The sequence below is a fragment of the Amblyomma maculatum genome, chromosome 1 (assembly GCF_055883805.1).
Source record: "Amblyomma maculatum isolate TAMU_Amacu chromosome 1, ASM5588380v1, whole genome shotgun sequence".
In the NCBI taxonomy this organism is placed as follows: Eukaryota; Metazoa; Arthropoda; class Arachnida; order Ixodida; family Ixodidae; genus Amblyomma; species Amblyomma maculatum.
Genome location: NC_139344.1, coordinates 29,994,338 through 30,138,516, shown reverse-complemented (window position 1 = coordinate 30,138,516; position 144,179 = coordinate 29,994,338). Strand labels below are relative to the sequence as shown.

The window sequence follows — 144,179 nt, the reverse complement described above, 5'->3', positions numbered from 1 at the left end:
ATGAGGAGCCGGGATGAAGGAGCAGATGCAGCCAAGGAGGAGAGGCACAGAAAGGCGTTTTATGCAACTTTTTACATGACGGGATATTTACAGGTCAAGAGAGGAAAACGGAGCTCTCTGTGGAGACAAATTTCACCGCTTAAATACAGTCGGTTGTCCCCACTTCTCTAGCTGGGGAAACAAGGTTCAATCGGTGCAGTGCAATCACCAGGGCACAAGAGGTCACTGGAGGTGTTGCCCACTGCCGAGGGTAGTGCTCGAACCTCCTCTCACATATTTCGGTGGCGAGGGCAAACTTCTTCGATGACGATCTTGAGCTGATGGTGGATGTTTTGCACCAAGCCAAAACATCCCGCGAAGTCGCCCGCTCGCGGCGATCATTTCCCCCGCGTAATTCCAAGTAGGTCACCCGCTTGCCTCGACAATTCGGCGAGCGGGGTGAATGCTGCTCGGCGACGCGCCTCTTCCCCATTCAGCACAAGTATAGGTTCCCTGTTGTCGCCGCCGTGGCTCCAAAGGGATTAATACTCGAAAGGCAACTCGTCTCTATCCCGAAGGAGAGGAGGCGGGAAGGGTTGGTCACCGCAGCCGGAAACTAAGGTCACTCCGTCGCCACCGCCTCGCTGTCCTTGACGGCGGTCGCTTGCCGGCGTCCATGTTTTCCGCTGTTGCCGCCCTGGGCGCCAAGGGGGTTAATGCCCGAAAGGCAGCCCGTCTCCATCCCGAAGGGTGGGAACGGTTGGCCGCCGCAGCCGGAAACAAAGCGTCACTCCGCTGCCGTCGCCGCCGCTTCGCTGCTTTTGGCGGCGGTCGCTCGCCGGCGTCCGCTAGGTACGCCTCCATTTTCAGCTGCTTGAGTCTGCGCATACCTCGGCCGTAACACCGGTCATAACAGGTATGTACAGGAGAAAGAACCTTTGCGCCAGTGAAAACGCGCACTAATTTCTCATCTAATTTAAGGCAGAGCGAAAGCTCCATTACTCTTGGCTACGGGTGGTTAGTTTGAGCAATGTACAGGTGACTTTAATGGAGAATTCGCTCTGTCAGAGGAGTTAAACCACAGCATTTTTCGTTTTTGGAACGTCAGTTCTATAGCTATCATTTGCGAGTTTCGCGTTATTCTTGGACCTAGCGCCTCCTGCGTTCCACAGATAGCGCCACGTACTTGTGCACCGCATATTGTATCATCTCGAGCCGCGCAGAAAATGTCATTTCGCGCTGTGCTAGATAGCAATTGTTGTTTTTGTCGGCCTGTTCAAAAGTGGCACGTACCCACTCTGGGGGACGGGCTATGGTGTAAATTTGTACACAAACTCAATTACAGGCACAAGCTTGACGCAAAACGAGAATATAAAGAATTATATCAGCGCAGCGATAAAAAGTATGGTCAGAAATTAATAACAGTCATATAAGTTTGAATGCAAAAAAAATCCTGGAAGATTTTCAAGTAGTGTTTACAAGTTAACCTATCAGTTGCTATAATCTAGTCATGTATAATTCCACAAATAGTGTCCAACATAAAGTCCTTGGCCTCCGCCTCCGGGAGGTACCGCCTCGCATTCGGGAGGTACCGGGTTCGATCCCTGGTGCCGCCGGTTACCCACCGGTTTTTAAATGGGTACAAGCTTTCCCCCGGCCTGGTGCTCGGCTCTTCTGGGGAGAAATGCTTGGGAAAAGGGGTCACGGCCCAAATAGTTGCGCCGATGCGGCAGTGATTCGTTCCGCCATCGGACAACAATAAATCCGCCTTGCGCGGCAACAGCCCATTATGTGGCCCTTTTTTTCTTCTTGAACCAACATTTTGGTTCATGGCCCGTTTTCCCAAGCATTTCACCCCAGAAGAGCCGAGCACCAGGCCGGGGGAAATCTTGTACCCATTGGAAACCGGTGGGTACCCGGCGGCACTGGGGATCGAACCCCGTACCTCCCGAATGCGAGGCGGATGCTCTACCACAAGGCTACCGCTTCGGTTTAATGTCCTTCTCTGAAGTGTGAGCCACCGGCAAGAGAGGAGAAAAGGCTCTATGGAAATTCACTTCCCGTCACGACGCGCATAGGTTTGTCGCTGTCCACGCACATCTACATAGATATAAATTCAACCTTGGAATGCTGCACCGCAACAGCGCATTTGATACCTCGCACTGCCTTGTTTTATATGAACGAACATTCCAATGATATGATAAATGTGATAAATGCTGATAATCCGCCCAGATATATATATATATATATATATTGTGATGGAGAACAAGCAGAGACGCGGCCGTTCTTTCGAACGCCCAGGTTTTTTCTATCTTCATCATCGTCTTCTCCTGTTTCGATCCTGCCCACTTCACTTCGTCGTCGGCTAAGCACATCACACTCGGCCACGACTGCGGGCCTTAAATGCATCACCTCCACACCGCTGCTGTCGTATCTGTTGCACATGACGGTTTTTTTTCCGGGCTGTCCTTTTGCGGAGCCATGAAGATGTTCGCATCGATAATATTTGCACATGTCTGGTCCAATTAGTAGCAAGTTGCTCTCTGGTAGAGATTCTTTGGGTCGTTGCCACTTGGACGTTCCTCCAAGGCCTTGTTGGAGTCAAGTACCTCAAAGTTTCTCCTGTGCCAGCTACTTGGTGCTGGCTTGCTCTCCTTTTGCGGTATTCGATGGTTTTTCCTGATCTGTAACTGCACTCGTGATGCATCCGTAGTGCTGACGGAAATGGAGAAAGCTGCACCGAAATGCTTGTTCCTGCTGCCACCGCTTCCACCGGAAGCACCGTGCCGTGCACAACTTTGCTGCGTACACCGGTAAGTACGGTCTCGCTCTTTTCCAATGAATTGGCGACGTTTCTGCTCAGAATTTACGTCTGGCACATTGACATTGGCAGCAGTAAGGCCTTTTTCTCCTGGAACCACCTTATATTGAACCTCCTGCCCTTTCCGGATGCGGCGAAGTTTGCGCGAGTGTTGGAACGCGGTGCGGTGGACAAAAATGTCCTCGCCAGTGTCAGTGCGGTTGATGAAGCCGTAGCCGCCGATCACATCAAACCACTTCACTGTCCCACTCATCCTCCATCGGGAAAAAGAGGCTTCCTTCTCGTGCTGCATCTTTTCCTGTTGTTGTTGCATGCGATTAGCCTCACCTTCGGGAAGCTTGTCCACAGATGGGCTAGAGGCGGTCCGGCATGAGCGGAGCTGCACTTCGTCGTTTTGGATGGATAGAGCCATGCATGGACGGAGAGCATGCTGAAGTGTTGCTGGTGTCCCGGCAGCAGCAAGGACCCCGCGACGACTGGCGGTGTCATGCAAGGCGGCCGCCCGGTGGACAAACATGGAGAGGCTGTCCGTGTCCAGTGTGGACATAATCAATGCGTGGGTGTCATCGTGAAGCCCGTCGACGATGTACTGTTTGGCTGCGGACGTGGGCCACTCGATGTTGCAGGCCTGAAGAAGACGGACCTTATCATAAATGTAAAGGGCAACGTCTTCACCTGGAGCCTGGCGCCGCGCTCTCATCGTCGTGAGTTTGGCGTCGTGCGCACTGGCCAGAGGCGTAAACGCAGCTAGGAGGGCAGAGGTCCAGGCCGTCCAAGTGGTGTAGCGGCGGCCTTCGTATTGGTGCCAGGCGCGGGCGGCACCACGGAGATGGTCTTCCGCGACGGCGAGCGTGGTGGCTGAGGACCAAGCGGAACGCCGGGCAGCAGCGTCGACAAGTTCAACCCATGCTTCGGCGTCATCAGAGGAGCCACAGAACTCCGGAAGCGGTACCGGTGGAACTGGGCACCCAGCGGACATCGAGACGCGGCCAAGCGCTGCGGCAAAAGTGGCGGTTACCTCCCGGAGGGTGGAGAGCACTTCGGGAAGGAGGGCCGCCAGAGCCGAATCCGCCGAGGAGGCATGGACGCCGTTCTCTGGTGGAATAGGGGTCCCAGGTGCCGAATGAGCCGGCCGTGTGACTGCCCGGCCGCTTCGAAGGAGGAGCGGCGGGTCGTCGAGGACCGGGTCGGGCCCGACGTTCGTCGACTGCGCCATTGTGCTGGAGAACAAGCAGAGACGCGGCCGTTCTTTCGAACGCCCAGCTTTATTCTATCTTCATCATCGTCTTCTCCTGTTTCGCACCTGCCCACTTCACTTCGTCGTCGGCTAAGCACATCACAATATATATATATATATATATATATATATATATATATATATATATATATATATATATATATATATATATATATATATATATATATATATATATATATATGTATATCAACCGTTTGAGAACGGATGGCGTGCTGCAAATACAGTTTAAATGAACTGCATTCATTTCTTAATAATTTTTATTATTTTGTCTCTCTACCTAAATATCATAATGACTACATTAGAAACACACTATATAGGAGTAGAAGAGTGCATATAATCCACACATGACCTTTCTTCACGCTGGCAGAATGTATTCGAGTAATGTAGCAAAATATGCATTTCTAGAACCATCGAATACACTCAAAATGTACCAGAAATAGGCTGCAATTTTCGAAACGAAAAATATATTAAAAGCACCTCAAAATTAAACATACTTATCAATGTTGTAACCGAATTAAAATACACCAAGAATTTTCAGAGTTGACTAACAAACAAAAAAGGTCAATATTCCCCAGGCGCGATAGTGACCTTTGCCTCCCTTTTTATCCCCTTTCTATCGAGCTTTGTAAAGTTTACATGAGTTAACATTCCATGCATTTGAAGGCGAAAGTCATTGAGTCTCGATCCGCTTACGTGCTTGCGAAAGCATCCACCTGTGCATCCGCGGGGAAATTCAGTTACACATAATGGGAGCATTGCAATAGGCATCGCGTAGCAGTAGACGTCGCCTCTCGCGTACGTCAGTATAAAGTAGCCCGTTTTGAGAATTTTGTACTAGATTTGTATGTCAACCATTCTCTGCGCAGCGTTCCGAGTGCTGCTGAGAAAATACATGTTTAAAGTGGACTGTAACGCATCGTCAAGTCAGACGCTGCCTGCGACATGGAATAGAGCTGAAGGAATAAGTGCGCATTTCAGAAATAAGTTTTCGTATCGAGCAATATTTGAAGTATACTTAAGACGAATTAATTTTATATTTACAAAAGTACATGTTTAATTCGCTGCCAACATTTTAAAAACTCATTAGTATTTTTCATGGATTAAATATGCGCTCGAAGTGCACTTTTAGGTCTAGCATTTTCGACGGATTTAAAACAAAATTTCTTGAATATCGAACAAGACTTGAAATGCACTTTGAGAAGAACTAATTATTAGTATAATAATACAAATATAATTAATTCTCTACATACTAAAAAACGCATGTGCATTTACTCATCTATTCGAGATGTCCCGGAAGTGTATTTTCAGATATCGTATTTTTCAGATTTCTTAGAAATGTGTTTCAAATATTCACTAGATATTTAACAAAACTACGTTTAATATGTATTTGAAACCATTGCTGATTAAAAATTGTACTTAAAATACATTGTGCATATCCCGCTGTTTACTCAAACGTATTAGTTTTTGCTGAGGGTTAAGAGTACTATAGAAGAATGGTTTCATAAAAAAATATTGTGCTACGGGCTACACAGTGCTACAGGCACCGACGCTTTGTTTATTGTGAGCTGTTTTGCTTCGCGCACACTAAACATTGTGCGCTTATCGTCGGGCACTGCCAGAAGGTGGGATAACTTTTGAACTAGTATGAGTCATAAATTGAGCAAAATCCCACCTTTAGAAATGAATTCACCCCTATTGCATAAAACGATGATACCGGTGGCGTCAGTGGTACCAAGAATACTTCTAATGTTCACCACCAGGCACCATCCTGTCTGCCGCTGAATTAAAAATAGGTGTCTTTAAATAGTAATAAATCGTTGGCCTTGATCCAAGGAGTTATACTTTAGGCGATTTCTCAAAAGCACTCGTTCCTTTTTCTTTGGCCCTTTAAGAGAATTATGGGGATCTCCTAGCCGTATATTACGGGATCTACCCGTTTGCCCTGTATGCACTACGCCACGTGACGTGAGCGACAAAGCAGGGCCAAATGGAGAATTATTATTGACGGAGTATTCATATATAATTTTCTTATACGGCCTGCTGCTTCTTACCGGCCCTGAGCTTGTGCGCAATTTTTGGTCGACTTTTCAAGCAGGAAATAAATCCACGGGAACGCAATAACGAGCAGCAACTTTCTTAAGGCCATGCGCTCTGTGCACATAGGGTAAAACGGTAACCCTTAACTGCTCGCAATAAACACTCCTCATCGAAGGTCATCAAGATAACGTGGGTAGGGTACCCACCGCGTACTCAAACCTGTCAACCTGCGTAGCAAAGCTGTCACTGAATGGACAGCAAGCGTAACACTTTGTGTTGCTATAAAGGATAACCCTTCATTTTGAGTATTGATTGCATTACACTGCTTGATGTGTCCTCACTCCGACACAAAAGCCATTTTAGAAATCACGAGTAAAACTATATTTAAAATGAAGGAACAGCAAATGGAAACCGAAACTGGCTTCATGGTTACAAACGGGCTTCCAGTTGATGAAACGGTGACGTCGCATACAGTACTGGAGAAACACTCGTACGCGCGTCGGACGGTGGAAATCAAATTGCTGATGGTTTAGTAATTGCTGAAACTTTATTGCTAATGGTTACAAGCGGTAAAGCTCTTTGTTTACAGAAGCCGGTGAAATGGAGCTAAAAGATTCGGAAGACGCCAAGAAGAAGGCACAAGAAGCAAGGAGACGGGAAGCAAGAAGATTCGGAAAAAGACAAGATCTGGAAGACGCCAAGCAGAAGAACACGACTGGAGGGAAGAAGAAGGAGACGGGGCGCATGCGCAGTTGTGGCCTGCACTCGCCGCGGTGACCTTGGCTTTACAAGGCGTAGTGAAGCTTTCGCTTCACAAGACTGGAAATTATGACGCAGTACATAAAATATCCGAGGTCAATTAATACAAGTCTCGAAATTTCGTGATCACGTGGGCAGCGGGAAGCAACGCGGTTATAACGTTTGTGACGTCACAAGCGCAGGGTGGCCCGCCGAAATTGTGTGAACTAAGGCCGTGAACACAGCAGATTTTAAAATCGAGTTGCGCGCGAATAACTTATCACACGGCGCCCGTATTTAGTATAATACTTTAGGACAGAGAGAAAAACGTACAGTGAAATTTTACCAGAATACGCGAATGACGATACACCTTCGGAGGTGCCTTTTATTGACTTTTGAAGGCACTCATTCAAAATAAAGTAACGCTGCTTTGAAGGACTGGAAACTGTAAGTGCAACAAATCTGGTCCAGGCGGACGGTCAGCAACAAAGATAGGGACCGAATTTCTCCATCTATAGGTGTTTCATTTTGAACTTAGCACCTGAACTGCATTCTTTGAAAAAGTTCACAACGTCGGGGATGTTTTCTTTTTTAGATCAGAATTTACAGAAAATGGTAAGTTAGTCACCAACATGCCTGGAAATCTTTCGCACCAGCCTTGATGAATGTGCCTCAATTTCTATCTGAACCTGTGCAAGTAATATATTGCTGAAAACAGAGGCTACCTAAGACTCGATACGAACCCGAGTGCTTTAAACAAAGAAGTTTCTGATTACCGTAGACTGAGAAGTTGGCGGGATAGAAATTCCATCGAGAATGCTAGATACCCCATAATAAAATATATGCACAACCTTTTACTCCTCAACTGCTCATCGTGAGGCATGGAGTCTGCAACGCCCACGTTAAACATGACCCGGAATCTTGCTACTCAGGAGGTCCACCACGACGTCTTGATTGGGCATGGTTAAAGGGTCCGCGAAACGCTCCTGAAGGCACAGGGCGGCGTTCTGGGTGTAGGCAAAAGTGTGGCGTTCTGACCCAGTGGAGCGAAAGAGGATCCCAGACTTCTTTGATGCAAAAAGGGCCTATGGCAGGACATCTTCACATAACTTGCCAACTTATTCTGGTTGTGACTTAGCTGTAAGGCAGCCGCTTCTTTTGCCCTGTTGCCCTTGAGCACAATATCATTCAAAGTCTCACTGACAGCTCCAGGCACCGAAGGTACCAGCAGGTATAACAAAACAACCGCAAATTTTTAAAGATAAGAAAGGAAGTGAGAGGACTGGTACCTCCAAATTCAAATTTTATTCGCAGATAAAGAACACTTGTCAGAAGAGTGGATGGTAGATTACAAGCTTCGTCTTAGTTGGTAACATGCACTCTAGCCTTCTAAGTAGGCCGACAACGCGGGAATGTTTACACTCTAAATGCCCTGAGGTCATCCCGTAATACAAATTCCTTTAAGTGAACGCCAAGTGTTTTACAACCTTAGTTGCATATGTCACACATTAACTGATGTACTTCTTTCTGACAGTGGGAATTGACACGAATATCTACTAACGCAGACTAACGCATTTCCTAATCTTGAGATTTTAAACGAGAATAGTCCCAAGTTACTGTCTGTGGTGCGGAGCCACGCTCAACCATATATCTCTGGGGAATGCAAGGACTAACCAGACACGAAGTTCATAGCGGCACTCTCGGCATTCGAGAAGTTGAAGGCGACTGCATGCGACCGGCCACAACCCGTACCAGCAAGCCCGGATCTTTCACGTAGACCGAGAGTCAGCTGCCACCAGCGAAGCCGTAAACTAGGCGCACTCACCATCTAGCTCCAGCAAATTATTAACTTTATTCGACGTGTTCTGTCTCTCGATCTCCAGGGAACTCTTCTTTTTTGGCTGACAATCGCTCGCGGGGGTTAATCTCTTCTTCCTCGCTTTCTTGCAATTCCGACGGGAGCATACGACCTTCCCTAATCCGTGCCTTCCTGCACGCGGTGAATATTACTTCAGGCCATTCTGTTCCTGCAGTGGCGGCGAGGATTCACCAGTGCAAGCAGTGACTATCCGCTCATCGATTGCGCTCCGTGTTGCCGGGTGTATTGCAAAGGTAGCTAAAGGATGCCTCGTGTATGTATGTATATACATAACGAGGCATCACAACAGACAACATAAATACCCAAGCAAGTAGCAGGGGGGACAGCGGCCGATGTAGTTCAGTTGGAAGAGCACCGGACGCGATATTCGGAGGTCGTGGGTTCGGTTCCCACCTTCGGCACGTTGATTTTTCTTCTACTTTGTGTTTATTTATCTTTCCCCTAAACAGATTACATTACTAATTTCTGTGATTATCCAAGTAAACATTAAGAAAAATAAATACATAAAGTACTATCCCCAACGCTTTCCTTGGCCTCGCCGACTGTTGGCTTCTTTGCTTCATGTATTATAACAAGCACCCTCATTTCCCCTTAATTGATCTGCTTATATATATATATATATATATATATATATATATATATATATATATATATATAGGGAGGGGGTTGAAGCTCGAATGGGTCCGGTAGGGCGTAGACTTAAAGTAGGTGACACACGGTAGAAAAAACAACACTTTATTCCGACGTTTCGGCCGGGGTCCGGCCTTTGTCAAGGAATGTGCTACATTCCTTGACAAAGGCCGGACCCCGGCCGAACCGTCGGAATAAAGTGTTGTTTTTTCTACCGTGTGTCACCAACTTTAAGTCTATATATATATATATATAACAAGCACTAGCACATGGGAATTCCTCAAACACCATCAGAAGAGTCAGTAATACATTTTAGGGAACGTATATCATCAATTATACTGTCGTGTTTGCGCATCGTCGATGTAGACAAGACGTACGCGCTACTGTTAAACTGTTAACTTCGTTTATTCACTAGATAAGAGGGTGCGACCAGCGTCGGCCGAGGCGTAGGCCGAACTGCGGGGCGAAGAACGGAGGGAACGGAGGCCGGAGATGGGGATGGGGCTTGTTTCCCAGAACTAGAGGAGAGTGAGGGAGCCCGCCGTGGAGGGCGTCCCGCTGAGCGCAGGCAGGCGCGAGTCCTCCCGGCGAAGCGCGAAGAGGGGTGCGGGCCTGTTCATTAGCGCGCACTGCTCCAGTCACAACAGAACGGACGAGCACAGGACTTGGAACACAACACTTCCTTCCCCCTTAAAAAGTTGCCTGATAGATTGCAGGGGGTCGGCGAGGACGCTTGGAGACGCGCTGGCTCCGTGCGCACAGGGAATGACCACTTGTAGGCTGGATGTTGCCCGCTGTGCTTTGTAGGTCTGCCCTGGGTGCAGTCTTTTCATCTGAGAGATGCCAGGCTATGTGGGAGGACGGTTCAGATGTCCTCGTTGCTGCCGGACCGCTCTCGGAAGGCGTCGTAAATCTACGCAGCTGGTTGAAGTGTCGGCGTGTCACTGTTCCATGTATGCTGACGAGCCAAGAGCGCAGGCCTATGCGTCTCACAACAGTAGCTTCCTCCCAGAGTGGTTTTCTGAGAAACTGGCGGGCGAGGACGCGCTGCCCCTCAACAAGTGTCCCGCAGCGCGGAAACGGTTTTTCTTCCCGGGTCGTCTCTGTTTCTGGCTCGGGGAGAATAGCTGTGAGCTGTGTCCGCATTTCGCGCTCGAACATCATTTTCACTGGGGTCTGGCCTGTCGTGTTTTGTACTGTTGTGTGCTGCTTGAAAAGAAAACGAGCAAGGCGGCGCTGCAGCGACCCGGTCAGGTCTCTGTCAAGGGCACGTTTTAGCTCGGCCACGTAGCGCTCGACTTGTCCGTTTGTCGCTGGGTGGTAGGGGGCCGATGGGACTGATGAGATCCCGTTGTCGCGATAAAACGTGAGAATCTCTGGAGATACAAACGGTGTTCCGTTGTCCGACACTGCCTTGCGGGGAATTCCGAACGTTGCGAACAGTGATCGGAGGTTGTCAATGACTGCTGCCGAAGTCGTCTGTCGCATTTCCCTTATTTCAAGCCATTTGGTGTAAGCATCTACGAACACAAGGAAAGTGCAGTCTTCAATTGGGCCTACAAAATCAATGTGCAGGGTGTGCCAAGGTGTGTGTGGCTTTTCCCATTCTGGGAGAGGAGCTTTCGGCGGATTGCTCCGGCTGCTTTGGCAAGGCTTGCAGTTTCGGACTGTTGTTTCAATGTCGTGGTCAATGTTAGGCCACTACATATAGCTTCTGGCACATGCTTTCATGGCAACGATGCCCCTGTGTCCGGCATGGATGAGAGATAATGCTTGTGCGCGAAGCTCTCCCGGAATCACAACTCGGGATCCTAATAGGATGCAGTCGCTGTGGGTGCTCAACTCTGTAGCTCGCCTGCGGTAAGCGTCGAAGTTGTCCCCTTTGAGTTTGTGCACGTTGCCTTGTTGAACCGCTGTGTAAACTTGGCGTAGAGGTGCGCACTTCTGCGTAGATGCTGCAACTGTGCCTGCTGTAAGCGGAGGTTCTGGCCGTGCTTCGAACATAAGGACGTCTCCCGGCGGAGGCAGTTCGTCAACTGTTTCGTTCAGTGGCAGGTGGCTTAGCGCGTCGCCATTCTGATGTTTAGTCCCGTTGCGGTAGACCAGATCGTAGTCGTAGGCTGAGAGCTTGATGCACCAACGTGTCATTCGCGGAGACAACGTCGGTGGCATAAGCTTTTGTGGCCCCAGAATGCCCAGTAGCGGTCGGTGATCCGTTATAAATATCACCTTTCGGCCGGCAATGTACTGGTGAAAATGTGTCGCCGCGTAGGCGATGGCCAGCCCCTCTTTGTCCAGTTGCGTGTAGTTGCGCTCCGCTTGTGACAACGTACGTGAGGCGAAGGTAATGGGGGCCTCCCTTCCTTGGTCATCAGTCTGCGAAAGAACCGCGCCGACTCCGTACGGAGATGCGTCACAAGACAAAAGCAGTGGCTTCCTTTCGTCGTAGTGGCTGACGACTGTACACCTTCGATGCAGGTGTTTCGGGGCGTCGAATGCTTGCTGATGGCGTGGCGACCATGTCCATTTCACATCTTTCCGGAGCAGCTGCTATAAGTCGTTGGCCACAACAGCTCTTTGTTCTAAGAAACGGTCGTAGAACGTTAATTGTCCGAGAAACGCCTGTAGCTCCTGCTTGTTTGTTGGTGCCCGTGCTTCGGTGATCGCTCGCACTTTGTCTTCGGTCAGGGGGATGCCTTCTGCATCAATTCGGTGTCCCAGAAATTGCACCTCTGACACCGCAAAACAGCATTTTTCTTTGCTTAAACGCAAATTTGCGTTCGCTAGCCTCCCAAGAACTTGCTCCAGGCGCGCTGCATGTTCTTCCGTGGAAGCGCCACTGATTATGACATCGTCTAGGTAGACACAAACGCCTGGGATTCCTTCAAGTACTGTCTCCATAACTTGTGAAATATGGCCGGGGCTGCAGCTACGCCGAAGGGCAATCTCTTGACCTTGTACATGCCTTTCAGTGTGTTGATTGTCAGTAATTCTGACGTCGGTTCGCTCACCTTCAGTTGTTGATAGGCCTGGGTGAGGTCTAGAGTACTGAAGATTCTTGCGCCGCGTAGTACACTGAACACTTCTCCAGGTGTCGGCAGAGGGTAAGACGACGCTTTAGTCGCAAGATTTACGGTTCTCCGGTAGTCTCCGCAGAGGCGTATGGTTCCGTTCTTCTTGCGAACTACCTGTGGTGTGGCCCATTGCGAATGTTGTGTCGGCTTGATGACACCTTGCTGCTCCAGTTTGTCCAACACCCTTTCAACGGAAGCTCGGAGAGCAAAGGGTACCGGCCTGGCCTTCAAGAACTTCGGTTGCGCGCTGCTTAACAATTCCAGTGTGACTGGCGGCCCTTCATTTCCTGGAATCTCTTCAGAGAATACTCTTTCGTATTTCTCCTGCAATTGCTCAATGACGTTGTGGCTCGGCGTTTGGTGTATGCCGCATATCGTCACCCCTAATGGAGAAAACCAGCTTCTCTCTAGAAGGCTTGATCCTGAGCCCTTCACAACAAGGAGAGGTAGCGTATGGGTCTGGCCGTTGTAACAAGCCCGCACGTTGGCAGAGCCCAATAGTGGCAAGTTTTGTCCTGATCACGTTCGCAGGTGCGTGTCGTCTTGTTGCAAGGGTGGTGCGTCTGATGGCCACGAAGTTCGAAATGTGGCTTCACTGATCAGAGTACAGGCTGCGCCTGAGTCCACCTCGAACTTAATCAGTTTGTGGTGTACTGTAACTTCGGTAAAATTCTTCGGACGCGTGCCGAGAGTCACGGTGTTCAGGTCGTACAACACTGATGATACTGCTGATGTTGCTCCGTGGGCATCAGATGGCGGCCAATTCTCTGAGGCGTCTACGCTGTGGTTAGGCTGAGAAGGCGACTTTATCTTGGCAAGCTTCCGCTTCGTAACGCATGCTTTCTCAATATGCCCTTGCTTGTGGCAAAACTTACACTTGGCTGACTGGAATCGGCATCCCTGGGCGTTGTGTTGGCCGTCACACCACCAGCAGCGTTGTACATTTTTGACCGATTTTGCAACAACAGAAGGTCTGCGTACCTGGTTGCTTGTTTGATGTACCGGCTCTGTGTTCCGGCGCATCTCTCTCTGCTGATGACCGGCGCTCTCCGCTCGCACGGGGATGTCGTAAGCTTTGTTAAACGTGAGGTCCCTCTCAGCCAACAGGCGGTGCTGTAGTGACTCGTCACTCAGTCCGCACACAAATCTGTCACGTAACATGACGTCCAATGGAAGCATGGTGGTGTTAGCAGATGCTGTGTCTTCATGCTGCCCGGTAGCTGTCCTGGCTGTGGTCAGCGTCCCAAAATTGCAATCAGCTGCAAGCTTCTTGAGCGCTGCTACGTAAGAGCTCACAGTTTCGCCTTCCAGCTGATCTCGTCGCTGGAAGCGGTCTCGGCTGTTAACTTTAGATGGCCCCGGGTCGTAGTGCTTTAGAAGTGCTGCAACCATTTCTTCGTAAGGCACTTCCGCTGGTGTGCTTGGCTGAATAAGGACGCAGACAGTGTCGTAAGTCTGCTCCTCGCACAGCGTTAGCAGGTTGGCCCTTCTTCAAGGCTGGTTCTGTGATGCTGTTAGCCTCGAAATAGAACTAGAGGCGTCCAACCTACGATGTCCAAGATTAGCCGTTGAATTCTAATATTAACACTCGCGTAGCCATGGCTTGTCAATAGCGTTGCGTAGCGCGGGTCAAATCCCCTTCCTCGTCGCCACTGTCGTGTTTGCGCGTCGTCGATGTAGAAAAGACGTACGCGCTACTGTTAAACTGTTAACTTCGTTTATTCACTAGATAACAGGGTGCGACCAGCGTCGGCCGAGGCGTAGGCCGAACTGCCGGGCGAAGAACGGAGGGTACGGAGGCCGGAGATGGGGATGGGGCTTGTTTCCCAGAACTAGAGGAGAGTGAGGGATCCCGCCTTGGGGGGCGTCCCGCTGAGCGCAGGCAGGCGGCGAGTCCTCCCGGCGAAGCGCGAAGAGGGGTGCGGGCCTGTTCATTAGCGCGCACTGCTCCAGTCACAACATAACGGACGAGCACAGCACTTGGAACACAACATATATCAAGCACGAATATTGTCTCAAAACACCCAAAAGTGTAAAGTCTGTCTCAGCAAATGAATACGCTGTCTTCTTCGCACAGTGTGTGCAGGTTGCTGGTTTCTTTCGGCAGACGTGCGCGCTCCGTGTGGAAACTGAGATTTAGCACTAGTTAATGCGGTGTCAGAGTCTTTGTTTTCGAAGCCGAGCGACATTGGAAATAAATAAATAATTTCTTATGCCTAGCAATTCCGGACAAAATCTGAGAACTTTGTAATTATTGACGCCTATCATGAATACCTTCTTCAGCAAACGGAAGAACCGGAAATGGACATGGAAAAGTCCTAACGGAGAGACTAAAAATGAAATCGACTTCATAATGTGTTCAACCCCCGCCATTATGCAAGATGTAGAGGTAATCGGGAAAGTGCGATGCAGTGACCACAGGATGGTGAGGTCCCGAATTAGCCTAAATCTGAAGAAGGAACGCAACAGATTAGTAAGAAAGAAACCCATCAACGAATTAGCGGTGAGGGGGAGGGCAGAAGAGTTCAGGATCTCGCTACAGAATAGGTTTTCAGCTCTAACTGAGGATGGCGACATTACCCTAGAGGCAAGGAACAATAATTTCAGAGATATCATTACTGAGTGCGCGGTAGAAGTAGGCGGTAGGATAGTTAGAGAGGATACCGGTAAGCTGCCTAAGGAGACGAAAGATTTGATTAAGAAACGCCAGAGTATGAAAGCTTCCTATCCAACAGACCAGATCGAATTGGCCGAGATATCGAAGCTAATCAATAAGCGCAAGGTGGCCGATATTAGGAAGTATAACATGGAGAAAATTGAGCATGCTGTAAAGAACGGGGGAAGCCTTAAAGCGGTAAAGAAGAAATTGGGCATAGGCAAAAACCAGATGTATGCGATAAGGGACAAGGCGGGCAACGTCATCACTAATATGGAAAAGATAGTCAAAGTAGCCGAGGAGTTCTATACAGATCTCTACAGTAGCCAAAGTAGTCAGGACCGTAATGAGATTGGCGGTAGGGAAAAACAGTCAGACGTTCCACGACCACCAGTGACGAAGGACGAGGTCAAGAAAGCAGTAGAAACTATGAAAAGGGGGAAATCAGCTGGAGAGGATCAGATAACTACAGATTTGCTGAAGGACGGGGGGGATATCGTGTTAGAAAAACTGGCCACCCTGTATCGCAGTGCCTGGTGTCATCGACGGTACCGGAACCATGGAAGAATGCAAACATTATCCTCATTCACAAGAAAGGGGACTCTAAGGACCTTAAAAATTACAGACCAATCAGCTTACTGTCTGTTACGTATAAGGTATTTACTAAGGTAATCGCTAATAGAATCAGGACAACCTTAGACTGCAATCAAGCAAAGGATCAAGCAGGGTTTCGGAAACGGTACTCTACTATCGATCATATCCATACCATCAATCAGGTGATAGAAAAATGCTCGGAATATAACCAGCCCTTATACATAGCATTCATTGATTACGAAAAAGCATTTGACTCAGTTGAAACCTCGGCGGTGATGCAGGCATTGCGAAATCAGGGGGTAGACGAGCCATACGTGAAAGTGCTGGAAGATATATATAGAGGCTGCACAGCAACCATAGTTCTGCTTAAAGAAAGTAACAAAATTCCCATAAAGAGAGGTGTTAGGCAAGGAGACACAATCTCCCCAGTACTATTCACAGCTTGTTTAGAGGAAGTATTCAGAGACTTGGAATGGGAGCAGTTAGGGATAAGGGTAGATGGAGAATACATCAGTAATCTGCGATTTGCTGATGACATTGCCTTGCTAAGCAACTCGGGGGATGAACTGCAAATAATGATTGATGACCTAGACAGGAAAAGTAGAAAGGTAGGCTTGAAAATCAATATGCAGAAGACTAAGGTAATGTTCAACAGCCTCGGGAAGGAACAGCAGTTTACATTAGGTAGCGAAATACTGGAAGTAGTAGGCGAATATGTCTACTTAGGACAGGTAGTAACCGCAGACCCGGACCACGAAAAGGAAATAAAAAGAAGAATACGATTGGGATGGAGCGCATTTGGCAAGCACTCGCAGATTATGACTAGTAGCTTACCGGTATCGCTCAAGAGGAAAGTATACAACAGTTGCATCTTGCCTGTACTCACCTATGGGGCTGAAACGTGGAGGCTAACCAAGAGAGTTCTACTTAAGTTGAGGACAACCCAGAGGGCTATGGAACGAAAAATGGTAGGGGTAACATTAGGAGATAGAAAGCGTGCAGAGTGGGTCAGAGAAATAACTCAAGTTACCGACATTCTAGTAGAAATTAAGAAGAAGAAATGGACATGGGCAGGACATGTAGTGCAAAGAGAGGATAACCGATGGTCGCTGAAGGTAACAAACTGGATTCCAAGGGAAGGAAAGCGTAGCAGGGGGCGGCAGAAAGTTAGGTGGGCGGATGAGATTAAGAAGTTCGCAGGGGTCAAGTGGATGCAGCTAGCACAGAACCGGGTTAAGTGGAGAAATATGGGAGAGGCCTTCGCCCTGCAGTGGGTATAATCAGGCTGCTGATGATGATGATAACTGGATCAATACAACCGAATATCCATCTCTGCGGGCTTGAATCTTTAGCAATTCATTTTCAAAACGAACTTGATTGGATTCCTGTGGCAGCTTTGGTTACTCGTTGTGAAATTTCAGAAGCGAAAGTTGACTGTGCATGCCAAGACCATTAATATCAATTGCTTCATAAAAGTATTTCACAATATTCTTCAGCTGCTGCACAGTTGTTTTCAAAGCCGCCATCAGTTTTCTATCGCCATTTCAACTACCTTTTGCCCAATATCGGAAGCATAGATCATTCCCATCAACACACACTTAATTGTACCTTGCCCATTGTTGCCTCAAAATAAAAAGCTGGTCCAGGAGGCTGGACTCGAATAATATTCAATGGAATAGCCGTGCCATGTTTCGATTGAAGATTTCTCGCGAGGCTACACAAATAATAAATTAAGGCGCTTTAAGAAAACAATTCGAGACGATCGCAATCGTTGTCACAGCCGCAGTTCAGCGGTGGCGTTCCGGTGCCGGGCGTCGCGAGCGCTCGTGAACTGCCAGCATCGAGACATCGAGACAAGCGGGTGCATCTCCGCTCCAGAGATGTCACTAACTTATATGTATCGACGTAGCTCCATAACCGTCGCCAACGAGCGGCAACCAAAAACTGCATACGATCAGCGGCGCGTAAGCCGACAGACGATTATGTGGGCAGGCAGACCAACCTCCAATTTGGGCCAGGGTGTGGCGTCACCCAGATCAGGTCAGTGCCAGCTTGCCTTCTTCCTTCTTGCACAAGCTCCCCCCCCACCCCTACCTCTCCTTGCTCAGGGCTGGTTGTTTTGTTTCATGATTACTGCGCCAATGCATAGCATTTGCCCATAGTTCAGTATTCGCCGAACTTGTCCCACCGAATTACGCATACATTATTCTGAGGCTGTTAATTTACGTTACCATATCGTATTGTGCAGAACGTACGTGTTCAAGAACACATCAGATGTTTATGTGCAGAGTGGTGAAGAGATTTCTAGAGCAGGCAGACATAAAGCGATGGTGTCATGGCAGCCACCCTACCCGCTACTTCGTCGTCTCAGATGACGGAAGAATATTCGCGTTAGCAAGGGGCTCAGTAAAAGGACTGAATCTTTAGACGAATTGAGCACTACGCAATAATCGGTGCCGCTTCACGGGCATTGAACTGGGTAGAGCTGAAACATTAGGCTCAGGCGGCATTGTTTCGGGAGTGCTGCAGTGCAGCGCGGAACCCGCCGGAAGCTGCGTTTTGGCTGCTGTTAGCTAATGGTGCCACGAATGCTTCCAGAGCAGAAGGCTGCACCAACGTTTGCGTGGACTGAGGCGCTGGAAGAGAAGCACGGTATCCCCGCTACACCAAAAAGGTTGCCAGACCGTTCAAAATGTTTCACCGTGGACGCTGTGTTACAGAACTAAACGCCGCGAGTGTGCTCAATTCTTAAATGTCATAACGAGGGACGTGGAGGGAAAACTGCGATGATTATGTTACCTTTGGTATCTCATGTGTGATTCGTTACGAATTCTGTTTGGCCCGCCTTTTCTTCTGCAAGTGGCACAAAAAGACAATAGACCGATCTTACAACGAAAGCGGTCACCATACACCTAGCCTCGTTGCCAGTAGTGGTGCTAGACAATATGACAGCCCATCCCCCATAGCCAGCGGATACCCCTAAGGAAGCGCGCAGCTTTTTAAAAAGCACTGCCTCTATGCTTGTGTCAGCGATTTTTTTAAATGATCTCGAAGCATCTAGCGCTGCTTCAACGATGCCATTGATGCCGGCCCTCTTTGACACCTATGCTCCATACAATTACAGGGCTCCGTGCCCAGACGAAATAATCAGTTTTCCAGAACCGGAAATGAACTCGCGAAGTCCCAGGGCTCGGCTGAGATGTACTGTCTGGCTCGGCCACTTCACTTCACTGACGTAGCGGAATAATTAACTATGAGAGATACTATATATATTTCCTGATAGGAACAGCTTCTCAATACTAGGAAACTAAATAACTGTATGAATGAGCGCAATCCAAGAGGCCTGTAAGTCGACAGCATAAAGCCAGACGACGTGTTTGAATTATTAAAGCTTTTGAGCCCTTCATGTCTTCATGTTTCTTTTGTGAAGTAAAGGGCCCTGTACTTGTACATAATTGTTCTCAGAATTTTCTCAGCATTGCAACATATATCATGCGTGCCACAATGGCAGTTATTAGCGGCTATATCATATACTTCGCACGTGCAAGGTTCGGCGTTCAATCCTCAGTGTCCCCGGGGCCCCAGCGGTAATCCAAGGAATAAAAATTTTTTTATTCCCCTGTGATCTGCTTGGCTGGGTTCAGAATGTCTGGTGTCTTTGAGCCCATCTTCACTAGACGAAAATACCTCGTGCAATGGGGGTCTTAGACGAATGTTGCTGTTGAGCCAGCGATTCCCTTAATCACTACATTATCAGCACCTGAAAGGTATACAGCGCACCAGTCTTGCATCATCGATTTTTTACAGAACTCGTGATTCTCACGGGACCATGACTGGCTTTGAATCGCGGTTAACTTTTCGTTGTAGATGGCATTCGGGCAATGTTCTTAGACGCAAAACATTATTCAGCTTAAAATAGAGTCAGTGTTCGTTTGAGTAGTTAATCATCAAAGTAGGGCTTCTGTGTATGCATTATGCGCCGTCCCTTGAATGCATGGTTAGAGCAGATGTTCTCTCAACTCTTTGCTCCTCTACGATCCTGTATTGCGTACGCCAAGTGATGTCTACAGGATCACGTTTTTTTCTGAAATCGATTTTGACATAACAGCGTTGCTGGTTTCATTTTGCGGACAATCCGACAACGGCATTGTCCTCGTTGTGAGCAAACATATCACGAGCATGCCGGTGGCAGGTGTCATGTCCAGGCAGTTGGTAGGAATTGTGGGCCGTTGCGAGACAATATCGACGATTTGGTAGGAACTGCCAGCTCGGGCTACAGCTTCCTACCTGAGAAGGGAGTCCTTCGTGAGCCTCGGATGCCCAGTCAGGCACTGCTACTTGGCCACACAAGCATGTTCGTACGGGTTGGTTATAAACGGAGCTTGTACCTCATGTGGTCTTTCACATAGTGCTTAGGACACTGTGCCAATGCTTGTCGCTTAATGACATTTCGTTTATTTATTCCTTATCTTCCATACTGAATATTATACACTCCTAAGCTATCTGATAAAAGACCACGTGATACGATGCTCAACCAAGCGTACGAGGCTAGGGGCAGCGTGTCTAAAACGGGATCCAAGCGTCCTTATTCTCATCTCACCCTGCCAATTCCCAGTCTCCATGCCACGTGGTTGCGTGATATCAGTCAACCCGACCACCACTAAGTGTACGGCCTTGTCAGTTGCCGCCTGCCAGAGACAAGCCCATAGTTTCTGCTCGCAACGACGATGCTGCAATTTCTGAGGATATCGTGCTAAAATGCAACAGCAACCCGTTTCGTTTCTGGGCAAGAGCTAACTTCCTCCGCACTATTTACTGACAGCTGCCCCCTTCTAATACCCCTGTCACACGAGCAAATTTAATGTCATTCGTATCGAATGACATTAGCATCTATAGTCATTATTTCCGTGCTACACGAGAAACTTTAGTGTCATTACGTTCGAATGACATTCTTCATCGAATGAGTTTGGGGAACTCATTCGCATTCGATCGCGAACCGAATGTGTACTCTTGACACCAGATACGCAGCAGAAACAAGTAACGCAACAACATATTCTGCACACAGTGAAATTTAAAAATTATTTTTCTAAAGTTTTGTTTCAAAACCTCTTAATTGAGGTGTAAAATTATTAGCACTGCAGGCTCTCGCGGAACGGCATTACTCTCGGTCACCGCAGTGGTCCAGTCATGGCAGCGACTCACTTTTGGGCTGTGTGTTCCTTAGTGGCCGCATCTCCCTGTATGTTTATCTCGGAACTATTTAAAGTTGTGACTGAGCGCCTCACAGTTTGGACGCCAAATGCATGCTCTACGTGTCTCCGTGCGTCTCCGCACTGTGTATCCGCGCTCCGCTGTGTTCAGCCATATTGCTTGTTTACATATATCGGATCTGTGGGTGGCTGGATGCTTGGCTTGAATTTTGATGCCTCAAGGGCTACAGCACCGCCAAAAGTAATATTTTTCGCTTGAATTATCGTACAGAAATACTTTGATCAGCTTTAAAACGTTACACAGTGATTTCAAACACCTTTTATGCGCACCGATGTTCTTTAATTGCAGCAGTTTTTTTTTTTTATAGCTGATCGCAATTGCCACCATTTGCAAATGACATTATAATTTACCGTGTAGCACCGAAAGAAACCGAATGACATTGCTCGTGTGAAAGAGGTATAAGATGCAATGCCGTCAAGACAGGCATTATGCTCTACAGCCGGGCTTCGTGGTGGTCCAGCGCTCTGTATACGATGGAGAGGTCGCTATCCATGCGGGATGCATACCACGTACATTGCATAAAACTGGATCAGTTTCATCTTAATAGATGCTATTGCACCTAGTGAGCGTTCGTTATTCAGCGTGCAGTTAACGCGTGCCCTGCCCGCACGCACCTATGTGTACACGAACGCCGGTTAAAATTGCGAGCTAAGGTGCCTTTGATACACGAACCGTGCCTATTTAACGGTAACACCCGTGCAATATACGGCTGTCTCGTAGTCTACGCCCCCCTCCCCCCCCTTGCCCCACCCTCTTTGTCACTCCTCCCCGATGTAAAGTGTTTCAAAGTTTAGCGAATGGGAGATATCCGAATCCAAGTCGGTGGTCCTAGATGTGTAAAAGCTGCGATGGCTGCAAATGCCAGCATTGGTCTTTTATTACACTCCGCAGTGGTGAATCTTGCATACCCACTACAACCGTCAAGAACAGTAGTTTCAGCTAGAACCTATAAGAACATGTTCAACGTCAAGTTCGATTAGAAGCAGATTCAAAGACAATACACGTCACTTGACACTAGCTTTCTCGCATTTTTATCGTGCGTACGGCACGTTTTTACTCCAACTAACAATTATGTCTTCGCGTTTGTTGCATACGAGCTGTAAAGTAAAGCTGTTCCTTGAGCTAGTTGGCAGATTTTGGACATTTTTGGCGAAGCCTGTCCCTGTCTTCTTTTTTTGCGCTTCAAGCTTCGCCAAAAAGGAACTATAGAGTGTCTATCTTTTGCCGTGCGGATTTGTCAGTGCACCTTAGATATAAGGCTTGGCTAACTTTACAGGCAGCGGCCAGCGGCCTTGGGCTGGGAGGCTTCGAACATCTAACAGCGCGCGGACAGCCACACGGACCAAGGCCGAAGACGGCAATGGGGCCATGGAAAGGAATGCCGGTAATTACAGTTTGAAAAGGGCACTGTTGAGTGATACCGATTAGTGAAGAGGTCTCATTTTGCGGTTTAGGCTTCCTCTAAGCACCACGCACAGCCCAGCCTACTGGGACTCCTTTGTTTTTTTTTTTCTTTTTTTGCAAGGAAGATGCGAGCAGTCGTAAGATCCTTTACGTAAATATTTATTAAAATGGTCTACGCATCCGATGTGAAAAAAAAGTTCAGCCAATTTGTATACCTAATCAAATGCGAAGTATGAGCGCAGCACTGCTTACAGCTTTTATGGGTTTCTATAGATTTTACAGTTTGTTATGCTTTCGTCTTGCTTTGATAAGAAACCTTTTCATGCACATGATTCAACAGTGCCCATCTATAATTAAGATATATTAAATTGCTTGACAGGAAATGAAAGGTGCAGTATCTGTCGTACGTTTTCAGTGGACACCTGAATAACGATGTAAGGAAAAGGAGGAAGGTAGGAAATCGGAAAGAGAGAAAGAGGTGCAGAAATGTGGGGCTTCGAAGAAATTTTGACCACATGGCAATCTTTACCATGCACTGGCATCGCACAATACACGGATGCCTCTCCATTTCGCCTTCATCGAAACGGAACCGCCAGCGGTAGGCTTTGAACCCGGGTACAGCAGTCGGGCGTCTTATCCACATCGCCACCGCAGCAGGACCATTCTTTATTTTCATTTTTTTATAGGGCAAAAGCCTTTCTAGGCTCGTGGAAAGAAATTCCATGCGCGAGGTCTGTGTGCGAGATCTGTCATGAACGCCGGAATGCCACGAGACAGAAGCGATGGTGTACCGTCCAAACTTACAATTGCTGGAGAAAGTGTGACAGATACTGCGTCTTTCCTTTCCTGAAAACCAATTATAAATATATGTAACACGGTAACGAACGCCAATGAGAAGCAAGCGATGAGAGGCAAATGATAGGAGAGGAAGAATAGGCTTTCGCCATTCTGTTCTTAAGAGACATCTAGGAAACCATGTAATTGTTTACATTTTATTGCGTAAGAATAATAATTGGTTTGAAGGAAAAACATTTTTCCGTGAACTGGACCACGACGTATTGGAAGGAAGGTGGAAAGGAAAGAGGTGGCTTGGAAGTAATTTAGACCACCTGCGGATCTTTAACATGCAGATGAACGAGCACGTTTTTGTGATCTGGGCCGCGATGTCCGCTACTGACAGGCCCTTTCACTAGAAGCACCTGTATCAAAACACATGAATTGCGCGTAAAATTGCAAATTGGTTTATGGGAAAGGAAAGGCGCGATATCTGTCAGACTTCGTAGGCACCTTAACCGCGCCGTAAGGGGAAGGACGAAGATGGGTGTGAAAACGGAAAGAGAAAGAGGTGCCTTAGTGCAAGAATGCAGGCGTAATTTTGACAACCTGGGGATCCTTAACGTGAACTGACATCGCACAGCACACGGACGCTTCTTCGTTTCGCCTCCATCGAAGCGCAGCCGCCGGCGGTCGGGTTCGCTACGCCGCGCGACGCGCATCGCCTCCTTGTCTTTCTCCACTTCATGTACAGGTAGAGAGAGAGAGAGAAGGGCTTCGGACTGACATAGGTGAGATCTGCGATTGCGGCTAGTAGTACTACGCACTAAAAATTGCTTCTGTAGTTTATCCTATGCTCACAACGAGTTAAGAGCGCCATAGAAAACCAATGGGGTTACGGTCTGCAAATGAACATAAAAACAAAATCTATAAACCTGCCAAGTAAAATCTGCGGATATATTGATTTTCATGGGGCGCTTATTCCATATGTAGAAACAGAAATACGTTGAAAATTTATCAGAATTTGTAGAAGATATCAAATTATGTTCATGAAACTTGGTTTTCAGCGAGCGTCATTATAATATATTAGCATATGGTCACAATGCACGCCAGCTCCTATTTGACGAATTCCAGGTTAACTTAGTTGTGTTTGGGATGTTGAAATAAAGGAGCTCTACGTAAAGGATTTCCAACCCGCTATGGTGCTGTACTAGCACTGCTGATGCCAGCTACGATCGGTCGAGACCTCCAGGTTTAGCACTAACATCCATTATCAGGTCCTCGTCCACGGCACCTCTTAAAGTGTTGTAACACCTTCGAGCGAGAAGTCGGCTAGAGCCCATTGTGTATAAGCAGGGATATGTCTACAAACGTCAGCAATGGTTCCGTGGCACGCTTCCCATTGGCGTGAGTTGCGTATTCTCTTTACCTGTCCGAGAAAGGTCCTTTCACCTGGAACGTATACGAATGTGGTTGAACGATAAGTTGGATTCCAACGATATTCAAAGACTCTACACGTCACTTGACTCTTGCTTTCCCCTATCTTTCACGTGCGTGTGGCACTTTCATATTCAAAATTTTGATTTATCTCTTCGCTTTTATTGCATATATGCTTGTACCGCGGGGCTTTTTCTTCGATGTGTAGCTATACCACTGAACATTTTGATATTAGGTTTGCTTAATGTTTCCGAGACTTTCGCCGCTGAAGAAGCGGGCGGAGGAAACGAACGCAGCAAGGCAAGCGACGAGTGATTTCGATTAACAAACCATCTGTTCAGGTGTAATATTCTGGTGAAGTTTTGTCTTAGCGGTGCATATTTCATCCTTAACTGCACGGGCAATATTTCAAAACGCGCGCAGATCATTCGATATTTTTGAAATTTTTTTTTAGCTGTTGGATTTTCAGTGCAGTAGTGTGTAGCGTTAGAAAATCCGGTTTCTTTACTACACCCCTCATGTGAGGAATACCAGGATAACATAGTTGACGTCGAGAGGAGTAGTAGCATGCAGTAGGCAGAAATACAGAGTAAGCCACTACGGTGTTGCCAAGGATGTCGCGCGCTGTATAAGTCAGAGTAGCCGTTGTGTGCGTGGGCGTTGTGCTTAACTTTGTCTTTGGTTTGATTCGTGGCATTTAGTGTCCCTAAGCGAGCCATGCCTGTAGGAACGCCGTATTGTAGGGCTCGGGATAGTTTCGACCATCTGAGGTTCTTTAATGTTCGCGGCAATCGTAAAGTGCCTTACTTCTCGGCTCATCAAAACGTGGCTGCGATATAGCCTGCATCGAATCAGGGTCACCCAGCTCAGCAATCGAGCGCCGTAACTACAAAGGCGGAGCTGGTTGTGTTTACAGATCATCTTAATTGTCCCAGGTGTTAAAAAGTCCCTCTGTGTAATCACGCTTTGATGATCCCTGCGATCGTGTCCCCTTCATTAAATGGCTTCCATCAGTTTGCCGTCCAGGTGTCCCCCGGTGCGTGGCTTCCTGGAAATAGTTGATAATGCCCACTCACAGAGAGCGCCCGAAAGCCATTTCAAAGCATTTCACAATGCGCCCGGCATGGGTGGCGTGAGTCACGCCCCTCCTTCCCCCGAAGACGGAAACACAGCGTTAGACAGGTTACGGGCAATACCGAAGCCACTAGACTCAAGAAATGAGTCATTAAGATCTGCGCTGTAAAACTGTATCAATTCTTTCACGAGCAGACTTTGCTTTCTGGGCGATAGTTCGCTCGTGGCTCTCCTTCTCCCTGATCAGATGCGCCTCGAGCCACGGTGGCGCAGTGGTTACGGCGCTCGACTACTGCTCGCTAGGAATCGGCGACCGCTATTCGATGGGGGCGAACAGCAAGGCGCCCATATGCTCTGTGATGTCAGTGCACGTTAAAAAACCTCAAGGCGTCACAATTTCCGGAGTCCTCCACTACGGCGTCTCTCATAGCCTGAGTGGCTTTGGGACGTCAAACCCCACAAACCAAACCGAACCAAATCGCGCTCATCTCGTGCCCCACCGATTATTCCTGTCTGATGCCGCGCGAGTTCTTAGTGGCTTTGGCGCTCAGCCTCTGATCCCATGGAGACTACTGCATTTTGACACACGTGTCCATCAGGCAGAGCGTGAGTTATGAACCTCTTAGTGCGCCAGCACTATAATGCTTCCACGCCGCCGAAAGGCTTTGGTTTCTGCCCAGTTGTCCTCACCAGCATGCCCTTGGCAGGTGGCATGGCACTGGTTTGTCGGCAGGTTGCATGACGTCGCGAGATCCGTAGACACGGCCGAGTAGGAAGTAGCTAAGCAGCTCTCTTTAGACACGCTGCCCACAGGCCATGCAGACACGCTCGTGTGGCCTGGTTAACTTCTTGTCTGTGCCGCTCATATACGCAGCATACATCATACCATACGTAAACCGAAGTAAGCCAGTTTGGCAAAACCATGGAAAGTCAAGAAAAAACCGTGGAAAACAAAAACATAAGTGTTATGCTCACGACAACTCCTAATTAGTACCAAGCATTTTCCTCCCCTCAAACACATGCTTCAGAAAATGATGTCGCTATGATGTAGTTGAAACAAAAGCATTGTTTCAGAGAACCGCTAGTGTTTTAAATAATATGAAGCCCACAACCACAGCCTCCTAAAGTCCATGTGTGACTTGAGCCCGTTAAACCCCACAATTTGCAATTCACAGTACTTGTTAAATAATGCCAAAACATAGTATGAGAGGCAGCAGTTTATCACTGCCGATATGATCAATGCTTCGGGATCATGTTTCACCTCAGACTGGCCAAGAGTAGACGAGACATCTAGGCAGGAATAGCCAGGGAGGCTAAACGAAGAAACCTTTTATATACCGCTATTTCGTTGTTGTTTTTTTACATGATAGAGGATGCCCAACTCTACAGAGGAAAGCAGAGCTTGTGGCGGATACAATTCCACCCCTTAAATACCGTTTGGTTTCTCCAGTTAATTAGCTAGGGATAGTTCAGTCGAATCAGTTGGAACAGCAAGAATATTTGAAGTGCCGCCTATCATCATCATCATCATCATCAGCCTGATTATACCCACTGTAGGGCGAAGGCCTCTCTCATATTTCTCCACTTAACCCGGTTCTGTGCTAGCTGCATCCACTTGACCCCTGCGAACTTCTTAATCTCATCCGCCCACCCAACTTTCTGCCGCCCCCTGCTACGCTTTCCTTCCCTTGGAATCCAGTTTGTTACCCTCAGCGACCATCGCTTATCCTCTCTTCGCACTACATGTCCTGCCCATGTCCATTTCTTCTTCTTAATTTCCACTAGAATGTCGGTAACTTGAGTTATTTCTCTGACCCACTCTGCACGCTTTCTATCTCTTAATGTTACCCCTACCATTTTTCGTTCCATAGCCCTCTGGGTTGTCCTCAACTTAAGTAGAACTCTCTTGGTTAGCCTCCACGTTTCAGCCCCATAGGTGAGTACAGGCAAGATGCAACTGTTGTATACTTTCCTCTTGAGCGATACCGGTAAGCTGCTAGTCATAATCTGCGAGTGCTTGCCAAATGCGCTCCATCCCAATCTTATTCTTCTTGTTATTTCCTTTTCATGGTCCGGATCTGCGGTTACTACCTGTCCTAAGTAGACATATTCGCCTACTACTTCCAGTATTTCGCTACCTAATGTAAACTGCTGTTCCTTCCCGAGGCTGTTGAACATTACCTTAGTCTTCTGCATATTGATTTTCAAGCCTACCTTTCTACTTTTTCTGTCTAGGTCATCAATCATTATTTGCAGTTCATCCCCCAAGTTGCTTAGCAAGGCAATGTCATCAGCAAATCGCAGAACACTGAGGTATTTTCCATCTACCCTTATTCCTAACTGCTCCCATTCAGTGTCTCTGAATACTTCTTCTAAACAAGCTGTGAATAGTACTGGGGAGATTGTGTCTCCTTGCCTAATACCTTTCTTTATGGAAAATTTGTTACTTTCTTAATGCAGAACTATGGTTGCTGTGCAGCCACTATATATATCTTCCAGCACTTTCACGTACGGCTCGTCTACCCCCCGATTTCGCAATGCCTGCATCACCGCCGAGGTTTCAACTGAGTCAAATGCTTTTTCGTAATCAATGAATGCTATGTATAAGGGCTGGTTATATTCCGAGCATTTTTCTATCACCTGATTGATGGTATGGATATGATCGATAGTAGAGTACCGTTTCCAAAACCATGCTTGATCCTTTGCTTGATTGCAGTCTAAGGTTGTCCTGATTCTATTAGCAATTACCTTAGTAAATACCTTATACGTAACAGACAGTAAGCTGATTGGTCTTTAATTTTTAAGGTCCTTAGAGTCCCTTTCTCGTGGATGAGGATAATGTTTGCATTCTTCCATGGTTCCGGTACCGTCGATGACACCAGGCACTGCGATACAGGGTGGCCAGTTTTTCTAACACGATATCCCCCCCGTCCTTCAGCAAATCTGTGGTTATCTGATCCTCTCCAGCTGATTTCTCCCTTTTCGTAGTTTCTAGTGCTTTCTTGACCTCGTCCTTCGTAACTGGTGGAACGTCTGACTGTTTTTCCCTACCGCCAATCTCATTACGGTCCTGACTACTTTGGCTACTGTAGAGATCTGTATAGAACTCCTCGGCTACTTTGACTATCTTGTCCATATTAGTGATGACGTTGCCCGCCTTGTCCCTTATCGCATACATCTGGTTTTTGCCTATGCCCAATTTCTTCTTTACCGCTTTAAGGCTTCCCCCGTTCTTTACAGCATGCTCAATTTTCTTCATGTTATACTTCCTTATATCGGCCACCTTGCGCTTATTGATTAGCTTTGATATCTCGGCCAATTCGATCTGGTCTGTTGGATTGGAAGCTTTCATACTCTGGCGTTTTTTAATCAAATCTTTCGTCTCCTTAGACAGCTTACCGGTATCCTCTCTAACTATCCTACCGCCTACTTCTACCGCGCACTCAGTAATGATATCTCTGAAATTATTGTTCCTTGCCTCTAGGGTAATGTCGCCATCCTCAGTTAGAGCTGAATACCTATTCTGTAGCGAGATCCTGAACTCTTCTGCCCTCCCCCTCACCGCTAATTCGTTGATGGGTTTCTTTCGTACTAATCTGTTGTGTTCCTTCTTCAGATTTAGGCTAATTCGGGACCTCACCATCCTGTGGTCACTGCATCGCACTTTCCCAATTACCTCTACATCCTGCACAATGGCGGGGGTTGAACACATTATGAAGTCGATTTCATTTTTAGTCTCTCCGTTAGGACTTTTCCATGTCCATTTCCGGTTCTTCCGTTTGCTGAAGGAGGTATTCATGATTCGTAAGTTATTGCGCTCTGCAAACTCAGCTAGTAACTCCCCCCTGCTATTCCTAGAACCAATGCCATAGTCACCTACTGCCTTGTCTCCTGCCTGTTTTTTCCTATACCTTGGCATTGAAGTCGCCCATTAGTACAGCATACTGCGTCTTTACTTTTCGCATTGCCGATTCTACATCTTCATAGAAGCTTTCAACTGCCTGGTCATCATAACTACATGTAGGTGCATAGGCCTGTACAACCTTCAGTTTATACCGCTTATTAAGCCTAATTACGATGCCTGCAACCCTCTCATTAATACTATAGAATTCATCTATATTACCCGCTATATACTTGACAAGGAAACCTACTCCTAGTTGTCGCCTCTCTGGTAAACCTCGATAACACAGTACATGCCCATCCTTCAGTACAGTATATGCCTCATTCGGCCTCCTATAACCTCACTAAGCCCCATGACATCCCATTTCTTGCCCTCTAGTTCCTCTGACAGCACCGCTAAACTAGCTTCACTAGCTAGGGTTCTAGCATTAAACGTTGCCAGGGTCAGTTTCCAATGGCGGCCTGTCCAGCGGAGCGAGGCTTTCTTAGCACCCCCTGCTGCGTCACAGGTCTGACCGCCGCCGTGGTCAGTTGTTCCGCAGCCGCTGGTGACTGAGGGCCGGGGTTTTATGGAGCTTATCATAGGAGGTTGTGGCCAATTACTGCACCAGGGTGGCCAACTCCTGTTCTGGTGAGAGAGTGCGTTGCCGGAGGTGTTCACCGGCATCAGGTCGCACCCCAATCCTGCTTATGCAATTCCATCGACACGCGGATTTTTTTTTTTCATCCGGTGGAGAATTGCGCGGCACCGGGATTTGAGCCCCGGTCCTCTTGCATGCGGGGCGGATGTTCTACCGCTACGCCACCCCTGCAGTGCACTATGTTGGGAGGTATATAATTGAACCTCCCAGCACGCTTTCCAGTAGCGAGGGTCAACTTCCGTGGTGGCGCTGGCGATGTCGCGCTGGCGGTGGAGATTAATTACCCAGCTGAAACAGTCAGAGAAGTACGCAAATTTCAATTCCTTGCGGTAGTTCCGAAATATCACACACCTACTTGGAAAAAGTTGCGCTGAACTGATTCCGTCAAAAAAAGAAAAATGAATAAAAAGGGAAGGTTCCGGATTTTCGCCGCTTTGGGCGCCAGACTGGTCAGTGAACATGAATGGATTACACCCTTCCGTTCCCGCGAGGTGGCTGGCAGCTGTTAGAGTTTCGGAATCTCCGCCGCAGCCTCGGTTTCTCCGATGAGCGCGCCACTCGCCGGCACGCACCTGTCGTCAACAGTTGTGGGAGCCTCCTCGACTGGAACTCCCATCGTAGCAGCGCCTCACGGGGTCCCCTTTGAAGTATGGCGTTAGCCGGTCGCCCAGTTTGCTCAGTATATCACCCTTATCACACGAGAAAAGCAACTTCCAGTGCACAATGCGTTAAATTCGTCTGTGGTTTCGTTTTGCGCGGACCCACGCTTGCCGCCGGAGATGCGCGGCAACTGGCCAGAAAGGCGAGCAGTGCTTATATTCCACCGTTGCCCTCTTTTCTCGGAGATCCCCTTAATATTCTTTCTAATGAAATGTGCTGTTCCAGATGTCACTGTTATTGTCAAGGTTTTGGCGATGGCTAGTAAAGCAAAGGAACGAGAACCGGCAGCCGTTCTACATGCTCTGCAAAGCTTTGCTCAGCATCGTGGTGTTTTTAATCCCTTTTCAATGATTTTTCCACGATCGCCGCCGTGGGAGCTGTCAAAGAGCAAAAAGTGAAAGCTGCAGTGGCGGTCTCACTATGTATATCTAACGAATCCGCACCATATATATGAGAAATGCGAAGAGAAAACGGGGGAGCCTAACTGCACTAGCATTAGCGGGCTCATAACGGTAAAAACCCGGCGTCATTGGTGTAAAGACTCGGAAGGCGTGGTGTAATATCATCTAAAGACTAGCGAATGGAACATAGAAAAGATAGGAAGAATGATAAATAACGAGTCAAGTCTTTACTTCGACAGAAAGTACATTGAGAACGACGTCGAACCTTATGATTGTAAGCGGGTGTGTCCCGAAGGACTGTTTGGTCCTCCCGCTAAGCTGGGCGAACTGAAATTCAGGCATCCTGTAGTCTGCCGACTGAAAACATGCAGCACAGCGGTCATGCCCCACTTCCTACTCAAATGTTATGATGTTTTGGACTGTAATTCGCCAGCGTTTAGACTACACTCTCGTACTGCTTCTTTTGCTATACCGGACAGAACCGTCTGATGGCAGAAGACAACCTTCCGGCGCTCATCACTTTATGTTTTAATTATGCCCTTTTATTGCATTATCTGTCTGCCTTTTCTTGTTATAAATTTCATGCAGATAAATCCTGATCTAATAAAGTGCTTTGCTAATTATCTGATTCGGTGAAGCGTAATTAATGCTGTCCTGGTTTCACGTGAAATTTCTGTATAGGGAGGCGACGCTCGCTTCAAAGCATCCGGTGTGCCACGAAAGCGAAAACTGTCCTGTGTAAAGCCTGTGTTCGAACATGGTTTCAAGTGCGTAGGAATGAAGCTATTGCGAAAAGAAATACAACACGAGGAGATTTGAAATACTTCCAATAGATTGCGAAGTGACGGACGATCGAAAGAGGATTGGTATACAATCGAAAGTAGAATAGAACTGCTACAATCGGTATAGTAACAGCACTGCAATAAATCGATTAGGGAAAAAGGATGATGATATGAAAACAAAATAGAATAATAATTGTTAGGAACGCAGAATTAGAATGGGCAATAGAACAGCGTCATATCTGGACGAAATAGGGGACTGAAAGGCAACGCAGTCAGAACTGGAATGGAATCCAAATTGGAATAGTGTGGAAATTGAATAGATTGTTGCTTTGAAGAAAAATGACATTTCATCCGCCTGAATCCACTATAGTTATTTAGCCTATGTGCTCTTGAACATCCTAGCTTGATAACAACGCAATCGTGGCGAATTCTGCACGTTCCCGAAATTTCATCTTGCGTTCTATGATTCAGATTCTATGATTAGTTTGTTGTGCACTACAAGAAAAGTATTGCAACACTTCATTTTCAATCACAACGCCTCATACTTGGAAGACAATAACTTTTTCAGAAGCTCAACAAGGTTTTCGACGCGGGTTGTCGACTACAACACAGTCAATACACACTACCAAAGATTTCTTCTCGGCTCTTGATAAAGGAGGACAAACAGATGCCATTTTTTGTGGACTTTGAAAAAGCCTTTCATCGAGTACTACATTGTATCTTTTTGATAAAGCTTAGGCACATCTTACAGAATAAACTCATACTTATCGCATCGGCAGCAGTACGTCCCGACATCCAATTCAAATTCACCCATTGCTCCAGTACTTTCAGGAGTGCCACAGGGCTCTGTTCTTGGGCCACTTCTTTTCCTTATTTACTTCAATGACCTTAAGTTTGACTCTACTGTGCATGCCCGTCTTTTTTTTGCAGATGATTTCGTAATTCATCATACGATTATTACGGAAGATGAAACAACTACTTAGGTGCTGTTACTAATTGGTACCACGACTGAAGGAGGTCGCTAAATATTACGAAGTGCAAACAGATGACGTATACCACGACTGAAGGATGTCACTAAATGTTACGAAGTGCAAACAGATGACGTATACCACGACTGAATGATCTCAGTAAATGTTACGAAGTGAAAACAGATGACGTATACCACGACCGAAGGATGTCACTAAATGTTACTAAGTGCAAACAGATGACGTATACCACGACTGAATGATGTCACTAAATGTTACGAAGTGAAAACAGATGAAGAATACCACGACTGAAAGATGTCACTAAATGTTACGAAGTGCAAACAGATGACGTATACCCGAAAAAAAAAATGTTCCGTTCAAGTACTCCTATAAAATTAATAATGTTTCACTCGAATCAGTGAAAGAATTTAAGTATCTTGGAGTAACTATCAGCTCGAATATCAGTTGGAGCCCTCGTATTAAAAACATAGTTTCGGTGGCATCCAAAAGACGATGGCTATTGAGACACCGGCAAAAAAATGCGCCTTCTAAAACAAAGCTCGTAGCCTCGCTCGTGCGTTCCCTACTGGAGTGTGCTGACGAGGTCTGGGACTAAAATGGATGTCAAAAGTATTGAGGGAGTTCAGAGGAAGGTTCATTTATCACGCCTACGGAAGACATGTGTCAATATCAACCGCTCCGTTTGACAACATTGGGAACCCGTCGAAAAACGAAAATGTTATTTAATATCAGTAACAATCATACCAAACTAGAATTTCATACTTATATGCAGTACAGCAGAACACGACAAACTCGGTACAAACATGACAGAACAATTGTAATGCTTCAATGCCTAACCAATGCATACAAGCCGTCTTTCTTTCAAAGAACGATAGCCGAATGGAATAAGTTCCCTTGCGATGTAGTGTCCTTATCATCGTCCGATGCGTTTTTCTGTGCAATGAGTTCTTGCCACTAAGATTAGAGCGCTCGGTTTTGGTTTCTGAACGTATGTTTTTGATTCTTCTGTTTTGGATTTGGTTGTAACACGCTTGTTTCTTGTTTGTTTCCTCATGATTCGCTCCAAAGTAACATTACTATGTGCCAATGTGTGCGATTTTTTTTTTTGTTCTTTTTATTTGCTTTGTTGTTGTTCCTTTTTTGGACCATACTTTGTTATCGTACGTGATGTACCCACTCCTGCTTTGGCTACCAAAAGGCCGCCGGCAGTATTTAATAAATAAAAAAACGGTTTCATTTTGTTACACAATGAGGAAAACAAAACACCGGAGGATTTGTGTTGTACCAATTCAGAACGAGCAGGCTCATCGAGCAGCGTAATTGCGGCACTGAAGGGAGAGTCTTGAGTTGTAAACGTCGGTTAGGCTTATGCCGAAATCTGCCCTAAAATAAAACAGAATTATTTTATTACACTTTATTTTCATGAGCATGTTTTGTTTTTATTCCTGTTCAACTCGTTTACTTGCTTTCTAGTCGGTTATATCTGCGCGATATGCACCATTCTTGGTCGGTTATATCTGTGCGATATGCACCGTTCTTGGTCAGTTATATCTGAGCAATATGCACCTATACGATTATTCCATCGAGTTATACGTGCCTTGGAAATAAAGCAGTTAAAAGCAAAATCAGATAACTGCTCTTTAAAAAAAAATCTGAGATGGATGCGTCCCTAACACTTGCGAGAAATGCTTTCGCACATGAGGAAGCAAATGACACGCCTTAACAGGTTGCATTTAGTCACTGTTCCGGAGAAGAGGCTATAAGTTTAAAGCGATACACGGAATAGGGTACAAACAAGGGGCTTGGAGGCCAATGCTTTGAGTTCTATGCTGGCGGGTGTTCGAAGACCTCTTGAAGAAGTCGCGTTTTAACATAATTTTTTCGGAAATTGTCGACTAAACTGACCTGAAAGCAAAGGTGCCACCGTTTTTCAAACAGGAAACGAGGGCCCTGCAGGACAAAGGAGCCGCACTGGGGAGGAACTGCAGTTCCTACATTACGACCCAACTTTGAGCCATCGCGTCACCAGAAACGAGCGAGAAAGGATCGCGGCTAGAAATCAACTTGCAATCCTGCGCCACCTCAGGGCTCACGTAAGAGGATTCATATTTGATGGAAATAGTGGTTGATGCGTCCGGTGCCATAGAAACTGCAGCCCAGAGTGAAGCCTCATTTTTCATTGACACTGGGCGGCAGGAAGTTTGCAACCTAGAGAGGTAATATGAATTATATTTAGAGTTTTCCTTTGGACTTTTTTTTTTTGAGCAGCGGGGAGATTCACTACGAATAGACGAAGCTTTGAAACCACCAATTAATTTATTGCAAGCAAATAACCGCATTTATACTGCAGCCGTGGTCTATTTGGCGAAAGTGGCCAAGCTCAAAAAAACAAAAACAAGTGCAGCCCATTGGCGCAGGTAATCAATACGAAGCAGGGCCGCTATCACCGATTTGTCAGTTTAAGCTACGTCATCAAGTAACATTCAGTGTGATTCAATGTCCGATGAATGTCACCGAGAGTGACATCGGTGAAATGTGGGAGTGCGAGTCTAGGCACCATGTTTGCCAATCGCGAAGGGCGTGCGACGGACGATCGCTTCTCGTCCAGGCTTGTACCAGTAGTCTTCACAGTCGCAAGCGGGACAACGAAGTCGATAGCTTTTTCCGAATTCAGCTCGTCTGAAGCGAGCGCTGTCGACCTCGACTGCTATCTTCAACGACAAGCCGGATATAGAAGCGGCATTCGTTCACTTCAGCTCCGGTGGTGCTTGGATTAGGGTTTCGCAATCGCAGTCTCAAAGCTGCAAAATCTAGAAGCATGCAGCTGGCCTGCGACTGTCGCTTTCCTACCAGTGCAACCATTGGCGATTGTGGAATTTGGTCCAAAATGGTCGCGCAATCTCTGCGAATCGCAAGTGTGAGCGAACCTTTAAAGAATGGAACAAATAAAGCTAAAGAAAATGGCACCCGCTGAGGCGCACAAAAAATGGGTCATCATGAGTGTGCCAAATATCTTAACGCATCGTAGCTAAGCAATTGGAACGGTTGGTCGATGGAGCCCAATAGGAGTGTTACTTTACAACTTGTGTATTTCCTTCTTTTTTTTTTTTCAATAAAAGGCTCAGTGAGAATCTTTGTGACTGCCTTCAACTTATGCGTCAAAGGTAAATTTCGTGCACTTCGAAAAACAATTGTAGTGCAAAGTTCATCTGAATAGTGACGTCACTTACGCTCGCTTCCCTGTGTGCGTTGTCTCCGTTCGCTGTATTATCATCCGCAACCAAAGAAATTAAAGTAAAAATTTGCAATCGGCGGAGGTCTCAAAAAGCGTAAATTAATATATCCGGTTTGGGCAAGTAGAGGTCAACAATCTGAACCATGAGAGGGGATATTTAGAGCAGGGATGAGGTTTTAACTTGACAGGGGCCCTCCGGTGATAAACAGTTGGTACTGAAAGCCACATAACATATTTGGGTCATACCTGTGCTCCCTATGGGAAAGAAGTTTGAAAATAATCGAAAATGGCTGAAGTTGGGGACAGCGCAGTGACCTGTTCGAAGCAAAACTGTAGGTGGATTGTTGGAAAGCCGAATATATACAGGGAAGAGAGCGTGAGTGTGATAAGGGTTGAGATTAACGATATGAAATGGTAGAGCAGGTGGCCAACGGTCACGAAGGCATAGATTCCAAAAGAAGGCAAATAGCGTGGTATACGGCCGCAGCTGGCACGATACCGGGTTATTCAGAGATGAATGGGAAAATGCGTTTGTCCTGTAGTGGGCACAATTCTTTTTTTGATTATTAGTAATGCTGCGAGAAATAGAGAAGCAAGAGAAAACTCACATGCCTGGTGCGAGTCAACCCTGAGCTGCGTAGAAAAATACGAAATTGTAAAAATTATGCATAATGCTTGCATCAAACATGACTCTTCGGTTAGAGTCATTTGCTGGCCTTTACCGACATGCGTATCTTTATAGTTTCGATCAGCTGCCGTTTATTCTCCCGTCACCACAGAACACGGCTGCAGCTTTGGTAGGCGGCCACGAATCATGCATCTCTTTACTGTCAGGTCCTGAGGCCCTTCCGCAGAGCTGCTTGAGGATTTGGCGGCCTTTCACAAGGCAATAGGAGCAACCTTTGACATTATACAGCGTTCACATTGGATTTTAGGACGACTGACGAGTATTCCGGAAAAATGAGCAACCCGGCAGCACTAGAACGCTGCGGATAGTCTGCATTGGCACCTCATTGCGGGAAAGTTTCATTTTCTCTAAAGAGCTGCAAACATCACTTTCTGTGGCCTTTGTACTGAGAGCCGGATGCTTAACGGTCGTCATTTTTCGCGCTACCTCTTTACTGCCTCAACCCAGCAATGGAAATTTGAGCAAAGTTGAGGCCTTTACCTTTACACATGCTGAGGTTATTCCAGTGTTGTTGTTTTTTAGCTCACTTCCATGTGGATTTGGTTTCCAGCGCCGTCCTCTGGAGCCCATTGAAACTCCTCCGCCACTACCACCGGTGCCGCCTCTGTACATGGATGTGGAAAAGTGAGCAACAAGCGCATTTTGTCCGTAGTACATGCCGCATATGTTCAGAGCAGCAGCACTCGCTAAGCCCTATTGTGCAGTGCGTGACCATGGGCTGCGGGTACATAAACGCCTGGCATGCGGAGCTTCTTTAGCGAGCCCTATTCTAAATTCCGAAAAACCTGTGGCGTCGGTAATCACATAGCCCATTAATTCAATATTTACTCATATTCATAGCCTTAGAGCTATTGTCAGTGGTGAATTTGTACTCACGGACAAGACATTATTACCCACGGACAAGACATTATTATGTTTTTTTTTAAGAAGAGGTAGAAAGAAATTTCATAACAGTAGAGGTGCAGAGGCTGGTCGGCGGTAAGGTGACCATGGGAAAGGGGAAAAAGGAGGCAGAATAAGAGTTTGGGTGGGACTATGTCATTGTACAATTATTTGCTTCAGGTGGTTAGATTCAGGCTCGGCGCTGTATGAAAGACCACTGAACAAGGGTTGAGGGCCAGCCTCTGTTTCTTGGTCTGGGCATCAATGGGGTTCCGATGAAGGAAAGAGGAAGAAAAGAATGTTTCTTCCCTATCAAATCACCATCCTACAACCGCTGATCCCGTGGACTGAAAGGTGCATGATGAGTTAGCACCAGTTTTGATGCTGAGACGCCTTTCTTGCAAAGCATCATACAGCGGCAGAGGAACAGTTATTGGAAACTTTCTGCGAGTACAAAGAAACAAAATGATAACAGATCAAGGGAACCACACTTAGCAAGCTAACTATCTTAAGGAAAGGATCGGAAACCAAAGTAAGAAGGAATAAGTAGGAAACATGTTTGGAAAAACACGTTCAGTTTATGCTATTGCGGAGGAGAACAGTGTGTACACCTGCTGTGGGCAAACTATACCTTTAGTGCTATGTAGGATTGTTTTCCCGAATAGTTATGGTGCCGAGGTAATGGATTTAAGGGATTCCAATCTTCTTTTCTAGATATTTATTCCCGTTGGCTCCGAGCGCCAGCTATCCTGAGGGAAACTTCGGAGGCTACTAGATGGTTCGATTGGTCTTTCGCCCCTATACCCGGATCGGACGATCGATTTTCATGTCAGAGTCGCTTCGGACCTAGTGTTCTAAATTTATGGATTAGATATCCCACCCTATATTTTAATGTTAAGAGCTTGAGTGGAGAATAAATAGTTTAATTTCTTCGGCACGTGAACAGAGTTACGAATTTGCTATGTTAGAACTAGCGTCCAGAATATGCCAGTTCAATTGCAATTAGTCAGTGTTGTAGCGCGTGCAACAGCAGCAGCAGCTGCTCATCGCGAGTCTCGTGCGCTGACTTGAAGAAGTGGCTTTCGATTAGAAGAGACTGCAGTTTGGTGCTGTCTCTCGGTGCTCTGGACCTGCTCTCCTGTTTCTCTGGATAACACCCATTAAAACCCAACCTTCTGGTTACGGACCTAAACGGGACAATATTATCTAATTTTCGGGGTATAAGCACAACTTTGAAAGCAGCTGATGTCCACATAAGCTGTTTACGTGTTTTATGTACTGCCACTGGCCAATGTATCAGTTGTTGTTTTTTTCTTTTTTGAAACAAATTAGAATCACTAGCTCCTTGTATAGAGGCGTGATTGCGGCCGTATTCTGGCAATACAATCAATAAATTAAATTTTGTTTATATTCGCTGGATGTTTCAGCCCATCCAGCATTCGGACACCGCAAATAAGTGCAAAACGTTCAAGCTGGGTTGTTCGCACCGCACGCTCATTAAAGTATGCAGGCAAATAAACATTCTGCCAAGATTCAGCACGCGAGTTTCACCCAGGGATATAAGAGGGTGCTTCTTGGACCACGAGCAAGCAGAACAAAGAGTGGATGATGGGATTACTCGGTCGCTTCGAACTGCTCTGCCTAAGAATTACAAGGTGCTGTGTTTTGGTCATATAAATTCCCCGTTCAGCACTTTTTACTTTCTCACCCGCTGACTACTGCATAAAAATATATTATTATATCCCTATAACTGGTGTAGGATTTAAGATCTGACGTCTGCCTTGATTGACAATTTTTTCTTGAAATGTTTAATTTACGTTCATCCTATTCGAGGAATCATGGTCGCACACAATAGAAAATAATCTTAGGAGGATAAAGTTGTGGGCCAATTAGTGCAGTGACATAATGACTAAAACCACAGCAGGCACTGGACGGAGACAGCGGGCTAGAGCAAAGTTGCAAGTAGTGGCCTTTATTGTCATCAGCCTCCATCCCGTGTGGGTAGCGGTTTTTAGTCTATAGTGAACTAGAATACGACCACATTCCAGGTCACTACAGCCACGTGCTGAAGGGCTGCCCAACACAATTTCTCAAGTTAGGCGGCCTTTGTGCAGGACATTTCACGATCATGAGACAGAGGTTATGATGCAGCAGTTTTCACTGGTGTCCCGTCTCCTTTACATAAAAGACTGGTTCTCGTCTCCCATTCTGCGCCCAGAAGTACCCTGGACATGCGCCGCCACCAACTCTTGTATAACACGCGCGCGATTTGCTTTGTCTGATTTTTGGCTGATTCTATTCGATAATTTTGCTCGCATTTCTGTGAGCTGTTTCATTTCGGTTTTTATGAGTGTCGGCATTATTAGCCTGCTCCATATATTTTAAGAGAAAGCGAAGAGAGTCTTTGCAAGCAACATTCCTAACTTCGCGTGCTCAGTCATTGCATATAATATTTGTACTTTATGTTCGGGGTCAGATGCGCGCTGCCGTATTTAGAGCATGTCTTTATGAGGTGTTTCTCCGGCATCTCTGTTTCCGTGTTTTCTAGCACATATACCACGTTTCGATTTAGGCCGTGCAAGATTTGTAACTTGATCGGCTAAGCATTGTGTTCGCCCGCAGGAAAATAAGAATGCTATCCAGGCACTACGAACCACGTGGACACGTTACCCACAAACGCGTCACGCCCCCCCCCCCCCCCCCCTTCCAGATGACAGTCGCAATTCTGGAAGTGTCTGGGATATATGTGTGGGGTTGGCCAAAACCGCGCTGAGCATTTAGAGCATCAGCCGCTTTAAAAGAGCCTCCCCCCTCTCCATCTTAGAATTACTGGCGGTTGCGAGGTCCCTCTTCCCGCGAGACCAACCTAGAACTTTGGAGAAAAAGCACCTTAATCACAAATTAGTTAATTGGAAAATAAAAATATCCCTTGGTGCGCCAGACGGCTGGCATCTCTATACAAGCGGTTTTTCTGCCCTCCAATGTTTCATTTATGAAGTGTTCGCTATAATTAGCTCGGAAACTTCCAACTATATATACATATATATATGCACCCATCATCAGCGCGTTGTTTCTACTTCCGCTTTGCAATTCAATGTTCTTTCTAGATAATCACCATAAGACTAATTCTTGTCAATACCAATCAATATCATTTCAAGATTATGTGTGCTTGGTTAGTTAAATGCAGTTGCTTTATTGAACGGCGGAAGCGTGGGCCACGTTGACTGCGTCACCCACACCGCCCCACTAAACGTGCTGTATGTGGTTGCGCGACGGAGGTGGATACTGAGGTTACGGGCACAGAAATTAGGTGCCCTGGAGCGACCTGGGTGCGGCTTTTGCGGGGCACCATTAAACCTTCGAGCAATTCTCTGCTCCCAGACTGATTATTGTGCGTTTAGGCCTGACTCAGGTCACATGTAGCTTCCTCTGCCTGCAATGGCTCTCTATTTCACATTTGTATGTGACGGCCTTTTGTTCAGCCCCTAGCTGACTGTGCATTGCGCATACGGTAGAGCGCAGGGGAATATTATCATTTCTCTGAGTGAAAGCTCTCCATACTTGGTATCTACACGTTCTCTCGCAGAAGAGTGGACGATAGGTGGGAGCCCCTGACATTGCGTAGTTATATCAAGGAGCAGGCCGATGCCTCGGACGATGAGCACCGTGAGCCAGGTACGTCCGGTAAGTCGTCTCCCACCTTTTGCGCACCACAGCACTGCATGCCTTTCAGTTGTGTTGAACTACAGCACTTTCAAGCATGAATACCTCCAGCTGATGTGCTAATCATGTTACCAAATTATAGAGACACGGTCTGTGAACATACGGTATCACCTTGCCCGTGGACATCCAAGCTGTTGCATGCTATGAGTGGGAAGAGCAGGTGACTGCGGGAAGTTACTTGAAAGCTGTCGAAATATCGCGTCCTGCACCGGTGCTTTAGCAAGTGTTAAGCTTCCTCGTGGCTTAATTGTGCGTGTGACGACCTTCATACTTCGAGGTTGAACAGTGAGTGTATCGAGTGCAAGCTCCACTTCAGTGCGATAAGGCGCTGGCCGCTTACAGTTTGGCTCTTTACGATACCTGCGGCAACTTGAAATTTCGCGCACCTAGACACATAGGCGCGGCAAAAGGCACTTTAGCGCACATGAATTTTTCGAATTTTGCGCAACCCTGCCTGTTTTCGCCACTGAGAGGAACCCTACGTGCGATGCAGCCCTTTTCTCAAATGGGAGAAAAGAAGAAACTGCATCAAAGTGTGTTGCTTGGCGAGTTGGTGACCTATCAATGTAGTAGAAAATGGCGCAGAAGACGGGACAAGACAGTACACAACACGAGCGCCGGACTAACAACGTATTCAAAGCGAGCGTATGAATACACTCGGCAACAGATGCGCGGGAATGAAAAACAAGGGCCACAATGTCGACACGAAAAAAAAAAAAAATATCATGCTAATCATTAGGAGTTAAGATAGGCAAGCACAAGGCGTAATAATGAAACAGTCGGTATGCTTGCGCATGAAGCCCCTTTGCGGTCAATGATAAGAGCTTCAAAGATTTCCGTGGGATGTTTCTCATGGTAACATTTTAGAATCATGCAGTGGGTTCTGCCCCATACAAACTGGAGCCTATGTGCAAGAAAGTTAACTTTTCAGGTCCTCGAATGGTTGCATGGGACAAGAGGCATAATAAGCGCTTTGTTGCCTGCCGCCCCCACGTTGTTTACGAGTTGCCTTTTTCTTGCAGGGCCTCGTATATAGGTCAGAGGGGGCGATGCATCAATGATCGCCTCAAAGAACATGCATCGTCCCTTGCTGACATTGTGCCCCAATTCAACTTGGCGCTGCACTGTAAAACTTGTCCGAATTCGAACCAGGGTGTGATTCTAAAATGTTACCATGAAAAACATACCAGGGAAATCTTTCAAGTTCTTATCATTGACCGCAAAGGGGCTTCATGCGCAAGCATACCGTCTGTTTCCTTATCACGCCATGAGTTTGTCTATCTTAACTCATAATGATTAGCATGGCATTTTTTTCGTGCTGACGTCGTGGCCCTTCATCTTTTTCATTCCAGCGCGTCTGTCCCTCAGCGTATTCATACGCTCGCTTTGAACACATTCAGTTGTTCGTCTGGCGCTCGTGTTGTCTACTGTCTTGTCCCGTCTTTTGCGCTATTTTCTACTACCATGAGAAAAGAAGAAACAAACGCATGATAGGACGCCAGCAGCTTGAACTGATTACGGCTCTTACGCAAACGTACCGATTCTTGGACAGGCATTGTAAAAATAGAATAGCGGGAAAATAAAACACAGCAGAAATACATGGGACGAGCGCTCATAGCTTCCGTTGCTATTCGTTTCATGACCGTCGACTGTTTTCATGCTTTTTGGTGAAGCCATGTGGTCTGTTGCATACCGAACCATGTTTATGTCGTGATTTTAACAGGAATATTCTGGCGCCACATCGGTGGCATCGTGTAACTCGAAAATGAACCGCTGGAAAATTTGGCAACCATGTTATGCTTCACCGAGTCTTAGAAGAACGTTGTGCAGCTGCTTTTGTCCAAGCAGTGCTCGGCATTGTAAATTACCCCCTGTTTTTGTACCAATGTGCTAAGTTACATTAATGGCACTTTTATTCTTTTTTTTTTCCCGGAACTAGGTGCGATGAAGCGCATTACGGACGGGTTACTTGCTTTGGTCGAAGCAATCGGCGAACGCTTCAACAACTTAAAAATTGGTCCCCAGTGCGGCGTGTAAGTTCAGTTCGTCACATCACTCTGTTTTCAAACAAATGTGAAAGTCCTGACGTGGCCGATTGTGGAAATTACAACTCAATAAACATAACTAAGTCTGTAGAGCAGTAGCAAAATTATTGAGAATTATTCATCTATCCTTCCAGTTACGCCAGTCTGCCGCAGTTGCGATGGCCAGAAACAAAAATTTGTGGGGAGGGGTGGCAGGACACTTAAGGGCATGCCGTGTTAAAGGCTCCCGTCCGCGGCTTACCCTGTGTATACTTGTTCGCGTATGTAGTACATCACGTTTGTAGCTCCTTTATTCGTAATCCCTGAATCGGCACCTCTGTTATCTTGCGCATATCTTTTAGCATACATTGGTGATCTCCTTATATCCAAATAGCCCCAACCACGCCGCATGAATGTGCCCCAGGTATAGTCTTAGGCGCCATACCTGATTCCTCTCTTATCGGAATCCGACACCTCCTCCAAAACCGGCCATGTCACGCCGCCGCGTGACGTCGTCGAACAACCCTGCGATGTAACGGTCTACCACAGCGATATCCTCGCTCTCAATGCCAACATTGCGACGCCCGAGTTTATGGAGAGCAGAGTGTTAACAACGCCACCACGTTATTACGGGAATGGGCTTCAGATTGTCTTGTCTACCATTAACTCGTGTTGTTTGCTTTTAGGGCCTATGTACAGTCTTTGTCAAAAGTGTAGAGCCCATGGGGTCTTTTTCTGAGACACTTCGTGTGGCTTGTAATGCATTTACAGTGTTCCGAAACTCTATGTTAAGAATATTTTTGTCCTACCCTCTCCAATGGGAGGGACCTCCACTAATGCTAAATTAGTGCCACTACACGGCTCACAAGCAGACCCCTTGGGCGCTACACTTTTGACAAAGGGTGTATTTCACATTATTCCACGCCCATCTTTTGCTGCTGAAATGCATATATGTCCTAGTACCAATTAATACCACACGTACTCGTCTGTGGTATGAATTTATGCATTTTGTTGCTGTACGGTACATTTACATTCATTTTACAATACCTGGTATGGTATGAACTCAACAAAAAAACATAACGTTTTGATAGTTCACTAATATCTGACCAACTGTTCCCACAGTATACAGTATTTCATCTATACGGTATGTCCTAGCTTGGGCATCGTGCCCTGGGCCTCTGCAAGCTGACAATAACAGCTTGGAGCTCAGGTGAACCATCAGAAATATTGTGAAAGTATAGAAACCGTCATCATCATCATCATCATCATCACAACCATTATTAGCGGAATCGCGCCCTCTGCAGGGTGAAGGCCTCTCCCATATTTCTTCAGTTAGCCCGGATGTGTACTAGCCGCATTCACTTTACCCCTGCAAACTTCCTAACCTTATTTTCTCGCTTTAACTTTTTCCGCCCTCTGCTACGCTTTATCATGGGATCTAATTTGTTACCCTTGGAGACCATCGGTTATCTTTCGTTCGCAGTGCATGTCCTACCCATGGTCATTTCTTCCTCATCATTTCGACTACAATGTCATTATTTCGAATAATTTCTATGACCTACTCTGCAAGCACCCTTTCTCTTAACGTTACGCCTACCATTTTACGTTCTATAACTCTCTGCGTTGTCTCCGACTTATGTAGAACCCTTTTCGTCAGCAGCCATGTTTCAGCCCCATAAGTAAATACCGGTAAGATACAGGTGTTTTATACTTTCTTCTTGAGCGATACTGTTAAACTGCTAGTCATACTCTAGGAGTGTATACCATATGCGTTATATCCCAATCTTATCCTAGTTGTTTTCCTTTTGTGGTCCGAATAAGCGGTTACTACTTATCTAAGTATACATATTCGCCCACCACTATCTGTGCTTCCTACAGTAAACTGTTGTTCATTTCTGAGACTGCTGAATATTACCTTACTCTTCTGCACATTATTTTAAGTCCTACCTTGCTGCTTACCCTGCCTAGGGGATTTATCACACTTCGCGCTTCATCTCCTGAGTTACCCACCAAGGCAATGTTGTGAGCGAATCGCAGATTACTTAAATAATCTCGATCTACCCGTATCCCTAACTGCTCTCGTTCCAAGAATTCGAATGCTTCCTCTACGTCAGGTGTAAATGTACTGGGGAGATCGTGTCTCGCTGCTAAACACATTCCTTTATGAAAACATTATTACTTTATTTTTGGAAAGCTATGCTGTTCTGCCACTATAGATACCATTATGTACTTTCACATAAGGCTTATCAATAGCCTGACTTCGCATTCCCTTCATGACTGCTGAATTTTCGACTGTGAGCGAATTTCGATATCAACGAATTTCCATATCAACAGTGGCTAGTCATATTTCGGGCATATTTTTATCACTTTGTATAGATAACATCGATGGTAATGTACCCTTTCGAAAAACCTGCATATTCTTTGGTTGACCGATGTCTAAAGTTGCCTTGATTTTATTAGTCATTCCGTTAGTAATCACGTTTTAAGAAACGGACAGTTATCTGATTGGTCTGTAGCTTTAAGCCGTTAGCGTCCACTTTTTTATGAATTAAGATAATGCTAGTGTCCCACCGAGATTCCGCTACCATCGCTGTCATAAGGCATTGCTTATATATTGTGGCCACTTTTTCTAGCACAATATTCTCACCGTCCTTCAACAAATCTGTAGTTATCTGATCCTTCCAAGCTGCTTTTCCCATTTTCATAGCTTTTATAGATTTCGTAAGCTCGCCCTTCTTTTATAGCGGCGCGTCTGATTATCATTCGCTACAGCCAATATCATTATTTTCGTATTTCGTATAGGTCAATATAGTTCTGCTGGGCTACTCTGATTATCGTTCCCATATTATCAGACATTGCCGCCTTGTACTTTAAATCCAATATCCGGTTTTTGCCGATGGCTAATTGCTTTTTCCCCGCTTTCAGGTTACCACCGTTCTTTAGAGCATTTTCGATTTTCACCATATATCCTAAGTGAGACATTTTACGGCTATTGATCAGCTTTGACAGCTCTGCCAGTTATATCTTGTCTGTTGGGTTGGATGAGACTCGCAATTGCTGTTTCCCACAGACGACCATTCTCCAACTCCTTTCATGGTCGTTATACCAACGGAAGCCCCGGCATTACCTCGTTTCGAGTTGTGCTTGGGCGATACGAAAATCGGATCCTCCTTGTCCCCTTCTCTTACATATTTCCGCTTAAAGCTTTCGTTCGCCTCTTCCTTCCTCACTCTCCAGATGCGTCCCTCTTGTCCACTTTAATTCTCGCTCTCCTGCTGAGCATTCCTTGAATCATTCATTTCTTCTTTCACATAGCCACCCTTCGCTTCCTTCTCGTAGCACCACCATCAGGCTGCGCATTCTTCGGCCCCCACCTTAACGGGCTCCTTCTACCGTGGTCAGTCTCCGGGCTTTTAACGCGCAGGACATCTTTACACTAGGCGGGTCACATTGTAAACGTGCTTTCACAAATGATGAACCTGTATCGCCATCATTCTGCAGCGATGGCCACAGCACGGCTGACGTTCATGGTGACGCCATGTCTGACGTGGGGAAGCGCAACGGAGGCGAAGCGGGCCCATCGCAAAGGGTTTGTCCTCGGTAAGTACGCATCATGAAATCGCAGCATCGGCGTGGCATGCCCTGGGTGCTTGCTGGGTGAAGAACAGGAGCATCTCCATTGGTCTCCGGTTTCATTTTCTTTTGCAGACAGTGTTGCGGTCACAACTTCGCGCCAAAATTCGTTTTAGGAGTTGTGCAAAATACAAGCAGGTATTTCATTCGTTCCACCCACTTCACTAGCTGGCCGACATGCGGTAATGACATTTTCAAACCATTGTTTTAAACGCTCATATGCGAGTAGCAAAGTTCTCGAGCGCTACGAAAATGGTAGGGCCAACAAAGGAAGTACTTTTGGCCACGCAGCCTCAGCGTAGCCCTATTGATTCATCAAGAAATGATCCGTAATAAGCGAACACTAACTCAAGCGCTCTCATCCACGTCTGGGTAAAGCGCTACCAGATTCTAGGCCTTCTGCGACGCTGCTTGCTTGGAGAAAGCACCAGCTTCTGCACTCGACGCGCCGCACAACTGAACGAGACAGTGATAGGCCATAGAAAAGACCGGTGTAATAAGCCGCACGGATGACTTTGTAGGCCGTGTATGTTTTATGCTTCGCGTGCTCTCTTTTCAGCAGAATGAAAAAGGGAGATTATTGTCGGAAACACCAGTTGAGGGGGGGGGGGGGGGGCATTATGGTGACACTGGACTACTTTCCTATTCGCACCTAACAGCTTCCTCCGATATTTAAATATTTGGGATTATGTCTGCTGATTATATTTGTAAGCACAAATAAAAAAAAGAGGGGGAGGGGGACGGAATACATTACAGGAATCCTAACAACATTTATTCACATATATGTTCAATACAGAAAAATGTTTACGTTTTTGAAACAGCTAGCTTCCCACTTTATCTGGTAGAACCTGTCAATAGCTGTAGGCACCATACCATTGAAAAATGTCTGTACGCACCAAACCTAAACGAGTCCGATGTGTTGCGATATGGTTACTCGATGCGCTATGAGGGACCTGTGCCGCTTGTATTTTATTTTTGGCCGGTTGGGGGGGGGGGGGGGGGAAGCGCCGTCTTTTTTTGTTTTCACTTGCCAGTGAATGGCGGTTAGTCTCTTCGGTACGTTTTTTTTTTTTTTTTTTTTTTTGTGCGCCTTGGATCAACAATCCAACGTTATTTGTAGGAGGTCAGGCTGACTCGGTGTGCCTGTGCGGGAAAGCGCGCGGAAAGTGTGTTGTGTCATGCTGCATATTATGTCACACAGGCAACTAAGGACATCATGCGCGAAGAGCAGGGTTTAAAATCTGTTTGATGAAACCGCTTTAGAAAACTATTTAGAGATTCTACAGCTCGTCTAAAAGCTTTGCTTCTTATTGCAAGCTTGGGTGTGGAAGCTGTTCGTTATAAACGTGTCGAAAGTGATTTTGTCTTAGTTTATGTTCTGCTGATGGTATTGTGGTTTGCAGTGACAACCTCTCCAGAGAATTTACATTCACCTACATCTTGTTTCGCGAAAATGAAGTTTTGTGTTAAATGAGTGTGACCGATAGAAAGGCGACATAAAACGACTTCGATGAAACGCTCATCGTGACTACGCAACTTTCACTGTTCTATCCCTGGTTTCACGCAGCTAGGTTTAATTTGTTGTTCGCTTCCTCCTTCCATGAATCCTGCCATTTCTCTTTCAGGCTTCTTTTACAAATTTTATGGAATCTTTATGCGGTACATTTACTTTTTCTACCTTAGCGTTCCGACGACTACGGCATTTACATCAGGTCTTTCATTACCGCTGATACAATAACGAGTACAATTTCACTTCTAATCCTTGTATTTACGCTGTTTTTACTATTGTGCTATATTTTTCCTAATACGGATTCCGTTCCATTCCTGGAGTGTAAGCCTGTGATTACTCTGACTGCGTCAGTGTAAAATGCACTATTTTCAATGTTGCTCTTTATCATTTGTACTACAGCTAAGGAAATGGCTAAATAATTGGCAGTAAAAATTGATGCACAGTGAGGTAATGTAACTGTTATTTTCGCGTTTCACTTGTCCTACCCCACTCACAAAATGGAAAGCTGTTTTAGAACCATCGGTGTAGAATGCTCTGTGACCTTTGTACTTTTCTTCTTGGGCCTGAAACTATTATGCCTTCGTGCGGTGCCGGCCTTTTACGAAACCGTGTTGGTGCGAGGTCGTATACAGAGGGAAACCAGCACCAAGGGGGTACTAGGTGGGACTACTGGCAATATCAGGCAGCCTATTAATTAAGGTAAATTGAGGTCATTTCTCTTCAAAACGGAGAAAAAGCGTTTTGATAGCTTGAGTTTTGGCAATGAATAGTGTTCCTAATGTACACTTTGTCACTATAAGATAACAGAGGTATTATATGAGAGGGACCATACGTTTATTACGTAAGCACAAATAAGTTTTGACGCGCGCGGTAAGGACCACCAGAAATAAAATAAAATTGTGGTTTAGCTCTGGCTAAACCCAGCTGAATTGAGAAAGCAACGGCGGAAGCTTCTTTTACCTTTTTTGGAATAACAGCGCGAAGGACGAGGACTTCGTCCTTATTCCAAAATGTATAACCAACTAGCCGGCACCTCAACGCTTGTTAACTTCTTTTACCTGCTGCATTATTCCCTTATGACAATCAATCAGTGTAAGCTGCTACATTATTGGGGACACTTGAGCTCATCCTTTTGAGGGTATGACGCGAGAGCGTAAGCTACACCAGCCCACATACAAAGCCGTATGGACGTGCCTGCGTGTCGTATAGGGGTAGAATGCAAACGGCAGGCTGATTCTGATATCACCTTCTCATATGAAAAGCCCGACTTCGCAGCTCCTGCCCGTGGCATAGGGGTAACGTGAATTGTCATGGCAGGCTAATTTATTTATGAGGAGACCGCAGCTCTTCACGGCTTTAGCTGTCGGAGTATTGCTTTCGCAATAAAAAAGAAATCATATAAGCTAACATTGATGCCACAGAGACCGCACTGCAACGCTCGTGACTAGGCTGGAGAAATCAGGCGATGAGTGAATATTTCTCAGCGTGCCGAAAATCCGCCACATGAACACGGTCGCTGTCTTCAAAGTCCGACGAGGCAAAGCGTTGCAAGCAGAGAGGAACCTGTGGCGGTGATGCCTGCCACATGGCATCAGTGCGTGGCCGGGTGGGACGCAATGGTCCTCTGAAGGCGACAACCGGGCTGAAACTAAGAATGGAGGAGCCTGTACAAGCGATCCCGCTATAGTTAGGCAGTTTGTAATGAAGAGATCAAACTGGTGAAGGTCAGTTCGGCGTATGTCGTTTAACGTCCGAAAGTGACTCACTCTATGAGAGACGCCGTAGTTCAGGCTGCGGAAATGTCGACTACCTGGGGTTCTTTAACAGGCAATGAGGTCACACACAGGGGCCATGCATTTCCCCGTCCATCGAAAAGGAGTCCGGAATTCTGATCCCGCTTCTTTAAGCTCAGCACTCGAGAGCCCTAACCACTGTGTCACCGGGGCTTCCATTCAATTCTTCGTCAGGAATTGGACCGCTATCAATCTGCGCCGACCACCACCATGTCTAATTTTCGACCACATTTACCCAATGGATCTAGGAGAACTAGTTGACAGCAGAACAACGAACTCGCCACAAAGCGCAGCATCAACCAAGGCGGTCAGGCATATGAAAATGCATGATGGATTTCTTGATGAAGGACAATGCGCCGTTCTGCAGAGCAGCGCTGACGGATAGCCGCACGAGCGCGGTTGCACTGAAGACGCCGATGGGTTAGCCAGTTGTGTACCAGTCTGCCCACCGCTCGCGTGCTCCGTTTTATCTTTTGTGCACCTGTACATTTTAGTACATGAGTGGTACCGCCTCAGTTCGTAATCAAGTGTTTCACTTCCATGCAGCTATTGCTTTTCACACGCTGAATTCATTACAGTAAAAAAACTGGACACACAACATCAAGTGCGAACACGGAACTGCTGCCAAATAAAAAAAGTTTCTCATATTTATATCAGGAAGTACACGTGCCGCCAGGTTAGAACTAAGGTGCAAAAAAATACAAGGCTTCAACGCTGCTGAACCAAATACTGAGCGAAAGTATTAGCTGCGGGGGACCGAGCGTTCTTCTTCGTCCCTTTTCCTCTTCCTCAGCCCACTTATAAAGCCCCGCTTTAACCAAGCCGTATGAACGTGCCTTAGTGGCCTATAGGGATAACGTGAATGCCAGGGTCCTAGCAGGATGATTCTAACATAACCGTCCCATGTGAAACTCACCCAAGTTGGCAGCTCCTGCCGACCGCTTGAGTTGGTGGCCTAGCCGCCCAGCTCTCACCCTAGTGTCACGTGGGGTGTGACGTCACAGCGTCCCGTGGGTAAAACGTGGCTACCGGCCGCGCTACGCTGAAGGCTCGAAACTAAAAAAAAATCCTTAGCCGCATAATATAAAAAAAGCAGTTGGAAACCAAAGAACAGTAGCAAGGCCAAGCGCACACACCTCCTGGAAAGCCCACCATGGAAACATGTCCCGCGACAAGCTGAAACCTAACTTAATCGGACACCAGACGACTGTGTCATACACCACTCCTTAACCTGAAGGTGACAAGGAAGCATCGCTAACCCATTTCTCGTCTCCGATAGAACTAATCGTGAAAGCTTCTACTGTCTTCCAATGCTTCTTACATGTGCGATGAAGAAGAGTATTCAGAAAACACCCTACAATTTTTGCAACGGTGCCGGTGCGTTGCTAGCTTACTCGGGTGGTGTATTACATGGCACTTGTAGTCGAACCCTCAAAACTTCGTTGATCTAATCCAACCTAATCTTTTCTTCTGACGCCGTCCTCCTCACTCTCCAGATGGGTCCCGCTTGTCCACTTAAATTCTATCTCTGCTGTTAAGCATTGCACCGGTCTCGACATATATGTCTGCTTTCACGTAATCACCCTTCGCTTCCTTCTCGTACCGCTATCCTCAGGTTGCGCATTCTTCGGCCTTCGCCTTATCCTGCCTGTTCACTGGCTCGAGCCGGCCCAAGTGCCCTTTTTTGGCCCCACCCGTGGGCCGGACACTGCTCCCTCGGAAGTATACAGCGCCGGGCTCCGTCTGGGACCGGTATATATTTTTATTGGACGGGCCGGGCTTCCAAATCCGTAAAACACCCAACTTTTGCGAAATAACGAATATGGCCGTGGTGGGCCAGGAGTCTCTAAGGAACAGCAGGAAACATCCTTCAAGTGCGAGAGGTCCCAGTTCCCTCCAGGCGGTGATCCTGCTTTCCCGCACGCGCACTCACCGTGTACTGATCTTTCTCCAAACAAAATGATTTATACCAATACTTGCTGTACCCCAGTAGCCGAGTAGTATGGCCGCTTCTAACCTGCTGAATTTGGAGTTTCCGAATTTTCTCCTTCCTTCACACTAGCGCTGATGGTCAGGTATCTGTTTCGAGATTCGCGCCACGCTGTCGCCTCTCACGCGTCTTTGTGGCTTGCCGCTGGCCTCGACATAGCCGCCTGCTTTAAAGCTGCATATCGCATATATGTGGGGCTTGAGTTGCCTCTTGTTTCTCGACGCAGGTAATGGAGTGGCTGAATGAAATTATCGAGTATACTAGGCCACATCACCCATTGCTCATGTTTGAGCTAGCGCAGTTTTGGAGAAGCGAAGAAGCCGCGTACCCCAATCGGTTACAGCAGGTTGGGTCTGGCCCTGGTCTTAAATTTAAGCACAGGACCGGTCAGGCTCTTTCAGCGTCCGCTCAAGCGGAGACTCCTGTACCGACATTGGGCCAGGCGCAGCCTCGGAATTTCGGCCTACGCACACCTCTAAATCTGCTCCTTCTACGATGTTAAGACTCTGGGTTCTTTGTGTAGCTGTCACCTTTCGAGTGTGCACTTTAAGCTTAAGTTACATTTAGACCCTGTATACGTGCTTGCACACGTGTTGCGCCACAACGTTCTATTTGTCGATGTCATGCTGCAGGTGTGGCCAATCGCAGGCCCAGAAGACCGCAAGTGAGCAACTAAGTGAGGAAGAAGGCGCCAAGGAAGGACCTACCGCCTCCAGCATTCGGGGTCCTTTGACACGGTAAGGCCTACACGTCATGACGGCCCTGAGTGCTCTTCCTTGATGGGCGAAAAGCAGCCTTTTTTCCGTCGGGCATCGATTTCATTCTCTTCTACAAACGTCGTTCAAAGTGTGGTGCCGAAGATATGCATCGAAAATTGTTAGGAGCTGATTGTAAGCAGACATTTCCTTCGTCCTTCATTAACTTGTCGACATTGTCTTTTTCAAACTACGGCTTTAAACGCTCAGGTCCTATTAGGAATGTTGGCGACCGCCGCGAACATGGTCTCACCTCGTAAGTATACTTCCGGCAATGTAGCCTTGGCGTAGCCTTTTTTATTCCTCAGAAAATTAAAGTCCGCGAACGTTAAAAAGCATTATGTTACAGCGCGCGTTCCACTTTAAGTGTGCCGCAATGAAAGCGCTCTCATTTGCGACTGAGTTGTGCGCTGACAGGTTCCCGCCTTTGTGACGAAATTGAGCTTTGCGTTGATGCTTGCTCGCAGCGAACTGCTGCAGTCGATGAGCCGCAAAATTGATTCAGGACGCTTTCTATCATGCCGCGCATGACCCTGCTGTAATCTCGGCGCAGTCGGGCGCGCGTGGCACAATATCACGCGGTATTTTTTAAGCTGAATGAAAAGGACTACGCTATGGCATCATCGTCGAAAGCACCTGGGTCGGACTATTTTGATGGCGTTGGACAAATCGCACCTCAGAGCTTGTACCGATATTTAAAATGTTGGATTATGCTGACTAACAATATCTGTAAGTGCAAGTAAAAAATAAGTGCGTACATTACAAGAATCCTAGTGACCTTTTTTACTTGATTTCAATATCGAATAATACTCACGTTTTTAAAATCGTTGTCCCCATATCGTTTGAAGAACATCATTCGCCATTTAGTGCAGGCTCATGTTAATTTGTAACGGCAACCGATATTTCCGTACTCTTTCAATGTGGGAAATGCAGTTCCCCGTCTTCAAATTCCTCCGTGGATGCGGCCTCCTGCGAGGGCACTCTCCTTCTCTCGTTTCATGTGGAATTTAGTTTCCGATTTTGTTGCATGGTCACAGGGTTCAGAGAGATTCGCAGTGCGCTTGGTTTGATGGTATGCAGACGCCGCTCTTTTGACAAGCAACAGAAAGCGAATGCATAATCCATCCACCATGATCTGATCTCTATAAAAGCTTTCTCTGACAGCGTATGCATTCTCCACAACACACTTCGTTCGAGAGAAGAAATATTGTTACCATCGTGCTTGTGTGCTGTGCAGCAAAGTCATATTCGGTTGTTGTACGTACTGGTTATTCGGTACATTCGGTGCTCAGTTGAAAGTTTCCCTAACGCTCATCACTGGGACACTAAATGCCGGCTGCGTTGTCCTCGCTATGTGCAGCGGCAGTTAAGACCGTTAGCATGCAACAGCTACAGAAATCACAACTCCTTCAACTTAGTTGCAATCAGGTTCAACTGCTTTGCAGGATGTTCTTGACTATAGTGTTTGTATGTCGACCACATTTGTTGGGGTGGGCGCAGTTTTTGCTTAACGCGATGAAACTTGTGACTCTGGAATCTTGCTTAAACCAGTTTCTTGGTGCACCCGGGGTCTTTTTCATTCCCGAAGCGTTCTTTAAAATATTACTGCAAGGCATTTCCATGGTCACATATTCCCACCCAGATATTCTTGTTTTCGTGAACTGTGAAATGATGTTCGCCAAGTGGCAGCGTAACACGCGCAACACACCATTCTGTTTGTTGTCATTCACTCATGCAGCGCCATCCTGGGCCGTACTAAAGGTGAACGGCCCAGGATCGAGGAAGACATGCAGGCTGTCGAGGAGAAAGACGGCGTCTTGATCCGAGAGGTTCGCGACCGGGCCCGTGGCAGGTCTCGCCGCATGCGGAACTAAGTCTCACGCTGAAGCGATGCGCCTGTGAGACCCAGTGAGTCAGCAGCGTGCCACCACCGCAACGGCGCCTTGCTGCGCGCCTCGGCATAGTAAGAAACATGAAACAAAGCGAAGCAGTGCACATTAAAAACAGTTATAAGTTAATCTGGGTGTTATGACTTTGTCCCAACGTATTTCTGTCTAGATAGTTGAGCAAGCATAGGAGTTGAAAGCATATGCAATTCCCCTACCTCGCAGTTTGCTGTTGCCAGTACAGGTACCTTGTCACCAGGTGCATTCAACACCTACAAGGAAAGGAAAAGCAGTGAAACAACAAACTGAAATCTGAATTCACACATGTTTATTTATAGATGGGCCACAGTAGACATGAAAGATGAACAAAAAAGATAATCCTTTTGATATGGATAAGGTTAGCTATATGATTTCTACAGCCATAAAGAAAAGCCATCCTTACTACTCTTTTGTTTGCATATTTTCAGCCCATTGTTCGCACTGTTTCCTGAAGAGCTAAAAACGGAAGGGATCTGTATAAGTAGCAAACAGCTTAATGAATAGGTCAGTGGTTATCAGCAATGGATGGGTTGGGGACCTCTTGTAAACCACTGAAAGTTGACTGTAGAGGGGGGTAGGGATTCTTGTGAGGACTGCTGTTGCTGCAGTTCCAAGAGATCAAACTGGGATAGGGTCCATACTAAAGTGACCTCTAAAAATGTTCACTTGATACGCCAGTGGGCCACAGCTGCAGAGGACATAGACAGAGGCAGCATGTCAGTATGCATGCTGCTGGAAAGGACTGAACTCCTTCCAACACTGTGCTGCTCACTCTCCCACCCCAAATGTTTTGCCTGCAGCCCCATCTAGCACTGCAGAAAGAGCTCGAGTTTAACAGATACCTGCATCAACAAAAGCTCTCTCTCCCTCTCTCATATGCAGACTTTCAATTTCCACACTCCTCTCCTGTGTCTTTGCCTTTGAGAAACTAGTTGGCTTTGAACCTCCATGCTTTTAACCCTGCAAAGCTGTTTTGCCAGGCCAGAGCAAAGATCTATTGCATAAACTTTCTTTTTGGGGGGAGATGTGTGTTTGCAGACCCTCAAAATATTTTCGCAGATCCCCATTTAAAAAACACTGGAATAGACCATCTGGAATGCTTCCACCAGATTCCAACTCATCTCTTATACTGTTGTCAGCCTTCATGCTTACTAATAGTTTTAAAAGCCAAGCAGATGCACAGTGGCAATATGGCAAACTATAGTAGTCGTTGAGCAATGGGTATGCATAACATGCACAACTACAGCCAAGATTTAAAATTGAAAGGCACTTCAGAGACAACTGTACTGGATGTTTCATGTTGACATAGACTACTGTAACTTAGGCTAATTTTAATTCCCCATTAACTGACTTATTACATAATCTTAATTACTGAAAGTTGTAAATATTTGCTGCAGAGCCAGAGTGTTCATATGCAAACTTGTATAGTGCCAGTGGAAAACAATCATTAAATTGTTTCCTATATTATATTTCTCATGCTGTACTTTCTTGCATTCTAAAATTCACAGAATATGAGAAAAGCCATGTGACCAGATGCTTATGCCAAGCTGCTGTGCTGCTCTCAAGCATGCAGTGACTGACTGGGATTCCTGCTTTTTATGCACAATTTCACAATGAATGTTCCTAACTGAGCATTCCAAAGGAGAATGAAAAGCCTCTTTACTTTGTTTTGCAGTCAGCAATGGCCAGTCATTGCAGCATGCATTTGCCTTCACATGACACAGGCTAGAGATCCAAATATATACAACACTGTTGCGTCGCCATGCCTACAGATGTACTCCTGCCAACCTTGCCCACTCATTACATATTCTCGACAGCTGCATAATAGCAAAGCTCAAGCGCCCAATCAAGTGACCTTTTCTTTCATATTTTATAGGCTTTAAAATGCAAAAAAAAGAAGTTTGTGAAGCATACCATGCAAGAAACAATTTATTAGATGTTTTCTGATGTTATAAAACCTTGCATATCTCACTTGGGGGCTGCAGGGAATAATGTAGGAGTTAAGTAAATATAATCAGGTAAGGGCAAATAACCTTTGAAATCTTAGCTCAAGTTGCTTGGAAAACTTGTATAGCAGAAGCACTGAAGGAAGTCATACACTGAAAGTCCCACACTGAAGACCTATTAGTGATAGAACGTTCTGCTCAGCAAAACTGTTTTAATGTTCCAAAGTTTGGCACTGTCTATGGAAAGTGATAGCAGATTGACAAAGAATGATGATATGGACTTCTTATCAGCATCAATTTTACAGCAAAGCTGGCACAGCCCAGTGATCTCACAAGCTTTCTTTGTCATGTTTGTAGCTACTATACAGCAATTATGGCACAAAGTTCATATCTGGATGTCAGAAGCAACACTAAAAGAGTGAAGTGCAGGCACACAGGATGCAACAAAAGGAGCATTTGTCTAATTTCATTGATACTCTGAAGAGGAGTCATTTTGACAGCTGAATAAAAATTGGTTGAAAGCATTGTGTACACATAGTTGAAATCAAAATGGTACATGATGGTTTCACTTGCAACTGCAGTCTGCTTAGTTCAGGAAGCCAGAGCCCAGACCATCTATGCATGGCCATCACTTCAGCTGAGCAGGCAATGTCCTTAAAGTAATTTATGAGCCACATTTACAGCACCACAGCATACCATTCAACTGCTTTGTCTAGGGCAATGTGCTTGTTACTTGCTTTTATTTTTATGCAGTATTGCTTCAATGAGAACACAGACTGAAACCTGCTGTAAAATGTCACTTCCTTTGCTTTGTAGACAAGCTTGATCACGTCTATGCCCTGCAAAGTTAAGTCAGTGTGTGTGCCAGAAGCTCAAGGTCATGAGTAGTAGACATGGGCATGTTTGTTTTCCCTTTGCCAGTGAGCTGCAGTTTACCAATAGCATGTATAAACTTTTTCTTCATCAATGAGTTCATCTGACCTAACTTTATGCTTTTTTATTATCGGTGCAGCGCATTCACGAGGACGAGAGGAGACACAGACACCTGGGCGTAAATGCACTGCACCGATGTCTAACCAGCATGCCCAAGCATCTACCTTGTCTTCATTTTTTTGCTTGCACCCAGGTTCCTACTTTCTCAGATTCACTCAACAATTGCTGCTCTAGCCCTTCATTTCATGTAATATCTTGCAGGAAACACTAAATGTTTAAAAATACACTGTGCCAGGAACAAAAGTAAAAATATAAAGGAAACTAAAAATTAAAAAACTGTGTTTTAATTGCAGCATTGACTGTGACAAGGTGTGATTGGACAAATTTCGCCACAGTCATTGATTTAAAAGGAGGCAACCTATAATGCCATTGGAAATTCTAAACTGGAAAGTAGTCGCCTCTCTAAAAATGCCACAACCACATGACAACTGGTAATGTGGCTAACTTGCCACTTGCGAGTTTTTGCATAAAAAGCTGCCTACACTTCGGGCTTCGGCCCCGTTAGCATTTTTTGTGGTTTTGTGCCCTGGCCTTTAACTTTTCTTCCAGATTTTTCATGAAAAAAGAAACATGTGGCTACTGAAATTATCATATCTGCTTTGTAGGTGCGTTTGCATGTTGATGCCCTTCTGTCAAATGTAAAGCGCAAATCAAAGCATCCAAAATCATGTTGAAAGTTCAGCGCAGTTGTGTAAGTGTATCTCGTCCTTTTGTCCTTGTCTGCCAGCACTGCAAATACCATAATGCTCGACAACTACTAACTAGCCCAGCAACATATCCAGGATTAGTTTTAATAGTGCTGATTGCACAAATTCAGTGATTTTTGCATTGTTTCAGTTTCACGTTTTAAAATTGGAAGGTGGATCAGCAGGCCATGCAAATTTCACTGTGATGCATCTTCAGCCATCACAACTTGCAACATTCTCAGAGCCGGATTAACAGAAAAGTCCCTCCTATCACTTCCATATTATACTTCTGTAAATACCCCATTTCATTTTACCTACACCAAACTAAAAAAAAAAAACAAGGTGTGATTACTGTGATTGGCACGAAAGTGATGCATTATTTTTAGAAAGAGACCTCCCGAGTGAAGGGGAATTTCTGTTTTTGCAGCTCGACAAGGTCTGACAAAAGCAAAAGCTAAACAAAGTAAGCTCAGGTGGGGGCCCCATCTCTTCATTCTGATTTTCTCTCTTCATACCTATCGCTCAACATTCAATACTATGTGGTTCGGGCTTCCTTCTCGCATCCTCGGAGATAAGGTTCTGTGCTTCAGCATCCTCAGCCCCCACCTTTATCCAGTGCTACATTCTATCCTATTCTGTACACACAACTGTCACAAATTTCTGTACAAAAAGATATGAAATACAACTAAAGAGTGCATTTTTAGTACACAATTACAGTTGTAGTTTCGAAGCGTGCCGTAAGAGTACATAATTTGCAATGCAGCACATATTCTTCAACAGTACCAAGTACTATTTAGATATTCATACTCTCTCTTGCAATACGGCCCCGTCTAGTGACATCAACATCTACATTTACACCATAAGACAACAGAGACAGCGCCACTGCTTGGCATCATCTGTGTTCGCTCCAAATGTGCAAAGTGATCTTGGGTGCCGCCGGCACCTCTTGCGCTGGATGAACAAACCAGAGGCTCGGGCTTTAGGCTGTGTGACACAAGTTTATATGCTGCAGGAACACAAGTAAATTGATGCCTACAATAAGAAATCATATTGCCTAGAACAGCTGCAAGGTGAATACAAGTACAGTAATAAGGTAGAAAGTTGGGCGAGTTGGTATATAGACATGGTTGAAAAAATCCACTGTACTAAAAGAGATGATGTCTAAATGCTTAAAAAACAGGACAAGCACAGACTCACAACTACGGTTATTTGAACAAACAGACGAGATATATATACAGAGAAACAAACAGATGCACCTGCGCAGAATTGCCAGATAGTAAAAAAAAATATTATGTTTCAAGTTTTATCTAAGTATAAAAATTATCTAATAAAATAATAATAAAAATTATTATTAATAAAGTTTTATCTAGGTATAAAGCAAGGGAGACAAAGGCTGGGTGATGCATCTATCACCTTTTTTCCTGATACAGTAGGCCTCCTTAAGTTCTCATGTTAGCTTATCTCGCTGATGGAAAAGAATGCTAGTTTGTGAGAACTGCGGATAGCAGCCTTGTCTATCTTTATTACCATTCTATTTTTTTCTTCGTTGCATTTCCTGCAATGCACAGCCACGTGCGAGTAAGTGTCAGACGATATGGCCTCCAAATGCTCATTCAGACATACATTTATACATCGGCCCATCTGGCCAACATACACCTTACTGCAAGATAAATGGAGCTCATACACAACCGCACATGCAGGGGACGTGCCATGATCTGTGCCTAATACTAAACTGAAATGGGCCAATACTCTGGGACAAATCAATTTTTTGCTGTACACAGGCAAATCTGTAAGCTGTAATCTGTACCACTGTGATCTCATAACAATGGGTGACATTCTTTATGTTATGCGAGAGTTGTGCTTATAAGGTATGATCTACGTTTAGAGTGTATAGTAGTGGTGTTTTTTAGCACAGTGGATTTTTTCAACCAAGTACAGTAATAACTGACTGCGATAATGCCAATAGAAAACTTATTCCCACAGCTAATATGTCACTGATTCACCAAAGTTGCTGGCTACACTCAAGGTCCCTCACTGCACATACTCGGTGAACATAGATGGTGCCCAGCGGCGACTGTCTCTGGTGTCTTCCGGTGTAACTATACAGTTTTGTCGATTTCTGACATTTTTGTTAGAAAACATTGCTTGCTACAGACAAAATGACAACAAAGTTTGAAACAAGATTCCAAGCACAAATAGTATTTTGGCCTGTCCGAAATTGAACACGACATTAAAATTAATGGTTAGGAAATGACAGGCTATTACAGCATGTTACGGAGACGTACACCCAGCTATATATCATGCAGATTACTGTCAGCACATATCAAACGGAATGCTTATAATTCTGTGCTTACATCGCTGCATTTAAAACTTAAAAACAAATCATTTCGCTTAATTTTCAAAAGAAAAGTGTTTATAACTTGCCAAATTTCTTGTGCGGCAAATCCTGGAGGTGGCTATCTTGATCTTCAACCATTTCAGCTTCTCCTCCAGCTTTGTGACCTTTCTTCGCAGGGACTTGCTATTTTCTTGCTCCTTCCTTAGCAACCATCTCTCAATAAGCTCATCACCCGAGCTTTCAGGCCATGGGAGTCTTGTCCGAGAAGGAGCAGTTTTTTTTTTTTTTTACTGCGTTTCACCTTCAGAATACAGAAAGTATAGATTAGCAAGTACCATCTTCAAGCATCCATGCAGTTTCTGAGCAAATAAAAGCATTCAGGCAAAATTCACCAAATTACTTTATCAAATAATCACCACAAACATTTTTGCACCCAACACAAAAACCTACATGTGTTACCTCAGAACCTATAGTAATCCAAGATCTTGATCTGGCTGGCAGAAGTGCTGGCTCATGGCATCAGTGCCTCTGCCAGCATGACGCCTGGGCAAATGCACCCCCCCCTCCCCTACTGGGATGAGCAAGTTTGGCTCCATAAGGTAAAAAAAAGACAACGTCCTGCCATCGCCCATGCACTGATGTGACATTCCAATAGGATCTATTTTTCTATAGGAGAATTGCATTGCATTTGCAAACTACTTGCAAAAAAGGCCCTGAGAGACACTGCTCAAGGCGACCTTTTTTCGCATTCCTGCAGTAGCTAACAAAAGTGCAACAAGACTGCAAAGACATGAAGCTATGCCTAAGTATCAAAATCACCTAACAGCGCAATGGATTTCTAGCATGTGCACTGGGTGCATGCTGATCTGCGCCTTTACAATAATGGGCCACCACTGTAATGAAGAGCTCAAGTTGCTTTATTTCAGATATGAAACTGTGGAGAAAGGAAAGACATGCATCCACAGTACATGTGGCATGGTGATCAGAGACATTTTGCTATTGCAATCAGTGCTGCAAATGTGCATGACCGAAAATCCAGCTTTGGTGAAAAAGTTAAGGTGTAGTGATTCCGTTAGTTCAAATTATATAGCCCATCACTTACAAGCAGAACAAGTGTGAAATTTCAAGCTAACTGCTTGAAGAGCCTCGGTATATGTTACCTTTTGAGAATGGTGCATTGACTGCTAGCAAGCGTGCTCACGCAACGGATCTATAGGCTTTGAATTTTTCTCAAGTAAAAAAAACTGCACCACGTCAGAGTCTATGCAGTGATTCGTAAGTGTCAATATAGTAATAGTCCAACTTTTTAGAAACATGTGCTCTTTTCTGGTGCACACAGATTACACACATACCCACTGAATCACACTGTTGTAAGCCAGAAGCATTGAAGTACTACAGCAGCTTCGATTGTGCAGGATGAAGCAGCTAGGGACCAATAAGTTGATTAGACGCTTGTGCCATGCCTCCTGACGTGTTACACTCTGCCTGCATGCTGAAATGCCAGCCACTGTGGCCCAAGTGCAAGCTCTCTATATATCCCAACAATTGCCTTTTTTCCCCATTAAGTTTACATTACTCTTCCCCTACATTTTTGACCATTGATTCAATATGCTCAATATATGCTTTTCTGGAATCCTGTACACTTACTGGTCAGTTTTCTAGTTCTCTTCCTCCACTGCAAGTCTGCACTCTTCCTATACAAATATTTAGTTAATACCTTCGTTGCCCGTCGGTTTTGCCCATTCTCCATACCCATCCTTCTTATCAGCATTTATTCTATGCTTCTCAAGCTTTCAATGATCTCCGCTTTATGTCACCCTGTACTGCCGCATCAGTGGTTTATTTCTAGCAGCACTGGTCCGACTTTAGGAACAACTCTCCACTTCCGAAAGTGATCCCTGGTGCCAATACTCCTTTTCTGATACCTCTCAGCACCTCTTACCCATTGTATTTTCATGTTGCTCTATACATCATTACTCCGACATGTCTCTTCCCTTTCAGCTAAATACTGTTCCTGCTTTCCCACATACATATTGTCCTCGTTCGTCCATCCTGTAAGATATCTGTATTTTCTAAAAGCCTCTCTTTCCTTAAATATTGATGACATGCTGTAGAAGACGACCACACTGAATGTGACCATGGTTGGATAAATTTTAATGGCAACAAATAAATGCGCAACAGATGCAGGTCCCTTTTTGTCATTTGTCTGCTAATTGTGCTAGCCTATGTGGCATGCAGAGAGAGAAATATATGGGAGCTAAACTTATTGCTAACTAAAGGACACGTTACACAGCACTTTGCAATGGAATATGGAATGTATGTACACATTCTATTACGTTTTCAGTGGTCAGCGTCAGATAATGTGAGTATAAATAATGAGCAGATAAACTAGCTGGCCGCACTTCTAGTCGGCAAGCTCCGCCGCCCGTGCAACGTAAACATTTGCTTGCGAGAAGACTCACGTGGCTCGTGTCACTGTCCGGAACAGCAAAAATGTCTAAATATGTTTCCACGGCCATCAGCACGTCAAACTGTATGCGACTTCCACATTGCAAAATATGCGCCGATTATAATATGCCGCGCACGCACAGTGCAGCGTAGTGCTGCAAGCCAAATAATTGCATGCAAGCAGTTGCATAGTACACTGAGCATGTTCTTTTATCAGGCACTATTCAAGACCTCAAGAAAAGTCTGCTCATGCCAGTGCGCGAATGCGCACACGCAGGAATGCTCCAATAAAAGGGCGGGGAATGCGGCAATTACTGCGAGTATGCGTACTCGCTGTCCGTTATTCCCTTATTCAAGAAGGGTTAGGGGGGGGGGGGGGGATGAGGAAATTACTCTGAGCATGCTTATAAAGTTTCCGTTATTGGTAAGTACTTTGGTGCGTATGCGTGGTTATGTTTGACCGTACACACAGCGTTGACGGCGGGCCGACACCGATCAAAATCTATTCAACGCCTCCATCACCTTTTGCCGAACAATAATATAAGAGCCGCAAACTTACACAGAAGCTACATCAGCAGGCAGTAATAGTACGATCGAGACAAAAAGTATTGCAATATACTTGTAACACATGCAGACTTACATCCAAGAAGCAGAACGTCGCCGCGGGGGTAGGATTCTTGTACTTCACCGTTGAACGTCTCCTTCCAGCAGATTCTCTTGCATTTAGCAGAGTCAGTGCATGTGACCGGGTTAAAATCTTTGATTAAGAAGACATCCGCTATAGCCTTATGCCCATCTTGTATGCTGTCCTCCCTTCTCTCACAACACAAGCAGCTGAGGCACCGGCGAAGCACACTGCGTGGGCATAAATAGACGCGCGCCAGCAGCAGTAACACTACACCAAGAAAAGTCGTTTCGGCGGGAGCAAGCCGCGGAGGAGGAGAAAAGAAGCAGCAGACCGGAGAGAGAATTTAAGAATGCGGCGGAAAGGCGAGAGTGAAGAAAAGAAAGCGGAGAGCGAAGTTTTTTCCTAACGGAGAGCGATAACTCGTTTCGGCGTGAGCTATGTGGAGAGAGCACGGGGGACTGCGGAGCAGCGGAGGAGGAGGAAAAACGAGAAAGCGCAGCAAGTTTATAGATGTGGAGAGAATGACAGAACGCGGCGAAAAAGGGAGGGAGGAAAACAAAAAGCGGAGAGCTTGGACAAGTTTTTCCTAACCCGGGAGACGCGAGGAAACGAAACATGGTGATGGTAGAAACTTTAACTGCCATATATACAAACGGTGGGGGAGAAGCCCACTGGGTGCTCTCGAGGAGACAGTCATTAAGATGCAAATAAATCCCTTGGATCGCAAATTCGCAATCCTTTTCATGGCATTGGAAATGATACGGCGCTGGCCTACTTCCAAGCTCAAATAAAATGAATCCAGTTATTTCATTCACGAATTATTAAGAGTATCCATGCTGCAGTGGAGGTTGGTACAACAATACGACAAAAAGAATGCATCATATCGTAGCATAGGTTAGCAAAACAAAAAACAAAAATGTACAGTTGAACAAGTACAAGACGGAGAGTCTGCCAATAGGACATTTCGTTATGTTTTGTGCATATGTATCTGCAAATACCAATGATACGAGTTTTCCCAAATAATTGCATTGCCGTCAAATTGGAAAAAAAAAAAAAAAAAACTGAAGAAAGGCTATGTCTGATCAGCTTCCTCCTTTCGTCAAGCCTAGGAGGTGACGAGTTGAGATAAACCGAATGTGAGGCAAGGACTTTTATTCCATGATATCGAAGGAAAGTTAAAGTCATCGAATAAAATGAAGGTGTACAGATATGATGTGGTTTATAGCATGAAGCATAATGTGGAATTCCGCTGCAAACGAAGCTGCCGCGTGTGGGAGCCGGTAAAAGCAGCCGGAAAATAGCGGTTAGGCTAAAAGCTCTAGAGTGAACGTGATTCAGTTCAAAAGTTTGGGGCAATATTTATGGGGCGGCAGAGCAAACTTTCATGAGTAACGATAATTATGGTGCCGCCGCCCCGTATGCTGAAAAAAAAAAAAGAAAGGAGTAACAAGCAAACATTGTGTAGCCGGTTATATGTTCCCAAAGACCATCTAGAGAAAGACCTCAAGCCATTGTTTACAAAATACAGTGGATACCACTTATAACGTATTTTGTAAACAATGGCTTGAGGTCTTTCTCTAGATGGTCTTTGGGAACATATAACAGTGGATACCACTTATAACGGCCCCCGCCGGGGTGGTGCAGTGGTAAGACGCCCGACTACTGTGCCGGAGTTCCCGGGTTCGAACCCGACCACGGCGGCTGCGTTTCGATGGAGGCGAAACGAAGAGGCGTCGTGTGCTGTGCGATGTCAGCGCACGTTAAAGATCCCCAGGTGGTCGAAATTACTCCGTAGCCCTCCACTACGGCTCCTCTTTCTCTCTTTCCACTTTAATTCCCACCTTCCTCCCTTCCCTTACGGTGCGGTTCGGGTGTCCACAGAGCAAGTGTGACAGTTACTGCGCCTTTCCCTTCCTGCGAACCAATTTAACTTTAACTTCACCACTTATAACGTAACCGCTAATTGTGAAGGAGGTACCATGTCGTGGGGGGGGGGGGAGGGGGCCACAACAGTGCACTAAACACTAAATGAGGACTCCTCTATCACCCTCACCGCACAGCTTGTGTTCCGACTAAAAGGTCTTGTTCCGAGACTCCTCATATTATTTGTTTGAATTCAAAGAGACAAGGATGCTTTAGCCCACTGCGTTTGTGACTGCTAAGGTTAGCACCACCGCCTTTGCGAAACTGAGCATGCGTTAGCGCATACACAGTTCCGCACGCGGCGGTCTCGGTAATTTACGTGGTCGCGCGCTGCGTGCGGTATGCTGAAACTAATCTGTGTTCAGAGGACTTAGTGCGGTGCGTTTTGTTCATTTATTATTGAGATGCGTGTGTATCTTCAGGTCAAAAAGTGCGGTACCGCTTTCAGTGCAGCGTTTGAGGTCCCGCGACCTACGTTATAAGCGGTCTACACTGCATGTATACTAGTCCTCGACTGCAAACTGGCAAACAAGTGCCTAAAAAATATGCGGCAACGTAAAAATGGTATAAAAGGAATTTCTTAAGAAGTAGCAACACCATAACCGAACATTCCGAAGACTCCGGCAAGAAAAAAAAAAGAAAAAGAAAAAAACTTCCAAGAACCATCCGTCCTGGAGACCGAGACCAAGTATCGGAAAAAAGCGACTTCTTCAGTTAGATGACCCCGAACCACGTGAACCGTACGAGCTAGCCACAACGCAGAAAAAAAAAAAAAATGACCCCAGCGAGCACAGCTGCTACCGCACACCTGAACCTGACAGCACCTTGACTCAATATAGGCCTTTAAATCTCCCCCCCCCCCCTCCCCTTCCTACCCCTTTAAACCCCACTCGCTCTCTTCTCCTTTATTCGTCCCTCCTTGCTTCTTCTCAACAAACCCTGCGTCACCCGCGCCGGAGTCGAGCAGTAGGAATTTAAGAAGTGATGGTTGGAGAAGTCTCAAGTTCAGAGACCAGATGCGAGCGAGGGGAGAGTGGTGGGGAGGGCTTTAACAATTAAGCAGCTGCAGCAAAGGAAATGACCTCGAACGCGAGAAAAAAAAAAATACAGGCAACACGAAGGAAGCAGCATCGTATGCATGTAGGGGTTGAAGGCGATGGAAGAGGGACAAGCTGGCGGCACCTGCACAACACGAAAAATGTGTGTGTGTGTGTGTGGGGGGGGGGGGGTGATTTTTGCTTTTTGGCCGGGCCCGGGCCCGGGCTGGGCTCGGGCTTGAAGTTGCGGGTCTGGGCCGGGTCCAGGATTGAAGGAGAAGCGCACGGATCCAGGCAGGGCAGAGGCTAGGCTGTGTACGGCTTATTCTTTTGGAAACATATGAACAAGAGCACTAGAATCGTCCAAGTGGTTTATGAATAAACCCTATACTAGTGCATTTGTTAACGTAGAATGAGAGAAAGCTCATTTGTAGACTTAATTTAATCAGCGGCACTTAGTGGTTTGTTAAAGTAACTTCAGACAAACACGCCCGGCGGCGTACAACGGCACAGCGAAAAAGTTGAAAAAGCGAAAAACCTGCAGTGCGCTTTACTATACAGTGCAGGTCTTATGAAGCGCTGCAACAAACATGGCTCCTTTGCATGAGCACGCGCCTGCTAAAGTACACAATACCGCTCAGCAACCAATGGGCGCACTCTGTCGGATCAAGCAGACTCTCTTTAATCTTCTCGATATTGTGTTTAAGACTGGACATTTGAAAACTCATAAGAGTCGCCGGAGAAGGACCTTTAATCGACTGCTCAGCAGGCAGCAACTGGTGCGTAAGTACAAAGATAGCCTTTGCTTTGCTTCGCTTTCCTCCACCCCTTACCCCTCCTCAAAAAAGAAAAACATCTCTACGCTGCGATAAACGCCATTGGATAAGAGCGCACTGCTTTATGGCTCTGCGGTTTTCAAACACATATATATGCACAAAACAAGCGTTTTGCTTTTCGTCATTGTTGTGATGAAGGGCGACCACCTACTCACACAGGTTGCTGTGGCATAGCTGCCTTGGACAGTACGTATCTGTATTTAATTAAGCAAATAACTTGCCCCAATATCTAATTTCTAATAAGGATATATATTTAAAATGCCTTTAATCCATAGATCTTAAACGTACACATCGAACACAATATCATTCAATAAAAGGGCATGCAAAAAATTTCTTGACCAAGCATTTGCTTCTGTCGGTACTTTAAATGCCCTTCTCTGCTGAGAATATTTGTCAGAATGTTATCCCATCTTGATTTGTTATTATATGTACCATATTTAAGCAATATTATTTATTTATAACCTTATCTATTCGAGACATAGATGGGAGTGGGTTGGTTACATCAAAAGTGCGTACATAGTAGTAAACTAAGCAATTACAAATGAAGTGCAGTCATGACCGAAGGAAACAAAATCGTGCACGGCATATATCTACAATCGCTAATTCAGCAATTTAGATAACAGAGATAGTTACTCATGGCTCTTAACACATACATTTTTATTGGTAAGTTTATTGCAACTAGCTCCCTTCCAACATAGTGTCTCGTGCACATGAAAGACGCATACAGAAAGTAGGTGTACAGTTCCTCGTCCACTATCCGCTACATCCCAACCTATAGCACCCAACTAGCCCAATTAAGAGCCTTGGTAGTACAGTCTTTTAAGGAGCCCGCGCAGGCTGACTTTGCAGTGCCTATGCCGGGCCGATCCTCGGAAGCACATGTTAGCATGGGCCCGGGCTTGGAGCCATGGGCTCGGGCTGGGGTCGGGCTTCAAAAGATGGGCTGGGGCCGCGCCCAGCCGGAAATTCAGGCCCGTGCAGTGCTTATCGTTCCGTGCTGCGGCGGTTGCGGTAATTTTCGCAGTAGCGCGGCGTACGATATGCTGAAACAATAATCAAGTGCTGAGCAGACTTAGTGGGTTGCTTTTCGCTCACTCATTAATGAGATGTTCTCGAAAGGGAAGTTACCCATCTGGCGTGAGCCATAAGGCCAAAAAATAAGTGCGATACGTGTTTATAATGCGAATGTTCGCGGCTTCACGACCTAGGTGTTGTAAGCAGTATACATTCTATACTGCGCTTTGACTGCAATATGGGAATACAAGTACATAAAGAGAAAAAATCCGGCAACATAAAAATGGTATGTAAGGAATTTCCTATGAGAACGCGCGACACCTACCATATAGCCAAACATTCCATGCTCTGAAAAAAAAAAAAAAAAAAAAAAGAAAACTTCCAAAAGCCCTCCGCCCCGGAGACCGAGATCGGAAAAAAACGCCTTCTTCAGTTAGATGACCCCAAACCACTTGAACCGTACGAGCTAGCCACAAAGCAGAGGAAAAATAAAAATGACCCCAGCTAGCACCGTTGCTACCGCACACCTGTACCTGCCTGTACCTGCCGACACCTTGACTAAAATAGGCTTTTAAACCTCTCCCCCCCCCCCCACTTCCTACCCTTTTAAACCCACTTCCCCTTTCCTGTATTCGTCCCTCCTTGCCTCTTCTCAACAAGCCCTTCGTCACCGGTGCAGAAGCAAGCAGAAGTCGAGCCGTCTCCCAAACATCGCGTTTCTGGGAATTAAAAAAATAAATAAACCACTACCACCACCAGAAGTTTCAAGTTTAGAAAGCATCGGATGCGAGCGAGGGGAGAGCGGTGGGGAGGGCTTTAACAATTAAGCAGCTGCACCATGGGTACCGACCTCGAACGAAAAAAATAAATAGGCAAAACGAAGGAAGCAGCGTGGTATGCAGGGGATGAAGGCGATGAGAGAGGGACAATAGCTGGCGGTGCATGACAACACGAAAAAATTTGGGAGTGGGGAGGGGTGAGGCTGATCTTTCTTTTTTCTGCTTTTAATGATTACGTGTCATTGTGGAAGCTGAATATTTATCTTGATCTAAGAAAGGAATTGGATTATTGAAATTTTGTTCTGTATATGTTTGTGATAATGGCACATAAAGTGCAATGACATACTTTATTACATCAAATAAGCAGCTTCCTTGAAGCCATTTAATTGTTCCATGCACATAAGCAGAATGTAACTACTTTTAGCCATTGTCAAGAATCCAAAAGCAACTCTATTCAAGAATGCATTTTAGTATTGTACGATTAAGCAATCACGCCTGTAACTATATACTTTATTATTAATTGCTTCACTTTTTCTTTATGTAGCAGCGCCCTGGTGGGGAGTGATAAATTGTACCATCACTGTGTAGGATACATGTTCGAAGAATAAGAACGCATCACAAAAAAACGTATGGTTACAATAAGAAGAAGTAAAGAAAAGATTCCAAAAAAATGCGAAGGAATTCAGAAAGAAAAACTTAAAAGAAAATAAAACGAAAATAAGGACAAATTGCATCTAACTTCTTGTCACATTGCCCGAACGGAGCCGTATCAACTCCTTGCTTTTGAGCGAACTTTTTAAATTTACAAAATGTTTTTGTTGTGTGTTGAATTTTGTGGCACATAAGCTAAAGCCATCAAAAGCGGTGAAATTTTATTTGCTTACCTTGAAATGTATCCGGTTGGCGTAAACTCCTCGCGAGGAACACATCTCATCAATGCTTTCCTGTAAGCTTCCATTCTTGGGAAAACCAAACACTAATTTAATAAGTTTGAGTGATTTCGACACCTTGGCATAGTTAAAGTTACTGTGTTGTTTACATATGGATGCCCAGGTGATGTACATTTTCAACATAATGCGAAAAATGAGCCATTGACAATCCAAGTTTGGTTGATATATGGGCACCCATATGAACTCTGCACCCATATGCCCAGTGCCCATATGATCCATATGTCCTGCAATGCATATGGATATGGGCACAATATGGGGCACATATGGCCTCATATCACTTGCCCATATAAACTGCGCCTAGTCCTATATGCCCCATATGGTGTGAATTTGACCCCATATGAATCGATATGTGGCCTATATGAATTCATATGTGGCCTATAAGAATTCATATGTGGCCTATATGAAAATCATATGGGTCTTTTTCAGTAGGGACGCCAAACCGGCAAAACATGCTCCTTAGGCATCGGATTGTACTAGCGGTATTCGCGTGCTTCAAGGGTACTGCTTCAATCCACTTCGTGTGGGCATCAACCACTATCAGTATCATCTTGCCACCTAACGGCCCTGCAAAATCGATGCGAATACGAGACCACCGGTCCACGGTCTTCGGTCAACTCACTAGTGGGGCTGCCGTAGGCATTGGCAGGTTTTGCGCGCAGTTGCGGCACTGCGCAGACAAGTTTTGACTGTCCCTGTCCAGGCCTGGCCACCAGAACAATGAACGCGCGACTGATTTCATTGCAGAGGAGCCCTGATGAGTTTCATGTAGCAGCTGCAACATCCGTTCCTGCGCTTTCCGCGGTATCACCACTCTGTTGCCCCAGCAGATAAGACGGTGAGCCCACGATAGCTCCAGCTTACGATCAAAAAACGGCAACAAGTCCCTCGCCATTCCTTTAGCTGTTTTAGGCCATCCATGCAAAATGTAGTGTGTGACACTGGCTAACCTCGGGTCTTTGGCCGTCAGCTCTTGCAATTCGCGCGTCGTCACTATACCTTCTTCCAGGGATTCCAATGAAAGGACATACTCCGGCGGTTCACCCTCGGTCCCCGGTTCCGTAGTCGGCGCTGGTAGCCTGCTGAGGGCATCTGCTGTCAGCAGCTGTTTCCCTGGCACGTACTGTAACTTGTACTGGTAGCCGCCCAAGAATAATGCCCACCGCTGAATTCGCGCGGCAGGCCTGAGCAGTGGTTGATTGTCGGTCATCAGGGTAAACTGCCGACCTAGAAGATAGTCACGAAAACGAGAAACGCCAAAGATGAGGGCTATAGTGCTTCTCGCTCCAGCTGCGAGTAGTTTTGCTCTGCTTTTGTTAGTGTTCTGGAATGGAACCCAATTGACATGTGTTCATTTCCTATCGAATGAAACAGCACTGCGCCCACACCATACGGAGATGCGTAACACTCTAATTTCAACTCCTTGTTAGGATCAAAATGCACGAGAATTTGTGCGTTCTTCAGGCTTTGTTTATCTCGCTCGAATGTAGCAGTAACCACTCTAAACGGGTTCTTTTTCCCATGAGTCGATATAACGGGCTGAGCACAGTCGACATATTCGGCAGAAACCGTGCGTAGTACGTGAGCATACCAAGGAACGAACGCAGTTCGCTCACGTTACTTGGGCGCGGGGCTTGCATAATGGCGTCTACGTTCTTTTCGATAGGGTGTAGGCTTTGCTGATCTATATACGATGCCCAAAGTCTGCCGGAACTTGTATTTATCGGCCCTAAGCTTGACACCATGCTCCCGGAATCGTTCCAACACATTCTTGAGCCGCGTTCCGTTGTCTCCTTTGCCTTCGGACACTAACACATCATCAAGGTAGGCTCCCAGACGGCCATAGACGTCCGACGGTCGACCGACGGACGTCCGTTTTCGGACCTTCGGACATCCGACGGAAGTCCGGTTATGTTCGATATACGTACAGCGGACGTCCGTCGGACTGTCGTTCGTGGATCCGGATCGCGTCCAACGGACGTCCGACGGGCAGCCGGAGGCGGACATTCGGACGTTTCCCGGAACATGCTTGCAGGGCCCGCTATTGGTGTAAAAACTTGCTAATAACATTCGTGTAAAGCTCAGCAAGCATGTGCCATGGAAATTTCAGTCACATACTAGTGCTCAGTGCCTTTGTCGTGAGAGTAAAGCAGACAATAGAATATGCAACAGGTTCAAGTTTCCTGTTGTCTGCTTTACTTTCACACACAAAGCACTGAACAGTAGTGTGCAATTAAAACTTCCATCAAAGAGGCACATATGCTAGCTGAGCTTTACACAAATGCACCATTCCTGAAAACATGCTAAGTGCATAGGCATACCAGCATGCGAGGTTGTAAAGCATTTTTTTTTTTGCTTTATTGCAAAAACTGCATGCATAAATAGTCTACACTAAAAAAATATCGATGTTAAGGAATGGCATGGTAAAACGCAGGCCAACTGGAGTATTAAGAATCTACTTCAATAATTTTTTCTTTAATTATCCTTGGCCGTGACAGCTCTTCCCTTGGGGAGGTGGTGGAGGAAAAGGTATTTATTGAAACCTAATATTTCGGAATTAGCGAGGATCGAGTTCTTTGTGGGCGGCCTCCGCAGGCCGGGATTCCAGGAGCAGTTACTATCCTGTGCATTTTCTCGATCAGCTGTTGCTGGTCTTTCAGGCCTAAGATGGAAAGAGCAGGCTGGGCTCCTCCTGCAATAGAAGGGAAAATGAAATTCAAGTTATCTGTGCTGAACTTTGATTACACATCTCCAAGGGCAACTGCCAGTTTCTCTCAATTGCTTTTTCCAGATGGCACTGTACGCATGCATCTACATTCAGAACTGTCACATACTATATAGAAAGGTCATATAACAGCAGCAAAACCCATGCAGAATAACAAAAGATACAAACGTAGTTTGACCAGGACCTGGCATTCAGTATTTTAATGTTTTTATGTCGTCTTTTTGAACATGCCACTCTGACCAAACATGGCATGTTATGCTTGCTGCTATGCGCCCTCTGCAATGCCCAAGACATGGAGTGCACATGCAGAGAAACTAAGCATAAAGGATGCTGTATATGAACATAAAGCACAGCCAGAGCATTGCAGTATTACACAGGTACGCATTGGCGGCAGAAACCTGCATTTTGGGCGGTTTAACAGGCAGATTTCTAAAGTCATTGTTCCTGCTCTGAAAGAAGTGATCAATAATCACATCATTTAAAATTGTTACCTTTTTGTTCTGTAAACTGCACATTTCGCTGGTTTCCATGTACCCTCTACCGAAGACATTCCCTGGGCGTGTCGGGGGTATATCGACATCAACATCTAGGCTACAAGCGTCTAGAAAGCGTCTCCTTAGAGCAGCTGCGACGAAGCAACTTATCTGATAACATGCAAGCTGCTGCAGCAGAATAAAGATACACATTTGACATGTGGCTAAAGCCCAATGTAGAAGCATAGCCCGCCGCAGTGATTGCGCAGTGTTCATGCTTCTACAAGAGTAAAAGTAAAGTTATTTGTTTACCCACAGCGCTATATGTGACATTACAATAGCAAGGCTTATAGTTACACAAAACACAAAAAGCTGACAACCACAAGCTCTTGATGTATTACCGGCAGCATGTAGCATGGATGTTAGTTACTGAAATATGGTTGCATAATTCTGGCAACCAGCTGTGCATGTACGTCATGGATTTCTCAACTACGCACAACAAATTACAAAAAAAGTAATGGTATTTATAAATGCAGCCAGCTGCTCACAAGAAACACTGTAGTTTTTTTATGGGGAAGGTAGTGGGCGCCAAAGAAACTGCCCCTGTAAAGGCGCCTAATTTGCCCCTATGTAATATCGGGGACAAGTGTGTGGACTACACAAACTGCAATCAAAGCACATAACTTTCACATCGACCAGGAAACTCGGACCATATTGTCGATGTGAAAGTTGAACGTTAGTTCTTTTATGTGTGCAAGAGAAATAAGGTCACAATTCGTTTACATCGCGATTCTAGTCCAAAATCTCGACATACTGTCCAGAGACTTTCGCCCCCGCAGTATAAGCCACCACTTGGGTAAGAGATTAGTAAAAGAAGTGTATAAAAGACATTAGTGCTGTTGGACAGCCATAGCTATAAAAATGGTATTGACATTGGAGTACTGCCTTAAGGCGGGGCCTAGGGCATTACAAAAGCAAGAGTTAGTGTCTGCTGGTCCTCATTTGAACGAACAAAAAGAGGGGGGGGGGGAAGAAATCTACCTCAACTACATGTTTTGACTGACACCAAGCCGCAGTTAGTATTAAAGATATCACACAGTTTTGTGGAAAATTTGGGAGCGCTTTGCTGCTTTCTTACAGGATTGGACAAAAGAGCTCACCATCTTCAGAAAGGCACGTTATATAGAAATGAAAATAGTGAATTTACTGCATCTGGCCACAACAACTTGCACACGGAGAGGAAGATGAACTGAAAATTTTCTACATGAATGTACGTATTTACAACAGGTGAAACAATGACCATGATCTATGCCGAAGAGGAAAGAGATCAAAATCTAGCTCAGAACGAGTTCTCCAGGTCGCGGGGCCGTTTCATTAACTTCGGGACTCCGCCCACATTTCTCATCCCCAATGACAACGAACTCACACATGACTGGCTAACAAACATTTTGGCATGTCTTTCCACTTTCATAAGTTCTTCACCCTCTCCCTAATACAAGCAATGCAAAAGGGACAACAAATTCGTTTCACAACAAACAGAATTCAGAGAATGGACCTCGAAATGATTGGCTCACTAGGTCACATGCCAAACTCTCTCCCCTAGGAAAAAAAAAGGAAAAAAAAATTAGAACCCATCAAAACAGTGTCCCACGTGAGCAACCATTGCCCAAAGCTTGCATCCTTGGCGGCTCCTTTTACAGGGCAATTATTGCAATTATTGGCGTCCGAGTCAGCACCATTGCGGACCACATCAGAAGAGCCAACTCACATCCTCCCGCTCCGCATCATACCGTCACCGTTACACACTTGCCCTTTTTCAACGCCGCCATCTCCCACCATTGTTGACATCCAGGGTTGGAATCCTCAACGAGACCCCACTCAGAGCGCCTGCACTGAATAATTGTCATTTTTATGGGCTCCCCAACAAGGAAGAGGGCCTTACACCCTTCAACCTGACAGTGTTTTTTCTTTGAACGATAAGCAGTTCTTCCAAAAGAGGTGCTCGTTTCAAAGCTGTGCTGCCTCCAGGTGATGGGTCCAGTCAGCGTACTAAGGACCCCTTGGCACTCTTAGTACTAAGGACCCCTTAGTTGTATACTGTTCGCAAAGCTCCTTAAATAAAAATGAGCCCACTACATGACACAGCAACGAGAACAAACTGCCTGTCCCCGCGTCTTCGAGTGCGACAGCAAAGTCCTCGGAAGAGGGGACTTCTTTCCCTCTCTGCCTACGTTTCCGTTAAGCACAGTAGCTGCTGTAGCTGCCTCTCTGTGTGCGTCTCTCCGCCTCCTGTCCGAGGGCAAGTGGGAGACGGCCGCAGCTGGGCATTGAACAGGTGACCCAAAAAGAGCAGACTAATAATGGTGCCTAGCATACCCACCGATCCCTTACAGAAATCATTAAAGAAATGAAAGCAACACATCAGATAACGCTACAATGTTTCTAAGTGCAAAGTCGACAACTCCAAGTCATATAAATATATGTACATCTCCGCACATTAACTAGACAGAAACAGTGCAGAGTAAACTAATAATTCAGTGTCTAGCAACACTATTAAAAGGGGATAAAGGCCACAGGGGGCTGCGATTATTAGTACAGTTTTGCCTTTAAACTACAATAACATACTTGTTGCAAGCTTAAAATCAAAGATTCACACCTGTCCCACCCACAGCAATGGAACACACATCTGACTCAAGTCTGCAGAGAAAGAGCAAGCTAGACTATTGCAGACGCACCCTTGGTTATTTTTCTGGCATTTCTGAGGGTGAAGAATCTGACTTGTCAGTAGCATGTATATGAATAAGAATCCTATGCAGTAAATGCATCAGATTTTCTGGAGTGGCTTTTCTTTGCTGACCACATATGAGGTGAGCTATAATTTATCCAACTTGGCCTAGGTTTATTCTATGAATAACAAAGCTATAGCAGGTACACAGTCGTTCACTCAGGCTGAACATGCGAGTGCGTGGCATGCACTTTTTGAGATGCCACTGCATCCATCACAGCTGCACACCGTAGCGAAGAGGCAGACAGCGTGAAGTACCAGCCTCTAGTCCCTCTACCACCACTGGGGTCCCAAACTAGGGACCCCTTGTTTTTGTCAGGACAGGCCCCCTCAGGGTCAGCTAGTGAGTAACCTCGTGTATTTTTTATCTGATGGCAATGTTTTCCACCACCACCCACAATACGCAGCTGCGCATCATAGCAGATGTGAAGCAACAGCTCCTGGTCCTTCTATGCATAAGCCACTTTGCCTTGATGCATGCCTGCGCATCATAGTAAAGAGGCAGACGACATGACGCAGCAGCTCATGGTACATTTACACATGAGCCCCCCCCATTGTACTTCGATACGCACCATAGCAAATATACAGACTACGCCACACAGCAGTTCCTGGTCCCTCTATGCATAAGCCATTTTGCCTCAATACGCACCTGCGTACCTGAGCGAAGAGGCAGACGTGAAGCTGCAGCTCCTGGGCCCTCCAGGCACAAGCCACTTAGCATCAATGCACAGCTGTGCACTGAAGTAAAGAGGCGAAGGACGTTAAGCAGCAGCTCCTGGTCCCTCTACACATCAGCCATTTTGCCTCGATGCGCATCTGCACACCGTAACAAACAGCCAGATGTGACAAAGAAGCTCCTGGTTTCTCTACACATAAACCACTTTGCCTCAATGTACGTCTGCACACCGGAGCAAAGAGGCAGATGACGTTGAAGCTGGAGCGGCTGGTCCCTCTATGCACCAGCCACTTAGCCTTGATGCATGGCTGTGACGGATGCATTGCTATTTTGCAAACTGCATGCCACACATTCCCATTCAAGCTAAGAGTGGACGACTGTGTAAACGTAAAATACTGGTTATTTACTTCAATGGACAATGACAAAAAGTAACATGGTGGACAATGTAAAAAGAATTTGCTGCATAAAGTTTGTTGAAACCAGTTCTACATCCTACATGTAAACAAGCTAAAACCTTAATGTCGAAGGGATGTCCTGTGTGTTTAAAATCATAACGCTCAAACAACTTCAACACTGACAATCATGATTCAATATTAATAATATAGATAATGATACAATACTCACTTTTAGCCATACCAAATAAATGAGAATGCAAAGGGATGTTGCTGTTTTTCCCCCGTGGATGACAGTTTTCCATGCTCAAAGTGCTGCTTCCTGTTGGCCTACGAAATCGGCTACAGCAAATGGCATCTGAAAAATTTTTGGAAGCCTCATGCTAGTCTTCAATGAGAAAAGCATTGCCATACAGAAGCAGAACACAAATACTTTTACAACACGCTAAAAGCACCAACTGCAGTGCTGTTTTTAGGATGACTAGGTAGAGGTTTTGCTGTAGCAAGCCAAATGTTAGCCTTCAATAAGGAAAGCATTCCCATACAGAAACAGAACACAAAAACTTTTACAACACATTAAAAGCATCAATTGCACAAATGCTTGTAAGATGACCAGGTACAGGTTTCTGCTATAGCCCACATCATGTGACCAGCGGTTATCAGAAGCCTTGTATGTGAGCATGATGCCCTAGATTCAATTTATGGCTATCACTGTATTAACAAGCATGGGTTTAAAGCTACTTTAATATGATAATCTAAGAACATGGTAAGAGCTTTCAGTGCGAGACATAAGCTCAGTATCATGCACTATAAGGTGCTGCATGGCTCTAGTGTAGCTTTGGCATTATCTCGCTGTCAATAATGCAGTGAAGTTCTGAGGAGCCTTTGAATATCTGTAAGGACAAAGCAACAACAATTTTGTTTTCATCGCACTTTTGCTCAACTCGTTTTTTTTTTTTTTGAGCCCGCGGCTTGCATGGCCTCCCAGTATGCCTGTTTTGCATAAAAGAAGGCGTTGCAGGCACCAGAGCTTACAGCCCAACTGTATCGCGGCGGCGGTATGTCAAATTCGTGCCAGAACAGCGCAGAACAACGGGTCAAGACAAGTGCTGGCTTTTCTTTTTTTCTCTCATCTCCTTGTCCGGTTGTTCTGCGCGGTTCGGTCCCACATGCATAACCAACATGCGCAAGGTGCTGTCCTGGTTTGTCAAAGCTGAAGGAGAGTACTAAACCTTTAGTTATTTAGTAGCTACAGCCGTTCCTTCTAGAAACTGTAGTTGCCGTAAAGCTCGAGAGAGAAAGATCAGCGGCTGTCCATTAAAAAAACTCGCGACGTTTTCACAAGTGTAGGCATGTCGCACGATAGGCTCGAGGAGTGCGAAAGTTTTCTCGTATAGTTTTTACAACTCAGCACGTTGCGCATGGTTAACAAATTAACTCTTTTAAAGCTCGGGCAGGCACTCCTTTATCAGAGACAGAGAAGTTGCGCGGCTTACTGGCGCAGCGTCCAGTAATGCCGAGAAAGATGGCCCTCAGACTTGAGGCTGCCCTTTAGTTAGTCGGCGCGGAGCCATCCTGTCAGTCTCGCCTAAAACACTCGACCGTTCGGCTGCTGTACAGAGCTGTTTCCTTACCCAAAAGCTCACCACTATCGGTGCATCGAAAAGTTCCACTAAAGAAACAAAAGTTCGGTGAAATACTTACTTTGGAATCGGCGGGTGAACAAAGTGTGCCAGCCGCACCAAGCCACAGCAAAAACAATGCTAGCAGTGCATTACAGCCGTAGGTATTTGTAACTGCGCAGAAAATGCAGAAAACGGAAACGTGAAGCCATCTTCCATGACTAAACTTCAACTTGTCAGGTGGATTGGATTGGCTCATTTCAGATTTTTAAGAGGATAGGTTCGGTTTCGTTCTTTTTGAGCTTGCTGCTTGCTGCGTCTATTCAGCCACTGATTAAAATTTCACCGAAGCATCATGATAGAAAAATATTTAATGGTCATTTAACTTTTAATCAAAAATTTTTGATGGAAGAATTCAGTGATGAAACACGCGGAAAATAAAAAAAAAACTGTTTAATGGAAACGCTTTCTATCGCATCGATTCGCTCTGGCATCATATAATGCAGACTTGACGGCATTACTGATTTATACGCAGTTCAGACGAGCACGACGACTACAAACTATATCATAGCTGTGTAAAAGCAAATCCAGTGGCGGACGTACGGCGGCTGTCCGCTGGGCGAACAGATTCGACCATCCGCTTTCGTACGTACGCCGGAATTCCGGCGGACGTCCGAAATCGGCCGCCGAGTTGCGGCCGAGTTCGGTTGTCCGTCGGACGTCAGTGGCCGTCTGAGCTTGGACGCCTGGGAGCCCGCTGATTACAGCGTCCATCTTTCTTTGAAATATAGCTGGGGCAGAAGCTATTCCAAATGGAAGTCTGTTGTAACGAAAAAGTTCGCAATGCGTGTTGATGTCACAAAGTCCGCGTGACGCTTCGTCAAGGGGCACTTGATTGTACGCGTCCTTCAAATCCAAGGTGCTGAAGTATTAACCTCCATTTAAGTTCGCGAATATGTCCTCGACCACTGGAAGTGGGTAATGCTCTATATCACAAGCCGGGTTAAGCGTTACTTTAAAGTCTCTGCATATTCTTACGGTGCCATCTTTTTTCAGGACAACTACGATGGGCGTAGCCCATTCTGAATGTTGCACGGGTAATAAGACACCAAGGGACAATAACCGATCAATTTCACGAGAGACCTTATCACGGAGGGCGTAAGGAAGTGATCTGGCCTTACAGAACTTCGGCGTCGCAGTCTCCTTGAGCTTTAGGCTGGCTGGCGGTCCCTTGATGAGCCCCTGGTCTGTCGAAAAGACATCTTCATACTCAACGAGCAGTCTGTTCACCATGTGGTCGCTTGGCGCGTTTCTTGTTGTCGAATCCGGCGCAGTGAGTTCTGTCATCGGAGCGCCCGTCCTGCCAAGTGCCGCAATCAGATCGCGACCGCACAGCTCGGTCCTGAACAGTCAAGCACAGTAAGTGGACAGGTTACCGACACATTTTTGTATCGCACCGAAAGTTCTAGTTCGCCAAGCACCGGCAGTTGTCCCGCGTAACATGAGAACTTCACATGTGGCGCTTTCAAGCGTGGCCACTGCTTTCGGTGTCGGTCGTAAACGTTCCGTAATATGACGCACATCGGGGATCCTGTGTCCACTTCCATTTCCAGATCTATTCTCCCCCCCCCCCCCCCCCCGAAATGTGCAGCGAAATGGTGGTTCCAACCCGTTTTTTCTTTCCGAAATTAACGTCCAGACGTGTGCCTCATCCGTGCTCTCGTTGCCAGACGCTGTTTCAACTGTCAGTGCCTTGACACTCGCAGTTCGCCTAGCAGCATTTCCATCTGTTCTGGCCTTGTAGCATTTCTTTGCCAAATGACCGCGTTGCCTGCAGCGGAAACATCGTGCGTTAGCCCAGCGGCAGGCGTTATCACCGTGTGTCGCGCTTCCACATCGTCCGCACTGTTGCGCTGCGCCGCTGGAATGATTATCTCGCGATGAAAAGCGATGACTGGCTTGCATTCTTAGCACCGTTGGTTGTTCTGCATTAATATTGTTTGCATCGTTCTCGGCTGTTTATGCTGCTATTGCCAGCGTTTCAGCCTCCTCCAGCGTCAAGTCTTTCTTCGCCAGTAACTACTTGCGCAGGTTAATTGAGCGTACACCGCAAACAATTCTATCCCTCAGCATTCGGTATAGCGCATTCCCAAAATTGCAGCCGTCCGCTATGCGCCGTATTTCGACCAGAAATGCCTGCATTGCCTCACCCTGTTGTTGACAACGGGTGAAAAATTTATAGCTCTCCGCTATCTCGTGACGCTTCGGGTCGTAGTAGCTGTTTAAAGCTGCGACTGTTTCGTCATAAGTAAGGGAATTCGGCGTCCGAGGTGCAATTCGTCCCGCTAACACTTGAACAGTCTGCGTGCTGAGTGCTGCCACAAGCAAGGCTCGCTGCCGTCTTTGGTCGGTAATAGCATTGGGCATTGGCTTCAAAGTATGCTTCAGCCCTTGTAAGGTACACACTTATCTGATGTGTCGTCGAAAGTCGGGAGCTGCAGACTGGTCATAGCTCTCGTCGGTGCTTAACGTTGCGGCAGGCTGTCGGCTTCAACTTTTACCGCATGGGTAATTTTCGAACTCGTCGCCACTGTAGTAAAGCCAGCGCGAACACGCGCTGCAACACGAACGCTGGTCGGCAGTGAACAACAACGTTTACTGCCCAGAGCCGAGATCATAAACCTCTCGTGCTGAGAGGGTTACAGAAGAGGGAGAGAAGCGTGAGCGACACGAACGCATTCACGCGGCTACCTTCAGCACAGGAACGCAGGCACGCGCGGCTGTCTTTGGCACAGGAACGCAGGCACGCGGCTGCCTTCGGCACCAACCCAAGAAATACAACATATACTAAGCTAGGTGTTCTTTTGCCTTCCGTACGCCTGAACCTGTCAGAGTGCCTTGTTGTGCGCGATGAGAAGGCGTTGAACCTCTTGGATGAGCGCAGAGACCCCGGAGGCCGGCGCTGAATGACCGAGGTAATGTGAAGTAAAGAAGTGAAAACGACCTTGGGGCATGAGAACGCTCTCACGCGTGGAAAAAATTAGTGATTTGGGGGGGGGGGGGGGGGGGGGGGAGTAAGGAACTGAAAGATACACTAAATGTATCACTCTCAGAGTGGAGCGCGAATAGCGAAGGGATGACGGAGGGAGCGAAAGACGAGAGAGGGAAAGAGACGCCGTAGTGGAGGTTTCCGGATTAATTTTAATTGCGTTAAGTTTTTGAATGTGCAGTGGAGACCAAGCACTCTGTCGAAAAATGCGACGATTATTTATCATCTCGGGCTCACAGCTGCCGCTCTTATGCGTCCTCACGCAGTACTGAAAGTGTTTTCAAGCGTCTTTCCAGCGCTAGAGTTTTGCGGATGTGCTCACGAGAGCGAGCGAATGTGTCGCGCCATTCAGGTGTTTTAATTCAGCAGCTCAGATATGTAAACCAAATAAAAATATGCCGTATACCCCGTCTTGTTCTGGGTACGTATTTCAATGAGACATTTAATTCGATTCGGGTTTCTGGCTTTCATGACGCAGCAGCTCGGCTCGAGCGAATGGACGAGGGAGTAGGAATTGAAACAAAGAGCCGAAGGGGGCCACTGCTTCAGAACAGTAAGAAAATGACTGTCCAGCGTTCAAAACAACGTGGAACCACGGGCTCCACCTCCGAGAATTCATGAGGCTAGGTTTGCGCTCACTATAACTAGCGTCAATCCATTATCTCAGAACTGAAACTGAAACCTATCTAACCGAACTTCGTTCCGTCTCCCACTGTGACTGCCGAGAATTGAGTACGTGAACAAAATGTCTTTTTCGCGGATTAACCATATGAGCGGCAACTCCACCTGCCGTTGCTTCAGCATACGCGTGAATTAACATTCACACTGTATATTCCATTCTGTCCGCCGGTACTGACTTAGTGAGTTCATTTCCCACCCACCAACAATTCGTCATGCTTGTACAGTCCACTTTGAAGTTGTGGTATTACTTTTAATGGAATGAAGTAACTGAGGGATTAGATATGTCTACGCAGTTCATCAGAGATCATGCCGTCTCATTGTACCGGCACGAAAACTGGCCTTACTATCTCTGGTGTCGTATTCGCTTCCGGGCGCTGTCCACTCCAAGGTGACGTTGAACAGTTCGACGTTGCGTGCGCTTAGGTCGCTGACCGTTCTCGGAGGGAAGCGCATCCTTCCATGGGCAGCGGAGGACCAGAAGAAACCGGCGAACTCCGTCCGTTGAAAGCTGGCGGCGCTGCTGCCGTTAGAGCGGGCGGGCAACGCTTGGTCGCCCGTGGCAGTCACGAGAACGCTGTACCAGCCACCTTGCCGCGACGCAGCCTGGAAGTAACCGCTGTACACGCCATCACCCTTGCTCATGTCAGGTTCTGTTCATTTCAAACCAGCCAAAGGTTGTGCGCGCGCTTTTCAGAACAAGTATTCGTTGTCTTCTTTCCTTCAATGAATATTCAGTTGTTAGTCCAGCCTTGTCCTGTTCTGTTCTTCCCCGTGTCTCGTCCTTTGGCTGGTTTAAAATGAACCGTTACCAACTCGCCCAGTAATCAGGTTCTGCATAATGCGGCGAAAGTGTGTTTCCCCTGTTAGATCAGAAGTTCTACGTCAAGCAACACTATTTATCATTGCTTCCTGTTTACCGCACGCGTCGAATCGAGAACCGAGGCACAATTCAAAAGAAGGAAGAAGAAGGAGAAAAAAGGGAAGAGGGAAGAAGTGTGTGGAACGGGTTACCGAATTTGTCGAACAAAAACATATTCTTAGTCCCTGTCAAATCGGATTTGGAGCAAAATTTTCAATATGGAATGCACACAGCGACCTTGAGAGTCGAATTCTTCTTGCGCGGCGCAAAAAAAAAAAAATGCACGCTGCATTGGTGGCTCTAGATATAGAGAAGGCTTATGGTAGTGTAGAGCCCCGATTTTTATTGCACAGATTAGAATCGCTATGTTTTCCACAATACTTAATTGATTGGATATTTACATTCCTACAAAACAGACAATTTTACTGTTCATTGAATGGAGTGCATTCTGGCAAATATCAACAAACCAGAGGTGTCCCTCAAATGGCAGTTCTCTCGCCCGAGCTCTTCAACATTTTAATGAGTTCAATTCCCACTCATCAGGAGGTTCGCACGTATGTCTATGAGGATGACATCGCATTCTTTACGGCTGCACCTGACATTCAATCCCTCAACAGGCGCCTGCAATCGTACCTAAGCTCCCTTCAAAATTGGTTAGGTGACTTAAGATTTAAATTAAATGTTAAAAAGTGCGCGTTCCTTGTTTTCCAAATTCAGTGTCCGGTAACTCTTGCTCTAACATTTAAGCAGGAAATGATTCCTCAAGTTAAGTCTTTGAAATATCTAGGGGTGATTTACGATGACCATCTGGCATGGAGGGATCACATTGAACATGTTGCAGCGAAGGGCGCACGTGCTGTGGGTATGTTGCGCAGGTTAAGCAATCCAAGGTCTGGGATGCGGCGAGACGCGCTTTTAATGATTTATGTTATGTATGTCCGCCCAATTATAGAATTTGGATCTGTGTTATTTTCTGGTTCACCTGCTTACAAAATTCGTCCGCTTGTTCTTTTAGAGCGGGAAGCGCTTAGATTATGCCTTGGGCTCCCCAAATTCGTGGCTAATAATGTATTATACCTTGAAGCCCGAATACCACCGTTGTTAACTAGATTGAAATTCTTGACTGTCCAGACGTATCTGAAAATATATGAATCACAATTGCACCGCTCCATATCAATTTTTTGTTGCGAGCCAGACTCCTTTTTTGGAGTCGGATGGCCTCGGTTTCATACCCCGCAGGTAATTCTAGGGCAAAATCTGTTACAACCTTTGCACGTAGTCCTTTCAAACATCCTTCCAACAAAAGTAAGTGCATCGTCGGTTCAAATTGTCTATGATGACATTTTCCCAAATAATGCAAAACACTAATTAGCACCTCACATTTTAAAGGGATTATTAGAAGATCATTTACAAAGTCTTCCCGTTAGCATAACGATAGCAACGGATGCTTCTCAATTTAATGAAAAAGCCGGCGTTGGAATATACTGTCCGCTTTTAGACTGGGCTTTTTCAGTCCGTCTTCCGGATTTTACTCTAATTTTCCAGGCGGAGTTGCTGGCGGTGGTGCTTGCTCTGCGCAAACTAGACCCAACATACTCAACAGTGGCTGTAATTACAGACTCTTATTCTTTGTGCTTGTCGCTTTCTTTGAATATGGACTCGCCAATTTTAAACACCTTTCTTTCATTGCTCCCCTCACATTTGAGCCTCATACATATAGTGTGGGTACCAGGACACAGCAATGTGACAGCCAATGAGGTTGCAAACAGGCTAGTCAAAGATTCTCTGAACGGCCCTGTATTGCCCATCCTCCCGGCAACAGCGTACATAACAGCAGCACGATTTCGGCGGCGTTCCTTATTAAGCACGCAGTCTGGATCTATTTTATCCTCGGATGACTACCTGCACCTCAAGTATTCCTGGAATAGGAAATCATGTCAATCAAGGCAGACTGAGGTCTCTCTAACCAGGCTACGCTGTCGTATTCCGCCCCTAAATTTCTATATGCACAGGTCTGGTTTGGCGCTTTCTCCTGTCTGCGCATTCTGCGGGGAACCGGAAACAATAGACCATTTCTTGATATTTTGCCGCCGTTTTACCATGATGAGAAAGCGGTACTTAGAGAAGCCGTTACAACAGCTGGGTCTTAATTTGAGCAGCCAAATTTTATTATCGTTCGGTGCCACCATGCTTGGGTACAGCCACAGGTATGTTTTCAACGCCATTCAAAACTTCTTAATAGAAACAAAACGTCTACCTGGCTAATATGCTTTGAAGTTTTAATCTGTACATATAAATCTTACTATTCTCATACTGCGTGCGTTAGTATTTACACTTATATATTTTGGTTTATCATATTTACATTTCCTTTTCTATTCCCTAGCATTTATTATTATTTTTTTTTCCGATGTAGTTATACATCTAAAAATCTAATATCTCTGCACCCCAATTCTTGGCCGATCCCCCCTGTGGGTATGTGCCATCACATTAGAGGAGAACAACAACAACAACAACAAGTGTGTTCCTGCTAAGGTGGCTTCGCATCGCTCCTCTGAAAAAACTCGCCACCTACGTAAATACGTGTCCTCTCTTCAGAGAAGTGGATCCTCGCCTTCCGAGGAAGGTTCGAACGTAATCTCGCCGTCAGGTTCTGAGGCCTCCAGCGTATGGCATCCATGCATAATTGCAGTTAAGCTGGGCACTGAGGCTATAGGCCTAGTGCCTCCGCTGCCATGCTGGCAGAGGTAGCTTCACCGGCGTCGCTCGCGGCAACGCCTGCCCCGCATTCGACATCCCAACCTGAACCTCGGCCTCAAGTTTAGCTTGGTGCTCCCGGTTCATCAGCAACAACACCGATCCCGCCTTCCCAAAATGCCCAACAGCCCGTAAGTGACCTGTCCCCTGGGCGGAGCACGACAATGACCACCCAGTAAATACGACGAGATGGGCATCCAATAGTGCGACAGGATGAGACGTGCTCTTCAATGGACTTATCAGCACCACCATCCGTGTCAACAAGCCCCCGTACCTCTCCCAAACGTCCTTCGGAAGACCATCAACCAAATTCGTCTTCGGCAAGTGATGCCTGTCGAGGAAAGCGCTCGTGTTTAGCGACCGAGAACCAGGTTGCGCCAAAACCCGGATCGACATCTTATAAAGTGACTATTAAATCTCTAGCTAACAAAAGCCTGACGGATATACCGAACAGGGTTCTCCAGGCTAACTTGAACGCTTGTCTCGGAACCAGAAGTTTTCGGGGCTTCAAGGCCAGGAAGAAGTCAAACACTATAGCTGTGTGGCTCCCGACAATCGGTGCGATGGAACGTATGCAAACGCCTAGTTGTATTTCAATCACAAGTGTGATCTCAGTGCCTGTCCAGGTGTATCTAGTTGAAGGCTCCGATTTGTAGCGTTGCATCGTTTACAACGTTGACATAAACGAGGATCAAGCTACGCTTCAACGTGAGCTGTACTGCCCCATGCACCGCGTCATCCAGGCACAACGTATGGGAAAAGGGCGTTCTTGGATGGTCACCTTGCAAGGCCCTCCGACACTTCCAACCTGTGTGTACTACTACGGCTGCATTTTAAGACCGCAGCAATATATACCGAGTGTGGCTTACTGTTACAACTGTTTCCGGGCTGGGTACATGCGCAAATCTTGCCCTTTCGCTAATGCCGATGAAGGTGCGTCTGAAGGAAAAGTTACGTACCGATGCGGCCTCTGCAAATCGGATGATCACGAGATTACATCTCCAAGTTGTCCGACAAAGCAAAAGGCAACACAGAAGGATCGTCTTCGGAACACTAAGCATTAGCCAATGCAAGACATGGCACCATTACAGACATCCAATCGCTTCGCTGCTCTCCAGTGGGATGACAAAGAGTGGCCAGAGCTTCCTGAGCCCGCTTCGAATGCACTCCAACTAAGACGAAGCCTAGCGATACGGTGCTCAAGGAACGCCGTCGACAACAGCCAATACAGAAACGCACTGAACTACCGGAAGACGATATGGCTGTAGTAGACGAGCAAATCACTCGTCTCTTAGCAGAGGTCTCCAAGCTCCGAAAACACCATGAAACGCTTGCTCGATGTCGACTAGCTTTGGAGTTAACAGCCAATTCTATCAATGGCGCAGCACTGTCGTCTTCTTCCCGCGCAACTGTGCCATTTGCTGCCTCTACCAAGTGTGCCACAATGCCCACGGATAACTCTGCAGCATCGTTGCTCCGCTATGTGGTCAACCAGTTGTCCAACCTGACATCCGTGATACTGCAACGCTTGGAGTAGTACCCGAAAATGGCGAATACCGGTCGTCCTGGTGTGCTACAGTGGAACTGTAGAGGCATTTTCACGAAGGTGGGCGAGCTTAAGACCCGACTACGAATTAACAAGCTCCGGGATTGGCTATGTTACTACAGGAAACAAACGCCTTACCAACAATTCCGGGCTCCAGAGGCTACGTGTCTCCTTCGATGACCGACCGTCGTGTGCAGACTCCTGCTCCACCGGGGAAGGCGGCGGTATATGTTGATACGCGGTTTCCTCATGTACGCCTTTCTCTGGAAACCTGGTGCACTTCATATCAAGAGGTTGTAGCAGTTGCTGTGAAATTTCCGAAAGGAACCGTTGTGATTGTTTCATAATACGTTAGACCAGCCGGAGGCTCCCCTTCTCGTATTAATCTTGGCTGTTTATTAAGTGTCCGTCGGCAATACCCCGGGTGTCCGATTTTAGTCGGAGGCGACTTCAACGCCCCTTATCCGGATTGGGGGTATCCCACTGCAAGCCGTAGTCGTAGACGTGTGCGGGATGCCTTCACGGATGCCCTGTTTGTACTGCTCAGTCACCCTGGGACAGCAACGCGACATGTGCGTCAGATACGTAATGCTGCCAATGCTCCGGACTTGACGTAGCGCTCAGCCAAGCGGACTGGGAGGCAGAGCTGGCCCACACGGGTCTCTCTGAGCAGCGCAGCCTGCTCACCAGGGCCCAGGAGGCAGCCCAAGCCAATGGTATCCTGGACTGTAGAAACCACCCACGCTATTCCGTTAAACAATTATAGTTTAATCTGTCTCTGGTGGTCGGGCGCGGGAACTCCGTCGTGGCACATGGAGCTGCAGACTGCTGGGGAAGTAATCACCGCTCTATCATCATCGGTCTCCATCCCTCACGTCTCCACCCTTTACACCGCAAATGTTTTGTGTGTGATCAACTGGGACAACTTTCGCTCACGTCTCGACAGTCTGTCTTCAGATTCGTCGTCAGTAGTTGTTGAGCGCATACAAAGTGCACTAAATTGCGCTACGACTACTACCTGGATTGATGCTGGCCGACCGGCACCAGATCTCGGCCTGCTTAACTTGTGGGCTGCCCGCCGTCAAGCCGAACTGGTTGCAAGGCGAGACCCTACATCGACGCAGGCACGTACACGACTGCATTATCTTACTGCTAAGGCTCGGAGATATGAACGCGATCTGTCGCGACACAGTGGCATGCATGGTGCGAACAATTTTCCGCTAAATCCTCGAATGCCACACTCTGGCGAACGTTTCGTGCAATGGAACATGGTCGCCATTCTACTGACGCAGCAGCAACAGCATGCTTTGCAGCTAATTTGTCGCCGGATGATTTCGCAAAAGAAGCAGCGCGAAACGTTTTCCCAAAGTATGATACATTGACACCTTCAGCTGCTAATTTGAATTTGTGAAGTATCCCTGCAGATGCTATACAATACCATCTACTGCTGACGCAGATGAAATTGCGAGTCCCTTTTCTATGTCTGAGCTACTGGCTGCAATTGATGAGGCGAAACGAAAAACAGCGCCCGGCCCGCACAAAATTCAGTAAGAGGTTTACAAGAACCTGAGTGCCGCTGCACTCTCTCAACTACTAGACACTATAAACAATGTATGGCTGCATGGTGTCGTACCTGAGAGCTGGAAATCCGCTGTGGTGATCCCTATTCCCAAGCCAGGAAAGCCCCCAACAGACCTCTCTAACTTGCGACCAATCTCATTAACATCAACGCTGTGCAAGCTTGCAGCGAAAATACTGGCTACACGACTTTCTTGGTGGCTGGAACAGCACGGTTTTCATCATCTCGCTCAAATTTCCATACTATAGGTACAGAGGACGGGTTGGCGGTCTTCACATCAACATTACTGTCATCTACCCGCATCCGCAATGTGCGTACCATATTCGCAATGGACGTTGAAAAAGCATACGACATCAGTCAGGATGCAATCCTGAACGCCATTAACTTGCTCAACCTCCCTTTGAGAGTACGCAGGTTTGTCGCATCATTTTTGGACGGGATAACATTTGCAATACGCCTCAGTGGTGACGCAGTTGGTCATTCGTTTCGCTACGTGGCGTGCCCCAGGGATCAGTATTGTCACCGACATTCTTCAATATTGCTCTCATCCCACTGGCATGGCGCTTACATGACATCCCTGAAATCAAGTTTTTCCGATACGCTGATGACATCACGGTATGGAGCACTCACCAAGATCTGCTCACTGAGGAGGCTGCTCTTCAATCAGCTTTAGATATTATCTCTGATTACGCTTCTTCCATTGGCCTTCAGCTTTCCGTGTGTAAAACTACATACACGTGTGCGGCTAATCGCTGCTTACTGCAAATCCAATGTGTCTCTGTCTATCAGGCACCCCACTAAAGGAAAGTCCGAGTGTAAAAATTCTGGGCTTAACGATTCACCAATCAGGGTCAGCGACTGCTTGGCTTTCTCAGGCAAAAAAGCAAGCTATTGAGAGTATGGGTTTGATTAGAAGAATTTCTCCTAAAATGGGTGGCGCTGGCTCGTCTCTTGCACGCCAGTTGGTGAGGGCGATGCTGCAGCTACGTATTGTTTATCAAGCCCAGTTCCAGCATCTTACAAGAGCACAACGGGATCTCATTGAAGCCGTGAACCGAGAAGCAATGAGAACCATTACATGCCTTCCACGAATCACTCAGGTCGTAGCATTACAGGAGAATGCGCAGCTCAACACTATCGATGAGCTGGTGCAGCAGCGCCGTGATGCGCGCAGACTTAAAGTCTCCTTATCACATTCCATGCAAGCACTGAGGGCGTATGCAACTTCACATATTATTCAGCAGGCACCTGTGCCTGTTCTCCCTCCCTGGAAGTTTGGAAGTTTGTAGAGTTAGGCGACAATAAGCCAACAGATAACCGCAGACCAACATCTGGCAACTCGGCATCGTCCCTTCGCCAGAGATTTCAAGAGCAATATGCTCACCTGCCTCAAGGATTTATTGTAATGTACGTGAATGCAAGCATACAATGCTGTGAAGCAAAAATAGCAATCTACTGTCCGTTGAGACCTAGCCTGAATCAGACATCTACGTTTAAACTTTCGGAACAACCCACATCTTTCTGCGCTGAGCTCGTGGCAGTTCAGGAGGCGCTCTGCTCCGTGGCCACCATTACTATGCTCCCTACGGCCCAAGTTGTCATTCGCACTGACGCACTTTAAGCGGTACGTTTACTCCGACGTGTCAGCCAATGCCCAAAAATATGTCAAGACATTAACCAGCTTGCGGCGCGCATCCCGCAGTCAATACGTATTGAGTGGGTCCCACGGGACCTTCTGCCTTCATAAAATCAAGCTGATTTAGCGACGCGCCTCGTGATCCAAGATTCATCATTACCACGGCTCCTTGATGTGGATGACGCTATCCTCCTTTCATCAAGAAAGGAACACCTCCGGCGTCGTACACGTGCTCTTATCTCTCCGTGTGCGGTATCCCTCCTCCGCGGTCTTACCCGTGCAGAGGAGGTTGCGCTTAGGAGGATCCGGGTAGGGGTTGCCCTCACACCAGCTGTCACTCGGACATGGTCTCATTTCGATACTTGTATCCCCGCCCAGGGTGTCCGATATGTAAAGACGGAAATGTTAAAGTTGACATTCACCATTTGCTGTGGGTCTGCCCAGCTTTGAAACCAGCACGTATCCGGCACTTGACGATAGCTGGCCTTTCAGCCAACAATCCTGTCTTGTATCTCGCTTGGACCCACGGACCACATCATCGCTCACTCTTGGACTTTATAAAATCAGCCAACTTTTTTCCATTTATTTAATCATTAGCTCATTATTAACTCATACCTTACTGATGCCCTGAGGCAATAAATATCGTTACAAAAAAAAAACTCAAAAGTGTGAAGGCTAAAACTGGTTATTTGCAGTCGAATGTTTTTTGAAGGCACCCCCTTAATTCGTGCCATTTTTTTCTTTCTGATCGGACGACTAGCAAAAATGATTAGCAGTTCTAATCTAACTTAGCTCTTGATTTCAGTTCCTGGCGAAATCCCTGGGCCCATATTCCGAGTTTGCGTCGTTATCGAAGTGTTGCTATATCACGTGACCTCGAGTCATCTGATTGGCCGAAACGCCGGAACCGGGTGTTGCCACTACGGAACCAGAAAAGGTTGCAACATCATGTTCCGGCATTTCCACCAATCATATGACCCAAGGTGGAGAGATCGACAATTTCGATAACGACGCAAACTAGGAATGCGGACCCTGTTCTCAGAAAAATATGTCCGGCGTGCCACGTCATGCAATGTGCAGTGAAACAAAGTTCTCCAGTCCAGGATTCTGGGATTCATTTTATTGATAGGCAACTGTGAGGTATTATACGATATTACTACGTGCATGTTGATGACAGTGGTCTGAGCTACCGACAAGTGGGAAAACTTCTTTTAAAGTTTTTTTTTCAGTGATTGGAGCGAATAGCTTAAACTGCCATACAAAACAATGGACTTCATTACTGAAAATAACTGTGAGGCAACTGTGGAATATTGTAGGTGTAGTGTGGAGCCCAGTACTGCCGCACAACCCCGTGCCGGCGCAAGTAACGGCACCACTGACGTACGCCCAAGTTGCAGCCAGGCCGCTAATGCCATCAGGACCTCTTTCCTACCAGGCCGCTCCTACAATATTCCACAGTTGCCTCACAGTTATTTTCAGTAATGAAGTCCATTGTTTTGTATGGCAGTTTAAGCTATTCTCTCCAATCACTGAAAAAAAACTTTAAAAGAAGTTTTCCCACTATATTACCGCACACAAAGAAGAACTCTGCCACCGCCGCACCCAACACTCACCAAGGCCGAAGCTGTGGCATGGCGACAATTGCAGACTCACACGTATACAAATTTGTACCACAAACATTTGTTCTTCCCCACCCGCTACCCAGATAAATGCCCCATCTGCCAACAACACCGACCTACACTATACCATTCTGTTTGGGCCTGCCCAAAGCCACCCGGCGGCATTCCACCTGTACCTCACCCCACCCTCTCATCTTGGGAAGATGCCTTGTCCCGCACGGAGCTGGCCGAACAACGCCGGCTAATCGAGCGGGCCGAGAGGATTGCCGTGGCCCATGGGCTTATGGACTGACGTGTATTTATTTCTTTCTGAGACCGCTTCATCAGCACCAAACCGCAAGCCCAGCGACAGCTGTTCTGGCGGGCCTGCAGGATTGAGGCAGCACATGGAGCCCTGGACTGAGGGCTCCACTCAGGAAGAAAAGGAAGTTTACATAATAAATGTTTTTCCTCCTCCTCCTCCAACCTTCTTTCGCCTTTGGCTGGGTCTGCATTCCATGTCCTAATCCAAGGATACGCCAACGCCCTACGAACCCTTGGCGTACCGTGGACAACCGGCCAATCTGCTACTCTTGCGGGCTGCCGGGTCATGTCGCACGCCTTTGCCGCCAACGCCTTCCACCTTCTCGCCCTGACCTCTGGAACTACTCCTACGATACCGACCAGCCCTCGCCGAGAACTCCGCCAGGTTCCGACTTTGTATTCCACGACAATCAAACATATACCACTCGCCGATCATCTTACCCTTGTCGCCGTTTGCCATCTCCGCTTCTACAACGTTCTACCGGCGCTGTTGAGGGAAAATGGCAGTCGCAGTTCCAGGGGTAAGAACTGCGCTTGGTTCAAACCCTTCAAATCCGCTACGTTCTCCCGCTAACGTAATAAAAGTGTTTGTTGACGCAGAATTGCTTGCCTAAGGTGCTCAGTCTCTGATCGGCTCAAGTTTTCCATGGCTGACTGCTCCGGTACCGGCGCGATGCCACACCTGTCGCGTGGCGTTGCTTGGACGCGTTCAAGGCTCCCCCGGAATGCTGACTGCGCCCAGACTGCAGCACTCCATTTGGCCCAGCGGCTGTTACACTCGGAGGAGCTACCCTTTTCTATTGAAAGTGCGCCGCGTTCATCACTCCCCTCCTTCTAGCCACCCTACCATATTGGAGGGCTACGGAGTAATTTCGATTACCTAGGGATCTATAACGTGCACAGACATCGCACAGCACACGGACGCCTCTCCGTTTTGCCTCCATCGAAACGCAGCCGTCGGTGGTCGGGTTCGAATCCGGGTACTCTGCCTAGAACGCCGATGAACTTTGATGCGTTCAACGAAACTCTGGTTGAGTTCGATGCAACACTTGGTCACCTGCAGCCAAAGCTTTCGTTCCACATTCGGTTCGGCAGCGTTGAAACCCTCTGTGCGGCACGGCAATCGCAGCGGCGGCGGCAGCTCTGAGTAACCCGCGTAGCGGAAACGTCGGCGGTGGCCCCAGAGCCACAGCTGTGCGCCGTGTGACGTCACTCCTTTTAAAGAATACACAGCTGGCGCAGCGGCGACGGCACCTCGTAGTCACCCGCGCAGAGAAAGGAGTCGGCGGCGGCTCCGCGTTGCTCTCCATTATCATCCTCAAAACTTTTTATTTCCACCGAAAAGAAACACCTTTTTTGACCCCCGGGCACGCAGGCCTAAGGGAGCCCTACTCAGAAGCTTCGCAAACTAAGGTCTGGTGAAGATAAATTGTCGCTTCACCGCCTCAGCCGCCAGGCGGATGGCTTGTTGCTGTTGAGAGGAGTTCTCGCTCCGCAGCAAAGTCTCCCAGGCTTCTCTATCTTTTTCCTTTTGCTTGGCGCCTGGCCTGCCAGCATATTCCCAAATTATGTGGTCGGGAGTGCCCCTCTCCCCGTACGTTATGCAATATTGGTATTTTTTCTCTTCAGAGATTGTCATGCATACCCAGAAAGGGCTTCTATGATTTCCCCCTCGTAATCTTCTCCACGCAGTTGCCTCCTTGTTTCCGAGGAAACGGTCGGGCAGATGTGCGCCATGTGACGTCACTCGCTCCTCGCGCATGCGCAGTTGGGGCTCTCCGGGGCTTCGCGAAATCGCTCAGACCTAGCGTAGTGTTTCTTCCGCAACGAAAATACTTGTCCATATCGAGTGCGTTATATGCTGGATAAGGGCATCGTCAGTCGGTCTTCGGCGCTTGAGATTCTTTGACGCGCGGATACTCAAACGAAATGACGATTGTTGTTATAGGCGCCGTGTCAAAATTTGCTGCCGTCAATACAACTTAATATAAACGCTCAGAAATCGTATATTCCCATTCCTTTCTGTTTTGAATGCCATAGCTACTAAAACATGCAATCGCAGACTGCTGCGTAGCAGAATACAGTTTGAACAGGTCATTTTGTGCCTTCTGTATGCATGATAGAGTTGTTTCTTCTTATCCCGGCCACGGCGGCCGCTTTCCGATGGAGGCGAAAAGCAAGGCCTCTGTGTGCTGTGCGATGTCAGAGCACGTTAAAGAACTCCAGGTGGTCGAAATTTCCGGATTCCTCAACTGTGGCGTCTCTCATAGCCTGATTCGGTTTCGGACGTTAAACCCGACAAACCAAACTAAACAATTTAACGGTGTCAGGCGGTCATGCTTTAAAGCAACAGTACTGGGCAACAGTGATATAGGCTGGAAAAAGGTTCACTTCGCACCACTAGTATTCATTAAAAAACAAAAACATTCCCCGACATAATACGTCAAATGCACATTGAGGAATGAAAGGGAATCCTCTCCATTATTTAGTACTGAAAACAGTGACTGACACTACACGCATAGAAAACTCTCAAACCAGCCAACCAGCCATTTTCTGCATTACATAAGCATTTTCAGTTTCTTTTGCTTTTGTTTTGACATTTCAGTCGTCAAAAGTTTCGTCTGTTGCCCACAGCATATTCTGATGTTCGACATCAACGTGATGTCCTCTGGAACAAACATGTAATTTTTCCTCATCTATCCGTTCTTGTGCCAAACTAATAAGCAATTCTCTTAAATTTCTAAAGTAGGAAATCGCGTGACGTTTTCTTAGGTAGAAAATGTTTCAAGCAAACGTTGTATGTACAGCACACCATCTATAACCAGAAGCGACTGAAAAGTTCAAGCCACCCCTAGAGAGATTCTTAATGATTATGTTGTTATCCAGCTCCAATTCTCTTTTTGACCCTAGATTTTCTGCGTAAGCTCCGCAAGGCATCTTGTTTAGGGCCGCATGCGTAGAAAACCTGATGGCTGGCAAGCTCAACTCCTTGCTTTTTATATCTTCCTCCGTTATTTTGATCTTACAGTCTTATATGAGGCATCTGACATCTAATGTCTCCCTGCTAGATTTTCACATGCCTTTCATGACAGGGAAAATAAGCGAATCCTGAAGCCTTAGCTTCGTTTCTTTCTCATAGATTTGCAGAATGGAGACATGGTTGTTTGTCCCGCAAACCTGATGATATATTCGAAACCTTTCTTCAAGACTGGCAGTTTGTGATTTGCAAACTACAATTGCAGTTTGCAAGCCCGGGATTGGATCCCGCGTTCTTGGGAACAGTAGTCGAGCGCCATAACCACTGTGGCATCCCGGCGGAGCTGACACTGTTAAATAGTGGCTTTAACCGCCCACCTGTAAAATACACAGGGGCATTATGCTGTTAAGAGGAATAGATTGTTATGAAATGCTGGGCATGTATTGAATTTCTTACCCTTTAAATGGCGAGTCAGTTTTTTAATGATCCCTCTATACATCATTTTCGACAGCAACAAAATGTCATAATTGTCTAGTGAGTTATGTCCCGCTACGCTGAACTCATCCATCCAACATGTCCCCATTAGTATAGTGCTCTCTGCTATCCAGCATGGATATTTTTTTTTGGTGTAGACTGTTTGCGCACTTTTTACAACAAAGCCTGGAGATAATTGAAAATGATGTTTTTAAGCCATGCATACTGGTATGCTTATGCACTTTGTGTGTTGTCAGAAACGGCCGTGCGTTTGTGTAACGATCAGATACCATATATATGCATTTTGGCTGGAAGTTTTTGATTGCACACTGCTGTTCACTGCTTTGTTGTGTTAATGAAAGGAAGGCAGACAACAGGCAACTTAATCACCTGTTGCATAGCTGTTGTCTGCTTTACTCCGACGACAAAGGCATTGAACATTAGAAAGTGACTGAAATTACCGTAGCACATGCTTGCTGAGCTTTACATGAATGTTACTGGCAAGTTTTAACACCAACAGCGGGCCCTACGAGCAAGTTCCGGGAAACGTCCCAATGTCCGCCTCCGGGTGTCCGTTGGAGGCGACCCGGTTCCACAAACGATATTGCGACAGATATCCGCAGTACGTATGTCGAACATGGATTTCCGTCGGACGTCCACATCTCGAAAAAAGGCCGTCCGTCGTACATGAATGGCTGTCTGGGTCAGGCAACAATAGCTCGCCCATATATATATAATCAGAGCTTTTGGATAATACCCGTTGCGAAACTCCGCTTCAAAAAGTGATCGAATTTTGTATGCATTTTTCGGGTGCTTATCTATTGTGGCGCCATCTGGAAGCGGTCAATAAAAGATTTTTTTTGTGCAATTACCGTCATTGCCTTTTAGAAATCGCATTTTTCTTTCTTCTTTCCATCTTAATTAACTGCATGGCTGTTATCTCTAAGAAGTTTAGCTGCTGCAATCTTCAACTAATTTTATTTTCCATAATTGCTGTGCATTTATTAACAATCTGAATGTTTGCAATTTAGACGCAGTTTTCGTAATGGCCACGGGCGGCACCAACATTCGTATAACTCGAATTTTGACAAATCAAAACCGCCGTTTTTTGATACATGAGCCCTATGGGAAGTTTCGCAACTGGTAGTATTGAATAGCTTTGTGTATAATATTGTTACGACGGGGGTTTGACGTCGGAGTGCTGTCTAGGAGACAGAGAACTCAGCTGGTCAATGGCTGCGAGTCCGGCACGGGCACGAGAGTCTCCACGTCTTTCTGAACGCCTTCTTCCCTGTCTTCTTCTATGTGTTTCCTCGTCTTCAGGATTACTACATTAGTCGTTAGTTAGGAGTTAGTCGTTCCCACGAGATTGGCACGGCTTCATCCAGGCGACATGAGCGACTTCCGTTGTAGCTGAGCGACAAGTTGCGGCCACGCGCGCGATTTTGTAATTCAGGTCACTGACGCGGTCGATGACAACGTTCGATGACAAGCGCCAAGATTTTCTGGGCTAAACCACGTTTCCGGAGAGGTCGCCAAAGCTAGATTAAGTCTCCACGCTCGTAAGATACATGGCGATGCTGTCTGTCGTACCGAGCTTTGGAACGTCTTGCGAAGCCAGAATCCGCAAACGGGCGAGCCGGCAAGCTTCTTCGGCCCGACAAAGAGTTTCAGCGATGCAAGGTTCGTCATGGACGGAATAGGGAAGAGTGGTGTCGAGGGAATACCGAGGAGCACGGGCATAGAGAAGAAAAAAACGGGCTGTAGCCGATCGTCTCATGTGTTGCAGTGTTGAAGGCAAACGTTATAAACGGCCGTATTGTATCCGAGTTCTTGTGGTCTGATGCAAAGTACATAGAGAGCTTGTTGACGAGTGTGAGGTTGGTGCGCTCCGTCAAACCGTAGGTTTGAGGGTGCTATGCTGTGTAGTGTCGAAAATATGATGAGCACAAATGGAGAAGCTCTTCCACAACATTTGCCGTAAACTGGCGACCTCGATCACTGATGATCACTCGCGGAGGTCCATGCCGCAGGATGACGGAACGGAGCAAGAAAATGGACACGTGGGGAGCGGTGGCTGAAGTAAGAGCAGCCGTCTCGCAGTAGCGGGTGAGGTAGTCGGCACAAACCACGATCCAGCGATTTCCATCGGATAATTTCGGGAAGGGACCCATAAGGTCGATTTCAGCTTTCTTTTATGCATCATGTGGTGGAGCCACAGGATACAGCAGGCCCTGTGGCGTGGACGTAGGGCGTTTGTGTCGTCGGCACTCAGTGCAGCTTGCCACATATCGCAGCGAAAACTACAGTGAGGTACCCTTGCTCCGTAACAGCGTAGTTACGCTCAGGTTTGCTGAGGGAACGGCTTGCATACCCAATTACATTCTCTCCGGTTGCGGAACGTTGCACAAGCACATCACCAACATCAATCCCACTTGCATCACTGGGGACTTCCGTCGGAGTGGAGGGGTTGAAATGCTGTAGTATGGGATGTGACGTAAGCAGAAACTTTAGCTGGTGGAAAGACGCGTCACAATCTGAGGTCCAGTCGAAAGGGACGTCCTTTTGTAGAAGAGACGTCAGAGGGTAAGCGACGTCGGCAAATCTTGGGATGAATCATCGAAAGTAGGAGCACAGCCCCAGAAAACTGCAGAGCTCCTTTTGAGTCTGCAGTCGTTAAAATGCTGCAACTGTTGTAGTCTTCTGTGAATCTGGCCGAACTCCATCGCGGTCGACGAGATGTCCGAGTACCAGCGGTTGACGCTCGCCAAAACGGCACTTTTTAGAATTCAGGACAAGACCAGCCTTCTGCAGGCAATCTAAAACAATAGCGGGTCGCGTGTTATGTTCAGTAAAAGTCCGACCAAAAATAACAATGTTGTCTAAATAGCACATGCAGATTTCCCACTTGAGCCCATGCAGTACTCTGCTCATAAATCTTTCAAATATAGCCGGCGCGTTACATAGGCCGAAGGGCATCACATTGAATTCAAATAGGCCGTCCGGCGTAACAAATGCAGTTTTCTCTTTGTCAGCGGGGACCATCGGTATCTGCAAATACCCCGATCGCAAATCAACCAAAGAGAATAAGATGCAGAGAAAAGGCAATCTAAGGCATCGTCGATGCGCGGGAGATTTAAGGATGGAGTTAAGGCGACGGTAGTCGATGCAGACCATCTTCCGTCCTTTTTTTTTTTTTTACCAATATCATGGGATCAGCCCAAGCACTGGAGGACTCCTGAATTACGCCCTGTTTAACATGTCTTTACCTTCCTCATTGATCACCTTGCGCTCTGACGGCAACACGCGGTACGGCTTTTGACGGATCGGATGGGCAGATCCCGTGTCAATCCTGTGGCGTGCGCGCGACACCGGAAAACGTTGAGAGCCGTCGGATTGCGCGAAATCAAAGACGGACACGTGCTGGGACAAGAGATTCTTTAAAGTCTGTCGTTGTGAGGTGTTCAACGATGTACTGATCATCGGAAGAAGCTTCTCGTCAGTAGGTGAGTTAGTATAGCGGGGTTATCAAGGGAAGGAGTAACGAGAGTCACATAATTCGGGAGAGCTGCGCTACATAAAGCTAGTTTAGAGCTCGCTGGAAAAACAACCGGGTCCGGTGAGCAATTTATATTCCACAGTCCGGTACGGCCCTCTTCCACGCAAACCAAACAATGCGGCACTAACACATTTTTCCTTACGCATTGTAAATTAAGAGGCGCCACAGTAACCTCAAAAGAGTCATTAATAACATGGGAGCAGGACACCTGAATGCACACTGCAGAATGTGGCGGTACGACGACTTCATCACACACACACAAAACGTCTTCATAATTTGGCGTCTCTTCCAAAAGTTCACGAGGAAGAGAACCACTAACACTTAGCGCTCCCGTTCGACAATCAACTGTAGCGCCGCACATACGCAGAAAGCCAATTCCCAAGATTACGTCGTGTGTAGATCGGGGCAATACTGCAAACGTCGCCGGAAATACTGTGCCCCCCAAAGAAACTTTAACGCTGCATACCATAACTGGATATAATAAATCTCCACTCACTCCATTAAAATTAGCAATTTTTTCCCAAGCAAACATCACTTTGTTCTTCAAAAGGTTCTTAAAATCTAAACTCATTACCTAAACATTAGCACCAGTATCTACCAAAGCCATCGCAGGCAAACCGTCAACAAGTACATTAACATTGTTCTTTAATATGTACACAGATGTACACAGATGTACACAGATGGAGAAATAATAGGTAGCAGCGCACATTGTCTAGCGACCTCACCTCCATTGGCTGCGCTGGCTAGTTTTCATGCAAGGGTGGCGGAGATCGGCGCCATGGTGACGGGGAACGGCGCGCACGAAATGACGGAGACGGTGTCACACTAACCACTGTAGTCACACTACGTTCAGGCGCTGAAGAATGGCTGTGGAGACCTTCGTTTTGCAAACGGCCCCTCCGGAGAGGATGTTCTGGCCGATAGATGTCGTTGTAGGGCTGGACGGCGCGTCGGTTCGATGCCTTAGGAGGATTCCTGAATGATGCGCGCCGATTGCAATTGCGGGAAATGTGACCCGCGACACCATACCGGTAGCACACGGGAATAGACCGATCAGACAGCTGCGCTTCATTGGACTCTTGAGAGGTAGGACACGACGAATATTCACATGTAGGTTCCGGGTCGACGTAGCTTTCCCGCGGTAGGCGCGGTGTACGGTTGGAGTAGGACCGAGGGTCTTTGATCTGATAAGAGAATTGCCGGTAAATCTGGTTGGGCCTTGGTCGCGGGGTGTCCAGGTCTTCGCGGAAGGCGAAGTCGGTGTCATTGTCTAGTGTATAGGTGGAATTTGCTGGGCACGTACGTGCATGGGCTGGAAAAGCGCATGCCAACCGCGAAGCCAGAGGGCCGGGCAAGCCGCTCACGTCGTGAAATTTCATCCCTAACGATTTCACGAATGGCGCACAGGAGACTTTGGGATGGAGATTCTTCGGCGCTGGCCACGGTAGTGACATTTGCCAGCCGCCCAAACTTCGGTGTAATGCGGCGTGTCCTGAGGGCCGTGAATGTCCGGCAGTGTCGAATAACGTCGGTGACCGAACCCAAGTTGTCTTTGCAATGAGAAAGTGGTAGACGTCTCCCGCAATGCCCTTGAGCAGATGTCCTACCTTGTCTTCCTCGGTCATCCGACTGTCGACGGTCTTGCATGATTTCAGTACTGCCTCGATGTATGTGGTGCAAGTCTCACCTGCTGTGTGAACTCTCTGAGCAAGTGTCTGCCGGGCCTGCCTCTTGCTTGCAGTTAGATCGCCAAAACATTCTTTGTTGATGGCTTCTACAAAGCCCTCCCAAGTAGTCAGAGAGTCTTCGTGGTTCTCGTACCACATCAAGGCGGTCTGCGTCAAAAAGAATACCACATTCGCGAGCTCGCCACCGAATCCCAGCGCTTGAAGCGGCTCACACGTTCAAAATGAGTGAGCCACTCATCAACATCTTCTTCTGCTTGACCGGCAAAAGAACGAGGCTCTCGAAACGGTAGCGTCGCGTTTGAGGCTGTGGGTGGTACATCACCAGACGGAGACAGAATGCTCCGCGTTGATGTTCGGGACCTGTCAGTTGTCTGCTGCATTCTCAGAGGGATGGAAGGAAGACCAGCGAGGCGACGGCTCCGGCGAGGCTCCAGCGGTTGAGGATGCGTCGTGAGGGTATTCGTACCCCGCACCTCCACTAACTTGTTACGACGGGGGTTTAACGTCGGAGCGCTGCACAGGTCGAGGACGCAGAGAACTCAGCTGGTCAACTGCTGCGAGTCCGGCACGGGCACGAGAGTCTCCACGTCTTTCTCAGTGTCTTTTTTCCTTTCTTCTTATATGCATTTCCTTCTTATATGTATTTACCGGGTTAAGTGGAGAAATCTGGGAGAGGCCTTCGCCCTGCAGGGGGTATAATCAGGCTGATGATGATGATGATGTATTTCCTCTTCTTCAGGATTGCTACAATATCGTCCACACGTGTGATCCTCAACAATATTGATGTCTAGGGTGGATGGATTCAGCATGCCCTATAAAAGGAAATTGTAGATTTGTAGAATGCCGATGGTTGAATTCGCACTGCGGTTCGGTATTAAGAACCGCAAGATTGAATTCCTGTGCTGAGGGACCCAAAAATACCTTACCAGGGATCGCGCAGGCGACACGCCCAATAGCGATGAGGCGACAGGGAGGTTAGGAAATTTAAATACCCGCCGCGCTCGCGTGGCTGTCAATCCTACCTCGGCTCGAGCACTGAGTTGTGTTCTTCCACAAAAAGAAAAAAAAGCAACACACCGCAGACTACACGCTTCTCACTACACTGAGCGTGGGTTTTGTAATGTGGCACATGTAAGTGCCAGAATTAGTGCCCAGCATCAATGAATGACGTCGTTCACGCAGAGGTAAATATTAAGACTTAACTGGCTAACCGGGATCGAGTGCAGTAGCTCGGCCGCAGCTAAGGCTCTACGGGACTGTCCACTCTTTCTATGTGTATATGAGCAATGACCTTGCACCTGGAAATTGATTCTGTTCATAGGTTATTCGCAGTAATGGTCGAGGTAGCGTACAGCGGTATGGGATCCCAGCAAGGCTAAAAACGCATCGACACATTCAAGGGAGCATTTGCGCGTAACCTAGCGTGCAAAGCGGGAAGGCCATAACTTAACGTGTCCAGGCGTTGCACTTACGAAACTGCATGACTTGACAGGGACAATGCGTCAACGTGATCTACCTTGCGTAGACCACTGACGCTCATGCTTCACGCCTTGTCAGATAGTAGGGAGGGTGTACTTCTCCACCCGCAACCGTTCTCTTCCTTTCGATTGCTGCATCAAACGCCAAACATCTAAGAGAACTTCATTCCTCCATAACAGTCTACAAAACTACTACTGGACAAGTTCGAGCAATATTGCCCAGTGCTGCTGGAACTAAGCTGTAATTGTCGGGCTCAGGTTCCCTATTCAGGTGACGGTTCCAAGAGCACCAATTACACGCGCGGGAAAAGAAACAGTGTTTGAAATGCGTCGTTTTGAAGGAACAATGTGCTTCAAGTATTATAAAGCTGCCATGGTCCCCAGCCTAATGGTTAATCGAAGTTTTTAATATCGTTAACACAAACACAACAGCCTTCTTTTCAAGCTGGCCAGAATCATGTTTTTCTTGGCTCTGACGTCGCTGCCATATCGAAGTCCCCTTTTCGTTTACTCCGCAGCCCTCCACCATGGCACCTATCACTGTCTTTTCCACGACCTCCTCGTGATCTTTTCCAAGTTTTGGTGGTTTTGGCGGGCATTACGTCATGGCGTGGCTCTGTCACGTGAACGTTGACTTCCGGGGGTCGTTTTTTGTGCCTTCATTTCTGCTGGCATTGCTTGCAGGCGTGCTGTTTCGACCTTTAATTTCTTGATACTTGCGCTCACACTGCTGGAAATGTGGTGTTGTGCCCTGCTTCGAACCATGGCAACTCAACTAGAACATGATACAAGATGTTCTGAGTGCCGTCGAGTTGTGAACGGCGAAAATAGTTTGCCGTTGCGATTAGCTGACTGACAACCGACGGCGAGCCGCACAGGCAACTCGAGGCTTAATTTCGAGTATTTTGTCAATGGCAAGTATTTGTTATTTGCGTAAAAGCTAAGAAATTTTGTAAAGTAGGTTGTTTGCTCTTGTTCAGGAGCACCAAGTTCTTGGTCGGGCAACTTCGGCTATGTGCTACAACTGCTTTCGCATGATCACGGTAGTAGCGTTCTGTCATTCCGCGTCTTCAAAAAGTTTGCAGATTGTGTTGTTTGGCTTTCGTCAGTAAAGCATGATATGATAAGTACTGAACATTTTTTTTTTGTCAGGCATTTCTGCTACATGCAAGTTTCAAGAATGAAGGCCAATGCTTACCGATCAGTTGTTGATGGTTGGTCTCGTTGCAGCTGACTAGGCCAGTGTGTCAACGGAGCAGTTGTAAGATTTATACATTGTTGTGTAATGAACTATTTGCTGATATAACTTCCAATAACGAAACAAGCTTTCACCGGGGGAGCAATCGGCACGAGCACGCAGAATTAAATTGCGGAGAAATACGAGCAAGATGTTAAAATAAAATTGCTGTTTGTGCATACCTACCACATGGTGCACCATGTGGTAGGTCTTATTCTGCCGTGGTGCTTATTCTTGTCCTGTGTAGAGAGAGTTACAGAAGGTTACAAAGATAAAAATTAACAGCATTTTTTATATACCCTGAGTCGGAGTCATATGAGAATATTCACTTCAGGACAACACAGACATTGTTGAGCTATTTTTCTTCTTTCATTGTACGGCACGCAGGAAAGCTGATAGCTGAGATAAATGATATAAAACCAATTTGTTGCTGTGCTGCGAAGCAGTTTCATAAGGACCCAGGTGCTGGTAAAATACATGTGAAAATTAAACGAATGTATACATCTATATAGGCTACCATTGTGATGCAATGCAAGGTGGAATATAGAGTGCACTGAATAGATAGATGTATTTATTGAAAGGAAAGGCAGAGGTTGACCGGAATGATTGAAATCTGACCTGCTACTCTGCACTGGGGAAATGGAGAAGAAAGAGGATCATGATGGGTGAAGATGTGGGAGAAGGCATATGAATGTTTTTAGGGTGCTCCCTACATGAAATTTATGTGATTTTCATTCCGGGGGTCTCCTGTGTGGCCTTCAGAAGGAAACCAAGGTGCTGGTGGCCATTGGCTATCTCAAGAAGTGCCAATTCTGCAAGGTCAGCAGAGACTGGACTATCGAGCAGCTCTTAGGTCCGCAAGGATCAGAAGTCTGCTGTTTTATGGCACAATTTCGTCTGTGGTACCCACGCTGAGACATGGCTCAGACTGCCAGTGTTGTCAGACTAAACCAGGGCGACACAAATTCCATAGTATCCTGCACCGGGGGCGGTCTCTTGCGGATGTCACGTGCCTCTACGTCACATGACGTCACCGCTAGACTGAGCGCGCGTCGGTCGCGGCGGTGGCTGCCGAGTGCAATTTAGTGCGATTGTCGTCTGCTTGTACGCTGCGCGCAGTAGCGCAGCGTAGGGCAAAACTACAGCTCGGACCTTTCGTAACAGACTAACTAACCTTTCTCCGCTGGGTACTCTAATTAAGGTTCCAATGTCCTTTGTTCTTATTATTTTCTTTTTGCGTGCATTCGTGACGGGGCACAAGGATGTCTCGACCAATTTGATACCACTAGTTCAACTTACCGAGATGAAGCCGACTTTGCATATACCTCGTGGCGCTGGTTGTGCGCCCGTTTTTATTTTGTTTTCGTTAATTCCTTGCTCCGTCACTGAAATAATGTCAACATGGTTTCAGGTCGAAGAAATCGTGAACTCCAGCCGTGACAGAAATTATGCAAAGCGACATTTTTACGTATAATGGAAACAGTTCGCACGCTTAACGCGTTAATTCCGTTTTTCTGCCTCACGAAGAGAACAATGCATTGCTAATGCAATAAACAAAACAATGCCACATCAAATTTGTTTAATTAGAGTGCTCTAATAAAGCTCACGTAATGTATTTTTAAATGTTGCGACAAACGTTTCTCAACAGTTCACGCGGATTGCCTCATCATCCTATACTATGCATCCTTTTAAGTAAATCATCTGCGTAATGTTTGTCTGGTATAGCATTGCATATGCCGGCGATTCAGCTGTGGTGATTTCTGGCAAGCAAAGTTATGTTAAAACAGCGCTAGAACCCGGACAGATATAAAAAGGCAAACACACATTGCGCTGAACTGACAAGTGAATGTTTATTCGTTAAGCGTTTCTATTTATAGGAACTCGCGGTAGATAAAAAGTCGACATACAGTCCCATCACATGTCCTAATACGTCATCCTCTCTCTTCCAAAAAATTCCTTTCCTTCGCTGGAAGTGTCAGGAAAGTGCTGTTTACTGCCTCAATATTTTCTCTTGCTATTTTTTCTCGGTTTCGGTCTATTACTTCCGACCTTTGGAAGCACGGTTCACACTGACACGCGGTTCACACCGGCATGGTTCACACTGGCACTCCTGGCAATGATCGATGAGATTCTCGCCCCTTTTCTGTTTTAAATTTTTCTTGTACTCACGGATCCTACCATAATACCAGCGTCCCGTTCGACCAACGTATCTTTCCGCATGTCAGCGGAATCCTATACACAACTGCCTCACGTCATGTGCCACTGCAACCCCTCCATATCGTGCCAGTTCTCGCCGCGTACGATTCGCACTCACAGTGTCCGCTTTTCGCAATTCCCCTTCGCTCATGGATTCATCGCTAGGGGAAGGGGGGGGGGGGGGGTGTCTGTGACATGCCATCCTGGTTTCGGCGCAAAAGACGACGAAAGCCTCAGCACGCCTGCCAAGCACGCGCAGTTCGTTCGTCGAGGCAGCAGGATTGAATGCCGGCGGTTCGCTGTTCCGTTCGCGCCTGGCTCAGCGGGTCCTGCCAAATATACTTGTGCAGACCCGCCAACGAGGGTGTCTGTGGCACACACTATCTCCACACTATCATTCAAACAACGACTAGTTGGCCAACATAAGATCCCCACAACTTAAAGGGATTGAATGCGTCAGGTTTTCTACGCCTTTCACAAAATTTACCTCCTGTTTTTTCGGACAGACGGGTCCAGCTGAGTTGACCTTTTGAGGCCACTTGCACGCGCGCACATGCTTCTCAATTTCACATGAGCTGAAAACACTGCGTCTACTGCAACCCTTTTTCCAGTTCGTTTCAAATTATTTGAGATAACATGAACGTAATGTAAAACACTCATTTTTCTCATTTCTACTGTGGCTTACTGCGGCGCAAGAGTTTAACGTTCAACATCGCCTCAGTTACTGCTTATATAATGTTATCCTGCGGTAATAAACTCCCTAACTTGACAGCAAAAACTGTTGACAGCCGTGCGGGTAGATGATTTCTTCGTGGCATTACTGAAACAAGACGCAACATTGCCCCTTTTTACGAGCATCGGGGCGTTCTCATGGGATACCTTAGCTTGTGTAGGGTGAGAAGGAGATTTCTCGATACCTGCGAGGTTGCAAACGCTCGCAGGTATCGAGCGTTTGTTGACCGCAACAAACTTCGTTACAAGGCTTAGAAGCGAATCCTATGTGTCGTGCGCGCACATTAAAAAAAAAAAAGTTTCTGTATAAAAAGAAGCCACCAGCAACTGAAAGCAAATTCAACGTACGTTGTAGTCAACCTAAACGGAGCGGTTCAACAGTTAATATTAGTATTTTAATTTATTTAAATATCAGTCATTTATTCAAACTAATGGTGGCTGCACACGTGTACAACTCCACTACGACAGAAGAAGCATCCTATAATTGGATCAACCTAAACGGAGCGGTTCAACAGTTAATATTAGTATTTTAATTTATTTAAATATCAGTCATTTAGTCAAACTAATGGTTGCTGCACACGTGTACAACTCCACTACGACAGAAGAAACATCCTATAATTCGATAAGCGAAAGAAAAATGGGAGTTTTGTCGTTTAAAGGATCCCTCCGCAGCCATGGACGTCGTAAAGAACACCCTTGACCTTCTAGCCCAGTTTGCCCCTCGAGCGACCTTACCTTTGCCCCATGAGTTCGGCAGGTGCATGGCGGTGGGGCAGGACCAGTGGTCGCGACATCATCTTACGTCGCCCTCTCTTGATCCTCGCTCTCGACCTTGTCTCCTTTACCCTTGAGGCCTTGCTCTTTCAGTGGGGTAGCGAAATTGTAACGATGATATAGTGAATAGCAGTGAATAACTCGCTTCATTAAGCATCAATGGTGTAGACTGTTTTCGTTTGCTGCACAACAGTACAGGGCTATCAAAGCTTTTTCTGCTATGATTTTGATAGTTGTTCGTCCTGTACGCATTAGGTGGCGCACCGTATATGAAAAACGAAATTAGGAAACGCGCCTTCCTTTATGAAATCCCGCTCTTTTTTTCTTCTACTGCCATATCGGCACTATATATAATATATAGCTGAGAGAACAATAAATTTAGCGGATAGCGCTCCTCGTTCGTTAGGTCACCATACACAGCAAGAGATGCGGTTGCCACTGCCTCCATTCTCGGCACTCTGATCGATATTTCGTTGACCTAGCTTCTTCCAATAAGATCTCACGTGCAAAACTATGTGATTTTTCGACAGCAGCTAGCTATTACATGGAAGTTCTGCCCTATGAAGGCCAAGAGTCGTTATTGGCGCGTTATCTGCATGCATTCGAACATTTCAGCATTGAGTTATGGACAGAATGTGTGCCACAGGCATTAAACTATGCCTCAATGTGGAACCTAGGGGAACGCTTTGATATGTGAATGACCAAATTAACATTTTACCTTCGCAATTGTCTTCTTGCCAACATTATTGCGTCGCATTCTAAAGGTTTCATCAAGCCTGACTAAAAGATACTGGCGTTATCACATTCCATTGCAAAGATTAAGCGACATATTTATGAAAAAATTAGAGGGGGCTCTTAAGCTCTGCCTTTAAGTATATGAAGCGACAGCATTGATGGCTCCCGTCCACTGCTCCATTTGCAGATCCTTGTTCGCGTGCATGCACTTTTGCTAATAATTTAATTCGTGCCTGCATTATCTCCCAAATACTCTTTTGAATACAGTCGTGAGCTATCACATTGCTTCAAAGACCTGTCGACATCGATAAAAAGCTACTACCATGGCTGCGTGTCCTATGAGTAGCCTGCCCGAAGTGCCTTGGAGGGTTCGATTTTTCTCAGCCTGCCATCTATATTGCGCAGACCGAGTTAGCTTCAGCAAATCAGCCGTGTCAAATGGCTGCGTGATGTTGCACTACCCTGCGACCACAAGTGCCATGTCAGCCATGTCCGTTAATTTTCGCTCACAGCGCTGGCGATGGAGTTTCTGGAGAACGGGTCCTTTAACGCTGCCGCATTAAGACGAGAATTAGGAGTGTGTGTTGCCCTCTGAGTTCAAATTGCCTGCATTCGTACAACGCGTAGGCAAAGAAGAGGCGAGTTTAGGGGGTGCTCTTTGGGCATGAACGTGCCAAGAAGGACGACATGTCAGAGCTTGCGTCACGAAACTGCTTTCTGAATCCTATTAGACTTTAAAGTAGCAAAAAGCCACATTTTTCTAACATCCAGCTCGGAGAGTGCAGAGTCGACCACACTTTCGTGGAGCGCTCGGGCAGCGTGCTGTAAAGCAAATAAATTCCAATTATAACGCAGCTCCTTAGTCCGGGGTGGTGTGGTTGTGTTCGTGCTTTCTGCATGACTCAGCGGCTGTGCTAGATCCCAAGGGATGCCAGTAATGGTCAGTACCTGCTTTAGAATTTAACTTCAATTTCGCCACACAGCATCGCTCGAGCGTTCAAGAGAAGTGTGATCGATTCTGTACGGCCCATGCGCTGTCAGGATCGTATGCGAGACACGAAACTGGGTTCATCGAGCATAGTCATTGGAGCATGAAAAAGACGCACATGACAAAGGGATTAAATCAAGACAGTACAGTTGCTGCGTCCTTTGTGGCTTCGTTCTCACAGGCACTCTGTGTGTGTTACTCTGTGGATTTGAACTAACAAGCCTAAACGTTCTTGATACTACATGGGAAGCGTTATAAAGGGACAGAAACCAAGGGAAGGAAGCGCTATGCTTAGACATCTTGCTGCTTTGAGGACTCAGACTTTCCTAAACTCAGACAAGACTTTACTGAACTCACGCATCGTTTAGTTAGGTATGGTCTGGGACTAGCTATGCAGTGATATATTTTCATCCGCAGCGTGGTACAGGAAACGTACTCGACATCAAATATGTTAAATTTTGTTTTATAAGTAGCCATTACCTACATGAGGCATTCAGGCTACGTCACTGGGCACATTTTGGGGTGCAGAACACAGTTTGAGCTGTGCATGTGGTGATGAGGCGGTTAGATATGCCCGCGGTAAATGCAAGATACTACGCAGGTGCTTAAAAGTGGTTGTTGTATCGGTTCCAAGAGTAAATGAGTGTGCGTGTGCGCACTCGCTCGCTCGCTCGCTCGCTCGCTCGCTCACTCACTCACTCACTCACTCACTCACTCACTCACTCACTCACTCACTCACTCACTCACTCACTCACTCACTCACTCACTCACTCACTCACTCACTCACTCACTCACTCACTCACTCACTCACTCACTCACTCACTCACTCACTCACTCACTCACTCACTCAAACACGCGCGTGTTTGTGTGCTTGCAGGGTTTTTGATCTGAGATAGGGATCCCTAACAAGGGCGACGACCCAGCATTCGTGTGAAATATATGTTCATATATGTGACTAAATGCGAATTTCCAGCAGGCTAATGTAAGGCTGATTCCGCATCTACTGGTGGCAAGAAAAACGCAAGCGCGGCATCCACAATCTTTCTCGTGCTACCTAAATGAAACTACCCGTGCCGTGGTATGTGCGTGGCGGTAGCCAGACGACACGTAGTGGTGACAAGCCCAGTAGGCACACAGGAAGACGTTTCACTCGAATGAAACTCTTCATTGGGCTGACCTTCGCCCGCAAAAGAACTAAGAGGATCGGAGGCGGCGATAACAACAAACGTGCTGGTTAGTCGTCGAATTAAGAATGCCCGTTTCACTAGTCAGCGCTCAATTTAAAAGCGGTGTAGAAACATAGATAAAATCGCGCACAGTGACTATCATAACCGGAAACACTGTAGAAATACAAGCGCGTGATTGGGAATCCTTCGAGATACATCTCGAATCATCTGCCACTACAAAGGAAATGACAAAGCCGCGTCTCGCGACAGCTAACATGAACAAAGAATACAGAAACGATCCGCATGCTGAAATCCCAGTGATAAGGCCGCATGCCGGCGGCTGTCGAAAAAGAACAAATAAAGATTTGAATAGTTCGCGGAAATATGGTTTTTCTTACCGGCAAACATGCGCATTTCTTACAGGCGAGGCGTGATGCATCGAGTTATATGCTGCGTTTACCATTCGGTACACCTGTGCCGACGCCCGGATGCCTGAGCGTGTTTCCTGGACTGACTCCAGCGTTGCGAGGACTTTGGACGCTGGGTCCGATCCATGCTGCCCGAATTGTATGTGGCGGCTGACCCTATCGGGTGTGTTGTTCGTTGAGACTGTTTTTTATTTCTGTCTTCATTCCGGAGAATTCGAGATTGTGACTGGGGCCGTTTAGCATCCCTCAGCCCGCCGCTGCACCATCACGTTCGTAGTTTGTTGTGCACTTTTCTTACCGAGGTGGAACAGTATTGGCAATAGAAGGTTTTACAGGTCGCATGGCTTTCCAGTTTGCTTACTCGCCCCGTAACTATCGGGCATGTTTCGCGGCGAACGGCCACCTACAAATGTGCGATCCATATTTACAGAGAGCTTTTCATACATGTCAGCCGCCACAAATGAGCCAGCGGTCAAAGTTCCACGACGATGACGTCAATACGGGGGGTAGAACATCATTGAAACGCAATGGAGCTCATCTCCAAATATTTAAATTCCTCTGAAGTATTTCAAGCGACACATTTGCTCAACCTTCAATCTCAATAACGGCAGGCTTCACCAAAGTGAGCCATCACGCGCCCCAAAAGCTGAAGAAATACCCCTGCAGCGGCACATTTAGGTGCCAGACACGATTTTGTAGCGAAAGCTAGATTGCCATGACATTGCCACGAACTTGCGATTTCGCTGTGGCGGTGCTCCGAGGAGGCACAGAGAACAACCTTGAGCCGTTGCCTAGCAACCGCGGTAGCTGGCGAACGCCACGCCATCTGGCAGGACATGATACCGCGCGCCTCGCTAAGGTCAATGGCCTCGGAGCCGCGGCCGCCGTTTGGTATGACGTAACACCACTTGCCTCGTTGTTGCGCTAGTCTTCGCCGCTCGCTTCGCCAGCTGTCTCGCATGCCTGATAACATGATGGAGGAGTGAAAGGAGAGCTGGCGTGCTGCAACCACAGTCGAGGCGGCAGTAATGACTGCGACAAGCCTGCTAAGCAGAAGGAGGCCTTTAATCGACGCCGGAACGAGATAAAGAGGGAACGAATCGACCAAGGAACACAGGAAGAGCGCGCCGAACGACTGGCTAAACGCTGTGAATACACCGGCGCGAGACGGGCACGTTTAAAGTACGATGTCTCGATCGCTAGCAGTAGCGACAGCAGCCGGCATAGCTAGACAACCAGACTAACCTGGACTTGCAATCAAGATTAACCAAGCCTAACCAATCTATGCCTTAGCTTTCGCTACGTATATCCTGGCAAAGCTGAGCTAAGCCATTGCCATTTTTTCTGCTCTCTGAATCTCTGTTCGCGGAATGTGTCAGTGGAGAACGGCCTAGAAACCTTTCAATCTCGCGAGGATGTATTCCCAAATTAGGGACGCCTTTGATAGGCGATATGTCATCAACAGGTAAAGCGATAAGCAAAACACAATAGTTGTGATTAAAAGGAGGTGATCATTGTCTTTCGCCACAAGAAGGCGAAGCAAAGCTAACACTAACCATGACCAGAAAGCGGCGACTTGGGGTGTCGTTGATCGACGTTCGGCCTGTTTTCAATTAACGCGCCTAACCGCCGTAGATGGCGCAGAGCTGCGAAGAGGTGGGTAAGGGTGTTTCTCCTTTGAAAAACCTCTGCAAAGCCGTCATTGTTTGGTAGTAAGCATCCATTTTTACCACGCATTAGATATGTTTCCGCAAGCACAAGAGCTGTCACGCACGCTCATTAGTTTGAAATAGACCTCCTTCTAGTATACGGGCAACGAAAAAGAGCTTCTCAAGCCCTAAAGTTTCGCAGCGAAGGTTATAACCTACTGTCTAAAAAAAAAAAAAAAGTCGTTATTGTGTCGGCTTACGGTTGTCTTAGAGAACAAGGTCTTCGGATTGATAGGTAGATTTCTTTTGCTTGTAATATCCTTAAGCTTCAGAATGTGATGGGGCCCTCAGACTGGGTTTAAGGCCCGTCAAGTTGCCGCGAGCAACTTTTTCCTTTAATCCCCCATAAATTGTATATCTATGGCAATAAAGGCCATTCAATTCAATTTAAAATAGGCAAGATGACCCCGCTTGTTTAGGACCTGATTTCATATCGGCTCATCTCATGACCGTTGATATATATAGCCGCATTATATTAACGGGGCACAGCGAACGGAGTTTGTTGATTTGGTACTCTTGGCACTCCTTGATCCCATAGCAGCTTTGACCAGCCATTGCTGTTTAGTAATGTGGCTTCTAAAATTACTTGAAAAGTTCTTTGAAAATTTAGGGGACACTTAATCTCCGCCATTAAGGGTTATACGCGATAGCGCTTCACTCATACTTTACTATAGTTTTTTTACCTTTTATCTTTATTTTGTATATACTTTCTCTTATGGCCTGCCGGGCGATGACGTACGTACATAAGCGGTAAGCTCGAACGCCACTTCTTAAAACTTGATGCGTCCGAGTGCACTTTGAGCGGAACTCCCTGTTTCCGTTCGATGCAACGCCGGAGGACTCCACCGTTGATGACGCAACAGCGTTTCATACACACGGAGGTTGTTTTTCATTTTTTTATTTCATTCATTCTGGATTTTCGCGTTACAACGGACAACAACACCGACACCGGCTTGCGACACGGGACCCTTACGCACTCGCGTAACGTATACGGTGCTCAAAAGAGACGGAAACTATTTTGAGAAGAAAATGTGTGCTGCGGCGGATGTCAGAAATTTTGAAAGCAGTAGTGTTCAGCAGATTCTCATATCTATGACTATTAACGATCTTCTTAAGTACATTCTTGGGTGAATAAGAAGTTCATATCCGCAGAGATTGATTGATTGACTGATTGAAAACTATTACCACCGACATAGAAGGTTCCCCTATCCACACTCAATTACGCCTGCCCGATAACTTCCACCATATGTTTGAGGACGAAGAAAAAGCTCCCTGAAGCGCTAGAGGAAATCAGGAGCTTTTCTTCGCACAAACTCTAAACACAGCGTGCGCGATTGTAGCGCGGCATGCTGTTTTAGAGTGGAAATGAAAATGCTCATGAACGGAAAGGGCGAAGGTCACTTCGCAGTACTGTTTTCAGTAACTGCATCATCATGGGCATTCCCACTATGATCATCATCATCTCTATCGCAACTATCACCATCATTAAATGAATGTACTGTCATTTTCATCACCATCATTACCATTATCTATATCATGCTGGGTCATCACCATCGCTACTATCATCATTTTCGCAAACTATATCGTTATTGTCACTACTGCTATCATCTCCGCTCGACAATAAGAATTACGATCGAATTCCCACGAGCCTTGCTTGGAGTAGCGGCATTTCGCGCTTGTCTGGCTATCGGAGGGATATTGGTTCGATTCCAGGTGCAGAAAAAAATTTTAAATGCGGCGGACACGCCCGACGAACGGATACAACCGGCAAACTGATCAAGCGGACGGACACGAACGTGCCAATACAAAGGCTTTCGTCTTAAAAAAAAAAAACAAAAAAAAAACCATCACAATCGGCACTACAAGTGTGGTCGTCGTTTAAACAGAGTGTCCATAGCGTGTTGAGAAAATCCTGAGCGGTCGAGAAGGTCGTTACGCTACACGGAATCGAAAGTGATTCAAAAATCAGATAAATCATGAATATAAGCAAGAAACGTGACCCGAACGTGATTACAACATGTAGAAATGTAAAGTTAATGAACTGACATGATGAAAAAACAGCGCTACAGACGTGGACGGAGGTCACGAACAAACAGGACGGGCGTGCCAACTCGCCCAGATGTCTCTTCTATTGATGAACTGGCGTGACAAAAGACTGCAGATGCTAGATGAGAATTGAACCTGAGACCCCTGGGTGACGAGTAAGGCACGCTAAGCGTTGGCCATCGATGATTGTCTTTTATTGTCCACTCAACTCCACAGCCGAAAAGAAAAGCATAAACAGACATTCTAAAAACAACAACCACACTTTGGCTGCTGTTACGTTACTAAAGGCACTTGAGAATAGCCAACTCGTCTAACACGGAGCACCATGCTGGTGGTTCTCTTTGAGCCTTTATATGCCACTCTCAATAAAGTCAACTCTTAGAGATCGAGTGCCAACAAGAGCGTGGCGCACAGGCATTGACCATCGAGTATTTTTAGACCGAGTGCGTTAATAGGCGGCCTCGGCTGTTTGCGGTAAACAAAGGCGTTGAAAATAACAATAAGCAAAATAAAAAAAAAGTAAGAAAAAAGGGGTCCTGCTCTGAGATGCTATGTGCAATGAGGACCTAGAGGCCGCTACAGGGACCTGTTGTCGGTATTGTGACACGCATTTTTATGGCAGGAGCTTAAGTGTCTGGAATTGTTTGAAGATGAGCAATCTAATGAAAGCGCATGCCGAGGTTCAGTAACGTAGGTCGAATTGGGCGCCGTATTTGGGTAATAATGCGTGATTAGCGGGCGTTTAATTTCCATTGAATTTTCAGCGCAGCTCTTGCGCCGTATTTCGGGTCTTGTGCTCAAGAACACAGCTGCCTTCGTCGCACCTAAATCGTTTTCTTCACGGACACAATTAAGTCGCTCTTTCAGTTACCCCCAGACTATAATAAATGAAGAATGAAAAAAGTATTTTTCCGTATTAAGTTAAACTGCCCCCTATTATTTCTCAAAACTGCCGATATTAGCTGTGTTCATATTTTCTCTCTTCAATGTTTTTCTGCATAAACCACCCTTTAATTAGCAATGTTGAAAAGGGGTCAGTGAAACACTCTGTGTACCGCCTCATGTTCTGAGGTATTCCTCCGAGGCAAATATTTTTTCCCCTCTCTTCAAACCGACGTCTATATTTCAAAATGTTGAAACAGGCCAGTGTCGTGAGTGCCCTGAGATTTAATTCCCATTTTGTTTTGTTTATTCAAGGGGGACATGTGGCGTATATTCATAAAATGTTCTCGCTCGCTGAAGGAAGAAAGAAAGGCCTCAAAACAAAACAATTATATTTACTTGCGCTTTCAAGACGTTAGCAACTCGGCGGTGGCGAAAGCAATAAAGATTCGAGGTGGTCGTAAACAAAATCCCTGCCGCTCTCGGATACACTACGTCCAGTGACGACGGACGGAGAAGCTGACGAAGAGCTTTCAAGATAAGGCGCCAAAAGCATTTGCATGCCGCTGCAATTGCGAGAGGTAACGTGGTCGTACACCTCGTAACAAGCAAGGTGATAAAACCACGCGACGACGGCTTTGATCATGAACGTAAGAACATTACAAAACTTGGCGGCAATACTGCATATTGTTTCGCCCGTTTTTGATGCAGGGCCTTGACGCCATATTTTTTTTCCTTCTAGCTGTTTTATTGACCCTACAGTGGACACAGAAGTCTTACAACGGCCCTAGCATGCCTCGATGCGCGCGCACCTTGTTAATTAAGCGAGTAATTAACGCCTGCGTAGGATGGCGGACTTGACCGCGTCCGTTTCCTTTCTTAAATATCCTGCTCTCTCGGCCAGCGGCGCGCTTCAAAATGCATTATTACTAAACGCAGCGCATGGTATACTCATTCCAGCTCTCATGAAGAATTGCACAGAGAGAGATTTATGACACTGAACACTATTCATCTTCATTTGCGCTGACTGCAAGCCCGCGTTACGGAAGCGACGAGCTGAAATCTAGGTTTAAGTTAAAGATGGATTAAAAGATGGATTTCCACGTTTCGAAACAATATTATAATAATGTGCGTAACGCACCGACAACCAAGAACAGACCGAATAATGCTCAAAATGAGGAGCACTTTACTAACATGTACCGAATATGCACTTTGCCTTACAAGTTCTTTTTGACAGTATCAACGCATTCACAAGAGACATTTGCACCAATTTTTCATACCCGAAATTATTTAAGATCTTATCACAATGCTTTTGAAGATGGAAAACACCTGTTCTCTATCATCCCCGCTAAAAATGGTTGCCGATGATTCGCACGATCTCCCACAAGTCGCAGTGACCTGCCGTTATTAATAATGTCCGCAGTGCCAGTGCTACACAACTCACCAGGAAGCTCTTGAGACTCTCAGAGATGGGCTCAAAAGCGCACGCTCTTAATACATGCCTAACAGTCCCGCCTCCCTTCTTTGGTGATCGCCGCTTTTAGGATTTGTACAGCTTATAATTGGGCTATTTAGGAAACCGCGCTGGAATGACACCATATTTTTCAGTGCCCACGAACACCACTTCCCAACTTCACCGCCGATGATGCTTGTACATTTCGACTATTTCTCAAGCTGGAGAATACCGAAGCACATGCTGCATGTTTGCGAGAGCTTTACAGCCCGGGAATGGATCGCTGTAGCCCACTGCTCACGAAACAATGGGTATGAAGAAAAATATATGTGCCTATTTTCTGGAAATTGTAACTATAGAGGACAGTACCAGAAAACATGTACAGAATGCAAGAGGCGAAACACACGGACGTCTCTTTACTTTCAGCTGTGTTCGCACTGAAACTAGCTTCAAACGAACGGCGAAGGACTTTCAGTTCGCGGACATATGCTGCGCGCCGTCTGCTTGTAACACCTTTTTTCTTCATCCTGCGGATTTTGTACCTCCTTGAACTCTCTTGTTACAATTTTGTGATACACCACCTTGTCCAAAAGTTAGCTACACTGCCCGTGCTTTCTGTTTTCCTTCGCGAAGCAGGTCAGCATGTTGACGTGTGCAGGTCTAGCTTGGTGAAAAAAAAAAGGCCCGCCTGTCGCAGTCGGCAGAGGAATACGGCTACTAAGTAGCAGCGACCAAACCAATGGCTTGTCGCTCTGTTAAAAAAAAAAGAAAAAAAAAACAGATGACTTAAACAAGATATTCCCGAAGCAGCTGTACGTTCACAAACACGAAATAAAAAAAAAAAGAATTCTGGAGCAACAAAATCACACGAGCAGACGAAAAAAAAAAACATAGCAATGAAAAAAAAAAAGAAAAACTGCCACACGCTCCCTCAAATGCACGGCAACCGTTGGCGCAAGGGTCGACTGCAGCGCGGTCACACTCCCTAGGAGTAACTCCTCGTGCCTGGATCTGGCGGGGGATCGCCCACCCGATGGCGCTCAGTGCTTTGCCTTCAACACAGTTTGGCTGCAAGTAGGTGGCTCATGATGGCAGCCAAATTTCAGCGCAGCGCTAGTTGGAGTGACTGTTGTTGCTGCTTCTGCTGGTCAGGACGAGCGAGTAGGAGCGGTCAGCGGCAAATGGAACAGCAGTTGCGTCCATGATAGGAAATCGCCTGAATTCGGCTTGAAGGTGCAATAGGCCGTGGCTGCAGTGAACAATGTAAAACGCTGTCTGAGGAAAGAGGTGGTATGCCGCTTTATTGCAAGGCAGGAGACTCCGCATGGACCTGCAAAGAAAAATTGCATAAGGCCTGTTGCATGAACGGCTTACTCGGTGAGTAAATTCCTTCCACCCTTATTGTGCCAGCCTTATTGAAAGGTTATTAAGGCTCATTGGCTCCATGTGCCAGCCTCCAAAATCGGCCATCTAAATATGAAAAATATTTCTTTTTGCAGTCAAAACAAGAACGAAGAGTAGAGAACCAGAAAACATTGCGGCCCCCATGGCCAGAATGACTACCGCCAGGGCAAAATATTCCATCGATTTAGCTCACGTATATTCTGCTTTCATTAAAGCGAAAAAAAAAATATGGCATGCGTTGCGTGGATGACCGACACAAATTACAATAACGTGTTGCAGCGTCGCAATGACACGAAGTCAGTTTTGATTAGAAAAATAAAACAATAATTTCCTCGTCGTTACCCCACAATAGCAACAAACACAGGCTGCTTGCGTCCAAGTCTGACCTGAGAATGTTCAGAGTTAATAAGTGCTTCCTATGCTGACCGACGGGCACCTCAGCGAAGGCGCGATACAATGTAAATGTGCAAAATAGAGTGCACGTCACGGCCTACACCACTATTTTTACCGTAAAGGGGATGCAACTTGCATTCTTTGAACTCAAAAACACCAAGCAGGTAGAGGGAATTTGTGAGGGACGTAGCGGTCGCAAACAGAGGTCGCAAGCGTTGCGAGAACTGATTTGGTGCTAATGCTATAGTGGTAGTGCTGCAGCAGGAATCGGAGCACTTTAATTTTGTGCCATGTGCTTTGGCGAGAGCTTTCCGCGCGGGTGGGGATCGTTAACAGGCGCTGGCCACTTTTTAAGGCGAGAGCTTTACATTGGCCACGAGACACGCAATCTGAGGCCAGAAGTTGTCCGCAGAGCCTGTCTGCATAATGTGCCTACGAGAAGGGGTCCTCGTAAGTAAACCGTGTCCACGCCAATACTACAACCCTTTCCGGAGGGCATTGACAAAAAGAAAAACAGCGCCTCTGTAAGGCAAATAAAAACGTCAGTAGTGCGCCACCACTGGAGAGACATGCCAACGGCGGTAGCACGCTCGCCCACTTTGTATCTCAGAACTCGTCTCAGAACTTCGTTCCACATCTGCGGTGACTGAAGTTTGTGCTGCGGGTGTTTGATGCTATGGAGTGTAAATAAAAGGTGTGAAAAGTTTAACGAAGCGTCCCAACTAAACTTCCCCCTTCGCATTCTTAGTTTTGAGCATTTTCCGTGATTTTTCTGGCAGAACTGAACATCGTCATGAAGCAGGCCTCCATTCTCGATCGTGGACAGCCGATCGGTACTCCGCGGTAATGTATTCGGTGGTCCTTTGGTGTCCACGTCCGAAAGTTTATGTAGACTAGAGCGCTGAAAACTGATCGAAGAGGCATGTTGATGATGATAAAAATGCTAACTGAAAAGGGCTGACATTTTGGCCAAGTGGGGAACGGGCTTAAAGTGAATGATCCGAAATGCAACTATAACATTTCCATCAGCTATTCGAATGATTATGGCCGTCAGCGTTTACATATATACTGTAAAAAAGACAGAAATTGAACGCATGATACCAAGCTTATTCTTTTTTTATATACCCGCCAAGAGGTCATGCCCTCTAAGGAAACCTAAACGTATAGTCTAATTTCTGATGATTGCGTTTCAGCGTGCATCGCACTTTTTGATTTCTAGTGCTTCTTTCTTTGATGTGAGTGAATCTACTCTGTGACCTCCATGATTCAGCGGTGCATGCGCATTCCTGACGGCACGTGACGAGCGAAGATAGTGAGCTGCAGCCATTAGAGATGCTTACGCCGTTCGAAACTGCATATAGGGTGCTTCGATGTTCTCACCTTAAAGGCACCCTAACCCCATCACAGGGTCTCGCGGCGCCCCACATCGCCATAACGTCTCACCTAATTATAATGACTACATCCAAAGTAATAATTGATTTGTGTTGGTCGACGATGTTCATAAAACGCGACCTAAGAAGACCAGGAAAACGACAACACTAAGAAAACGCTCGTCTGTGTGGTCTTCCATTAGTACGTGTCTTCTTCTCGCTGCACGTTCCAGTACAGACCGACACCAACTTGCCAAACTTTCCATCATTCTTCTATGGCCGATGATGTGATTCATCACTGCGATAACGCATGAAACATTAAAGCGCACGCTAACAATACTGTCGGGAAGAGATAATTCAGGTCCAGTGATTCCCCATAAAGACAGTCGGGTCAAAATAAGAGCCACAGGCTCTTGCCAGGTAAAGGCGTGCTGAACACCTACCGGGCAGTAGCGATTGGTTCTTCACTGGAACGCTCGCCGAGGACGTCCTCGGGGGCGATCGTGAGGCTCTCCGCGGCTTGAAGCTTCGGCGGCCTCATCGCAGGAGGCGTCTTCGGTGACTTGCTTCGCCTGGGACCTGCATCACGTCCACACGGGTATGCATCTGTACGCGGCATAAGCTGTGACACATCGCGTGAGGTATGCGACATGAAAGATGGGTTTCACTGCAAGAAGTGTCGGCTGAGAGCTAAATGTTTCCTGAAGCGTCAAGAGCGAGAAGCCAGTTTTGCTGCCAGCTCCGGAAAAACGGCGGGGTCTGCTGGCCGCGCTCACCGAAGTTTGCGTGATTTTACACCGCTCGCTGCAGCCATGTCGACTACTCCGGCTCAAGCAGTGAGTTCCCTAACCAAACCTGGTTTTTCTCAAGTAATTCCTTAATTTGTAATTAATATTTTTTACGCACAACGAAGAATTTTAACAGTGAAATAATTGTTTGCAGCCTTTCTCACCAGTGTCGTAGTCAACCATTCAGATTCCTACGCGACACATTAAATACAGAAAAAAATTACTACCGCTTCCCCTCTGCCACCTCTGCATTCACACCACTGCACCAAATATAGAACCCCCCGCCCCTCACCCCTTTTTATTTCAACTCCATGGAAAATACCTGAACTCCAGTTAGCAATGGTTGAGGTTTCACTGCTTTTTTCCAGTGAAGGATTCTTCTGTACTTTAAGAGGTGAGATATAGAGAAGGAAGGGTGCTCGTTGTGTGGATATCAAATACACCTGTACAGTGCCAGAGCATATTGAAGAAACCAGTTGATAGGACGTCCTGCTTCCTCCACAAGGGCTTCCACAATATTTCTGGATGTAGAAGTTCACATACTACAACTTCTCAACTATGTAAGCGTAATCAACACGACATTTAGATATTGTAAAATTATAGCAGCAATTTTACTAGGGCACACGCGAATGAGCCAACAGAGTAGCATACCACGTCCCACTATAAACGGAAGGTAAGCACAAAACTCCCATATATTCGATGCTACAAATAAAAGGTAATGAAGCTTGCTATGCCAATTCTCGCATGGTTAGGAATCTCGCAGACCAATCATAAGCTGAATGATAAAGAGAAAATGTGTAGGCAGGATCAACAAACCCCCCAAAAAAGTTTTCCTTTCCACTATATTTGCCCAAACTTCCGTTGCGATTCACGTCCTAAACAAGGTAGCGAGCTAGATTACCGCAAGTAGAAAAATAAGGTTCCTGCGAGGCTAAATACGCCTGTGGTATTAGTTTCACATCCACCCGATTATCACACTTTCCATTAAAGTTCGGCTTTCGTGACAGGTACGATTATGTCACCTTTCTGCCTGAAAAAAAAAAAAAAAAAAAAAAACATTTACCTGAGGTTTAGCTTCAGTTAAACCCGGTAGGTAGCGTAAGCAATATAAGACAGAGAAAAGAGTCGATTCGGTAGTATCACCAGCCGCCGAGGTTGCCCTGAAGACAATCCAAACTTTCTTCAAAGACAAATCGATTGTTGAGAGGCTTGGCACACTTATACTAGATGAAGTCAAGCTGAGACAATCAGTTGAATTCAATAAGTCAACATATAAATTTGATGGCTTCATTGACTTTGGAACTATCACAGCACAGGGCAATGCTGTGGCAGCAGACTAAGCTCTGGTGATTATATTTGTGCCGCTCTTTCATAGGTGGGTGCAGCCAGTATAAGACAGAGAAAAGAGTCGATTCGGTAGTATCACCAGCCGCCGACGATTCGGCTTCGAGAGAATCACGACGCGCTCGTCTAGCAGCGTCTTGAGCGCGCCGTTTGGCAAGGCGTTGTTCGCGTTCTTCCTCCGTCTCTTGAGCCCGTTGTTGGTTCCTGGCTGTAGCAAGCCCACGTAGCTTCTCTTTCTGTTTATCAGACAGTATGCCGAATCGTCGGGCAAAGCGAGCGATCACGCATTATTTATGCAGTATAGGTAGAAAGTTGGGCGAGTTGGTAATTACACATGACCGAAAAAACGCACTGCGCTAAAAAAGACGACGACAAAACAGATATATAATTTTTTATACTCAGTTTCCACCTCCTCTCCACATTCCGAAACTTCTGGCCAGAGCTCAGTGCCTCTCCCTCAGCAATGCCAGCGCCTCCACTCGGCAGCGGCGCAACTGTAGCTGTGGCGCAGCGTGGCGCTACCGACCTGGTTTACCCGACGGCTAAGAGGGGGCCCATCTGCGGTCGCTCTAAAGGTCAAACGTGGCTGCCGGCCGGGTTTACGCGACGGGCTGAAACCTGGCGTAGTGCTGATGACGCAATTTAAAAAAAAAAGCAACAGGTTAACTTCGCTAAGCACGTATCTATAATATAGAAATCACGTTTAGCAGTCCTTTAGCTAAGCTATGCCTTGTTTTGCCCTGCTTTGCGACGCCTTGCCACACTTAGCTAAGTGAGGCTTTTTCTTCTATCTTTTTGCACCACCGTCGTCTTCATAACCGCCAGTATTAGTGGCAGCAACAGCAGCACAGAGACGAAGAACTGACTAACATTTCATGTTTAGCTCAGCTAAATATTTGCTATCTCTCTGGATATTTACAAGGATGTAGAAGGTGTAGTTTAAGTATTTAGAGCCACTTTTTCAGCACAGATGAACACATTGAAGACGACGAAATTGCAAGTCCAGCGTGAAACACTGACAGCTGTGGACATCAACAAACTGTCTAGCGTTGTAAATAGTCATTTGTGTTGCTTTGCATTTCATTGTTCGTGTAGGCAGTCAAAAAAACAAATACCTAAAAGGCAAAGTGGTCTACCATAGCGGTCATCGAAGCAAGTCTCGGCCTGCGCTATAAACGCACTGATTTCATTATAGTTCTTTTTCTTTTTGAATGGTTGCTCGAAGGGTTCACTGGGCAAAACCAAGAATGCGGGTAGTAATGCCTGGGAACTAAAAAGCCAGCGGACAGCAAAAAAGTGCCAGCGGGATCAGCCGCGTAGCTATTACACGAAGCTCATGGCGCATGGAGTAACCCCAGGGCAACATATCGGGCTGGTTTCGGATTGGAGCGTAAAGGCATTTTTCAGAAGACCTTGGTGTTATAATACAATTACATGTTCTACCACTAAGGGGGACAACGATTTCAAAAACGTGAATATTATTTCGTATTGAACTCAAGTAAATGAATGTCGTTAGGATTCCTGTAAGGCACACTTTGTTTTAGTTGCGCTTGCCGATATAATTATTCGACATAACCCAACTTTTTAAATATCGGTACAAGCGTTCAGGTGCAAATAGAACAGCTGTCCAACATCACCAATATGGTCTGACCCAGGTTCTTTCGAAGAAGATGTTACAGCACAGCCCTTTTCATTCAGCCGAAAAGGAAACACGCGAAGTTTAAATAATATCACCTGATATTGTTCTCCGCGTGCCTGATTGCGCCGCGATTAGAGCAGTGTCATCCGCAATTTGGTAAACCACTGCCTGATTCGGGTTTGCGGAGCATCGACTTCAGCTACCTTGACTGCAACAGCTGGCGCTTTCTACGAGCAAGCCTCAACGCAAAGCTCAGTTGTGAGCGTCGCAAAAGGCGGGAATCTGGTAGCGCATTACTCAGTGGCGGATGAGAGCGCTTTCATTGCGGAACACTTAAAGCGGAGCGCGCGCTGTCACGTGATGCTCTTTAAAGTTCGCGGGCTTTTATTTCCTGATGAACAAAACCGGCTACGCTATAGGGCTACATTGTCGGAAATACGTACTAACGAGGCAAGACCATTTTCGCGGAGCTCGCCGACATTCCTACGCCTGAGCTCTTAAAGAAATAGTTTGAATAAGTCAGTGCCCAGCCATCAATGAAGCAGACAGGCGAATAAAATGTCGGTTTGCAATTTACTTAACAATATTTGATTAATGTTCGTATATTCGGCAGTCTAGCATGAACGTAATAACGTTTGCAGAAAAAAAATGAAATTGAAGACTGACGAAAAAAAGGTTTTTTTTTTTTTTTTTTTTTTTTTTTTTTTTTTTTTTTTTTTACATCAAGGAAGAACACCCAGGATATGCCACGCCGATGTCATGTCGTCATGCTGTGTAGTCTTGCCTTACCGTGTGAGCGGACCACGACCGCTCGAGGTGGGGCGTCCCGTGCTGGCCGCCTCGCCTGTTCCATTATCAGCTCCCTGGTTGCCCCTGCAGCAATGACGCCGACACACAGAGCGCTGTGGCGCATCACATGAGCCAGCACATCTCACTGGGTGTTTCGTCTAATTATAACCTAGTTTAAAGCGCACGCTCCTAAGAACGCACAGGCTTAATGTCATAGAAGAAGCAAGTTTAGAGGTCAGCATGGCCGAAATTCTTGACTGATTAAGAAACGCCAGAGTATGAAAGCTTCCAATCCAACAGACCAGATCGAATTGGCCGAGATATTAAAGCTAATCAATAAGCGCAAGGTGGCCGATATAAGGAAGTATAACACGGAGAAAATTGAGCATGCTGTAAAGAACGGGGGAAGCCTTAAAGCGGTAAAGAAATTGGGCATAGGCAAAAACCAGATGTATGCGATAAGGGACAAAGCGGGCAACGTCATCACTAATATGGACAAGATAGTCAAAGTAGCCGAGGAGTTCTATACAGATCTCTGCAGTAGACAAAGTAGTCAGGACCGTAATGAGATTAGCGGTAGGGAAAAACAGTCAGACGTTCAACCAGTGACGAAGGACGAGGTCAAGAAAGCACTAGAAACTATGAAAAGGGGGAAATCAGCTGGAGAGGATCAGATAACTACAAATTTGCTGAAGGACGGGGGGAATATCGTGCTAGAAAAACTGGCCACCCTCTATACGCAGTGCCTGCTGTCATCGACGGTACCGGAACCATGGAAGAGTGGAAACATTATCCTCATTCACAAGAAAGGGGACTCTAAGAACCTTAAAAATTACGCACCAATCAGCTTACTGTCTGTTACGTATAAGGTATTTACTGAGGTAATCGCTAATAGAATCAGGACAACCTTAGACTGCAATCAAGCAAAGGATCAAGCAGGGTTTCGGAAACGGTACTCTACTATCGATCATATCCATACCATCAATCAGGTGATAGAAAAATGCTCGGAATATAACCAGCCCTTATACATAGCATTCATTGATTACGAAAAAGCATTTGACTCAGTTGAAACCTCGGCGGTGATGCAGGCAATGCGAAATCAGGGGGTAGACGAGCCGTACGTGAAAGTGCGGGAAGATATATATATATAGTGGCTGCACATCAACCTTAGTTCTGCATAAAGAAAGTAACAAAATTCCCATAAAGAAAGGTGTTAGGCAAGGAGACACAATCTCAACAGTACTATTCACAGCTTGTTTAGAGGAAGTATTCAGAGACTTGGAATGGGAGCAGTTAGGGATAAGGGTAGATGGAGAATACCTCAGTAATCTGCGATTTGCTGATGACATTGCCTTGCTAAGCAACTCGGGGGATGAACTGCAAATAATGATTGATGACCTAGACAGGAAAAGTAGAAAGGTAGGCTTGAAAAGCAATATGCAGAAGACTAAGGTAATGTTCAACAGCCTCGGGAAGGAACAGCAGTTTACATTAGGTAGCGAAATACTGGAAGTAGTAGGCGAATATATCTACTTAGGACAGGTAATAACCGCAGATCCGGACCATGAAACGGAAATAACAAGAAGAATAAGATTGGGATGGAGCGCATTTGGCAAGCACTCGCAGATTGTGACTAGCAGCTTACCGGTATCACTCAAGAGGAAAGTACACAACAGTTGCATCTTGCCTGTACTCACCTATGGGGCTGAAACGTGGAGGCTAACCAAGAGAGTTCTGCTTAAGTTGAGGACAACCCAGATGGCTATGGAACGAAAAATGGTAGGGATAACATTAAGAGATAGAAAGCGTGCAGAGAGGGTCAGAGAAATAACTCAAGTTACCGACATTCTAGTAGAAATTAAGAAGCAGAAATGGACATGGGCAGGATATGTAGCGCGAAGAGAGGATAACCGATGGTCGCTGAGGGTAACAAACTGGATTCCAAGGGAAGGAAAGCGTAGCAGGTGGTGGCAGAAAGTTAGGTGGGTGGATGAGATTAAGAAGTTCGCAGGGGTCAAGTGGATGCAGCTAGCACAGAACCGGGTTAAGTGGAGAAATATGGGAGAGGCCTTCGCCCTGCAGTGGGTATAATCAGGCTGATGATGATGATGATGGTCGAAATTCTTAGCCCGCGCCTGGCTCGGCCCAATGTCGGGACCGGAGACCCGGCTTGAGCGGACGCAAATGGAGCCTGAGTCCGACTGGTCCTGTGCTTAAATTTAAGACCAGAGCCCGTCTCGGCCTGCTATAACTGAGTTGACTTCCGTAGCAGGAATTCAGAGGAAGATTGGGTGAGCGGCTTATTTGCTTTTCCAAAACTGTGCAAACTCGAACATGAGCAAGAGGTTGATTCTGTGGCCTTGTACTCGGTGAGCTCATCCAGCTCACCGTGTGCCATACATGTGTGCTTTCACGGCACCGGCAAGGGGCTACCACTGCAATATCGGCGCCGAGATACAAGAAGCAAATGAAGCCCCACTAATGTTTCGAATAGGTGCGATATGAAGCTTTTAAGCAGACTATTTCGCGGCCAGAAGCAAGCCACAACAGACACGCGTGAGAGGCGACAGCGTGGCGCGAATCTCGAAACGGATTCCTAACCATCAGCACTAGTGTGACGGAAGGAGAAAATCCGGAAACACTGAAATCAACAGCCTCCGAGCGGTCGTTCTACTTGGGCAATGAGGAATAGCAAGCAGAGGTGGAAATATGCCTTGTTTAGAAAAAGATGCGTTCACAGGGAGTGCGCTTGGGGGAAAGCAGGATTTAGGGCGAGATCGAAGGAACCCCTGGTAGTCGAAATTTCCGGAGACTCAAAGCCAAAGTCTTAAAGCGTGAGTCCCGTTGGTACATTAAAGTACATAAGCTAAACCAACCTTCACTATATTGATTAATTTATTGCAAACTGCTTCGCGATAGCGGGACCGCCTGTGAAGGTTCCTCCATTCATAGTTTCAGCACGGTTGTCACCTTGAGAGGACCATTGCGTCCCACCCGACCACGCACTGATGCCATGTGGGAGGCCATGCGAGGCACCACCTCCACAGGTTCCTCTCTGCTTCAAACATATTGCTTCGATATATTCTCCAGCGCTAAATATTGAAATTCATTCACTGCCATACACATTTCCCCAGATTAATGACGAGCATAGCAGTGCCTGTTTTTACGGTATCAATCTGCTGCCCGTTGATAAGATTTTTTTTTTCTGGTGGTCCTTACTTCGCGTGTCAAAGTTTATGTGTGCTTACGTAATAAGCAAGGGGGAAACAGCTCAAGCTAAACACGGACAAAAAGGGAGGACGAGACACACGGCGCTGTGTGTGTCTCGTCCTCCATATGCAGTATCATATGCAGGTTACATATGCAGTATCAACATGAGCGTGGGCATCACCAGAGCACACTGTTGTCATAGCAGAGAGGCCGCTATCCCTGCTAAAGTGGCGCCTTTTAGAACGCAGTTCTTAGGCAACCGTTCCAAGCCTTGAGCGGTGTCTGGTAGGCGGGAATCTGGTAGCGCATTACTCAGTGGCGGATGAGAGCGCTTTCGTTGAGGAACACTTAAAGAGGAGCGCGCGTTGACACGTGATGCTCTTTAAAGTTCGCGGGATTTCATTCCCCGGTGAACAAAACCGGCGACGCAATAGGGCTGCATTGTCGGAAATACGTACTAACCAGGCAAGACCATTTTCACGGAGCTCGCCGACATTCCTACGCCCGAGCATTTAAAGAAATAGTTTGAATAAGTCACTGTCCACCCGTCAATGAAGCAGGCGGACGAATAAAATGTCGGTTTGCAATTTACTTAACGAATAACAATATTTGATTAATGTTCGTATATTCGGCAGTCCAGCATGAACGTAATATCGTTTGCAGAAAAAAAATGAAATTGAAGACTGACGGAAAAAAAGGTTTTTCTTGCATCAAGGAAGAACAGCCAGGATATGCCACGCCGATGTCGTGTCGTCATGCTTCTTGCCTTACCGTGTGAGCGGACCACGACCGCTCGAGGTGGGGCGTCTCGCGCTGGCCGCCTCGGCTCTTGCGTTATCGGCTCCCTGGTTGCCCCTGCTGCACACCGACACACAGAGCGCTGTGGCGCATCACATGAGCCAGCACATCTCACGGGGTGTTTCGTCTAATTATAACCTAGTTTAAAGCGCACGCTCATAAGAAAGCACAGGCTTAATTTCATAGAAGAAACAGTTTTAGAGGTGAGCATGGCCGAAATTCTTAACCCGCGCCTGGCTCGGCCCAATGTCGGGAACGGAGACCCGGCTTGAGCGGACGCAAATGAAGCCTGAGCCCGACTCGTCCTGTGCTTAAATAAATTTAAGACCAGGGCCGGCTTGCACGATAAAGTCCGAGCTACGTCCAGACTTAAACAGTGTCTTTAGCAAGTCCAGAATTCTTTAAGACTGCTCGGGTTCCGAACGCTTCGGTTCGGCTCGTGTTCACCAGAGTGGCTTCCCTGAATGCCCTCAGCAACCACATGGGGCATTTTACCTCGTGACACAATCTTAAGTCGCAAAAAGCAATGGCACGGATTTTACGCAGCGCAATAATGACGGAATGTTTACATCTTACAGCGGGGACAGGGTCAGCGCATCCCTGTATTTCTCTAATTTCTCTACTAAGGTAACTGGCGTCCTTGTGTCTTAACTAAGACGGCACTAGAGTCGTGATCGTGCAAGCGACTTATTCAAGTCAGGGCTGAAGCCCAGTTTCTACTCCAGTCTTAAGCGGCCATGCTAGTAGCCTATCCTTTAGACTCAGTTAAGTCTGGACTTGGCTAAGACAGTCTTAAGATCGTTTCGTGCAAGTGGGCCCAGGGCCCGTCTCGGCCTGCTATAACTGAGTTGACTTCCGGAGCAGGAATTCAAATAAATATTAGGTGAGCGGCTTATTTGGTTTTCCAAAACTGTGCAAACTCGAACATGAGCAAGAGGTTGATTCTGTGGCCTTGTACTCGGTGAGCTCATCCAGCTCACCGTGTGCCATACATGTGTGCTTTCACTGCGCCGGCAAGCGGCTACCACTGCAATATCGGCGCCGAGATACAAGAAGCAAATGAAGCCCCACTAATGTTTCCAATAGGTGCGATATGAAGCTTTTAACCAGACTATGTCGCGGCCAGAAGCAAGCCACAACAGCCACGCGTGAGAGGTGAAAGCGTGGCGCGAATCTCGAAACGGATACCTAACCATCAGCACTAGTGTGACGGAAGGAGGAAATCCGGAAATACTGAAATCAACAGTCTTCGAGCGGTCGTTCTACTTGGTCAATGAGGAATAGCAAGCAGTGGTGGTAACAAGCCTTGTTTGGAAAAAAGATCCGTTCACGGGGATTGCGCTTGGGGGAAGCAGGATTTAGGGCGAGATCGAAGGAACCCCTGGTAGTTGAAATTTCCGGAGACTCAAAGCCAAAGTCTTAAAGCATGAGTCCCGTTGGTACATTAAAGTACATAAGCTAAACCAACCTTCACTATATTGATTACTTTAATGCAAACTGCTTCGCGATAGCGGGACCGCCTGTGAAGGTTCCTCCATTCATAGTTTCAGCACGGTTGTCACCTTGAGAGTACCATTGCGTCCCACCCGGCCACGCACTGATGCCATGTGGGAGGCCATGCGAAGCACCACATCCACAGGTTCCTCTCTGCTTCAAACATATTGCTTCGATATATTCTCCAGCGCTAAATATTGAAATTCATTCACTGCCATACGCATTTCCCCAGATTAATGACGAGCATAGCAGTGCCTGTTTTTACGGTATCAATCTGCTGCACGCTTATAAGATATTTTTTTTTTGGTGGTCCTTACCTCGCTTGTCAAAGTTTATGTGTGCTTACGTAATAAATTTTTGGTCCCTCTCATAACACTTATGTTACGCAATAGCGACAAAGCGTACACTATTTAAACTCTTCGTTAACAAAAACTTAAGCTGTCAAACAGCTTGTTGTTCTTTTGGAAGAGAAATATGCCCACAATTGATCATAAATGATACACTGCCTGATATTGCCAATAGTCCCAGACTAGTACCCCCTTCGTGCTGTTTCCCCTCTGAATGCGACCTCACACTGAAACAGTTTCGTAAAAGGTTGGCACTGCACAAAGGCATAATACACGGGTTCCTGGTCAGGATACACTGGTTCCTGTGGGTACAAAAGCCACAGAGCATTCTACACCGATGGTCCCTAAACACCCTTCAATGATTTGAACGGATTAGTACAAGAGAAACGAGAAGAAACAGTTGCATTGCATCATTGCGCATCAATATGCATAACGCATGCAGATATAATAGAAGTTGTACAAAGATACCTGAAAGAGAAATGGCTGAATTCATGGAACGGGGAAGTGAAGAACAAACTACACCTAGTGAAACCATTTATGAGAAGAATTGAAATCATGTAGTCACCAAGATCGCTTCATCGAAGTAGTTTTACGTCGCTTCAATATCGGTCAATCTCATTTAACCAAAACTTCATTTTCCTGATTTTCGCTCGCGTTCTAGATTCCCTATTTCTGACTTACCGCTCGGCTCTGGCGTGAGGCCTTCCGCGAACTTGGCGGGTTTGTCTCTCTTCTGCTTGTTCGCTATCAGCGGCCGCAGGGCCCTGGGGATCGGGCCCCTCCTTCTGGCAACTGCATCAGGCGGAAAAGAGAAATGCTGGGTCACGTATACAGTACCAACATGAGCGTGGGCATCACCAGAGCACCCTGTTGTTATAGCAAAGAGGCTGCTATCCCTGCGAAAGTGGCGCCTTTTAGAAGGCAGTTCTTAGGCAACCGTTCCAAGCCTTGGGCGGTGTACGAGGCCATTTACCTTGAGGAGTCGCCGTCGTCGTAACGATAGGCGTAACTGCGCGGTAGGCTGTTATAGGGTGGCCCTTGGGGGGCATTTTAAATACAGATGGCACTGGCCTACCTCGGGCGTATGATTTTACACAGCCTGCTGCTACGCGCTGCGATCATCCGGAACCGAGACGTAACAGATGAGATGCGTCCTGCGTACCCAGGTTGTGAACGTAGCACCACCTGTCGCTTGCCACCGGCCCCGGTTAGTATGCGGCCGAGTGGGGAATTGGAAATTCTGTTCCCACATTTAGGGGTGATGGAGGGAGTTGATTTGCAGCAGGTCGCTTAGTGACCTAGGGGGTGGGGGGGAGGCATGCTCGATAGGAATGGGCTGCCAAGCGGCAAAGGACTGCAGGTCTGCTACCACGGAAAGATAGCGACCACGCCACTCATGCGTTCTCAGTAGATGTGAAACACCTGCATTTTTCACTGCCTCACGGTTTGTAACTAAACGCCGTGCAAGAGTGCAGAGGGTTGGTCGGATATTTAGGGGAAACCCCAAGGCGGAGTAGATGTGTAATAAGGCACTAAGTACTTATTGACGTCCACCCCCCCCAAGCGAAGCAATATAAAGTCGAACCTCGTTATAACGAAGTAGTATGGGGAGCAGAAATATGTTCCTTATATCCTATATTTGTTACAGAAATGCGCCCCCAAACTCCTGTAAATAAGTTTGCCAATAAGAAGAAACATAACGCGTAGTAATATGGACAACACAAAGGTGCGAAAACGCGCAATTTTGTAATTAAAAGCTTGGTGTAAATATGAAATCTCATTTCGTGTTCCATACTGGAGAGCAAAAATGAATACTAAGAAGGGATGTTGCTTCCGCGTACAATTTGCGCGACGGAGCCAACAGACTCGGGGCAATAACGCGCGCGCGCGCACGGGCCGGCCGTTGGCAGATGCATGGCAGGGGCTCACGCTATGAGGAAGTAATGGTGATGACATGCCAGTCACATGCCTGTCAGTCCTTGCAGGGCGGACTCAAGCAGCGAGTGCGGCGGCGACGCTCGAGTCCGACCATGTCCGTTCTTGGCCTCGGTGACCATCGAGCAAAGGTGGGATCTATGAGGCCAAAGGCCGTTGTTGCTAATTTTTGTCGCCACCGGTAGATGACGCGGCACGCAAACTTCCGGGCGATATAAACACACATCTGTGGCGGCCGATTCGATTGATTGAAAACGTTTTTGCCTTTTTAATACGAAATAACTCCTTTTTATAACCGATCCAGCATTAATTTTGAAAGTTTTCTTTACAGAAAGAACTGCCAAAGATATAAACCGTAGACCCACCAAACTTTGATTTTAGTTCCTGTTATTCGATTATTCGTTGCATCCGTGTTCGTTATTGTGAGCTTCGACTTAGTTATTTGTAAACGCGGCTTTTCAAAGTTAAGCAGCTATAATACTTGGTAGGCTTTTGCACCTTTTATCCTTTTGCCGATGTCGACCTATATATTGTGAAATTAGCCCGCCTTGAAAAGGAGGGGCCATATATTGGTTCCTGCATTGCTTTATTTACTACCTCTCTTTAATCTGACTGAAGAAGTCCATGAAACAAAACTGACAGTATAAAATTAGCGATGATTTGTAGACACGCCGATGACGTTCTGATTTTCTTCAAAAGTGACTAGAATTCATTTGCATCCAAAGCAAAATGCTTAGCCAGAACTTGGCACATTAGCTTCGGCTATCCTTCCAGTCATACCTGCTGGGCCTACGATCCACACAATAGCAAGCTTCTGTTACCTTCTAATTCAGCTCATTCCAAACTGCAGGGCCGAAACAGCAATTGCAAGTCTCATCCAACCCAACAAACAGGATAGAACTGGCAGGCCTGTCAAAGCTAATCAATACACGTTAAGTGTCTCACATAAGGAAGTATGTGGCTAAAGTCGAACGTGATCTAAATAACGGTGGTAGCCTGAAAGCGGTGAAAAGGAAATTAGCCACCGGCAAAAAACGAATATTTGCTTTAAAGTACAAGGCGGCAATGCCATTACAGATATGGACACGATAACCAGAGTATCTGAGCAGATCTATATTGACCTATACATAGACGAAATAAGAAAATAATGATATTGGCAGTAGTGAATGTTAATCGAACGCTCCGCTAGCAACGAAGGACGAGGTCGCGAAAACTTTTAAAGCTATGAAAATGGCTGGGCGGGATCAGGTAACTACAGATTTATTGAAGGACGGTGAGAATATTGCGCTAGAGAAAGTGGCCACAATGTATAAGCAATGTCTCATGACAAATCTTGGTGGAACAGTAGAGTTATTTGAATTCATAAGAAAGAGGACGCTAACAACTTAAAACTTTCAGACGAATCAGGTAACTGTCCGTTTCGTGCAACGTATTGACTAAGGGAATCACTAACAAAATCAGGGCAAATTTAGACATAAAGAAACCAAATGATCATGCAGGATTTCGGAAAGGGCACGTTACCGTCGATGATATCGATACCAAGTGATACAAAAATGACCGGAATGTGACCAGCCCCTGTGCATAGCATTCATTTCTTTCGAAAAACCATTCACTCAAAGTCGAAAAATCAGCAGGTTGAAGGCATCGCAAAATCAGGGCGTTGATGAGCCATATGTGAAAATACTGGAAGGTATGTATAGTGGCTGCATGGTGTAGTTCTCTATAAAGAAAGTAATAAAATTCCCATAAAAATGCGTTAGGCAAGGAGGCACAATCTCCCCAGTACATTTACAGCTTGCTTAGAGGAAGTATTCTGAAATGGGAGCAGTTAGGGATATGGGTTGATGGAGATTATTCAAGTAATCTGCGATTTGTTCATCATATTGCTTTGCTGCGTTACTTAGGAGACGAACAGCGAAGGATGATAAATTTCATAGACAGAGTAAGCAGCCTTAAAATATTGTGCAGAAGAGTAAGACAATATTCAACCGTCTCGGAAAAGAAAATAAGTAGCGAAGCACTAGTAGTGATGGGCGAATATGCCTACTTAGAGCAAATAGTAACCGCCGATCCGGACCACGAAAGGAAAACAACTAGGAAAATAAGATTAGGATGTAACGCATTTGGCACATGTTCGCAGATTATGACTAGCAGTTTACCGGTATTGCTCAAGAGGAAAGTACATAACAACTGCATCTTACCGGTACTTACCTATAGGGGTGAAACATAAGGGTTAATGAAAAGGGTTCTACTTAATTTGAGGGCAACGCAGAGCGCTGTGGAACGGAAAAGGGTAGGCGTAACGTTAAGAGATCGGATGCTTGCAGAGCGGGACAGAGAAATAATTCGAAATAATGACATTCTAGTCGAAATGAAGAAGAAGAAACCACCGTGGGTAGGACATGTAGTACGAAGAGAGGATAACCGAAGGTTGCTAAGGGTAACAAATTGGATCCGAATGGAAAGAAAGTAGCAGAGGGCGGAATAAATTTAAATGACAAATTGAGATTAGTAAGTTTCCAGGGCCGAAGTGGGTGCGGCTGGTACACGGCCGGGCTAGTTGGAGAAATGTGAGAGGCCTTTACCATACAAAGGGTAAAATCCGGCTAATGATGATGATGATGATTCTTATACTTTCAGGACATTTTTGAAGGGTCACCTAGGCTCCAGGCCGTCATTGTTAGCTTGAGGAGGCCCAGGGCACGATGCCCAAGCTAGAACATACCGTGCAAATGAATTTAACAGAGTATACTGTGGGGTCCTTTGGTCAGACTTGAGAGAACTGTCAAAACGGGTTTTTCGTTGAGCTCATACCATACAAGGTATTGAAAAATGAATGTAAGTACCGCAAACTAATAAAATACATTAATTGATAGCACAGATGTGTACGTGTGGAATTGACTGGGACTAGGACACACATATATTGTTGCAGCAAGAGATCGGTATGAAATAATGTGAAGTGAGTAAATGGTAAAGGCAAACACGAGTTAATGGTAGACAAAACAATCTGAGGCCTACTCCCTCGACGTCATAATAACGCGGTGGTGTCTCTGCTTTCCAGAAACTCGGGCGTCGGAATGTTGGCATTGGGAGCGAAAAATGTTGGGTATCGCTGTGGTAGCTGACCCGACCGGGCGCTGTTACATCGCAGGGTTGTTCGATGACGTCACACAGCGCCGTGACATGGCCGGTTTCGTAGGAGGTGCCAACTCGGATTCCGATAAGAGGGTGAGTGGAAACGAGCATTTTGGGTCAGATATTCTATCTCTGAGCCACGCGGGCACATTCATGCGGCTTGGTTGAGCGGGGCTTTATGGCTCGTGCGGTATTTGCTCGTAGTGAGATAACGACTGTAAGCTAGAATATATGTATGATTTAACAGCGGCACGCATTAAGGGACTGGGAATGAGCGAGTTGCAAACTGTAGCACATACGCGAACTACACGCAAAGGAAGCCGTGGACGGAAGCCTTTAAGACTGTCACGGCATGCCCTTAAAGGCGGAGCTTAAGTGTCCTGCCACCCCTCCCCATAAATTTTTGCCATCGCCAAAGCGGCACACGGGTGTAATGGGAAGCTTCTAAATAATTTTGCCTCTGCTTTGTAAAAATACATACCGACCAGAAAGCCGCTGAATTTGCTATGTTTACAGAGTTGTCGTAACTTCTAAAATTGACTATGCCAGGATTTTCACATTTGTTTGAAAACAGTGCCAATTACAGCATAACTGTACATGTGACAAAGTGAACTTACATGTGTCGTCGGATGTTTAAGGTGTTAAAGCGGTGGGACAGTGCGTCCACCCACGCAAACAGAGCGTCGGACATCCGACGGAGTGCGCCTGGTTTGAGAAAAAAAGTCATTATTGCAACTTATCAGAGTGGTGCTAAAAAAAAGGATAATTTACAATCGCGGGCACTCTTTGGACAAAGGTAGCTGCACAGCGCTGTTACTAGTTTCGGAGTGCAACCTAACACAGTAGCGCAATTTTACAGGGGTTAATGTTCAACATGGTTCGCTCTGCTACAGATTTAGTGACGACATGGCCGCGACGGAAAGCATGAAAACTGTTGCATGAATAACATGTTATGGAACGAAGAGCAACGGAACCAAAGTACTCCGCCATGAGTGCTCGTCCCATTCGTTTCTGCTGTCTTTATTTTCCCGTTGTTCTATTTTTTGAAATGTGGATTTAATAGATGGTTTGAAGGTCTAGCGCTGGCAGTAAATCGGGCACAGCAGGATCGGGATACCAGCCGCAGGGCACAGCTTCAGCGCGAGAGAGATGGGCGCCGGAGACAAGCGATGGTGATGGCGATGCCACAGCGTTTTCAGTTCTTTGTCTTCTTTACATTTCCCCCGCGTGAAGAAGTCGCCATCCTGGCGACTCAGGGAGAGGAGACGACCAGAGGGTTGTAATATGGCTTGAGGCGGCTAACGTGGACAACCTCGCGGCCGCGACGGTGGTGGTCGGAAGAAGGGGTGACTGGCTCGATGACGTAGTTCACAGGGGATGTGCGTTCCAAGACGCGATAAGGTACATGGTATTTGGTGTCTAGTTTGTTGGTGGCAGGAACGCATAGCCAAACGAAGCTGTCGGCCAGGAACGTGGGAGCAGGGGTATCGGTATCATGCTGATCTTTGCGATAGCCTTGAGTGTTGCAGGTAAACGTGCGAGCTAGCTGGCGGCATTCCTCGGCCTTCTGTGCAATATCTGACAAAGCACTGTACTCAGAGGCATCTGGATGGTATGGCAAAATTGTGTCCAGAGTACAAGATGGTTCACGGCCATATAAGAGAAAGAAGGGCGAAAACCCAGTTGTTGCTTGGGTGGCAGTGTTGTACGCGAACGTTACGAATGGCAGTACCTGGTCCCAGTTGGAGCTTCCCGATTCAGATGTAACATACATTGCGAGCATGTCCCCAAGCGTACGGTTGAAGCGCTCCGTGAGGCCGTTTGTTTGTGGGTGGTACGCAGTTGTAGCCCGATGTATCGATTTACAAGACGACAGGAGCTCTTGGACTACTTCGGAAAGAAAGACACGACCTCTATCACTGAGTAGCTCGCGAGGGGCGCCGTGTCGAAGAATGAAGTGGTGCAGAAGAAAATGGGCTACCTCTCGGGCTGTCGCCGCGGGAAGCGCAGCAGTCTCGGCGTAACGGGTTAGATGATCGACGGCGACGATCACCCATCGATTACCAGCGGCACTGCATGGTAGCGGACCATAAAGGTCGATTCCCACGCGATCAAACGGGCGAGCTGGACACGGTAATGGCTGGAGAGGGCCAGCGGGGTGGCGAAAAGTCTTGCGTTGTTGACAGGCGGTACAAGAGCGAATGTAGCGCCGTACGAAATTGTACATTCCCCGCCAGTAGTACCTCTGACGAATTCGATCATAGGTTTTCAGCACGCCGGCATGAGCGCTTTGCGGGTCAGTGTGATGTTGGGCACAAACCTCGGAGCGTAGGTGGCGCGGAATGACAAGAAGCCACGTTCTGCCGTCTGAGTTGTAGTTCCTTCGGTAGAGAAGGCCGTCCCGAATGGTGAAATGGGAGGCCTGTCGGCGGAGTGCCCGAGGATGCGTAGCCGCGGAAGTAGTGCCAAGGATATCTAGCAGGTTAGAGACCCAAGGATCTTGTCGTTGCTCGAAAGGCATATCCTCAATGGTGAGTGCTGACAAGGATGCTTGAGGAGGGGACGATGAGTTAGGCGAGTGCACCGGTGACCGAGAAAGAGCGTCGGCGTCAGAGTGCTTGCGGCCAGAACGGTACACTACACGGATGTCGTATTCCTGAAGCCTGAGAGCCCAGCGCCCGAGTCGGCCAGCCGGATCCTTGAGAGACGCGAGCCAGCAGAGAGCGTGATGATCTGTAACTACCTCGAAGGAGTGGCCGTATAAGTAAGGGCGGAACTTCGTTATAGCCCACACGATTGCTAAGCACTCCTTTTCGGTAACGGAGTAGTTGGACTCGGCTTTGGTAAGAGCACGGCTTGCGTAGGCGACAACGTATTCGGAGAAGCCAGGCTTGCGCTGGGCGAGGACGGCGCCGAGGCCGACACCACTGGCATCGGTGTGAAGTTCTGTAGGTGCAGTAGAGTCGTAATTGCGAAGGATTGGCGGTGACGTCAGAACATTGCGCAGTGTCGCGAATGCATCATCGCAGGCTGGCGACCAAGAGGAGAGGTTAGGGGTGCCTTTTAAGAGCTGTGTAAGGGGGGCTATGATGGTTGCGAAATTGCGAATAAAACGACGAAAGTACGAGCAGAGGCCCACGAAGCTTCGCAGTTGTTTCAAAGTGGTCGGTTTCGGAAAGTCAGCAACGGCGCGGAGCTTCTCAGGATCAGGCAGAATTCCATCTTTGCACACAACATGTCCGAGTATTGTGAGCTGGCGGGCACCGAAGCGGCACTTTTTGAGGTTCAGTTGAAGACCGGCGCGGGTTAGGCAGGTGAAGACCTGGCGAAGTCGAGTCAGGTGGGTCGGGAAGTCGGTTGAAAAGACGACGATATCATCGAGGTAGCATAAACAGATGTTCCATTTTAGGCCGCGCAGTACAGTGTCCATCATTCTTTCAAATGTGGCTGGGGCGTTACAGAGTCCGAATGGCATAACATTAAATTCGTATAGTACGTCTGGAGTAATAAAGGCGGTCTTAGCGCGATGCTCCTCTGCCATGGGCACCTGCCAATATCCAGAGCGCAAATCGAGTGAGGAAAAGAATTCTGCGCCTTGCAAGCAGTCTAGGGCATCGTCGATTCGTGGGAGGGGATACACATCACGACGAGTAATTTTGTTGAGGCGGCGATAATCTACACAAAATCTTATGGAGCCATCCTTCTTTTTAACTAGGACCACAGGAGAAGACCATGGGCTACAGGATTCTCTAATTACTCCGCGTTGCAGCATGTCATCGACTTGTTGGGCAATAACACGGCGCTCAGTCGGGGACACACGATATGGCCGCTGATGGAGAGGTGGATGAGCGCCAGTGTCGATGAGGTGGGAAACGGTCGTCGTGCGACCCAAGGAAGACTGCGGGATGTCGAAGGAGGAGCGGAATTGGCGTAGAAGATCAAGTAGTTGCTCGCGGTGGCGCGGCTCTAGAGCGCTGTCTACAGAATGGTCAAAAAGGTCCCGCTGTAGCTGATCGGAAGCCACACGAGTTGGGGTCAAGGCGTCAACTTGGCAAACAGGGAACGACTCATCATCAAAGGCGAACAGAAGGTCCACGGGCTCGATGTGGCCAAGGCACTCCCCTTCGATCAACATAGCGGGAGACGCAAGAGGATTGGCTACCAGGAGTGTGCTGGCGCCGTTGTTCATGTCAAGGACGGCAGACAGGAGCGGTAAGTGGCGGCGGCGGCAGACAACGTTAGAGGGCACAAAGAGGACTGTCGCGGCGGTAGTAAAAGAGGCAGTGAGGGGAACCAGAACAGCGCTAACGGGTGGGATGGTTGTGTCATGAGCTACGAGGAGTTTGGCCGCAAAACGAGGACGCGGCTCGTGGAGCAGGGCATCAGACGGTGCATCACTCGATTCAATGAGCTCTACTTGAGGACTGGCGCAGTCAATGATAGCATGATGCTTGGACAGGAAATCCCAGCCGAGAATGACGTCATGAGAACATGTGGGGAGGACGACGAATTCGATGATGTACAAGGCTGCAGCAATGACGACGCGAGCAGTGCAGACAGCTGTCGGCTGTATACTGTGAGCGGATGCGGTACGAAGCGATAGTCCCTCGAGGGGCGTAGTCACTTTTCGGAGAGAGCGGCAGAGTTTTTGGCTGATAACTGATACAGCGGCACCGGTGTCGACGAGCGCAAGAGTATAAACACCTTCAACGATGACAGCAGTAACATTCGCGGGATTAAGACGAGGACTTTGAAATTCTGTCAAATACGCAGTTCGTGCCTCGCGAACTGCGGCGGTTAGTTTTCCGGCTGAGTAGTGGGTCGTCGGCGCATTGGCGAAATGGAGCGGCGACGTGGTGATGGCGAACGACGAGGCAGGAAGTCCGGAGGATCGGGGGATGCTGTTGGAGGACCCGATGGAACGGGGAACTGGGAGGCCAAATAAGGTGGCGCAGGCCGTGCAGCAAAGGCCATATTTATTCGGCGCCGGCAGTAGCGTGTAGTGTGTCCAGGGATGCCGCAGTGGTAGCAAATAGGCCTGTTGTCTGCAGTGCGCCATGGAGATGGTGTCTGACGCAGGGGGGAGCAAAAGCTGTTGGTGCGGACCGCATGGGGGGCGAAGCATAGGCATATGCTGGCTCAGGCGGTGGACTTGAAGTGACTTCGGCATACGTGCCACGCAATACTTGAGGAGGAGCCGGCGCGAATGCTGGAGCGTAGCTCAGTGGCGCAACGCCGGACGATGACATTGTGGGCGTGGGGAGCGGCATTGAGGGTGCGACCGGAGCTGATTGAGGAACAGGATTAGGGACGACTTCAGACACATGCTGCTGGACTGCACGGCGAAGCTCCGGAACAAGGCCAGTTGGTGTCGACTCCTTAATATATGGCTGCAGAGACAGTTGTCGCGCGACCTCCTGACGTACAAAAGCCTTGATGTCTTCAGAGAGGCTAGATGACTCCCTCTCCGCGGCAAGTTCAGCAAGTGATGCTTGAGACTGGCGAATCAAAACACGCTCCTTGCGGAGTTCGTCGTAGCTTTGACAGAGTTCGTATATTTCCTTGACCGTAGTGGGGCCTTTGGCGACGAGCATGTTGAAAGCGCCGTCATTAACTCCTGTGAGGACATAACGTATTTTAACGGCCTCGGTCATGGTCGGGTCAACACGGCGACACAAATCAACAATGTCCTCAATGTAACTGGTGAACGATTCACCGGGCAGCTGTAGTCGCGATCGAAGACGCTGTTCCGCGCGGAGTTTTCGGACGGTGGGGCGGCGTGGGGGGGGGGGGGGGGGCAGATTAGCGACGTCGCTCAAGTAAAAGATGACATTGTTAAGCTTACGATTGTCGTCCCAGCTATTGTGGCGGCTGACCCGTTCGTAAGTGGACAGCCAATCGTCGACGTCGTCATCGCTGCTTCCACTGAAGGTAGCGGGGTCCCGTTGGCGAAGGGAACCTGTGCAGGTGACTGGCGGATGTAGGTGCGATGAAGTAGGCTCCGCCATTGGGGTAGTCAACGTTCTGCTTCGAAGTTCCAGGGCGAGATGGGTACAGGGAACCTCAGCTTGACCTCCACCAAGTGAAATGTGGATTTAATAGATGGTTTGAAGGTCTAGCGCTGGCAGTAAATCGGGCACAGCAGGATCGGGATACCAGCCGCAGGGCACAGCTTCAGCGCGAGAGAGATGGGCGCCGGAGACAAGCGATGGTGATGGCGATGCCACAGCGTTTTCAGTTCTTTGTCTTCTTTACATTTTATAATGCCTGTCCCAGGATCAACACGTTTACGTAAGAGCAGAGACAGTAATCAGATCAAGCTGCTGGCGTCATACCGTGCATTTGTTTCTTCTCTTTTTGAAGAAAGTCAGACGGCTGCCATCTCCCATAGGGTTGCCCTTAGTGGCGAAAGGGGGCAGGATAGCACGAAATTTGAAAAGTGCACTGAACTTCCTTTAACCGACGTTTATGCGCCTATATGCCTATGCGCGCGAAATTTTCAGTTGCACGTTTTTGGTACCACGTACGTAAGCAGCCAATATGCTAGCGGCTATTAACGACTAACATTTTATCGCTTTTGAAATGGAGCCTGAGCTCAATACATTGCTAAAACTTCGATGTGTGAAGGTCGCCACGCGAGCAAGCCACGAGGAAGCTGAACATTTTCTAAAGCGGTGGTGCAGTTATAAGGGGACGCGATTTTTCGATAGCTTTCAAGGAGCTTTCCGCTGCCACCTGCTACTCTCAGTCGTAGCATGCAACAGCTTGGATCTCCACGATTAAGGTGACACAGTACGTTCACAGAGCGTGTCTCTATAATTTGGTAACATGATTAGCACTCCAGCTGGAGGTATTCATGCTTGAAAGGGCTGTAGTTGAACACAACTGAAAGGCATGCAGTGTTGCGGTGCGCAAAAGGCGGAAGGCGGCTTGCTGGACGTACTGGGTTCTTCTTGAAGGTCGCCGCCTTGGGAACCCGCGTCCTCTGCGTGGCTGCAGCATGCCGGGGACCATCGATCGTCCACTCTTCTGCAACAGAACGTGTAAGTACGAAGTATGTAGAGGTGTCACTTAGAGAAATGACAATTTCCCCTTTGCTCTGCCGTATGCACAATGCACAATATGGTAGGTACTGAACAAAATGCCGTCACACAAATGCGAAATACATAGCCATTGCAGGCAAAGGAAGCTACATGTGACCTGAGTCAGGCCTATATGCACAGTAATCAGTCCGGAGAGAGGCAGACACTGCTCTCCTTTTTCATGGCGGCACAGAAAACCAAACCCACACCCAGGTCGCATCAGGGCGCCTAATTTCTGTGCCCGTAACCTCAGTCGACACCACCACTATACAGTCTGGTTGATGACACACACGCACGCACACTACCTTTGCGACCTCCAGACTGCCGAGACCATCGCAGTCTATTAGGCAGACAACTTAAAGGGAAACGATTGGCTCGCTATTAAAGAATTTAAGGGGGCGAACAGTCTACGAGTGCAAGGCAAACATTGGGTTTCTTCCTTTTCTTTTTTTTTTTTAGTGTTTATACTGTTCGCATAGAAAGGAATTAGTCGTATAGTAA

General features: G+C 46.7%; 1 protein-coding gene, 1 long non-coding RNA gene and 1 pseudogene across 2 annotated transcripts; 1 reads left to right on the top strand and 2 right to left on the bottom strand.

The window, feature by feature from the left end:
• The first annotated feature begins 41,355 nt into the window (after positions 1 to 41,355).
• Positions 41,356 to 55,217, top strand: LOC146202027 (uncharacterized). The gene is made up of 5 exons (XM_084583909.1): positions 41,356 to 41,485; positions 43,464 to 43,557; positions 47,050 to 47,148; positions 53,107 to 53,211; positions 54,968 to 55,217. Exons 2-5 carry the CDS (start codon positions 43,469 to 43,471, stop codon positions 55,101 to 55,103), a joined length of 429 nt encoding a protein of 142 aa, XP_084440035.1. The 5' UTR covers positions 41,356 to 41,485; positions 43,464 to 43,468; the 3' UTR covers positions 55,104 to 55,217.
• Positions 55,218 to 71,342: 16,125 nt separating this feature from the next.
• LOC146202025 (uncharacterized) lies at positions 71,343 to 81,912 on the bottom strand (annotated as a pseudogene).
• LOC146202026 (uncharacterized) lies at positions 72,808 to 79,704 on the bottom strand. Its single transcript, XR_014703608.1, has 3 exons — positions 79,485 to 79,704; positions 78,013 to 78,138; positions 72,808 to 73,421 (listed from the first exon to the last, which is right to left on the bottom strand). It is a non-coding gene; the product is annotated as an uncharacterized LOC146202026 (long non-coding RNA).
• Positions 81,913 to 144,179: the final 62,267 nt, after the last annotated feature.

Coding starts and splice junctions, on each gene's coding strand:
- LOC146202027 (XM_084583909.1), top strand. CDS start 43,469: ATGAAGCGCATTACGGACGGGTTACTTGCTTTGGTCGAAGCAATCGGC. Junction 47,149..53,106: donor TCGCAAAGGGTTTGTCCTCG/GTAAGTACGCAT, acceptor GTCATGCTGCAG/GTGTGGCCAATCGCAGGCCC. Junction 53,212..54,967: donor ATTCGGGGTCCTTTGACACG/GTAAGGCCTACA, acceptor TCACTCATGCAG/CGCCATCCTGGGCCGTACTA.